General features: G+C 40.3%; 1 long non-coding RNA gene across 3 annotated transcripts; it reads left to right on the forward strand.

Moving 5' to 3' along the window:
• Positions 1-17,823: 17,823 nt before the first annotated feature.
• LOC147343067 (uncharacterized) lies at positions 17,824-83,776 on the forward strand. Of its 3 annotated transcripts, none has more exons than XR_015156962.1 (2): positions 17,824-18,065; positions 22,907-23,751. It is a non-coding gene; the product is annotated as an uncharacterized LOC147343067 (long non-coding RNA). The 3 variants fall into 3 exon arrangements; XR_015156961.1 differs by lacking the exon at positions 22,907-23,751 and adding an exon at positions 37,267-40,257 and having other exon boundaries at positions 17,832-18,065; XR_015156960.1 differs by lacking the exon at positions 22,907-23,751 and adding an exon at positions 80,447-83,776 and having other exon boundaries at positions 17,946-18,065.
• Positions 83,777-144,179: the final 60,403 nt, after the last annotated feature.

Consider the following 144,179-nt stretch of genomic DNA (forward strand, 5'->3'; position numbering starts at 1 on the left):
GAAGATATCAATGAGATCCACCTCATCTAATCTATCATTTAAGACTTGTGTTTCCTTCTTAATTTTCTGTTTTGATAATTTGTCCATTGGTGTGAGTGGGGTATTAAAGTCTCCTAATAATATTGTGTTACTGTCAATTTCTCCTTTTATGTCTGTTAGTGTCTGTCTTACGTACTGAGGTGCTCTTACGTTGGGTGCAGATATTTATAACTGTTATGACTTCCTCTTGGATTGATCCCTTGATTATTATGTAGTGCCCTTGCTTATCTCTTGTAATCTTCTTTAAGGTCTATTTTGTCTGATATAAGGATTGCTACTCCAGTTTTCCTTTGCTTCCCATTTGCATGGAATATATTTTTCCATCCTCTCACTTTCAGTCTATATGTGTCTTTAGGTCTGAACTGGGTTTCTTGTAGACAGCATATATATGGGTCTTGTTTTTATATCCAGTCAGCCAGTCTGTGTCTTTTGCTTGGAGCATTTAATCCATTTACATTTAAAGTAATTATTGATATATATGTTTCTATTGCCATTTTCTTAATTGTTTGGGTTTGATTTTGTAGATCTTTTTTCTTCACTTGTATTTCTCGACTATGTAAGTCCCTTTAACACTTGTTGTAAAGCTGGTTTGGTGGTACTGAATTCTCTTAACTTTTGCTTGTCTAAAAAGCTTTTTATTTCTCCTTCAATTTTGAATGAGATCCTTGCTGGGTATGGTAATCTTGGTTGTAGATTGTTCCCTTCCAGTACTTTTAATATATCCTGCCATTCCCTTCTGGCCTGCAGAGTTTCGGCTGACAGATCAGCTGTTAAGCATATGGGGTTTCCCTTGTATGTTACTTGTTGATTCTCCCTTGCTGCTTTTAATATTCTTTCTTTGTGTTTAGTCTTTGTTAGTTTGATTAGTATGCGTCTTAGCATGTTTCTCCATGGGTTTATCCTGTATGGGTCTTTTTGTGCCTCTTGGACTTGATTGACTATTTCCTTTTCCATGTTGGGAAAATTTTCAACTATAACTCTTCAAAAATATTCTCATAACCTTTCTTTTTCTCTTCTTCTTCTGGGACCCCTTTAATTCAAATGTTGGTGTGTTTGATATCTTCCTGGAGGTCTCTGAGACTATCCTCAGTTCTTTTCATTCTTTTGACTTTGTTCTCTTCAGAAGTTATTTCCACCATTTTTTCTTTCAGCTCACTGATTTGTTCTTCTGCTTCAGATATTCTGCTATTGATTCCTTTATAGAGTATTTTTAATTTCAGTAATTGTGTTGTTTGTCTCTGTATGTTTATTCTTTAACTCTTCTTGGTCTTTGTTAATTGATTCCTGCATTTCCTCCATTTTGTTTTCAAGGTTTTTGATCATCTTTACTATCATTATTCTGAATTATTTTTCGGGTAGTTTGCCTATTTCCTCTTCATTTATTTGGACTTCTGTGTTTCTAGTTTGTTCCTTCATTTGTGTAGTATTTCTCTGCTTTTTTATTATTTTTTTTAACTTATTGTGTTTCAGGTCTCCTTTTCCCAGGCTTCAAGGAAAGTTGAATTCTTTCCTTGAAGAAAATTGAATTCTTTCCTCCTTTTGGTTTCTGCCCTCCTAAGGTTTGTCCAGTGGTTTGTGTGAGCTTCATATAGGGTGAGATTTGTGCTGAGTTTTGTGTGTTTGTTTGTTTTTTCTCTGATGGGCAAGGCTGAGGGGGTAATCCTGTCTGCTGATGATTGGGTTTGTATTTCTGTTTTGTTTGTTGTTTAGATGAGGCGTCCTGCACAGGGTGCTACTGGTGGTTGGGTGGTGCCGGGTCTTGTATTCAAGGGGTTTCCTTTGTGTGAGTTCTCAGTATTCGATACTCCATAGGGTTAGTTCCCTGGTAGTTTAGAGTCTTTGAATCAGTGCTCCCACTCCAAAGGCTCAGGGCTTGATCTCCACAGTCCATGGGAATGACAAGAGGAACACAGCACAAAGTTTCATTGGTCACTTTGCCCATATATCTCCTCGCCCCACAGACCTCATCGTCATCCTCATCACCAAGAACAAAGCAGATTTGTTTTGCCCAATGTGCAGCGAGCCAAACTACCAAGATGCTGAGGTTTGCAGCAAAGAGATTTATTCACCAGACAGCCAAATGAGGAAACTGAACACTCAGATCCATCTTAGTTAACAATTTAAGTAAAGCCCTTGGCACAGCCAGACATACACAAAATACTCAATAAATGTTAGCTGTTATTATGATCTTAATTATTAACATAACTATTTTTGTTGACCAGAAAGAAAAAAATAATGAAGATAGAGGAAAAGTTACTGATGTTTCTTGAAGACACAGTTTAGTACAATGGGTCCTTTTACCCAAGACTGGTTAGTGTCTGTCATGTATTGCTTTGAAATGTCCAGTCCTTTTAGCTTCACAGACAATCATGGCTCTCCCCCTCATCCCTTCCTCTCCTGAGTGGGTCAAAAATGAACCTGAACTTTGTGCATAGGATTTGTTGAGGATGGGAACAAGGCTGGACAGGAGGCAGGCGATGTGAACCCAAATCCTATCTCTTCCACTTGAACAAATTCTTTAAAAGCTCCAAAGCCTTACTAAAGCAGGGACAAAAATATCCACCTATGATAGGGTTGTTGTGATTATTAGATTGAATAAAATAATAAATGTAAAACAAATATAAAATATTATTATGGAGGGAAACAGTGTGTTTCTTTCCAACCAAGGTGACCCCTAAGGACACAAATTCAAAATAATCTCTCCTTCATGACCCCTGAGGCTTGCCAAGTTCCTCTCAGGGCACAGTGATATTTAATATCTAAAGATGAGCAGGTGTGTCTACTGCACATCCTGTCCCAGGGTGGAGTGAGCATCTACAGAGCAGGAACCAGGTCAGGTCAATGTCCTGAACACCAGTTACCTGCACCACTAGCTCGCTCATCCTCTGAGACTCTTCTGTGTGGTTCATTTTTATCAATGAAGCCCTTTCAGATTTAAGGGAGATGGCAAGTATCTTGGCTTTTTCCTGGTTTTAAGAAGAAACCTCATGCTGAAGCTAAGACATTCAATGACAACAAAAAGTTGGGAGTACTTGATAGTTTTTGTTTCAAATAAATGTGAGTCTTGAAGGTCATAGGCTGCCTTTTAAATCTTTATTTATTTAGTTATTGCCTATTTGGTATTAGGATATGAAGACTCCATTCAGGAAAGCTTTTAAATGAGAACATTGTATCAAAGAGAAAAGCAGAAGTAGGAAAATTAAAAAAAATTGAAGGGCATAAAAAAGGTTTAGCAAAAATTGTTTGAGGTGAACCAAAAATTTGGTTTCCTACTTCCAAATGGGAAAGAAAAATTATCAGCTATGAGATTTATAGCCTGCATAAGATGAAAAGCCAGATATTCTGATGAAGTGTAGTTGTTCCTCGTATTGTAACTGGAGACAGACTTTGCCCATGAAGGAGGACAGTGTCAAAGCTTCCAATTAGCCTTCCTGAATCCATTCTTGTCCTATAAATCTCTCCTGCTCTCAAAAACCAAATTGGTCTTCCCAATGAACAGTTTATTATATCATTTCCCAGCTTAATATATCTCTCAGTGCCTTTTGGTCCTCAGGGAAATACGATTCTTCTTGTGTTGGTAAATGTTTAACCATCAGCTCTTGGCAGGAAGCAAAGGCCCTGAGTTGTAATCATTGTGGTGTAAATATACTTCTACCACAACTGATTTCAAGCCACCAAAGTGCTGTCACTGAAAGCAAACTGGGAAGAGACTTACACAAATACACTATTGTATAGAATTTCTACTATATAAATACCTCAAAAAAACTAATATAACAAAAAAAAAAAAAGAAAGAAAAGTAATTCACCAGTGATGAGTCTTGAGTACCATTTTTTAAAAATATGATTTATGGAGAGGGGAGTGGCTACCCACTACAGTATTCTTGCCTGGAGAATTCCATGGACAGAGGAGCCTGGTGGGCCACAGTCCATGGGGTCACAAAGAATCAGACATGACTGAGCAACTAACACACTTATTTAGTCATAAGTTTATATAATTGAATTTTTAATAACTGCATTGAAGAATAGCTTGCAAGATTCTGGAGTATTTAGCAGATGACTCTCTCAAACCCATAAGCTAGTTCTAATACACCACTGCTTCTGAGCCATCCTAAGATCCACCCTCCAGATGTTTCCTCCAGGCTCTTCCCTAGCCTCTTGTTCTCTCACACTCTCTGTTCCAGACCCATCCTGAAGCACTGGAAATAATCTCTGCTTTCTCTTGTTTCGGAGCCCCTGTTATGCTGTTCCCTTTGACTGGAAGACCCTGGCTAACCCTTACTTGTCCTGGATCTCCATTTACACATTTTCCCCTCTAAGAAGTCTTCTCTGATATTGTAAACTGATATGGGAGCTGTGCTGTACAGACTGAATTTAGCCTGAACCTGGCCTTTCTCCTTGACTCCTTGGAAGTAATCTCCAAGCCTTGGAATGTCCTGTCTGAATCTCCAAAATATACAAACAGCTCATGCAGATCTATGTAAAAAAAAAAAAAAAAAAGCCCAATTAAAAAAATGGGCAGAACAAGTAGGAAGTGGGGAGGGGAAGGAAGAAATGGGAGTCTGGAATCAGCAGAGACAAACTACTATACATAGGATGGGTAGACAACAAGATTCTACTGTATAACACAGGGAACTATATTCAATATCCTGTTACAAACTATAATGAAAAAGAATATATATATATATACATATATATGTATATATATATAACTGGGATAATTTTCCTCTACAGAAGAAATTAACACAACTTTGTAAATCAACAATACTTCAATAAAACCCAAAAGAAGAGGGGCAGAACAGACATTTCACCAAAGAAGACATACAGATGGCCAAGAGGGACATGAAAAGATGCTCAACATCACAAATTATCAGAGAAACGCAAATCAAAACTACAATGAAGTATCACCTCACACCCATCAGAATGGCCATCATCAAAAGGTCTATTAACAATAAATGCTGAAGAGGATGCAAAGAGAACCCTCCTACATTGTTGGTGGGAATGTGAATTGGTGCAGCCACAATAGAGAACAGCATGGAGATTCCTTGAAAAACTGAAAACAGAGCTACCATATGATCCAGCTAGCCTACTCTTGGACATATATCCAGAGAAAAGTAAAATTCTAAAAGATACATCCACCCCGCAATGTTCACTGCAATACTGTTCACAATATCCAAGACATGGAAGCAACCTAAATGTCCATCAACAGAGGAATGGATAAAGAAGATATGGTACATATAGCCAATGGAATATTAATCAGGCACAAAAAAGAACAAAATAATGCCATTTGCAGCAAGGAACATGGATGGACCTAGAGATTATCATATAGAGTAGAGTCAGAGAAAGACAAATATCATATGATAATACTCACGTAGAATATAATTTTAAAATGATATAAATGAACTTATTTACAGATTCACAGATTTTAAAAACAAACTATGGTTACCAAAGGCAAACATGGTGGGAGAATAAGTTAGGGGTTTGGGATTAACATACACACACTGCTGCTGCTGCTGCTAAGTCACCTCCGTCGTGTCCGACTCTGCGACCCCATAGACTGCAGCCCACCAGGCTTCCCTGTCCCTGGGATTCTCCAGGCAAGAACACTGGAGTGGGTTGCCATTTCCTTCTCCAATGCATGAAAGTGAAAAGTGAAAGGGAAGTCGCTCAGTCATGTCTGACTCTTCGCGACCCCATGGACTGCAGCCTACCAGGCTCCTCCATCCATGGGATTTTCCAGGCAAGAGTACTGGAGTGGGGTGCCATTGCCTTCTTCGCATACACACACCACCATATATAAAATATACAGTAGGTCTTGCATATTTTATACAAAGATCTACTGTATAGCACAGAGAACTCTATCCAATATTCTGTGATAACTCATATGAGAAAAGAATTTGAAAAAGAAGACACATAGACATATGTATAACTGAACCACTTTGCTTATACCTGAAACTAATACAACATTGCAAATCAACTACATTCCAATAAAAATACTCCAATATAAAATTAAAAAAAAAAAACATACTCTTGTTTATTTGGAGGACTTGGGCCACACTCAAGAGTATATGCTAACAGTACAATTTATGGTGAAAGGTTTTGGGCCACAGGGTATCAGTTTGACTTCTAGGTGGCCTGGAAAAGAAGGTAGCTACATGAGTGGATAATCATATCTGTGAAATTGAGCCCCAGTAAAAACACTGCACACCAAGGCTACTCTCAGGACTATATGCTGTAAGTATTGTGACACATGGTTGCTGTGAGAAGGTCACAGTGTCCACAACTCCACCGGAAGAGGAGAACTGGAAGCTTCACGCTGGGAACTCCCTGGGCTCTGCCTCATCTATACTTTCCTTGGCAGATTTTCTTCTGCATCCTTTGCTGCCATGAGCCATCATTAAAAGTATAACCACTTTCAATGAGTTCTGTGAGCCTTTCTAGTGAATTATTGGAACTGAGACAGGCTTGAGGACTTCAATATTGCAACTGGTGTTAGAAGTCAGGGTAGTTTCAGGGATTCTCAAACTTTCCAGTGGCCTGTTCGGGCACTCTGGTTTACTGTAGTGCATGTAAAATCCTATTTAGCGTTTGCCTATTTATCTGTCTGAGAATAGGGGCGTCCCTTATTCACGGTTAGATCTCTAGAACCCAATTCCTGGGAAAACGTAGGCATTCAAACACTGGTAGAATGAATTTAATGGACAATGTACTCATATTGATATAGGAACTGCCCACTTGTTCCCTAGGACTACTTTTATTATAACATGAATTAGCGACTTCGCTCATGGTCCAGTGGCTAAGACTCCACACTCCCAACGCAGTGGGCCCAGGTTTGATCCCTGGTGGGGGAACAACATCCCACAACTAAGAATTTCCATCTGCAACTAAAAATCCTGCATGTCACAACAAAGACCCAGTGTAGCAAAATAAATAATTAAAAATTTTTTGAAAATAACATGAATCAATTAAACTGAGGATAATAATGCCTGAGAGACATTTAAAAAAAAAAATTCACAAGCAGCCAAGAAATGTGTCTTTATGAATCTCTCTCTTTGATGATTTCACTTGTTCTCACAAAAATATTTAGACCAGAGAGGAGTGGAAGATTATTCTTCAGTTAGTTTTCCATTAGTATTGTTTCCCCTGTTAGCCTTTTGATAACAACTACACTGAAGAATATGGGAGCTTATTTCTGGGATATACCTGAAGGGCATGTAGAAGGATTGGCCCAGACACTTCTTAAGTTAGCTGAGTCCAGGTAAGGTTGAAACAGATCTGAGAGAAATACAAGCATCTGATCAAGATATCTGTAAGCAGAAGGCTATCACAAGGCTGCACAGAGATAAAATTTCTTTTGTTTGTTCCACACAAGAGTACAAATAGCTGCTAACTCTACCTGGTCTACCACAGACAATATAACAGATGAAGTTCCTTCACCCCTCTGAACCACAGTCTACTCACCTGCAGAATGGGTATAAGAACAAGCACACTGCTTCACAGTGATGGAGGGATCAAAGCAGGTGATAAGTATAAGATATCTGCAAAACCAAAGTATATAATACCTTGGACTCCAAGGAGATCAAAAACCAGTCAATACTAAAGGAAGTTAACCCTGAATATTCATTGGAAGGACTGATGCTGAAGCTGAAGCTCCAATACTTTGGCACCTAATGCAAAGAGCCAACTCATTGGAGAAGACCCTGATGCTGGGACAGATTGAGGGCTGGAGAAGAAGCGGGCAAGAGAGGATGAAATGGTTAGATAGTGTCACCAACTGAATGGATGTGAATTTGAGCAAATTCTGGGAGATAGCAGAGAACAGAGGAGCCTGGCGTGCTGCGGGGGTTGCAAAGAGTCAGATGTGACTCAGCAACTGAACAACAATGAAAGCATGTAATATTGTTCTTCTCCTTCTATTAGCCCACTAGAGAGACAACCCGCCCAGACACTTAATGATATCTGGGTCTGTTAATTAGTTGCAAAGGAAATGCAATGAATTGCCAAGGTGTACCAAGTTGCAAATCAAATCTATGGCATAAATGGTAGCAGCCACTTTTTACTGAGTACAGGGACTGGGCAAATCCCTTTATATTATATCATTTTATCCTCACAAGTCTGCAAGGTACATATATTACTATTCCCATTTTACAGATGAGGAAACTGAGACTCAGCAATATGAGGTAATTTGCCCAAGGTCACATAGTTGTGAAGCAGAAGAGTTAGACTCCAACCCAGATAAATCTCTCCAAAAAACCAAAGCTCTTACCATGATGTAGACCTACCCTGATGTGGAAAGACCAGAAGAGGGACTATGTGGGGTGTTCGGCTCATGGTGCAGTTCCGATTATGGATTTAGTCACAGCTCTTTTCACAATTCACATCTAGGTGGGCTGAGGGGGGATAGTGTCTGGATAGTTTAATGTAGAAGGTATCACCTGCCACAGTAAATATTGTGACCCTCATTTTGGAGTGGACCCCAAAGACCAGATAAGAATGCCTATGGGAAGTTTGAAATTTTAAGTCTATTTTAGAATCTATTTGAGCAGGATGCCGAGACAAAATTAATTCATGACAACTTGTTCTCAAACTGTGAATTTTGGGGAACATTTCCAGTATTCATTAGCTCTCAGATTCACACTTCCACCTGTGTGTTGAAGAGCTGTTTTATCAGTTCCTAGAGCAAGAGGATAAAATAGAGAGAGGAACTGACTTTGTCTCATTTTCTCTTTAATTTGCAATTTTTAAATGTCAGGAGAGTGAGTTCAGAATAGTGGTCGGCAGTTCTCCCATCTCCCTCCCCATCAAATCTTTCGGCTCCTTCCTGTCCATTTGTTCTGCAGTCTCTGAGTTTTTCTTAAACGGGATCCTTATTTTGACTGAATTATGTCTAGAGTAGGCTGTGTTAGAAAGAGGCTCCTCCTTGTCACCTATCATCACTTTCTTGGCCAATAAATACTAAAACTGATCTTATTTTAAGGTTACTATAACCTGACTGTCCCTGAGCTTACTGTTTATAGCAAGACTCAGTGAATTTCTGATTTTCAACAAAATTACTTAGCTAGAGAGGAAACGGCTATCATCTGGGCAATCAATTCACAGATCTCTTCTTTTCACTTTCACTTCTCAGAAAGAAAACGGGTGTCACCTGGGCAATTAACTCACAGATCTATTCTTGGGTAGCAGAGTTAGGTCGCCCAATGCAATGAATTGGGTGGTTATGCTCAAGTGAGAAGTGATCTCATCTTCCCCTCCACAATCCTTACTTCATCATCCACTAAGCTCGTTTCCTACTTATGACCTGTGACAACCTAGCCCAGCTTGCTTGGCATCTCTGTCTATAACACAATATATAGACTTTTTCTTACGTACGTGCTGCAATACCCAGTCCTCCCCACCTCCCAAATATAGAGTCTACTGATGTGTTTGAAACTTCACAACTTTGGTAATTTAAAAGTATCCAATCATCTCCCCTTCTGCTAATTCACACTCGGGGAGAAACAGAACAGATGTTCTCCACTTAATTTTCTTACACACACGATAGAAAGAGATCTGGGCATCACTGACATGAAAAAGGAATACTGATAAGAATTTTTGAGAAGAGAAGGAATTGAAAATACAGTGGTCAAAAGAGAGGATGCCATACCACTGACCCCCCGCACTTCTCATCCGCTCTCAATGTCCTACCTTTGTGTCTTTGCCTCAATTTCCTAGCTCCATTCCCCTTTCAAGTGTCTCATACTAACATTGCAGGTTCCACACACCTACCCCCCAAATTTCACCACCCTTGGCTAAATATTTTTCAAAAAAAAGAGAGTCAAGGCTGTGAGTCATCCATTCGATTTTCTGTTGTGCATGCTCAGTAGCTATCAATTAAAGTACAGTTGTGTCAGTAAAAAAAGAAACATAATGAACTACTAAAGACATTTCTAAGGCAAGAATAAGCTGGCTAGATAGACAAGCAGTTGTATTCTGTAAATTTAAAAAGAAGCCTTGTCAACTAGGGATTTTTTTAAACACTATGATCTGATGAGCAAGGGAATAGCTTCAGAGAAATGTATGAGAAAGTCATATTTATACGACTGTAAATTTTCTAAGTAGCAAGGATCTGAACTGCTTTTTAAAATAACCAGATAGAGAAACCTTGGTGCGAGCAATTTACACTTGAAGTGACTGTTCTGTATTTAGAACTCTGGGAAAAGTGAGGTGTTTAATGTATCTTCCAGACAATTACAAAGCAGTCCTTGATCAAAACCCTCTGCAAGGGATATTGACAAACCTGCCCAACTACAAGGATCTCCTGTAGAGAAAATGATCTATGAGATTACCTGCTGGCGGGTTCACAGGTCAGATTGTCAATATCTTGAGAAGAATCACAGAAATAAACATTTAATGTTTGCTGTCTTGACGGCTATATTTATAGTCCTGTTTAAACAGTTGGTCAATCAAAACCAGTTAGAGCAATTACAGCTTTCCCCGGCTAACATGCAAGAGAAGGAAACTGAACGCACTGTGATGAGAAGTCAATATAGCAAGATAATCCAAAATTGCTTTTTATTCATGTGGAGGGAATTTGGTACTATTATATCTTGTCACTTGTAATTGTCTGATGAGATGAATACAGTGAAGATGTATTAATGTAATGAAGTCAAATACTCAATTAGAATTTATTTTTTCTTCCCTTCCTACGTTGTTTGGGATCCCCATGGAATTTGGAACACAATGTTCCTTTCCCTATTGAGTTTGGCTTCTTTATATTGGGCAAATATTTATTCTTTTATCCACGTTTCAGTTGGAGCTGCAGTGAATGGGTCTATTTTTCTCATGGCTTGACTCCTGCTGTCAAACGATATAGGTGATGTTGTTAGGTGTAAAATTATTTTGAAGACGATGTAATCACTAATCCAAGACAGATTGTGTGCTGAATTCTAATAGCAAACTTCTTTGAAGGGATAAGAGAAAGTGAAAATGGCAGTGTTTGAAGGAGGCTGTGATTTCCACAGTGTTGACTTAGAGCTTGAATACAATCTGGTAAAAAATGCGTCAAATTGTGAATCTTTTGAAGGGTTAAAAAGGGTGCAATGAGCCAGCATCTGTTTGGTGGTTTTCAAAATAAAAGATCTGAATGGGCAGGAATCTAGTTTCTGATTAAGAGTTCAGGTTCTTAGGCAAAACTCTCTGTATCCTGCTTACTGACTACATTTCCTTAGGCAATTGTTTCATACCTCCAGGTCTCAGTTATCTAGCTGTGAAAATAAAGATCAAACCTGCCTGATAGAATTGTTCTGAGTTTTAAATCACATAATCCATTCAAAGCTCTTGGTACAGAGTCCTCATTATAAGGAATGTGTGTGTGTGTGTGTTTAGTTGCTGAGTTGGGTCCAACTCTTCCCAACCCCAGGGACGGTAGACCACCAGGATTCTCTGATTGTGGGATTTCCCAGGCAAGAATATTCGAGTGCATTGCCATTTCCTTCTCCAGGGGATTGACAGGCAGATTCTTAACTACTGAACCACCAGGGAAGCCTGGCTAATGCATAGCCTATGGCAATTATTTGAAAGCTGATGAGTAGTGAATTCAACAAACATTTACTCAGGGACTTCTAGGGACACAAGAAACTAGATAGATGCAAAGAAAATTAACACATCATCCCAGTCCTCAGTTTAACAGGGTTAACCTGGTACTCACCATCTTAGAAGGTAGACTGAGATGTCTGCCATCTATGACTACAGGATCTTTTTTTTTTTTTTTCCCACAAGAGTTTCAAATGACTTTTTCTCTGATTAACGTACTAGTCTTGAGAATTCTATTTAAACTGTAATTGTCTTAGGTTACGAAAGGTGGTGATAACATTTTTTGAATATTTACTTAAAATGTTTAAAAAGGCAAATTCTAAAATAGATAACCATGAGAACCTACTGCATAGCGCAGGAAACTCAATGCTCTGTGGTGACCTACATGGGAAGGCAATCCAAAAAGGAAAGAATATATGTATATGTATAACTGATTCACTTTGCTATACAGTAGATAGTAACCCAACACTGTAAAGCAACTATATTCCATTAAAATGTTTTTTTAAACATTAAGCTATAACATCTTCTTAAAGGTTACTTCTTTCATTCCGACCTGCATTCTAATCTGTTCTCTATCGAGGAGTAGAAGGATCTTTGTAAAACCTTTCACTGTCTTCCTTGAGTTTACAATAAAATCCCAACTACGTACTCTGAGCCACTACTAGGCTCTGCCTAGTCTAGTACCTAGAAAACCCACTGGTCACTCTGTCCCTCTGTCACTGCGATTCTCCCCACTCTGCCTTCCCTTCTCTACAGGGGCCTCTGCCTCTGCATCGTCGCTTGTCTGAACTGTTTCTCTTCCTTTGCTTTGTCTAGTTAATTCCAATTCTTTGTCTAGTTAATTCCAATTCTTTGTCTAGTTAATTCCAATTCTTTGTCTGGTCTCAGTTGTGACATTACTGTCTGAGGAGGACTTTCTTAACTTCCTCACTGCCCACCACCACTCCAAACCAATTTATCTTAGGATAAACTATAATTTCCCTTCATAACCATATTTATTTCTATGATTAAAAAATCTATCTCCCTACCAGACATAAACTCCTTGAAGTCAGAGACCATGACTATTTTGGTCATCATTATATACCCAGTTACTAGCACTATGCTTGGCATATAGTAGTTCTACCATAAACATTAAAGAAACATGTTAAAGGGTAATCTCCCCCCACCAAAAAAAAGAACGTCAAATTACCATTCTCATATGACATAAAAAGAAAACTGTGAAAGATTTTAAGATGTTATTAATGAGAGAATCAGGCAGTTGTTAAGCCAATTCAAAGGAGAAGTAAAAGAATAAATATATAGGACCCACTTATAGATCTAGAGTATGGTAATTAATGTGCCAACTGAAACAAAACTAGTTTTCACACAGCATAGAAGAAATTCAAGTGAATCTTCACTTGACAGATTTTTTGGCATATTTATAGACAAGATTTATTTTGCATTGCTCTTAGTTATCTACAGCTTTGAGCTAGAAAATATCTCAAAGGCAATGGAAGGCTAAAATCAGAGAACGCAGAAGACACTCTAAACAGTGCTTAGATTTCTACTGTAACACACATTTTTTCCTACAACAAATAGACATTAGGAAGGCACACAGGAGGGTACATTTCATTCTCGTGGTGGGTGAGAGATTTCAGAAGTCTTCATAGAGGAAGAAGAGTTGAACTAAGTCTTGCAATGTAGGTAAGATTCCCATAGTGGTAAACTACTTGAGATTTTTAGAAGAGCTCTAGAGAAATTTTTCTAGCAATGGGATAATGATGAATTTTTTAGGCAAAAGTATAGTCTCAGAGAAGAGACCCCAGGAGAGAAACTACTAGAAAGAAAAGAAGAAAGAAAGGAGAGATCCTGAATTCTGATTTCTACAGCAACATTTCTTCAGGACTAAATCTCTGGGCCTAATCCCAGAAATACTTTTTTAACACCTGGCATGTATTGAAGAAGAAGCTGAAGCTGAAGCTCCAGTATTTTGGTCACCTGATGCAAACAGCTAACTCTGGAAAACAGATCTGAAACTTAGATTTTGGAATACTGATTATCTGGATAATAAGGAGATAGCAAGAAAAGGGGATTCCAATTTCTCCAAAGACGACATACAGATGGGCACTAGGCACATGAAAAGATGTGCAACATTGTTAATTATTAGAGAAATGCAAGTCAAAACTACAACAAGGTATTATCTCACACCAGTCAGAATGGCCATCAATAAAAAGTCTATAAACAATGAATGCTGGAGAGGGTGTGGAGAAAAGGGAACCCTCTTATACTGTTGGTGGGAATAGAAATTGATACATCCATTATGGAGAACACTATGGAGGTGCCTTAAAATCTAAAGATAGAGCTACCATATGATCCAGCAAGGGCTTTCCTGGTGGCTCAGACAGTGAAGAATCAGCCTTAATACAGGAGACTGGGGTTTGATCCCTGGGTTGGGAAGATTCCCTGGAGAAGGGAATGGCAACCCACTCCAGCATTCTTGCCTGGAGACTTCCATGGACAGAGGAGCCTGGCAAGCCATAGCCCATTGGATCGCAAAGAGTTGGATATGACTGAGTGACTAACATACACATACACATGATCCAGCAATCCCACTCCTGGGCATATATCTAGTGAAAACCATAACCCCAAAGATACATGCACCCCAGTGTTCATTGCAGCACTGTCACAATAGCCAAGACATGAGCAACCTGAATTTCCATCAACAGAGGAATGGATAAAGAGGATGTGGTGTGTGCATGCTCAGCTGCTAAGTCGTATATGACTTTTTGTGACTGCACTGACTGTAGCCTGCCAGCCTCCTCTGTCTATGGGATTCTCCAAGCAGGAATACTGGAGTAGTTGCCATTTTCTTCTCTAGGAGATCTTCCTAACCCAGGGTTTGAATACAAGTCTCTTGCATCTCCTGCGTTGGTAAGTGGATTCTTAACCACAGCACCACCTTGGAAAGTCCAATGGTACAGATAGAAAATAGGATGTGGTACATATAGACAATGGAATACTATTCAGCCATTAAAAAGAACAAAATAATGGCATTTGCAGCAACATGAATGGACCCAGAGATTTTCATACTGACTGAAGTAAGAGAAAGACAAATTTCATATGATATTGCTTATGTGCAGAATCTACAAAAAATGCTACACGTGAACTTATTTACAAAACAGAAATAGAGTCACAGATGTAAAATGTAAATTTACAGTTTCCTGGGGAAAAGGAATACATTAGCAGATGGGGATTGGCATGTACACACTACTCTATACAAATAGATAACAAACAAGGACCCACTGTATAACACAGGGACCACTACTCAATGCTCTCTAACGGCCTATTTGAGAAAATAATATATAAGAAAAGAGTAGATATATGTAAATGCATAACTGATCAACCTCACTGTACACCAGGAAACTAACACACTGTATATCAAGTATACTGTAATTAAAAAAAATAACTTAAAAAAGGAGGTTCCAATCTCTAAGACTCTGGAGAGATATGGGTATACTTCCCAACATGATGTTAATAGAATGAGAGCAACCAGCCGAGTCTATGTCAGGGATTGTTTACCATGTGAACAGTAGGGGGAAGAAAGTCTTTATCACACAACCAGTATCTCTGATTGTCATGTAGTACAGGGGTTAGTAAACTCTGTAGAGAGCCAGATGGTAACTATTTTAAGTTATGCATGTCATTCTGTCTGCCTGTCTGCATTAGAACTACTTAACCCTGCTGGTACAGCGCCAAAAAGGCCATGAACAACTACAGAAGTGCCTATGTTCCAATAAAATTTCATTTTTAAAAACCAGCAATGGGCCAGATATGCCCCAGGGCTGTAGTTTGTTAACGTCTGTCTTAAAAGATGAGTAGCTGGGTACCAAAGAGTTCATTACAATGGTGAGCCAGTGCGGGCAGGGCAGAGGTGCAGATCATTTTACTTACCTCCATCCCAAACAGTACTTTGCACACAAATTCTAAAAAGTACATTGTAAGAGAATTTTTTTAAGCTCCTCCTCTGAACTTTCAGAGTGACCTATAACTCTTTCAGCCTTCAATCACATCCTACCTGGTACAGAGTTATCCACGCATGTGTCTTTATTCGTTCTTAGGATTTAAACTCCTGGAGGGTAGAGACCATGCCTTTTTCAGTGTTTCTATTAGTATTTGTTCCTTGATGTACGATAAGTGCTAAAAAAGGTTTCCTGCATGAGTGAATGATATCATGTTGTTTTTTTGTTTGTTTGTTCAATTTTGAAACTTTCGTGGTCTCAGTGAAATGCCAGCCTTCCTTTGAATGTTCAGCCACAGTTTTCTCCAGGAATGAAGCATTTCCTGGAGCAGGATGCTTGGCTCTGATCATGGCTGCAAGTCTGTTCCTTACCATCCTCCCTACTTTCTGGGACTACCCTTGAATGGGTGATCATTTGCCTTCTTAGGAAATGTCCTCCTAGTGGCTGGCCATGACCCATTTAACATAATTCAATGCAGCATTCATATATTTCCCCCAGGGCTGTCCTTTTCTGGTATGTGTCTGAAAGTTTTTGAGGAAAGCACAGTGTTTTGTTGTGGGTCATTTTATATATACGCACACACACACACACACACACATACACACAACAGATAATAAACTGTTAATGAAAACAAATAGCAGCTACATTCATATTTCTAGGTTTGTTTTTTTCAGTTTTCCTTAACTGTTCCTTCCTTTGTGAGAACACCAAGTCCTCATTTCCCTGCCTACTAATAGCTTTTTCATGAAGTGCCTCCACCCGCATTTTTTTCCTTTTTTCTTTTATTTCTTTTTTTTCCAGCTTTTAAGCAGTACCAGATGTTGAATGAAAGAAACTCTCTGATTGGTGTCCAGAGAAAACAAAAAGCATGTATCACATCAAGCCTGACCTGCACACGGCGAAAAATGGACCGAACACAGGCTGCCAGCATTAAACACATTGCAGATGGTACGAAAGGAAAATTCTGAACTAATAATTTTTTTATCCCTAATGCTTCCATTGTTGCTCTTCATTCCTGATGAAAGAGTTAATTTTTTGTTAAGAAAAGATGATAGAATAGGAAATAGAAAAGCCACAGAAAAGGATTTTATTTGAGACATCTTCTGGCTTATTATGTGATCCTAGGCCAATTTCCCAAAGGAAGATGCACATTTATACTGTGGGGTGTTGAAGAGTGTTTTGAAAGAGTAATGGAGTGTTTTTTTCACCAAGTAAGCTTGAGATATGTTGGGTTAAACAAGTTAAACAACAGGCTAGCAAGTATCATAAGTATCTAAAGGGCTGTGTATAGACCGAACCTTTCCCCATAACTACACAGACTACTTTTATTACAGAGTATTTTATAGAATGACTGACCTTTGGTATACACTTCAGGAAACATAGATTTGCTGGAAAATTAGGTGCCATGATCTTTGGTATCACTGATAACATGGTATTTCTAAAATACCCTCTGACTGCCTAGCATCACACAACAGGATGTGGAAGACTCCTGAGTCCTTGGTCACTCATCTCCAAAGGATCACACCTGAAAGTCTATTCAGTGGTACAGGGCCAAACAGTGGCCAAAAGAAGACAGCTACATAATGTTTTTTAAACTATGTGTGGAGGAGTCACAGAGATTCCCCAAAGATGCCACAGGGCGCTGCTTAGGGAGGGATGGTTACGGAGAAAGTCAACCAGGAAGGGTTAAGTTCTCTAGCCATGAATCAGCAAATAAGAACCACTTGGAGACACAATTCTGTTGTTGTAGGATAATAATATGTGCCAATTTTTTTTTCTTATTTCTTTATTTTAAACTATCCTTTTTCTTTTTTTGTCTGTAAGCATTTTTTATTTTGCTTTTTTGAATTTTTTCTTTGTTGGTTATTTATTTTAAATACAGCAGCTCTAAAGATTTGAAATATTACAGATAAATTTCACATCTATGTGTTTCCTCTTTCCAGTCCATTCTACCTCTTCCCTTCCAAAAGTCACTGTAGACATAATTTTAATGTGAATTCAAGCAAGGCTTCTACCCTTTTGCTCATGATCTATTTCTCCCTTTTGAAGAACGTGATTAGTTCCTGTTTTTCACTCTAGCAGATTAATCAATAAGTGCCAAAATTATAAATGTGTACATTTCTACTCAATAAGTAAAAGGAATTGTTGCTATGTTCATCCGCACACATTTCCACGGCTGTGGAGAAGGCATCTCCCTATGTTTCGAGGAGGCAGAAACAGCCACACGAGACAAGAACTGAGCAGCAGAAAGACGTGGGAAGAGTCACAAAAGAAGTGAGAGAAAGCTCTGGAATAAACAGCTGAGGGTGGGGGAGTGGACAAAACAGAGAAGAGTGAGAGTGAAGGAGAAAAATGCCAGAGAGCAACCAGTAGTCAGAGAACTCGAGGAGATTTTCATGAGTGAGTCTCTAGCATGGTGAAGGGCAGAAAAACCCTGGGAAGGAGAGAAACAGAGATACAGTAAGTGTTGCTTGGATTATGAAGTAATATTGGTCAAGTGTCTTGGGTAAAAAAAAAAATGAACCTCCTGTTTTAAAATTACTCTTTAGTACTATACTTTTTTTAAAAATGTGGTTCTGTGCAAATATTAGATTATGTGAGTTCAGAACTCAGGGTTATACAGATAAATGTACGGTTTGTATTAGGCTTTTTGAAATACTGCAAATAACTTGAGGGTCCCATTTTTACTTCCAAGCATTCTGAGATGTCCACGGTGCCAGGTTGGAAACGTACTGCTTAGATGTTGATAAAATCATGAAGGACTTTAAAATGTCTCATTTAGGAAGTCCAATGAGATTAACAGCTTTTATTTTACTGAACTTGATAAATAACCTGAATGTGTTTGCTTTCTTTTTTTTTCCACTTAAGACTCTCCTGTCACCAAGCCTTGTAACTCTTTTGCTTCTAGTTGCTATAGAAATGGTGCGATGAAACTTGACTGATTTGTGCAGAATTCGTTTTCTTTCTGACACCACTGTCTTTAAAAGCTACACTCAGATTGTTTGTGAGAACTGGGTCACGGTACTGTACGGTAATTAGAAATGCTACTATTTTAATTGAAGGCTATGAATAAGACTGCTGATTTTATCTTGGTTAGGTTTGATGGGTCCTTTGAGATTATTTTTCAACCTGCGTGTCTAATATAATCCTCAGATTTCTTTCTTCTTTTCCTTTTTCCATGTGTGTGTGTATGTGTGTGTATGATGTTCCATTTGCACTATTTTTTTTCCTGGTAATTCCTACTTTGCCTGCTTACAGTTGACCTAAACCAAAGAGTAAACCCTTGATTTCCATTCATGTGAATTTCTGGAACCATTGCTCTTGCTGCTAACAACCACTTCATTGTAGGCTGTCTTATGAGATACGAATTAATGGAGAAAGAATCCCCTGCCTTCCAGAATCATCTCCTGTCTTGGATTTATGGCTCTTAGGAGGCCCAGGGCACAATTTGAAGGCAATATTCTCTATATTCTATGACAAGAATGAACTTGCAAGAACCCAGAGTGCTCTTTTCCTGCCATAAGCAGGTGAGGGAGTCAGACTGCCTTCATCTCTCTTCTGACCTCAAACAGAATTCTGGCCATCCCCTGTAATTAGAAGTGTTCAAGAGGAGTCTTGGGTGACTCAGGGGCGGGCAGTCCCAGGTCTCATTACCAGATGAAATGATGATGCCTTTTTAGGAAACTAAGCATTCTGCCTCCAATTTTCTTTCTGCTCCTTCCAGACTTGTCTCTCTCTGCTTAAGCCACTGTATCACCTTAATATGTGAAGCTATAAGGCCAATTCTGCCCAAAGTACTATTTGCTACAGAAAAGAGTATGTCTTAGTTTCAGCTGCACATTTTTCTCTTTGGTTGCATTTTTGCATAGAGCAGACTCTGGAGACACATACTTGACTGCTTCATGTAACAGGTTATCGATTTGAGGGGGATTTCTTTTGAACTAATCCTACAACCCTTGGTTTTTTCCCAAAGCTGATAAAGTTGAGATCATAGTAATTACAGAGGGAATTCCCTGGTGGTCTAGTGGTTAAAACCCTGCACTACCAGTGCAGGGGACCCTGGTTTGTTTGATCCTCGGCTGGAGAGCTAGATCCCACATGTTGCAATAAAGATTCTGCATGTTGCAACAAAGACTGAAGATCCCGTGTGCCACAACCAAGACCTGATGTAGCCAAGCAAATAAAAAGCTTTTTAAGTTATAAAAAAATTATGGAGCCAAGGAGGGGCACAAGACATTTTATTGTGGGGAGGCATTCTCCTGGGCTCCTGCTCTTGTTCTCCTCAACCAGAAGGCTTAGAGATAGCAATTAAGAGTCATACTGTTTGCTCATTTCTGCTACCGCCCAACTTAGTACTACCCATATTACTTGGCCTGAATGGAAAAACAGTCCCTGCCTCATTTTTCTTCAGTTCTCCTGTTATTTGCTTATAAATGGCTCATTTAGCTGTTCTTCATTTGCAGGAGAGCTTTCTGGGGCCTCATCAAAGCCCTCGTCTCTTACTTTAAGTCTCCCTGCAGGTTTCTTTCTTGATTGCTTTTTAAAATCCTTTGCTTTTAGAGAGGCTCTGAACTTGCCACCTTTCTTTCCTAAAACAATCTCAAACCCATTTCCATATCCAAATTGTTGTGATTTCAAGAAATTGTATTTAGAAGCCTGAACAAGTTGGAGGAGCTTGAGAGACATAATTCGTTGTTGTATTTATGCATTTGTTTAAAATGAAACTTCACAAAGTACAAAAAAGTTCAGAGAACTTGCTGAGAACTGTCCAAACTCCTCATCCAAAGCACTGGACTGGAAAACAAACAGTGACGTGTTTACACATACATACACACATGCAAATAACAAATACACTCACATAGACACATGTACACACTTACATAAACACACAAGTCTGGTATCTAATAAAAATCCTTGGAAACACCCACCAGCAAGCCGATGCTAATTTTCAAGTTAACTTTTCCATTCATCCACTAAAGAAAATATTCACAAATATTAGACTTGGCCAACCAACCTATATTTTCCTTTTTCTCGTTTTTAAGAAATTTCAGTAACACAAAGCCGGGAGTGGTGGGAGAGGGGAGAGATTGGCTTTTCTACCTTATTCATGAAACCTAGACAACATAAATCAGTGAAAAATGGCTTCTTAAAAAACTGAACCATAATTTACTTGTGATATTTTATTGGGTTCTGCTGTGCAATATGTGTTATACATTGATAACCATAATAAATCTTCTTCTTAATACTATCTGTTCCCAAAGTTAACTACAGCATGATTGGTCATATTCCTTATGCTATGCATTGCATCCCCACGACTTATTTATTTTATACCTGCAACTTTGTACCTCCTGATCCCCTTCACTTGTTTTGCTTATCCTCCCACTCCGGTCCCCTCTAATAACCACCAAAATGTTCTCTATATTGTAAGTCTGCTTCAGTGTTTAGATTCCATGTATAAGTGAGATCATACCTCATTTGTCTTTTACTGTCTGACCACTGGAAAAACCATAGCCTTGACTAGACGGACCTTTGTTGACAAAGTAATGTCTCTGCTTTTCAATAGAGACATTACTTTGCCAACAAAGGTCTGTCTAGTCAAGGCTATGGTTTTTTCAGTGGTCATGTATGGATGTGAGAGTTGGACTGTGAAGAAAGCTGAGTGCCGAAGAATTGATGCTTTTGAACTGTGGTGTTTTCAATAAGGAGAAGGCAATGGCACCCCACTCCAGTACTCTTGCCTGGAAAATCCCATGGATGGAGGAGCCTGGTCGGCTGCAGTCCATGGGGTCGCTAGGAGTCGGACACGACTTCACTTTCACTTTCACTTCACTTTTCAATATGCTATCTAGGTTGGACATAACTTTCCTTCCAAGGAGCAAGCGTCTTTTAACTTCATGGCTGCAGTCACCATCTACAGTGATTTTGGAGCCCAAAAAAATAAAGTCTGATACTGTTTCCACTGTTTCCTCATCTATTTCCCATGAAGTGATGGGACCAAATGCCATGATCTTCGTTTTCTGAATGTTGAGCTTTAAGCCAACTTTTTCACTCTCCTCTTTCACTTTCATCAAGAGGCTTTTTAGTTCCTCTTCACTTTCTGCCATAAGGGTGGTATTATCTGCATATCTGAGGTTATTGATATTTCTCCCGGCAATCTTGATTCCAGCTTCTGCTTCTTCCAGCCCAGCGTTTCTCATGATGTACTCTGCATATAAGTTAAATCAGCAGAGTGACAATATATAGCCTTGATGTACTCCTTTTCCTATTTGGAACCAGTCTGTTGTTCCATGTCCAGTTCTAACAGTTACTTCCTGACCTGCACATATATCTTTTCAAATTAGTTTTCATTTTCTTCAGCTAAGTACCTAGGTCAGTTCATTCACTCACTCAGTTGTGTCCGACTCTTTGCAACCCCATGGACTGCAGCATGCCAGGTTTCTCTGTCCATCACCAACTCCCAGAGCTTGCTCAAACTCATGTCCATTGAGTCGGTGATACCATACATCCATCTCATCCTTTGTAGTTCCCTTCTCCTCCCGCCTTCAATCTTTCCCAGCATCAGGGTCTTTTCCAATGAGTTGGCTCTTCACATCAGGTGGCCAGAGTACTGGAGTTTCAGCTTCAGCCTCAGTCCTTCCAATGAATATTTAAGACTGATTTCCTTTAGGATGGACTGCTTGGATCTCCTTGCTGTCGAAGGGACTCTCAAGAGTCTTCTCCAACAGTTCAGAAGAATTAATTCTTTGGTATTCAGCTTTCTTTATAGTCCAACTCTCACATCCATACATGACTACTGGAAAAACCATAGCTTTGACTAGGTGAACCTTTGTCAGCGAAGTAATATCTTTGCTTTTTAATATGCTGTCTAGGTTGGTCATAACTTTTCTTCCAAGGAGCAAGCGTCTTTTAATTTCATGGCTGCAGTCACCATCTCCAGTGATTTTGGAGCCCCCCCAAAAATAGTCTGTCACTGTTTCCACTGTTTCCCCATCTATTTCCCATGAAGTGATGGGACCAGATGCCATGATCTTACTTTTCTGAATGTTGAATTTTAAGCCAACTTTTTCACTCTCCTCTTTCACTTTCATCAAGAGACTCTTTAGTTCTTCTTCATTTTCTGCCATAAGGGTGGTGTTATCTGCATATCTGAGGTTATTGATATTTCTCCCAGCAATCTTGATTCCAGCTTGTGCTTCATCCAGTCCAGAGTTTCTCATGATGTACTCTGCATATAAGTTAAATAAGCAGGGTGACAATATATAGCCTTGACATACTCCTTTCCCGATTTGTTCCATGTCCAGTTCTAACTGTACCCAGATGCTGAGAAAGATTGAAGGCAGGAGGAGAAGGGAACAACAGAGGATGAGACGGTTGGATGGTATTACCACCTCGATGGACATGAGTTTGAGCAAGCTCTGGGAGTTGGTAATGCACTGGGAATCCCGGCATGCTGCAGTCCATGGGGTCACAAAGAATCGGACACAACTGAGCTACTTAATTGAAGTACCCAGAAGTAGAATTGCCAGATTGTATGGTAGTTCTACAGCATTTTAAATTTTTTACAGAAGCCTCCCATACAGTTTTCTATAGCGGTCGCATCAATTTACATCCCACTAACAGTGTACAAGGGTTCTATTCTTCACATCCTCACCTACATATTTTCATGTGTCTGTTGGTTATCTATTTGACTACTTTAGAGAAATATCTATTCAAGTCCTCTGTCCACTTTTCAGATTCCTTTTTGGATATTGAGTTGTATGAGTTCTTTATATATTTTTGATATTAAGCCCTTATCGGACATATCATTTGCAAATATCTTCTACCATTCAATAGGTTGCTTTTTAAAGTTTTGCTGATGTAGTCCTTCACTGTGAAGAAGCTTTTTAGTTTGATGTAGTTCCATTTGTTTATTTTTTGCTCTTGCCTGAGGAGATAGGTCCAAATAAATATTGCTGAGACTAATGAAAAGAGTTTACTGCCTATGTTCTCTTCTAGGACTTTTACGGTGTCAGGCCTTCCATTTAAGTCTTTAATCCATTTTGAGTTTATTTTTGTATATAGTGTAATAAATTGTTTGTCTAATTATTTTTCCATAGCTATGCACTTTCCTCAACACCATTTATTAAAAAAAAGAGTCTTTTCTCCATTGTATGTTCTTGTCTCCTTTGTATATAGATTAAGTGATCATAAGTTCATTGGTTTATTTCTGGGCTGTATTCTGTTCCACTGATCTGTTTGTCCATTTTTGTGCCAGTATCAACCTGTTTTGATTACTGCAGCTTTATCGTATAGTTTAAAATCGGGAATTTGAGATTCTTCCAGCTATGTTCTTCTTTCTCAAAATTACTTTGACTATTCAAGATCTTATGTGGTTCCACACAAATTTTAGGATTATTTGTTCTCTTTCTACAAAAAATGCCATGAGAATTTTTATAGGCATTGCACTGAATCTATAGATTGCTTTAGGTAGTATGCAGAGTTTAACAATATTAATTTTTCCAACCTATGGAAGAATTATACTGAGAATTATAACATATAATGGAAAGCATAGTATACTTGCCATTTAACTGTGTCATCTGAAATTTCGTTCATCGATGTCTTAAAGTTTTCAGGTATAGGTCTTTTACCTGCTTAGTTAAATTTATTCCTATGAATTTTATCCTTTTTGAGGCAACTGTAAACAAGGTTGTTTTCTTCATTTCTGGTTGTTTTCTTCATTTCTCTTCCTGATAGTTTGTTATTAATGTATACAAACTGTCTAATTGGTTTTGCAAAAGAAACAAACATTGTCTGTAAAGTAGCTTACTGAAGTATTTGCCCCATATCCAAGCTCAGGTTAAATGTCATTAAGAGAGATAAGCAGAAGGGAAGGAGGACAGAATCAAGGATCATTTATTTCACAATCTTAACTCTTCTTTCTCCAAGACCGTTTCCCATAAAATGATTTTTATTCACTTACATTTTCTTCACTGTAGCTGTTAGAGCTAATAGATCTCATGTGTTTACCAATTTCATATTTTTGGCTAAAGGCATCCAGTGCAAACTTGCAAACTTATAACTGACTGAGGGAAGAAAAGGGATGTTTCAGATACTCGGCATATCAAGGGTTTCCTTTTTTATTCTAATATGAATCATGCTCCTCAAATTAGAATATTTAAGAAACACTGCTTTTTAAATTATCTTCAAATTTAATAAATATTGACTTCAAGATACCATCTCCTGCACTGGCAAGAAATTCAAGCTCAAAAGATAAAGTCTTGGTACTGCCCTGATGGTCCGGTGGCAAAGACCCGACTCTCCCAATGCAGGGAGCCCGGGTTCTATCCCAGGTCAGGGAAGTAGATCCCACATGCCACAACCAAGAGTTCGCAGGCCGCATCTAAAGATCCCACATGTCACGAACAAGACCCGGCACTGCCAAATAAATAAATACACACAGAAATTTAAAAAAGGCCTCTCCTCTTCCCCTTTTCCTTCTGACTCTGCTTCCAAAAGTTGCCCCATTACAGTGTCATGCCAGGAAAATGGAACCACAAGTGTTCTGTCCCAGCCTTCACTGGGCACCATCTGTGTCCTCCAGTGCAGCACACAGCAGCCTCTTGAAGGCCACCCGCTTACCATTTACAGGATGCTCTGGCAAGGCAAGAAGGACACCTTAAATCATGGAGCTGTCCCTCTACAGATTTTCCACTCCTTTCTGGCATTTTCACTGTTCTGGTTACTGTTACTGCATTAAAAACTACCCCAGAAGATTGACTTAAAGCAACGACACTCACTTATCTTTCTCTAGAGAGTAACTGGGCTCAGCCAGATGGTTCTTAGAGTCTTTCATGAAGTTGCATCAGATGGTGACTGGGATCTGGGTTGTGACTGTTCAAAAAACTGGGAGCCAGAACAGCTGAAGTTTCTCAGGCATCTCTACTTCTCACTGTGGTCTCTCTATACAATCTTTCCCCTCCTTACAGTAGTCAGACTTCATACACGGTTTGTGAAAGCTCCCAGAGGAGACACTCCAAGAGAAACTAGCAGAGGTGGCCTGGTTTCTTGCCTTAGAAGTCACCCAGGTTCACCTCCATCACATTCTACTCCCTGAGGCAGTCACAGATGTCAGCCCAGTTTCGAGTGAAAGTGAAGAGTGTCAAAGGATTTACACTTTTAAAAGGATTTGCTTTAAAACCAACAGACCCAGAGAACACAGTGTGGGCCCTATTTCTCTGAGGTTCCACTGTCATCTCAACACCAACTCCAGTTTAGAGAAATCTCACCTTCCTCCTTTTTCTTCTAAAGTGCTTTTCTTCTGCCATTGTCATCTGGACACCTATCATCATTTCTACAATGGTTTCAGGCCAAGGATGGCAGATAAATAAGGAGTCCAAAGATTTATAGGTATAGACACCGGTATAAAGACCAGAATAAAGAAATAATGCTTCACCTACACTATTCACATTGAGTGTGGTCAATGATTGAAGATGCTGACTCTGAGATTAGCGTAGGCATAAACCATGGCTCCACTTCCTACCACTTATAGGCTGTGAGGCATGTAACTTAAGCCCTCTGCTCCAGGTTTCTCATCTGTGAGGTATAGGTAATAACAGGAGTGCTCCATCAGGTGGGGCATTAATATTTCCAACACATAAAGTGCTTAGACCATTGCTGGCATTAATAAATCTTGACTAATATTTTAAAAAAGAAATAATGCTTCAAGGGTTTCCTTGTTTATATTAATATGTAAAATTAATATGTCCCTTTACAGTTAAAAAAAAAAAGTGGCAACTAACATTGGACTTCATTTCTGAAGACCACAGAGAGTGCTAGGGACTGGGGAAAACTGTCCAAAAAGGGCTAGTTGCCATTCTGCTTTAACCAGTTGTTGTCATGAAGGACACCAGGTTTTCTAGAAAAGTCAGAAATCTAAATTTTATGTGAAACATCCTGACCGTTAAATGTGTGTGTCTGTATGTGTCCGACTCTTTTGCAACTCCACTGACTGTAGCACACCAGGCTCCTCTGTCAGGGATTTTCCAGGCAAGAATACTGGAGTGGGTTGCCATTACCTTCTCCAGTGGCATCTTTCCAACCCAGGGATTGAACCTGCATCTCTTGCATCTCCTGCATTGGCAGGCAGATGCTTTACCACTGCACAATCTGGGAAGTACTGATTGTTAAATGCTAACTACTTATTCAAATCCCTTCAAATACACATTTGGGCCAAGAAAAATATGTTACTGATCATATTCAGGCTTCTACATGTCTGTCTTGGATTTCAATATAGGTAGGAAGAAAAGTTGATTTAAGGCTGCTTCTGACTTCTGCTCCTTCAAAATCCCTAAGTCAAGGAAATATGAAAGACTCTGTCTACGCATGAGTAATGAAGAAATGAGAATCTACAGGGAGAAAAATACAAATTGATATTTCAGTAAAGTACCTACCACATGGTGTGTATATCAGAAGTCAGCAACCTATGGTCCACTGGCTATAATGTGGCCTGCTGTCTGGCCTTTGTAAATAAAGTTTCATCAGAACACAGCCACACTTACATTGTTAATGCATTATCTGAGGCTTCTCTCATGCTACTATGTAGGAATTGAGTAGTTACAACAGACTGCCTGGCCACAAAGACTAAAATACTTATTATCTGGCCCCTTTACAGAAAACCTTTGCTGACTCCTACACTAAAGCTAAGAATTACAGTAATTTTTTTTTTAGAATTGCCATAATTTAAAACTAAAGACTCTTCAATTTATTTGCTAACTTTGTGACCACAGAGTCGACATTTGCATCTTAAGGTAAAAGCTGTGGTTTCTCTGAATTTTCTAGAAGCAGTTAAATTTTCCTGTTGAGCTTGGTCTGTAATTAGCAGGTGTAATAAACCCTAAGTGCTTTCCCTATGACATGATAGTTAAAGCCTGTAACTCAGCAGTTTTATTCTAGTCAAGAGGAAGACTAAAAAGCACTGAAGGCTATGCTTCCCATCCTATATCAAGGCACCTTTATTTAAAATTCAATGACAGTGTGTCCCTTTAGAGCATGACTCTGCCTTGTCAAGAACACAAAGCTTAGAATAAGGACATAATTCCTAAGTCTTCAGGTGCATTTGAAGAGACTCTTAAATATTTTTCTAAGAAGAAGCCAGTTTATATTTTTAAGAAAAAAATATTAAATTCCTTTCTTATACTTTTTTTTTATTTTTACAAAAACAGAAAGCCTAACAGTACTTGATATGATAGAAAAAGTTACTGACGAAAGGGTGCTGGTTTTCTCTCAAAGTGTACAATTCATAAAGAAATTAATAAACTGGTGAGGTCTACAAACACCCCAAATTTTTGTCCAAAAACATCATCATTGCTATTGTTTGTACTTGGATCTTGTTCTTCATGAACTATATAATCAAATGAAATAAAATGACTCTAACATTATCTGTTCAACTCCAAGATCACATAATACACTTCTTATTCCTCCCAATATGGTCAGCTAGAAATTGCACACATTAGATAGAAAGTAAACATAATTAAATACTGAAAGGTGGAGAGAGAAGCTGGACCAGCCAGGAACCTTGGGACCCAAGGAATGACATACTGGTGTCACTGGAGACCCAGTGGGAAAACAAGAGGTCCACATCTACCTGGCACTAACATGCAAGACCCCTCCACACTTCACCTGCTGGTCTGGTGTCAAAGGAGGCCTGTTAGAAGATTTAAGCCACATCCAGAATTCGTATCAAAATACTTAAGATGTCCTGGGTACAACTGAAACTCAATCAACATACCAAGAACCAGGAAAAGCTAAACTTATACAAGAAAAGATAACCAACAGATGCCAACACCAACACAATTATTGTGTCGATATAAAATTGGAAAGCTTATCCAACAAGAATATTAAAGTAATCATCTATAAACAATTACAGTCAGACTCAAAACTAATTTAAAAATAGATTCAGCAAAATAAAGAAAATATTGAAGAACCAAATGAACACTTTAGAACTATACAAAAGCCAAAATAGAAAACTCAGTGGATGAGCTCAATGGTCGAATAGAGAAAACAGAAGACAAAAACCAGTGACCTTGAAGACAGAACAACAGAAATGACCCAATATAGTGAATAGAAAGAACACAGACTGAATAAACAGTTCTGAAGGACCCATGGAACTATGACCAAAGATCTAATATTTGTGTCACTGGAATTCCAGGATAGGAGAAATAGGATAGAGCTATAAAATTATTCCCAAATTTGCCAAAAGACATATACACATAGGTCCAAGAAGCACAGTGATCCTCAAACAGAATAAACCCCAAGAAATCCATACCAAGATGCATTAAAATCAACCTCAGAAAAACGAAGAAAAAAGTATTGACATCAGCAACAGGGGAAAGACAATTCACCTATAAGATTAATACAATTCAAATATTGTGGACTTCCCATCAGAAACCATGGAGGCCAGAAGTAAGCAACACATTTTCCCTGTGCTGAAAGAAAAGAACTGTCAACTTTAAATTCCATATTCAGTAAAATTACCTTTCCAGAATAAAGGGGAAATAAAGACATTTTCAGGGCTTCCCTGGTGGCTCAGGCAGTAAAGTATCTATCTGCAAAGCAGGAGACGTGCGTTCACTCCCTGGGTCAGGAAGATTCCCTGGAGAAGGGAATGCCAACCCACTCCAGTATTCTTGCCTGGAGAATTCCATGGACAGAGGATGCTGGCAGGCTACAACCCATGGGGGCGCAGAGTTGGACATGACTGAAAGATTAAGCATGCATGCACACAAAGACATTTTCAGATGAAGGAGAACTAAGAGAATTTGTCACAGGTAGACTTTGTATACAGGGAGGTCTTGATACAGAAGGGAAATGATTAGAAGAGGAACTTTGGGAACTTTGGGACTTCAGGAAGGACAAAAGAACAGAAAGAACATAAATATGAGTAAATACAATACATTCTTCCCTTCTTGGGTTTTCTAAATTATATTGGACAGTTGAAATCAAAATTTTAACATGTGTGATTTGATTCTTAACATATCTACATTCATGTTATAAATATGTAAGGTAATCAATTATATTATGAACAGAGGAGTGTAAAGGACTTTGAGAGAAGATTTGTACACTTCACTTAAATGGGTCAGAATCTTTATAGCAGTGGCAGTTACACAAATTTATACATATCATAAAATGACACAGAACTATTTGATATGATACACATCAAAAACAGGCTTCCCTGGGAGCTCAGCTGATAAGGAATCCACCTGTGACGCAGGAGACCCCAGTTCAATTCCTGGGTTGGGAAGATCTCCTGGAGATGGGGTAAACTACCCACTGCAGTATTCTTGGGCTTCCCTGGTGGCTTAGACAGTAAAGAATTCGCCTGCAATGTGGGACATCTGGGTTCAATCCCTCGGTTGGAAAGACCCCCGGAAGGAGGGCATGACAACTCATTCCAATACTCTTGTCTGGAGAATCACCATGGACAGAGGAGCCTGGTGCATTACAGTCCATGGGGCCTCAAAGAGCCAGACATAACTGAGCGACTAAGCACAGCACAGTAGCACATATCAAAAACACAAGAAATAACAAGAGCTGGCAAGAATGTGCAGAAAAGGAAACACTTGTACATTGGTGGGAAAATAAATTGGTACAGCCACTATGGAAAACAATATAGAGATTCCTCAAAAATCAAAAAGAGAATAAAAATAGAAATACCATAAGATCCCGTAAACCCTCTTCTGGAAATGAAATCACTGTCTCAAAGAGGTATCTACACGGCAGCATTACTGACAATAGCCATGATACAGAAACACCTAAAGTCTGTCAATGAATGAATGAAGTTTGTCAATGAATTAATGAAGAAAAGGTAGTGTACACACACACACACATGCATTCACACAAAATATGGAATACTACTCAGTCACAATAAAGAAGGAAATCCTACTATCTGTAGCAACATGGATGAACCCTGAAGGCACTATGTTGAGCAAAATATGTCACAGAATGACAAATGCCATGTGATATCACTCACATTTAGAATCCAGAAGTCGTTGTTGAAACAGAGTGTATTGGTGGTTGCCAAGGGATCGAGGTTGGGAGAAATGGGAAGATGTTGGTCAAAGGGTGGAAATGTCCAGTTACAAGTGAGTAAGTTCTGGAGATCTAATGCATGGTGGCTCTAGTTAACAATACTGTATTGTACTTGGAAGCTGCTAAAAGAGGAGATCGTGAATGTTCTCATCTCACAAACACACAAACACAAGGTAACTAAGTGAGGTGACTGATGTGTTAATTAACCTTATTGCGATAATCATTTCACATCATATTCATATCATATATATATGTATCATATTCACATCATATACATACATCAAAACATAATCTTGAACAACCGAAATTTACACAATGTTATGTGCCCATTATTTCTGAACTAAACCGAGGGCGGGGGGGAAGAACTACACACAACCAATGTACCAATATCAACTTCGAGCTCCTTCTTTTGCTGTTGCACTATAGTGACGTAAGTTGCAATCATGGGAGGAAACTGAGTCAGGGTGCGTGGGGCCTCTCTGTATTATCTTTGTAAGTTTCTGTATTATCTTTTGCAAGAACTGTGGTCATTGCTTTCCAACTGATCTCCCGACTCCAATCCATCCTTCTTCAAACTTTCTAAAGATTACCTCTGTTTCTGTCTCTTGAATATTGCCCACATGAAGTGCCATCTCCTACATCTCCCTGGTCATTCTTGTGAGAACTCAAGTCACATATTTTGTGCAATATCAAGCACAGTTAACTGGCATTCAGTAAATTAATAAGTCGCAGTGTTGTCCTCCTATTATATTCAAAATAATAACAGGTAAAAGTCTTTTCCACCATGTCATCTGCTGGAGGGTAAAAATCTTATCTTACACATGTTTATCACTAAAGTGACAGTAGTTATGGTACACAACACAGAAGAAGCACAGGAATGTTTGTTGAATGAAGTGAAGTGAAGTGAAGTCGCTCAGTTGTGTCTGACTCTTTGCAACCCCATGGACAGTAGCCCACCAGGCCCCTCTGCCCATGGGATTTTCCAGGCAAGAATACTGGAGTGGGCTGCCATTTCCTTCTCCAGGGGATCTTCGCAACCCAAGGATCGAACCCGGATCTCCTGCATTGAAGACAGACGTTTACCGTCTGAGCCACCAGGAACACATGATCAATTATTTTATTGGATGTGCCATGGGAAGGGAGGAAAATTACAGACTCTTGTTTTGCTGAGTTTGATGGCCAGCAGCTACTTTATAACCAAACTTTAAAGATTTAAGAATTCTCTCAAAATGTACATGCTGGATACAGAATGTTAACATCAGTGTGGCCGTAAGTGGAAATAAGAATGAGGCTTGGAAAAAGTTTATTATTTTTTTTAAAAATGAGTTTTTTTACTTTTATAGTTTTTTTAAACTTTTATTTAATATTGGACTATAGCTGATTTAAAATGTTGTATTTGTTTCAAGGGATTCTTGAAACTTACAAAACTTGTAGAAGCTTACAAAGATAATACAGAGAGGTCCCACATACCCTCAACTCAGTTTCCTCCAATGATTACAAGCAAAGTGATTCTATTACACATGTATATATGTCTATTCTTTTTCAAATTCTTTTCCCATTTAGGTTATTTACAGAATATTGAGCAGAGTTCCCTGTGCTATACAGTAGGCCCTTATTGGAAATATACTAATGTGTGTATATGTCAATCTCAAACTCCCAATTTATCCCTCCCCTTTCACCTTTCCCCTTTGGTAACCACGAGTTTCTTTTCTATGCCTGAGTCTGTTTCTGTTTTGCAAATAAGTTCCTTTGTATAATTTTGTTACATTCTGTATATAAGCATGTGGTATTTAATATCATCTGTATATAATATCATGTGGTATTTGTCTTTCTCAACCTGACTTCACTTAGTAATGACTCTATATAGGTACACAGTTTTTGTCTGAGATGATTAAATTGCCCTGGAAATAGTGATCATGGTTGTACAACACGCAGATGTAAACACCACAATGGAACACACACACCATCAAACTGTATGCTGAAAATGGTTAAAATAATCAGTTTTATGTGATGTGCATTTTACCACAATAAAAAGTGACTCTAGAAAGACTCTTTTCCTAGGATTATCAGATTCAATCTTCTAGAAACTATGAAATTGATCTAGAGCCGGGACAAGGAATGCAGCAGGACTGCTTAACATGGAAATTGATTCAATTCCTCTGTACATTTTATTCCCTCAGCATTTAGCATGTTAAGTGAATTTATTTTTTAGATGGAACGCCAGAAAGTAAACATTACCATTCACTTCTCTCCCCTCCCCCAAAGATGTTTGGTGCCATCTGGTGATGAGGTAGAAAGATTGGATTTCCAGAGGGATTAGTCCAGGCTGTTTAAAGCAGGAAGTTAACATGGAGGTTTTTAACTTGCAGTGACAAATGGCTCTGGGCTAGGATCAAGTTCTACAAATAGATTAAGCCCTTTTTCTTCCTAGGAATAAAACTGACCTGTCAAGTCCTAAAAATAGATTGCTAATCACCTGGCCTATTTTCCTACTGTTCTTTGAAAAGAAGAAAAAAAAAATCTTTTTTGGCCAGACCTCGTTCTTACCCACCTAATTAACAAATTAAGCATACAATTTTAATAGGAGCTTTCTCTGATAAACTGTCTCCTTTAAATGTGTTTCTGATTTCTCATGCCAGAATGGACAATTACAGAAGGGAATAAATATCTAAGCAAATCGAGTCCCAGAAAACTTGGAGTGCAGCAGGCAACTCAATGTTCTCTCTGAAATCTTGTATGTCTCAATTTTGCCAACAAACAGAAGCTTTTCACTGGGGATCAAATGTGATATTATTTGAACTATCATAATACTGTTGAGTTTGTTAAAGAGAGTTCTTGGCAAATCTAATCAAGCACTTCATTTTTCCAACAGTGCCTGGTCTTACACATGTTCTAGTATCAGAGCAGAAAATATCAGCCTCCTTGAGGAACCTGAAGTTTGAGTAGCAGCCAGAGTTACAGATTTCTCTATGCTATTTTAGATAAGAGAAGTTTCCCTATCACTCTTACCATTTGATTTTGTTCCCTGTAAAGTCAAAGTCTTCACAATTCTCTTGGCAAAATGTCTATGAGAGCTAGAAGGACATTTGACACTTCCTTTGATCAAAGAGAGAGCAAACAACAATGGTAGACACTATTTATTTATAGACTATAAATAAAGTCATTTATTTACATCCTCTTTGTCCCAGAATGGATTTAAGGTAGCTATAATAACAGAAGTGCCATTTATTAAGTAGTCACCATTTTTCAGCAGTGAACTGGGCATTTTATGTGGATGTTAAAAGCATGGAGTCTAAAGAGTTGGACACGACTTAGTAACTAAGCAACAACAAAGGTTTAATTGAGATACTATAGATGCTTTAACACAAGGTCTAACAAGTAGAAGGTACTCAATAAAGGCAAGTTTTAATTTAGAAAGGATTCAGTAATCTGTGTGTGCTCAGTTGCTCAATCATGTCCAACTCTTTGTGATCCCATGGACTACAACCCACCATGCCCCTCTGTCCATGGGATTTCCTAGGCAAGAATACTGGAATGGGTTGCCATTTCCTTTTCCAGGGGATCCTCCTGACCTAGGGCTCAAACCTGCATCTCCTGCACTGGCAGGTGGGGTCTTTAACCACTGAGCTATCTGGGAAGCATACTCAGTGAAGGTGATCATTAATTTAATCTTCACAAAGTGGTCCTCAACAGGACACAGGCTTAGCAAGATTAACCAATCTGCTCTAAGTAGGCAGGAATGGACTTCATAGCCCGCTGCTCACAAAGCCCATGATTCTTTCTTCACTCCTACGATTCTATTTACTCAGTGTAATAGCACTGCTCATAAAAGCCCTACTATTGAAGATGAAAAACAAACCCTAACATGGACTTATTAGCCCTCCTTTAGCTTTCTATTCCAGAAATTATCTTCTCTCTGATGAAGCGAAGATTCTGATAGCTGAATCACAAAATTGCCAAGACTGGGATTGGCCTAGCTGAGAGAAGGGAAAGTGGCAGAATTCAGGAAGGGGACCTGGGCCTCAAATGTCTATACCAACTGCCTACACTCAATGAATTCTCAGATCCTGTCAGCCCAAAGGTGGACAAGAACAGGGGCACTCCACACGGCCACTGGCTTGGATGATGCTCCATCAAACTGGAGCTCTTCGATGCACACCATTGACAGCTGCGAGCTACTAGCGCCACTCAGGGCATTTCATTACATGATATTATCCAACGACGATGGCACAGGAGACAGATGACTGCTGCCACTGAAAGAACACGGCCAAACCCGGAATATTTACTCATGTTCATTTCCCCATCCTTAGCACCTTCCTTAATGGAGCTTACTTTTATGTGAATACTGTGTATATGTCATGTTTCACTTTTTAATTAGCTGGCCTGGGTAAGATTTGCTTCTTTTCCTCCTCTTCCTCTTCTTTTCCTCCTCTTCCTCTTCTTTTATCATCACCATCATTCTCATCTGGTTTTCCCATGCCTCCCTAGGCTCATCATTTCTACTTGAAAGCTACTCTGAATATTCCCTAAATCTTCCTTAAAAGTTAATTTCCCATTCCGTGTGGAAGACTTCAAATCCTTTGCAACTTTTTCTGTTTGGAACTGGCTGTCCAATCTTTTTTTTTTTTTTTTTTTAATGACACCTGTTGCCTGATAAAAATGTATCTTGCCAGCAAGTACATGATTCCCCCAACTTGTCTCATGCTACCTGATTGAAAACTCCCATTTTATTTTTATAGCTTTGGCTTCCACCTTTGTAAATTACAGACCCAGCTTCATGAGACACCAGTGCCGCCAGGAATTCATTTCATGCTGATATTTTTGGCGTGACCACATGTGGCCCTATTTGTTCACGGAAACCTGCAGGAATGGGCATGTGGGCAGTTTAAAATCTCACCAGGCTTTCATCTCTCACGCTGGGCCATCCCTTTGCTGACACGGACCATTATTTTCTCCTCACTCACTCAGCTTCTCTGATTTGCTTTCCACAACCCTACACATTTCTCATCAGCTCGTTGTGAGCTCTGACACATCCCAAGTAAGTTATTTATTTTGACAGTTGTGTGTGTAATACATCTAATGTGGGATGAAACTAAGAGTCAGATAACCGGTTATTTTAGTTCTGGGAAACGACTTCATTATCTTGTGAAATGGACTTTCAACACTCAGTCCTAGCAAGTAATGAATGATACTGTGTAACACGTTTGTGGCAATTACCTTTGGAAATGAAGGCTCCCTCTGGTGCTATTGATAGAATGTGAGGTGAGACCCTTTTTTCTTGTCCAGGGTTTCCTTGCAAGACCAGCGAGCACACAATGCGAGCACAGAACATCTGCAGATGGCATAAGGACCTGTCCACCCTGCTGCCCAGCAGCCCTACCATCCCCATCCACTTTGGACACAGCCTCGTTCTAGACTTGGGAGACCAATCCTGACAATTCCCAGTTAGAGGGAATTTCAGGATCCTTATAACAGGAGCCCCATTATTTTTCATTGGTTAGTCTTTATTTGGTTCCGTTGAGGCCATAAACCCTTATTCATATAACTGGACCATCCACACGTCCATGGTAAGGAATTCTGTCTTATTTCTGCTGCTTGTTCCTCTGAGCAGCATTTAGGTGTCTCCATGCATCCAGTTTCCAAATTCTGGCTCTTTCTTGTGGGTATATTGTTACTTCTTCAGAGGACCCTTGAGGGTCCCTGCTTATGGGAAATGCTGGTACAACCCAGCTTCCCCCTTTAGCTTAGGCTCTCTGTCCCCAGGTAAGTCCACTCTTCAGCCACCTACTCCTGTGGACACACAGGGTGATGTGAACCCCACCAAGCTGATGTGAACACCAGCCATCCTCACTGGCATCACCCTCTCTCTTCCTGATGCTGGGAAAGATTGAAGGCAAGAGGCAGAAGGGACGAGGTGGTTAGATAGCATCATCAACTCAATGGACATGAGTCTGAACAAACTCCAGAGATGGTGAAGGACAGGGAAGCCTGGCATGTTTTAGTCCATGGAGATGCGAAGACTTGGACACGACGGGGCAACTTTCACTTTCTTTCACTTTCAGGATGAAGGGTCATTATAGGCTAGTATGTTTTGCAGAGTTATATATTCCAGGGATCTAGTGAAATCTAGGGACTCTCTGGAGAAATGTATATATATCTTTTATTCTGTTTTTAATATCAGGAAGTACACAAATGATGTCAAGTTCATCCATGACTGCTTGGTTATGAACTCTGTTTTTATAAACTGCTAGGCAGACAATGGAGCTGGAGTGGTAAGGAGACATTAAACACAAAACCTGTCCCCTGCCCTAGAACAGCTCACTGTAATAAAAGTCACTGATCAAAGAGCCAATCATTTTTCTTAGGCCCACTCAAAATCTTCCAGCTTTCTTCTAATTATACTACAGTCTTCCAGATCTTTCCCTCATGCCAAGTATAAATAACAGTTTTATCTATCTTAGAAATGACTATAGTTTAGAGGGGATCCAAATTGTCAGCTTAGGCATTGAGAACAAATTATCATTTAGTCCTTTTTATGCTTAATAATTTTTGTAACTCTGTATATGTTTACTCATCTATTTATCACTGGGTTCAGACCTAACAGAAGCAGAAGATATTAAGAAGAGATGGCAAGAATACACAGAAGAACTGTACAAAAAAGATCTTCATGACCCAGATAATCACGATGGTGTGATCACTGACCTAGAGCCAGACATCCTGGAATGTGAAGTCAAGTGGGCCTTAGAAAGCATCACTATGAACAAAGCTAGTGGAGGTGATGGAATTCCAGTTGAGCTATTCCATATCCTGAAAGATGATGCTGTGAAAGTGCTGCACTCAATATGCCAGCAAATTTGGAAAACTCAGCAGTGACCACGGGACTGGAAAAGGTCAGTTTTCATTCCAATCCCAAAGAAAGGCAATGCCAAAGAATGCTCAAACTACCACACAATTGCACTCATCTCACATGCTAGTAAAGTAATGCTCAAAATTCTCCAAGCCAGGCTTCAGCAATATGTGAACCATGAACTTCCTGATGTTCAAGCTGGTTTTAGAAAAGGCAGAGGAACCAGAGATCAAATTGCCAACATCCGCTGGATCATCGAAAAAGCAAGAGAGTTCCAGAAAAACATCTATTTCTGCTTTACTGACTATGCCAAAGCCTTTGATATGTGGATCACAGTAAACTGTGGAAAATTCTTCAAGAGATGGAATACCAGACCACCTGATCTGCCTCTTGAGAAATTTGTATGCAGGTCAGGAAGCAATAGTTAGAACTGGACATGGAACAATAGACTGGTTCCAAATAGGAAAAGGAGTTTGTCAAGGCTGTATATTGTCACCCTGCTTATTTAACTTATATGCAGAGTACCTCATGAGAAACGCTGGACTGGAAGAAACACAAGCTGGAATCAAGATTGCCAGGAGAAATATCAATAACCTCAGATATGCAGATGACACCACCCTTATGGCAGAAAGTGAGGAGGAACTCAAAAGCCTCTTGATGAAAGTGAAAGTCGAGAGTGAAAAGGTTGGCTTAAAGCTCAACATTCAGAAAACGAAGATCATGGCATCTGGTCCCACCACTTCATGGGAAATAGATGGGGAAACAGTGGAAACAGTGTCAGACTTTATTTTTCTGGGCTCCAAAATCACTACAGATGGTGACTGCAGCCATGAAATTAAAAGACGCTTACTCCTTGGAAGGAAAGTTATGACCAACCTAAACAGCATATTCAAAAGCAGAGACATTACTTTGCCAACAAAGGTTCGTCTAGTCAAGGCTATGGTTTTTCCTGTGGTCATGTATGGATGTGAGAGTTGGACTGTGAAGAAGGCTGAGCGCAGAAGAATTGATGCTTTTGAACTGTGGTGTTGGAGAAGACTCTTGAGAGTCCCTTGGACTGCAAGGAGATCCAACCAGTCCATTCTGAAGCATCTGAATGATGCTAAAGCTGAAACTCCAGTACTCTGGCCACCTCATGCGAAGAGTTGACTCATTGGAAAAGACTGATGCTGGGAGGGACTGGGGGCAGGAGGATAAGGGGACGACAGAGGATGAGATGGCTGGATGGCATCACTGACTCAATGGACATGAGTCTGAGTGAACTCCGGGAGTTGGTGATGGGCAGGGAGGCCTGGCGTGCTGCAATTCATGGGGTGGCAAAGAGTCGAACACAACTGAGCAACTGATGTGATCTGATCACATACATGAATTGCTTACTCATTTCCATGAGATTGCTTTATAAACATGCTTAGGTGTTGCATTTCTATAAACTCTAGGATGGTAGGGATTGTGGAAGAAAACCCTCAAGCAGCACCTCTGATAAACTCTTTCTAAGTTGGGGTAAGTCTTCTGATTCTCAGGGCAAACTGTACCTCCAAGTAAAAGTCAGCGGTGGCCACTAGACATGCACTGCCCCTGAAACCTTGGTATCTCTGATGTTACGGTAATAGCACAAGATAAAAGTCAGAGCACCTGGGGTCCATGTCCAGCTTACTCTTTCCCAGTTGCATGAACCTGAACAAGTTTCCTGTTTCATTAGGCAGTAACAAAGATCACATCCCTAATGAGTAATCCTCAGACTCAATGAGACTAAAATTAAATGAAGAAGTCTTTTATCAGTTACAAATTACTGTACAAATGATATTATTGGAAGCAGCATGGCATAAAGGAAAGAGGGTGGGTTTGAAGTTAGATAAACCTGATTTCAAATCTTCTGCCTTTCATTCAATAACAATCTGATCCTAGGGAAGTCACCTAACACCTCTGAGCCTATTTTTTCTTCTGTAGAATGGAATTGCGTATGTTACAAGACTGTTGTGAGGATTATATATAAATGCTTAGCACAGTTTGTCTCATAGTAGGCACTCAGATTATGCTAGCTCTTAGTATAAACATCAATAACTAATAATGCAAATATTAGTTCTTTAGTAGTTGAGATGGGTTTATACTAATCTAGCTCTATTATCATGGCCCATGTCTCAAGGACACACGGCACATGGAACATGTTTACAAAGAACGATCAGTTAGGTGAGCCCTTGGTTACCCTGAAATTGGCCCCAGGAAATTTAACACTCATTCTGGTCTCAATAGTATAGGGATCAAATGATGTACTTGACTTTGGAGTGACTTCTGCTAGACCTAACATAGTCAAAACAAAAGATAAAGAAGAAGGGAAAGGTTATTGGCCTAATAAAAACTGTTTCCTTACAAAGAGGCTGACTTGAAGGCTAATTTAAAATAGTGATATTATGGTGTGTTTTTTATATAGCTTTAAACAATTCTTAGAGCTTAAGTGGTCATAAAAACTCCATTTCAAAAAATAATTGTATTTTTTTAACATCAGCTTATGGTTTTAGAGAGCTGCTTATCCTCTCCTCCAAAAGGGCTTGAAACCTAATGTCAAAACATCTGGCAATTACCCTGGACACTGATGTCAATCTCTCAGGCAATGAAACTTCTAATATTCTATTAGGAAATAAAGATCACTGTGACATCTGACCACTTGTATCTTAGAACTATTCCTGACCCTGAATTTTTGTAACAAGCATGAATCCATGATAAACACGTTGTCATGAAGCAGAGCTTTGACAAATCATTTAAACAGCTGCCCTTAGTGTTGCGAACCTTTTAGACTGCTGGAGCAAAAACATTCATTGATCACCAACTGTGTATCAAACCACTGTGATCATCCTGGGTGAAATAATGAAAAGATGTACATGGGCCATGTTCTCAGGATTGTAGGGTTTACGTTCTTCACTGAGGTAAGCTAAATGAACTTCCTGAGTCCTGACACAAGCCTGGTATTGAAGGACCACAGAGGCGCTGTGAACTTAAGTTTATTTGTAAACATTTATGTTTACTTGAAAGCTTATTAAGTGCCTTCTTCAATGGCAACCCACTCCAGTATTTTTGCCAGCTCCAGAGGAGCCTGGTGGGCAACAGTCCATGGGTTCACAACTGAGTGATTAACACACTCACTAAAAGCCTTACAACCACTTACCCTTGAAGAAAGTAATGGTTTCATCACCAAAATGTGATACTTAAGTTGATCTTAAGAGCAACATCAATCACGTAGGGAAAGAGAATAGGAAGATGCCCACTTGGATGAAGACAGAAACAGCTACACACTTTCAAATATTTTTCCTAGCCACCTCATGCTGCCTGACATTATAACCACTGAATTCAAACTCAAATTTTTCTACGAGGTGACTGACATACATGGTGAAACCCACTGATGATGCAACTTATGATCCAATCTGAGAAATCCCTTTGCTTCTTATCTGGCAAAGAGTAGAATCTCAGTGGAATTATCCAAGGGACAAACTAGAATTATTCATGTTGGTTAGGAAGGGCAGGTGTAAGTACTAAGTTTCAGAAGATTTTGAGGGCAGAAGACATTTGGGAAGAGACACCAAGAACAGGTCACACCTTCCTCACAGGGGGGCTGACTCTTCTAGAGTTATCATGCACCCAGGGGCCAAACAGAAAGCACCCTCATTGACAACTCTCCAGCAGACCCTGATACTCAGTCAGAGAGCTCTTTCTAGTTAAATCCAGAGGAAGCTTCAAAATTCCTTCTCCACCCATCTTCCCACCCAGGAGACCATTGCAATCCACCTGAACTGATAAGACAGAAGAAACTCTTAGTTGTTTCACACGATTCTCTTCATTTCTTTTTCCTTCAGGCTAGCTTTCTCAAGAAAAATAGTATCTTTCCTCTTTGAAAACATTCTGAGAAAAAAATGACATAGGAATCGGAGGATGTTTCCATTTTTAAGGTAAATGATTTGTTTTGTTAGAAATTTCTTCCTGGGATTTCTATCATTTTCCTCCCACCTTACCTCTCCTGTGTCCATTTTGGAGAAAAGCACCTCGTTTATCTTTGGGAGACAGTAATGCAGAAACTGTAACTGAGCAGACTTCCCCTTGAGGATCAAAATATTTGTGTTAAATGAAATGAGAAAACTGCTAAGTGGCGGCATGAATCCCCCAGGGAAGGATATTTTGTAATTTTGAAAAATTCCTACTGAAATTCTTCTCTTGCCAAGAAAAGAGGAATGATTTCTATTAAAATTACTTCATGTCTGAATTACTCTCTGCCCCTCGGGAACATATAACATTACAGCTTTTACACTTGGTAATTTAGAAAGACAGGGGACACCTTATTTGGAAAGCACACAGGCCTAACACGAAATATTGGGTATTAAGTATTTTTACCACAATAGTCTCCTTTTGACAATTTTGCATTTAAACTATTCAAAGTAAAGCTCATTTGCAGAGCTGGTTTCTGTGATTGTCTGTTTAAGACTTTGTAACTTCCTACCCTTATCTCACTGTTCCCTGAAGCTGTGGAGAAAATTCTTTGACTTGGTGTGCAAGAGTTGCACCTTTTACAGAAAACAGGATGGATGGTATCACATTCATAAAGCAGTTGATTGCTCTGAAGCCACTAAGTGTTAGTTGCTCAGTCATGTCTGACTCTTTGCAACCCCATGGACTGTAGCCGTGGCTTCTCTGTCCATGGAATTCTCCAAGCAAGAGTACTGGAGTGGGTAGCCATTCCCTTCTCCAGGGGATATTCCTGATCCAAGGACTGAAGCCAGGTCTCCAGCATTGCAGATAGATACTTTACTGTCTGAGCCATCATGGAAGCTCCATAAAATAAATTAACTTTTATCAAAATACATGTATATATGAATAGTTGGGCTAGAGCAAAGGCTTTGGAAAGGAACAAGAGATGGACAAAGGTGTCAACCAACTGACCAACTCTGATCAAGGATTATGGATCACACAAAGCACTGTGTTGAGAAAGCTTCTGAGGCCAAATTCAGATTAAGGGGGAAAAAAGCCTTAAAAGATGAATATTCTGCCACAATCTCAGGTGGCCAAACAGAATTCATCTTGGTATGTATTAAGTATCACCAAAGGCCTTATCAAGTTGGTAGAATTAGACTTGTTTTCTAATTTTCCATAGTAAATATATTTTGTTTTTGTAATAAGATTGAAACTATTTTAATATTTTTAATTGGAAAAATTGATTTGACAATTTTTCCATACATTATCCCAAAGCTTAGGGGAAATAATTACCTTCTTTACGGCCAGTTCAGAAAAAGTCATCTTTGGGACCAGTGGAAAGATTTTCCATTTCTATGTGTTAAAAGTCAGTAATTCTTTGACTTATTAATTAAGCATCAATTATTTGAATGATCCTGAGGCATATTTGTAGGCTTCATCCAGGCAGAGCTCCTGATGTTATTGTGGCATTAACAGACTTGGGATAAATAGAAGCAGATGGAGTATGGCTGGAACAGCGAAGCTGCAGGAGAATGAACACACTGGAACAAGACCCATATTGTCCTTACACACACACACACACACACACACAATCCTTGATCATCAGAGAGTAGGAACATGTGTCGCTTCGAGTCTAAGTGAACCAATGGATTTAAAATACAGACACACCAGTGCTGTTGTCAGCAGTACTGTTTGTCAGTATTCTTGGTTTCTGTGTTAATGAAGGGAAACAGTAGCATCCAAACCACAGATCATCGGCATTTAATTCCTCAAGTTTTAGTAACTGATTTCTAATTAGCATAGACTCAGCAATGCCTCTATGGAACTACCACCAGGATCTATCTGGTTTGACAAGTCACAGCACAAGCAGAACAGAGCCCCGAGCAAGTTCAGTGACCATTCTGGGACTCACTCACAATCAGTGTGGAAGGTGAATGCAGAAAGACCATCTCGTCTTTCTTTCTAATGTAAGCTGCTGCTTCTTATTTATCTTGAAAATAATATTTCTCTGCACGATTGAATCTGAGTGAATGGTCCAGATTTTGCTGAAGATACCAACAAAATCATTTCGCACTCTCTGAACAATCACCACTCAAGAAAGGGAATTTCACCTACACAGAAGATACATTATAAACCCTATCCTGAGACAGAACATGTGCCACGGGTCACCAATATATGTTTACCTAATATATGGATAAATGTCACCTGAATGAATAAATAACCTAGTTTATATGGTTTAAAAAAGAAAAGTAGCATGCCATTTAATATATCTGAACTTTCCCATTCTCCTTTTTCCAATATTGGATGTAAAATTAGAAGGAAAAATAAAAACACTTAATTTGGGGAGGGCTTTGTCCTGATATAATATGTAAAAATAATAGTTATCATTTAGTGCACATATATTTGGTTCCAACACATTAAACATATTGCAGACTATCTTTATAGGCTTTCCAGGTGGCTCAGTGGTAAAGAATCCACCTGCAATGCAGGAGACATGGGTTCAATCCTTAGGTCAGGAAGATCCCTTAGAGAAGGAAACAAAAACCCATTCCAGTAATCTTGCCTGGAAAATCCCATGGACAAAGGAGCCTGGTGGGCTACAGTCCATGGGGTTGCAAAAGAGTCAGACAGGACTTTGCAATTAAACAACAACAGCATCCTTATAGCAACCCCCATGAGGTAGTATCACCATTTTACAGGTGTAGAAACTGAGGTTCAAGACATTAAGTAATTCTTTAAATTCATGAAACAGTACTTACTAAAGGACACAGCAATATGTGAACCGTGAAATTCCTGATGTTCAAGCTGGATTTAGAAAAGGCAGAGGAACCAGAGATCAAATTGCCAACAACCGCTGGATCATCGAAAAAGCAAGAGAGTTCCAGAAATACATCTATTTCTGCTTTATTGACTATGCCAAAGCCTTTGACTGTGTGGATCACAATAAACTGTGGAAAATTCTGAAAGAGATGGGAATACCAGACCACCTGACCTGCCTCTTGAGAAATTTGTATGCAGGTCAGGAAGCAACAATTAGAACTGGACATGGAACAACAGACTGGTTCCAAATAGGAAAAGGAGTACATCAAGGCTGTATATTGTCACCCTGCTTATTTAACTTATATGCAGAGTGCATCATGAGAAACGCTGGACTGGAAGAAACACAAGCTGGAATCAAGATTGCCGGGAGAAATATCAATAACCTCAGATATGCAGATGACAACACCCTTATGGCAGAAAGTGAGGAGGAACTCAAAAGCCTCTTGATGAAAGTGAAAGAGGAGAGTGAAAAAGTTGGCTTAAAGCTCAACATTCAGAAAACGAAGATCATGGCATCCGGTCCCACCACTTCATGGGAAATAGATGGGGAAACAGTGGAAACAGTGTCAGACTTTATTTTTCTGGGCTCCAAAATCACTGCAGATGGTGACTGCAGCCATGAAATTAAAAAACGCTTACTCCTTGGAAGGAAAGTTATGACAAACCTAGATAGCATATTCAAAAACAGAGACATTACTTTGCCAACAAAGGTCCGTCTAGTCAAGGCTATGGTTTTTCTTGTGGTCATGTATGGATGTGAGAGGTGGACTGTGAAAAAGGCTGAGTGCCAAAGAATTGATGCTTTTGAACTGTGGTGTTGGAGAAGACTCTTGAGAGTCCCTTGGACTGCAAGGAGATCCAACCAGTCCATTCTGAAGGAGATCAGCCCTGGGATTTCTTTGGAAGGAATGATGCTAAAGCTGAAACTCCAGTACTTTGGCCACCTCATGTGAAGAGTTGACTCATTGGAAAAGACTCTGATGCTGGGAGGGATCGGGGGCAGGAGGAGAAGGGGACGACAGAGGATGAGATGGCTGGATGGCATCACTGATTCAATGGACGTGAGTCTGGGTGAACTCCGGGAGTTGGTGATGGACAGGGAGGCCTGGTGTGCTGCGATTCATGGGGTTGCAAAGAGTCGGACATGACTGAGCAACTGAACTGAACTGAACTGAACTGAAAGGGCACAGCCAAGTTCTGAACCACCAAAGCTTATGCTGTCTGCACTGTAATGTTAGCATATCAGTATTAGAAAGTTCCTTACAGTCATTTTTCTCCTACTAAATTAGCTCACATGGTGCGAAAGTGCTCAGGATAAAAATTTTAAATTAGCCCAAAGGCATGCAATTACACAGTGGCAAAGTCAGACCTAGAGTCCAGTCTCCTGGCTCCTTCTACTTCTTTGCGTAGCCTGCAGCATGAGTCCACACCAGGCAGACCCGGTGTGCTTCTGGATGAATCCTCCTCTTCCAAATGGGTTTGCAGGCATGATGAAATGGCAACCATGCAAGAAATTCCCAAGCTGAGCCCAGGAAGAGACATGGAATTGGGGGCTGTTGGAGAAGAAGGTATGAAACTCAGTGATTTCTGAGGAGAGACTGGAGGAGTGGCAGACCTCCCGGTGACATTGCTCACCTCCAGAATGATCTGTTTCTCAGCAGAAGAAACCTCAGGATTTTGTAGAAGAGATAAGAATTAGCTAAACTAAAACAGTGCGTCTCTGGTCTTGCCCATGGCCTTGCACAAGTCACTGGCTCCTTTGTGACTCTTTCAAATAGTGATCCTAATATTCATCTGATTATATCACAGAACAGCAGTAGGTAACAACCACCGAAATAACTATAAAGCAGTCTACTCACGGAGTATGCAACAGAAATTATTAAAATTAATGATCTGAGCAGCTTGCAGGTGAAATGCCTGCTCCAATTTAAACCAAGTTCTTTCAAGTTGTACTTTTTTCTAAGAATTCTGCCTCAATTCGTGGAATTGGATTATTTAAATGAAATACACTTAATAAGTTCCCCTGGGCATCACTTGATACTTCTTTACTATTCTTTTTACCTTTTTTGTATTAGATTTAACACCTGGGTAATACTAAGTGCCATGGTTACCATAAATTATAGGAGGCTAAATAAATATTTGAGAGAGCAGGAGCGATTTGATTAAATTGCTGAAAATGAAAGGTTGAGTACTATTTCCCACACTAAATAGACTTTCTAGCTTGAGCGTGCACTGCCAACAGTGGATTTAGTTTTCATAGCCCTAGACATTTTCTAAAGGGGTAAATTACCAGCATGACCACTTCCGCTTTTATTTCTTATTTAAGCCTCGACATATTTTTCATCCTTTGACTTTAAGCCAAGCTGGTAAGTTATGGCCAAGACTTGAAGCCTTGATAATAGGGGTTGTAATAGTGGAACTCTATTGCACAATCTACCTGGAATGGGCAGGACTATTTACACTGTAAATGTGGGTTTGAGGCACATGAGATTTATGATATGTCAGGAGTAGCGTCATTCTTGATAAGTGGGCATGAACGGGGGAGCTCAGCTAAGATGAATTAATAATAATTACAGCAATGCCAGGAAATTTGGAATAAGCAAAGAAGATTACTGGGCACCTCCAGTGGAAAACTATGTATGCCCTGTTTAGAGCAGTTAACTTCAATATTCCTGGTCTAGCAATGAGTCTGTTCTATGGATTCTCCATTTTGAAACAGTTATTCTTATTTAAAAATGAGTTGAACAAAATCTTAAACACACATTCTTTTCATATCTCTGTGAGACTCATGATCTTACCTTTTAAAAAATTATTCTTTCCCAGTTTTAATACTAACTTACAATGGGGACTTCCTGTGCTAAATTTTGTGTGTGTGTGTTTCTCATTTAAGCCATACAACTATGTGTATTAGCCAATTTCCCCTTCAAAAAGATGAACTGATTGAGGTATGGAGAGGACAACTTATTTGCCAACCTAAGCAATAGACTGAAATTCAGACAGGTGTCCTCTGCCACCCAGAAAATGTACAAATATCTAGTTAATTCTCCCTCACCTCTGACTAGATGAGTTCATTACTCAGAGTTCCTTGATTTATCTCTCTTTTGAAAAAGAACATGTTCTCCCAAAGTGCATCCTGGTCCATGTCCTGTCTGTAGTCTCAACAAACTATGCCTTTCTCTGATCTCTGACAGCTGGTAACAAAGATACTTTCTCAAAATGGTCTTCCATATGGTCCTAACCTATGGGTTCCTCCAAGGAGACTGGAGTGAAGTAAGAGTTCTGAGTTTCGAAGATAGAAAGAAGGAGATAGCAACTGCAAAATGCAGATTTCTGAGGTCTTTGCTAAAACACAGAAGTATGATGGGTCAGGCCACAAGAGGGCATGGGATGAAGTTTGGTGTTTAGGGACCCAGCATCGAATTCACAGCTATCCTGTCCAGGCACTATTCCTAGCGCTCCCACTGTCCCAGGCTCCCATTCACTCTGGAATTTAGCTCTCTACCTTTAGGCTCAGAGTCTTCAGTGATCTATGTACAATCTGCTTACTATTCCAAATAGAAAAGTCCTATTATGACTGATGAACCACAAGATCTAGGTAGCTCTGCTGACTTCCCTGGGCTCCAGTTTTCCCAACCAAAAAAAAAAAAAACCTAGAGTAGAGATCCCTTTCAGCTTTAAAATGGAATGGTTTCTAAAATTAATCATTTAGTAAAATATAATTTCAAATGTGAAATGAAAGTGAAGCCCTTCTTAGGATTTCTAAAACAGGCATTTATTCCTTTGTTTATCAGTTATTTATTTAAAACTCATTTTAATCTGAAAGGGAGTTGAGTTGACTTACTGAATTGTATAGTAATAACCCACAGGCTATTGTCTGCAGAAAAGGGTCATTGTAAAAAAAAGTAAGGAGACTGTAGTAGGCAGGGTTGTTGTTTGCAAGTACAAAAACCCACTCTGCCATTCCAAGGTAATTAATATTCTCATGAAATCCAGTAACAGAAATGCCCCCTTGGCCCCATGAGTGGACAGGACCCAGGGACTAGAATGACCGCAAGCACACTCACCTCTCAACTTTGCTTCCCACTGTGCATCTGCGTTATTTATTTCCCTTTTGAAGAAAGGCCCATCACAGAAAAAGATGACTACTAACAGCAATCACCTGCCAATGCAGGAGATGTAAGAGATGTGGGTTCGATCCCTGGGTTGGGAAGATCCTCTGGAGGAGGGCATGGCAACCCATTCCAGGATCCTTGCCTGGAGAATCCCATGAACAGAGGAGCCTGGCAGACTACAGTCTATGGGGTTGCAAAGAGTTGGACATGACTGAAGCGACTTAGCACATGCATGCAGCAGCAAACACATGTACATACCACCCAAAGAGGAACCAATTTTTCTAAGACCAAACCTGAAATTCCTGGAGAAAGAATTCACCACACTTGAAAAAGTGGCTTACCTCTTGATCAACCAACTGTGACCATAATGAAAGAAAGTTGTTCCAATTGAAATGGGAGCTCTTGCCTTCCTCTAATCGGAAGTAACCTCTGGACAGAATCACGCTCTGGAAAAAAGTGGCTAACAGGGACAACACACCCACTACAGACTGAGATGAGGGCAGGGAAACTACCAGAAAACAAGGGGCTGGGATAACAGCTGAAAACATGTTCACCATAAGTCCCACCAAAGGAACCATTACTATGTAGTACTGTACTCCTAAAACTTTAAATTAAGTAATACCATTAACCTCATTAAAAACTCAAGCTATTGGCATACATATATATATATATATATATATATATATATATATATATACACCACTGCATATAAAATAGACAACTAATGAGAACCTATTGTACAGCACAGGAAAGTCTACTCAATGCTCTGTGGTGACCTAAATGGGAAGGAAATCCATAAAAAAAAAAAAAAAAAACAGAGGGGATGCACGAATACATATAGTTGATTCCCTTTGCTGTACAGTAGAAACTAACACAGCATTGTGAAGCAACTATACTCCAACTAAAAAAAAAAAAATCAAGCTAGAGTTGCAGCCCCTCAGTCCACAGGGACATTTTGACACAAAAATAACTGTATTCTCCCCTCTAATTAGTATCTTTCTTTCCCTCTATTAGGGCCCTTCTATGTGGTCCCAATAAAAGCCTTTGCACATTCCCAAAGAGTTCCTCATCTGTTTTCTCAGCATTTTTCTTTTGATTCTTGGACTTCATTAACTCCATAAAAGCACACTGGAACATCAATGCATATCTCAGCTTTTGCAATTGTTCTCTCTGCACAATTAGGCATAATAATTAAAGCATTCTTTTTGTCTGAAAGGCAATTAAAGTACAACTTTGGAAACATGTGACAATAATATTGAATAATGTTACATCTGTCAGTGAGGTCACTAAATGGGCAATAGATCTTAGAAAGCAAATGGTCTTTCCTTTGTAAACAGATTGCTGCTGAGGTTACTTACACGGCTGTAATAGGTCCCATACACTACTGGCTGCCGTAGCAAGTTTTTCTAGCTTGCTGTGTTTTTATTCCTTTATCAGAAATGAACACTCTGTGGTAACTGGCGTATGTCCATTAATGTACTGATGAAAAATGAATCTAAAACCACTTGGAAATCAGCAGACAGCCAAGAAAAGAAGAATTACAGACTTTAAAAGGTAATAATATTTAAAAGAACTTAGTGACAGAATGAAAGAAGATGTCTATCAGAAATTGGAAGACAACAAAGACAGCTACTAGGAGCCACTTAATGCAGTGATCACTGACCAGCTACAGTTCTATAATAACATCAGCCTTCCTTCTCTGCCTTCATCCATCGCCTCCATTCCACACTAAAAACAGCCTTCACGAGGGCAGGACTATTGTCAGGTATGTTCATTATATTATCCCCAGTTCCTGGATTAGTGGCTGACAACACGTGACACTCAAAAAATTTTTTTTACTGTTCATCTTTTACTAAGGTATGACACCTAAGATAAACAGTAAAAAAAAAAAAAAAAAAGTTTTTTTCAGTGTCACGTGTTGTCAATGGCAACCCACTCCAGTATTCATGCTGGAAAATCCAATGGACTGAGGAGCCTGGTGGGCTACAGTCCATGCAGTCGGAAGAGTTGGACACGACTTAGTGACTTCACTTCACTTTACTTCACTTAAGGTATGACATACATACAGAGAAGTACCCGTGTCATAGGTATAAAATATAAACTGTCATAATCTGAGCACATCTATGCAGAACCCAGAGCAAGAAATAAACCATTACCAGGACCTCAGAAACCCTTTAATTCACTTTTTACTACCCATCCTAAGAGTAACCACCATCCCCATTTCAACAGCATAGTCTAGTTTTGCTTATGGTGGGATTTTTTTATAAATGGAATTCAGTTCAGTTCAGTTCAGTTGCTCAGTCGTGTCTGACTCTTTGCAACCCCATGAATCGCAGCACGCCAGGCCTCCCTGTCCATCACCAACTCCCGGAGTTCACTCAAACTCACGTCCATCGAGTCTGTGATGCCATCCAGCCAGCTCATCCTCTGTCGTCCCCTTTTCCTCCTTCCCTCAATCCCTCCCAGCATCAGAGTCTTTTCCAATGAGTCAACTCTTTGCATGAGGTGGCCAAAGTACTGGAATTTCAGCTTCAGCATCAGTCCTTCCAAAGAACACCCAGGACTGATCTCCTTTAGAATGGACTGGGTGGATCTCCTTGCAGTCCAAGGGACTCTCAAGAGTCTTCTCCAACACCACAGTTCAAAAGCATCAATTCTTTGGTGCTCAGCTTTCTTCACAGTCCAACTCTCACATGCATACATGACCACAGGAAAAACCATAGCCTTGACTAGATGGACCTTTGTTGGCAAAGTAATGTCTCTGCTTTTCAATATGCTATCTAGGTTGGTCATAATCCTCCTTCCAAGGAGTAAGCGTCTTTTAATTTCATGGCTGCAGTCACCATCTGCAGTGATTTTGGAGCCCAAAAAATTAAAGTCTGACACTGTTTCCACTGTTTCCCCATCTATTTCCCATGAAGTGATGGACCAGATGCCATGATCTTTGTTTTCTGAATGTTGAGCTTTAAGCCAACTTTTTCACTCTCCTCTTTCACTTTCATCAAGAGGCTCTTTAGTTCTTCTTCCCTCTCTGCCATAAGGGTGGTGTCATCTGCATATCTGAGGTTATTGATATTTCTCCCGGCAATCTTGATTCCAGCTTGTGTTTCTTCCAGCCCAGTGCTTCGATGTGAAATGCTTTGTGTATGATTTTTCATTCAGCATGACACTGGTGAGATGCATCACTATTGTGTAGCTGTGGTCACTCATCCTCCTCGCTGTACAATGTGCCACTGCACGCAGGTACCAGTTCATTTGCCCTTTCAGTGGCCAATGGGCATTCACGGAGGATCCAGTTTGGGGCTAATGGAAACAGTGCTCTTATGAACATCTTTTGCTTTACACATTTCTGTAGGGTACGTACCTACGAGTGGAATTCTGTTACAGAATATGCATATGTTCAGATTTAGACATAAATATCTGTTGAATATATTAACAATTTAAAATAACCAATATGTTAATCTCAATGAACATATACACACTACTATATATAATTGATAGTCAATAAGGATCTAGTGAATAACACAAGGAACCCTACTCAATATTATGAAATAACCTATATGGGAAAAGAATATAAAAAAGAATGGAGATATATATATATGTATAACTGAATCACTTTGCTGTATTCCCAAAGCTATAACAAACACTGTAAATCAACTATATTCTAATATAAAATAAAAATTAAATTAAAAAATTTTTTAATAAAATTAACTAATTAAAACTGAAGCTTTAAAGTTTTAAAAAGAATCTATATTTTCATTGAAAGTGGGGTGAAATTAATATAATTCAATACTTTGATCTTCACATGGAGAAATAAAGGGCCAAGTTTATTGAAGAGAGGCCAAAGACTATAATTCAGGCTACTATCCACTAACTGAGTGGCCTTGAACAAAAATTTTCTGGCCGCAATTACTTCACATAAATTGAGGGAACTGAATAAGGTAATCTCAAAATCACTCCCACATTCCAGCCCTAAAATTCTATGACTTACTTGGGGTATAATGTCAGTGATTGTTTAGTTGCTAAGTCATGTCCAACTCTTTTGTGACCCCATTGACTGTAGCCTTCCAGGGTCCTCTCTGTCCATGGGATTTTCCAGGCAATAATACTGGAGTGCGTTGCCATTTCCTTCTCCAATAATTGTTAAGAGTCATGACTAAAAGCCGTGCTTTCAAACTGTAGTTTTAATTTCATATCAGCCCTTATTTTAGTGAGATTATGGATGTGATTATTATCAACATTAATATTTATTGAACTCATTTTCCAATTGTTTCCCTTACACTATCTCATCAAATCCTCCCAACTCTGAAGAATTATTATACCCACCCCATTTACAGAACAGGGAAACCGAGTCACAGAATGAATAAATTCTCAGTCTAAGGTCACAAAGTTACTAACTGGTTGAGCTAGGTTATTTGGGCTACTACACACAGATAAGTTTATGTGTGACCATCTTTAACTCTAAACAGCATCCAATATTGACTCCTTGGCTATCATTTACAGCTGTTTCTAGCCACTTGTTCCAATGGAAACTTGTTTCTCCTTTGATTCCTATATCTGACTTGTGAAATACCCAGTCTGAAATCAGCCACAGTACAGCAGCATTCTCTGTGGTGTGCACCCAATCTGGTCTTCAGTTCAGTCCAGTTCGGTTGCTCAGTCATGTCCGACTCTTTGCGACCCCATGAATCGCAGCACGCCAGGCCTCCCTGTCCATCACCAACTCCCAGAGTTCACTCAAACTCACATTCATCAAGTCGGTGATGCCATCCAGCCATCTCATCCTCTGTCGTCCCCTTCTCCTCCTGCCCCCAATCCCTCCCAGCATCAGTCTTTTCCAATGAGTCAACCCTTCACATGAGGTGGCCAAAGTACTGGAATTTCAGCTTCAGCATCAGTCCTTCCAAAGAACACCCAGGGCTGATCTCCTTCAGAATGGACTGGTTGGATCTCCTTGCAGTCCAAGGGACTGTCATGAGTCTTCTCCAACACCACAGTTCAAAAGCATCAATTCTTCAGTGCTCAGCTTTCTCCACAGTCCAACTCTTACATCCATACATGACTACTGGAAAACCCATATCCTTGACTAGATGGACCTTTGTTGGCAAAGTAATGTCTCTGTTTTTTAATATGCAATCTTGTCTTAGCACTCTGAAAATCAGAGTTCTTTCTGAAATCTCACAAGATCACCTGGTGCTGAGCTCTCTCTTCAACAACACTTGGATGGGTTTCTTAACTCAGAATTTTATAAAGACAGTAAAATTAATAAATCACAAACATTTGAACCCACAAAGGAAACAATGTTAAAGGGAGAAGCAAAAGTACACATCATTATCTACCACAAACAATATTATGTTATCTGGTGTCTGTTACGAATATTGAAGTGCAGCTTGATAAGAAGCTGGTGAACACCTTTGGTCATGTGATAAGTGAAATATCTCTGGCTTGACACAATTCAGATTTTTGCTTTCTCATCCTTTACTCCTTTTTCTATGTTCCATGAAGATTCTCATAGACTTTAGATTTCCATTTTCTTACACGCTACATTCCTGGTTACTCACTAAAAAAAATTCTCAGGTCCTGTCTGAAAACTGCTCTTAATTGCTGATTTTTAGTAAGGACAACGGATCAGTTGATTTTCAAGGGGGGTTTTCTTTCAGTCAAAACACTTTGCAGCAATACGCTTAAGGGATATCTTATTATCTAGAAATTGTGCCTTTATGTCTACACATAAAATTCCTGTGGCTCACAATCCAGTTCTTCTATGATTGATATAAAATGATCTATACCTCATCTTCAGGCCAAATTCTGCCACATCTAGTCCAGCCCCAATATTGATGGTGGGAGTGATAGGTGAGGAAGGCACCTTAACACTGTATAGCTTGATGTAGAAAGCGTTTCTATTCTTCCTGCCTTTAAAAATACCTTTTAGAAATCATATCATACAAACATATATATACATTCCCTAATTACCACATAATCTCTCACCAAAGTCCATTAAACTGTTAGCCACATGAACAAGCTTGATGTTACCATTATAAATATTAAGCCTAGCACGTCTACCTGGTCATTTTGCCCTGATACCTATTAGGCTTTTAGAACCTGGGAAGTGACCTCACATTCTGTCTAAAGACATATGAGGGTAGCATCTCAGCAAAAGCTGAAATCATGGAGGGTACCTTCCCTAGATCCTTGTTCATTACCCGGGACTCTGGTCCATGTGTCACCTCTATCAGAGTTCAATAACTGCAGAAATGTCCAGACCTTTCCTGCTACCTATGGTTCAGTCATTAGTAGGCCTCAAGGCTCTTGGTCTTCAGTGATTGTGCAATTATTTAACATGCACGGACTGGTTAATGAATAAGGAGCCAAAGTGGTAATTTTGATTAGTGGCTTTCTAATTCTGCAGAACTCCAAAACAGATCCAAACAAACTGTGGTCATTACGGGCTCAGGCACTCTAAATCTACAGATCAGCCCCACTAGAGACAACCACTTCTAGAGTCCATTTCTTGGCAGCATCTTGGAGGATATACCTAGACCAACAATACCTGTGCAGAAGGGCCAAGAAAAATAAGGGTGCTCAGCAAGATTGTGACTGCGAACCAAGTTGAAATTCCACATTTTCTGAAGTGTATTGTAATAACACTCATTTTTATTAAAAGTAGTAATTCCCTCTTATTGACGGATTTCCCTGGTGGTCCAAGAGCTAAGATTCCGGGGTCACAATGCAGGGTACCTGGGTTCAATCCCTGGTCAGGGAACTAGATCCCACATGTCACAACTAAGAGTTTTTCTGCCACAACTAAAGGTCCCACATGCCGCAACTTAGACCTGCTGCAGCCAAATAAATAATAATAATAATAATAAAGTAATATTACTCCTAGTGTTGAAATGACTGGCATCGGTATCTTTATTTTTGCTTTTTATAGAGAGTAAAAGTCAATCTCCACAACTTAGAGGGGAAGGAATAGGTAAAATACTAAGATCACAATCAAATCCCTTATGAACCAGGCATATTAGTAAATTAAGAGATGAGGAGACAGCAATCAAATAGAGAGCCCCTTTCTCACAACTTTGAAACCAGTCTGTATACTGCGACTCCATCAGATCTACTAAATTAAGAAACAGGACCCGAGGCAGGTGGGAGCTGAGACATTCATCGTCAGGTACCTCTTGAAAACCACAGACTTCCACTGCTGAGGTTCCCTAGGATGCCCTAGTTTTGCCCATCTTATAACATAATCTGAGAAAGCAGTATAGTCAGATGAAGAAGGTTCAGATAAAAATAAAATATATATAATCATGATATTGAGGAATATTTTCAAGTTCTTCGCTTTATGGAAACAGTCAAACTAATAAAGGGAACACTGAACGAAGTTATATGAAATGAAATGAGACCTCACAATTACAGCTGGAGGTTGACCAAATGCACTGGAGGGTATGTGCATTACTCATTCTTTTTGTCCTGGACACGGGATTCTTTCCCCATGTCAAATATATTATAAAAAGAAAAAAAAAAAACATGAAAATAAAGTAAAAAGAAGATAAAACAGGAAAGGCCTGGAAAGAAGTATGGGAAGGGTTAACTACAGAGAATAAAATAAAGTAAAAGTGTTAGTCACTCAGTCATGTCCAACTCTTTGCAACCCCATGGACTGTAGCCCACCAGGCCCCTCTATTCATGGGATTCTCCAGACTAGAGTGGGTCTTCCTGACTCATGAATCTTCCTGACCCATGAATTGAACTTGGGTCACCTGCATTTCAGGCAGATTCGTAACCATCTGAGCCACCAGAGAATAAAATTAAGTCAGCAGACAAAAGATGTTGAAATTTGAGAGTGAACGTAAGTCTGTATTATGGAGGATCTTCTGGGTGCCACTGACCTATTGTTATGTCTTCCACTGTCTCTGGTCCAGTCTAAGTGTGTAACAAATCAGGTAGTTACAGAACTACATTTTTCCCTCTTGCCCAGACACTGCTTGAAACTAACCTAAGACTGGAAAGAGGCAAGAGTTTTCTCCAGCAGCCTTGTATAAGTTGACCTAAGGTTATAGTAAAATAGTCAGCTGTGGCTTAGTTCAATCTGCTTGTGCACATTATCATCTGAGGGGTAAGCTTGCTCAGAGCAGACAGTAAAACAAGCATCTTTTTCTGTGTACTTGTAACAAATCTCAAATTTCATTAGTTCTGTATATTTGCAATAAATCTCCTTTACCTCAACTAGATAGATTGGATTACTCTTTTTTACATACAAACAATTTCTGGCCAAAAAAAGAAAAACAAATTCTCCCACTGAGCAGAAACAGAATATGTCATTTGAAATTTAGTCTGAAAACAGAAACAATTTGTGGATTTCAAACAGACAGAATTGAACCTAGGGAACTGATTATTCAGGTGATTAAAAAAAAACTAAGGTGCTGAATAGGAGATGCTGAGGTATTCCATAGATTGCCAACAATAAGAAATCCCTGCTATCCTACGGTTGGGGGAAGCCAGGGAGGGGACTGTGCCCCCAGATAGAGAGCTGTGGTCACTAGGTATAAGATGAAACCATACTGGGACCATGAAGAGAGGTGTTTTCCAACAGGATATAGACCCAAAGAGGCACACATGCTGCCAAGATGCCACCAAAAGCAGAAAGGAAAAGAGACATATTGTGGCTTCTCTCCTTCTTCACATTTTCTTTATATGGGTGTTTCCCATTGGCCAAATCCACAGAGATGCTAGAGGACTGAGAAACAGAGTTTCTTGTAACAGAGAACAGAGCAAAAACAGACAAGAAGGTGGATTTGAACAGAAACAGGCCGAGATCCACCCTATGTAGACTCTGGGAAATACTTTGTATCACACTACTGAACACCCTACAACAATTCTGGATGGTCTAGGGGCATAAAAACATAACTTGAATTTGGGTGATAAGGAGTTATATTTTCCTTTCACCTATTGCATTTAAATTCTCCGCATTTGGCCTTGGGGATTTTTGCAAGACATAAAACATAAATTCCTTGGAACCATGAGCTCTCCTTATAGAACCCATGCCTAAACTAGTTGCAGACATCATGATAAAAGTAATAGAGGAGAAAGGAGGGGAGAGATGCGAACAACAGGCAGCAAAAAGGGGAATGATTCTAAAACTGGGTAGAGATATTGATATCTTGGGAAATCAAAGACTCATATGCTACTCCATGTTGACACCCAGGGTCCTTAGAGGAGCAGGTATGGGGTATCCCAGTGAAGCCTAAAGCCTAAGCACAGGGGATTCCTGCCTCACCAGAGTCACATGTCCTAAACTGCGTCCAGACGTGGCACAGCTTCCAGTTGTAAAGGGAACTGCAGGCAAAGGTACTGTGTGCATCAACTGGAGCCAATAAGCTTTGGCTAATTCCCCATCTCAGCCTTCTCTACTCAGGCTTAACCTCAATACCTTCATCATTCCCAGCAAAAAATGAATGGCACATGCAAAAAAGTCTGGCCAAAAGAACTGAACAAGGGAACTATAAGTCTCAAACAGAATGAAGGAAATTGATAAGAATGGTGAGGTACCTGGGAGAATGTCATTACATCTGAGACCTGAAAGGGGAAAGGGAGAAAATAGTGTTACTGTAGTCTTAAAAGAGCAGAAACCACATCAGGACTTCCACCAGGTCCTGATGCCTTATAGAAGCACACTCAACAGCCACAACTATGGTGAGAGACAGGACCAGAAGGAAGCAAAAAGAATGACTGTCCCAGCATCTTTTCATATGCCTGTTGGCCATTTGTACGTCTTCTTTGGATAAATGTCTATTTAGGTCTTCTGTCCATCTTTTGATTGGGTTGTTTGATATTGAGTTGTATGACCTGTTTGTATAATATATTTTGGAAATTAAGCCCTTGTCAGTCACGTCATCCGCAGATATCTTCTCCCAGTCCATACGCTATCTTTTTGTTTTATTGATGGTTTCTTTGCAGTACAAAAGCTTATAGGTTTGATTGGGTCCCATTTGTTTATTTTTGCTTTTATTTCTATTGCCTTGGGAGACTGAATGGTACAAGCTATGTCACAGAATGTTTTGTCCATGGAATTTTATGATGTCATGTCTTACATTTTGAGTGTATTTTTGTATGAGGATGTGTCCTTAACTTCATTGATTTACACGTGGACGTCCAGCTTTCCAAACACTCAAGAGACTGTCTTTTCTCCATTACATGTTCTTGCCTCCTTTGCTAAAGACTGACTGTAGGTGTGTGGATTTTATTTCTGGGCTCTCTGTTCTGTTCCATTGATCCATATACCTGTTTTGTTCTGGTACCATGCTGTTTTGATTACTGTAACTTTGTAGTTGGAGAAGGCAATGGCATCCCACTCCAGTACTCTTGCCTGGAAAATCCCATGGGTGGAGGAGCCTGGTAGGCTGCAGTCCATGGGGTCGCGAAGAGTCGGACACGACTGAGTGACTTCCCTTTCACTTTTCACTTTTATGCATTGGAGAAGGAAATGGCAACCCTCTCCAGTGTTCTTGCCTGGAGAATCCCAGGGACGAGGAAGCCTGGTGGGCTGCCGTCTATGGGGTCACACAGAGTCAGACACGACTGAAGCGACTTAGCAGTAGCAGCAGTCCCAACTTTATTCTTTCCTTTGAATTCCAGCTGGCATATCTCTTTAATTAAACACATCCAAAAGCCAAACATCCTGTAAGCCCAGGCAAGGCAATCTGTAGAGGTCTCAGGGCACAGATGGGCAGAAGAGGGCTAAAATTGAGAGGGGCTAAATAAATAACCCAGTAACTTCAGCAGCATCCAGTAACTTCAGATTTTGTAGGGGTATGAGGTTTCTAGAATCTGAGGGGCTGGCTCAGATGGTCAAGAAACTGCCTGTAATGCAGGAGACATGGGCTTGATCCTGGGGTCAGGAAGATCCCCTGGAGAAGGTAATGGCTACCCACTCCAGTATTCTTGCCTCCAGGCAAGTATCCCCATGGACCAAGTGATCTGACAGGCTACAATCCATGGGGTCACAAAGAATCAGACACTACTGAGTGACTAAGCATGCATGCACTTTAAAAAAATAAAAAATTTAACACAAAATTAGGTGTGGAAGTACATATTTGCTTAGATTAAAAAGAAAAATCACAACAAATATATTTTAAACAGCTGACAAATAATCAACTATCATAGAAGCCAAAAATAACTACATTCTCATTAATTAACTGCCTGAGGTATCTTTGCAATATTTACCTCTGTTACAGTTTTGGCTGTAATGTTTTCAACATCTCTTCATATAAGAACAACTTTCTAATATCAATTTCTGTAGCGAGAATAAAAAAAATAATTTAATCTTTTCTAAAGTGACAAATCAAAACATTGTTATTATTGATAACTAAGATGCATAAAATATGCAACTTTTTATTGTTTGTAACTCTGCTGTAAGTTTGCACCCTACATGTATGGGAATTTTAATAAATTATATTTTTCATGATTACAATACATTTTTAAAATGTAACTAGTTTTTATTTTGGATACACTGCATTATCAAATATTAATCCTGACTGCAGATGACTTACATTTTGACTAGGTGTTGATAAGTACTGAATTCTTCACTCACAATTAAACATGTCTCATGGTTGGAAGAATTTTCCAGAGATCAGCAAACCTAGTTTTTACTCCAGTATCCACATGTTTCTGCTTCCAAGAACCACAGAAGTAATTCATACACTGATGACTAGCAATAACTTAACTACACAAAAGTAACTGAAAAATCACATAAATATATTTCACTAAATCCAAACTAAATATCAGGCACTCAATTTTCCCCGAGTTGGATCTTATAGAAGTCTGAAGCATGATTAAAGAAAATACAGGTCAATGAGATCTACAGACATATATCTGAATAAAAAATCTAATATACTTGTAATTTATTTTATTTTTTAAAAAATTACTACCTAGCTCTGCTCACACAAAAGGTCTTGAAGTAATAATCAACTCAGTGGCAAGAAGCACCCCTAGTGCCCAGACTGTGGTTTCTAAATACCATTTCCACAAAAAAGAACCTGACAGCCTGGGAGAGATGGCTGATTCCAGATCTGGTGCAGTAAATTCCAACATAAACCTGGAATATTTTGTCATGCCAGAAAGTAAAGAAGCTGTCTGCATTCACTGGAGTCATGCCAAAAGATAATAGGAGCCAAGTTAAAGGGACTCCCACTGGCCAAATGCAAAATATTTTGTGCACAAAAAGTATAGTAACTATAATATATTAAAACTTATCAAATATATATTTTAATATATGAGGTCACAATGATATATTTTTTTCAAAAACGGACGGGTCCTATTTGAAAGTTGTTAGGGACACCAACCTTTAGTTCTGAAATTTGATAAAGAGGGGAAAATCAAGCATTAATCCTGCCACTCCTGTATTAACTATATTTCAGGGTAATCAAATAATCGACAAGGAAGGATTCTTTACAGAAGAATTCCACTCAGTAATTACAGAAAAAATGACTGGAGTAGAATATATTTTGTAGCTAATGAAATAACAGTTCTAGCCAATGGCCATCAGAGATTGTTAAAACCCTGTGGGGAATGATACATGAATCAGGCTACAATATCCGAAAGAAAGTGAAAGTGTTAGTTGCTCAGTCCTGTCACACTCTGCACCTCTATGGACTGTAGCCGGCCAAGCTCCTCTGTTCATGGGATTCTTCAGGCAAAAATACTGGAGTGGGTTGCCTTTCCCTTCTCCAAGGGTTCCTTCCAACCCAGGAATTGAACCTGGGTCTCCCATATAGAAGGCAGATTCTTTACTGTCTGAGCCACCAGGGATTGGTCAGTCACCAAGATTGGTCAGTCTTAATATTAACAAAAATAAATAAATAAAATACAATAAGGTAAAATAAAAAACACAGTGAAGAGAGAAGAGTGGGTCATATGTCTTTAATGTGATATAATGTTGAATACACAGCATAACCTACGAAATGTTCTTGACAAAAAATTGAACTTGACATGATCAATCATCTAGATTTAACTTCCAATTTACGGGAAATACACAGAGGATATATGAAAATGTCAAATGTTCCCACTGCAATATAATCACTAAACCTCAGAGTGTAGGATATTCTACGCACACAAGATCCAGTTTCTACAACAAATAAGTGTCATTTTAAAAGAAGAGAGAAAGAGAGGGAAAACTGCTACACCAAATGCAATATGCAGAATCCTGATTAAAATAAACCTATTTTTAAATGTTATGAATAATAAGAGAAAGCTGAATATTGAGAGTATATTGGATGATATTAAAGAAATATTTTCTTGACTGTAAAAAGTTTTAAAATAGAGTGTCTTCGTCTCTTAGAAATACGTATTGAAATATTTAGGAGTAAAGTGATATCGTGTCCAGCATTTACTTCAAAATAATTGAATTGGTAGGAGTAAGGCCTGGGAGAGAAATTATAAATGAAATAAAACTAACCATATGCTAATTATAGTTGAATCTGGGTGACAGGCATATTTAGATTTATTATATTATTTTCTCTAATTTCGTGTACATTCCAAACCTCTATAATAATTTTTTTTTTCAAAAAAACAGCTAAAGAAAAATAAACTTTCCAAGAGGTAAACTACAACTATAAAAAGGCATCTTTTCTCTTCTATTCTCAAAAAGAAATTTTACTTAGGCCTTCAAATCCTCAAGGAGAGAATCTGCACCAACAGCGATTTTCTTCTCTTTTTAATCCCTAAAGATTGCCTGTTTCGTCAAGTGTTCAAGGCCAACTCCTATATTCCTCTGAAAACACATGTCCACTTTACCACTGATACGTGACAAAGATGAAAACCCTGGGTTAGGGTATCCTGCCTCAGTTACGCATAGCCGGACAAAAACCTTTCTGCCCCCTAAAATTTAGTCATCACGTGGAACAGAATTTGATAGATTGACTCTTCACTATTATTTGAATGTCCTAGCTAACTTTAAAGTTAGCCTCAATAAATCATAAAAAGGTATTTATGTCGTAAGTTTGGTGCAGGTAATTTGAATGCTGCTGATGAGCTGTTGCTCTGCAGACTTTTCTCTAAAACAGCTAGAGGACTAGAAGTTCACACACGGTTCCCTTCCTTCCCCTGCCCCCACTTCCCTCTGCAGTCCTTGCTTAATGGAAACAATGCTCCAAGTTTCTACCCTTCCACGCTGATAAAGTATGGAATTAATTAGCATTACAGAACCTAGAAATCCATACAAGGGAATTTTGTTTGTTGACCATATCATGCGTTAGACAGTGCCACCTATTGGTGAAGTGTAACACCGTCAACCAGGACTACAGAATTTTGTGATACAGTCAAGCCTCCTTAACTCAGATACAATAGGGGAAAAAGCCAGACTGAACTGGGAGAAACTCATGGTAGGAAAAAATTACTTTAATATGCTTTAAAAAAATATGCTTTTATCACTTTCAAATAATGTAGGCAATCCGAGCTAGACTAGCAATGAGGGCTGCCAGATCCTTACAGAAAGTATTCCTGATGAGTGCTACAAATATTCAGCCTACACTATAGTGATATTGCCTTAAACTGCAATTAACTCTTTCTTAATCAGGGTTTTTAAAGATCTTAAAGTCACTTTATTTGAGTAGACATACATGATAAGCCTATCATGATGAATTTTTTAAAGTGAATTTTATTTTCTTACAGCGAGCCTAGGGAAATTCCCTAGGGGAAATCCTAAGTGGTTAGGACTCTGCACTTCCCACTTCCACTGCTGTGGCCCACGTTCAAGTCCTGTTCAAGGAGAACTAAGATCCCACTAGACGCACGGGGCACCCAAAAAATAAAATACTAATAAATTAAAGTGACTCTGAAAATTCACAAGTTTCAAACCTGTGAAATCTAAATAAAAAAAAAATCTAAACTCAAATTAGACAAAATATTAGGAAATTAAATTTGAACACTGTTAAGTATGGAAAGAGGGAACTTATACTTCTAAGTACTTCTTATCTCAGTCAAATGTAGACGGGAAGACTGAAACTTCCCATTAAGGGATCAGATTATAGGAACAAAAATAATAGAAATGTGAAAAGTAAAATCCCATTCAATTCTCTAAAATGTCCAACATGCCATGGATATGTCATCAACTAGACCCCTCATCAAGAGTTCTGACTTCATTCAGGAGGATGATTCATATAACTTATTCAAATAACTTATATAACAGATTTATTATATATTTCTGTTATGGTATAAATATATTTCTATGGTATAATATATATTTAAGTATTATCATATGTGCTGTGCGTGCTCAATTGCATCTGACTCTTTGTGACCCATTGGGCTGTAGCCCACCAGGCTCCTCTGTCCATGGAGATTCTCTAGGCTAGAATACTGGAGTGGATTGCCATGCCCTCCTCCAGGGTATCTTTCCAACCCAGGCATCGAACCCAGGTCTCTTGCATTGGAGGTGGATTCTTTACCGTCTGAGCCACCAGGGAAGCCCAGGAATACTGGAGTGGGTAGCTTATCCCTAATACAATATATAATATATATATATATAAAAAACAAAACAATTTTGTAAAATAATTTTAATAATGAAATTGATGGGAAAATCCGATTCAAGTGATATGTTTTATAAAGTCCACTTGAGGAAATACACCAATATATTGCTGAATGAGTAATACCTGAAACTTGAATATCTTTTGCACTCAGGCTGCTCCCTGATAAAATTTTCACCTTAAGATCACTCATTCACCTCCTTGCTTCTACTTGACTGCATTATACTGGGAGGTATGAGGCTTTCTCAGGCTTAGTTCTGAAATCATCTTACCCTGCATCTCCTGCTCAATGGTCTCTCTTCTTTAGAATCCTTCAAGACTCCCATCCCTTCAGTGATGCTGGGGGAGCCAGCTTTGACTTCAGCACAGCCTCAAAGAGCACTGACATTTTATTTTCTTTTGCTGCTCTCTCGTCTTCCTTCTCCTTCACCTTCTAATCAATGCTTGAGGGGTGCTTTGAGGAATCCCTTCTCAGGTTCTAAACTCCCTGGGTGCCAAGTTGCTGGATCACACAGCAGGGTAAAGGTAACAGGGACTGTGAACAGCCTTCCCAGCTCTGGAGGTAACAGGGACCATGACAGCCTTCCCAGCTTCCTCTGCATGGGAAGCAAGTATTCATGGCAGTAGACCTGGTAACTGCACCAATTTTGTGGCAAGAAATTCCAAGCTGCAAAAAACCAAGACCGAAAAGATTGGGTCTAAGAAATAAAAAAGGGGGGGACAAAGAAAACACAAACAAGGTCTCTGATGCATACTCTGCTAATCTTTCCAAAGGAAGGAAAACCTGTTAATGACAGACCAGGAAGGCAACCTTGCGGTTGACTTTTATTTTCTAGGGCTGCCCTGGTGGCTCAAACGGTAAAGAATTTGCCTGCAGTGCAGGAGACCGGGGTTTGATCCCTGGGTCAGGCAGATCCCCTGGAAAAGGGAATGGCAACCCAATCCACTATTCTTGCCTGGAAAATTCCATGGACAGAGAAGCCTGGCGGGCTACAGTCCATGGGGTCACAAAGAGTCAGACACAACTGATCAAAGCATGTTTAATGTGTTCCCACGTGGTGGGAAGGGGGTATGCCAAAATTAAACTCAAGAAAGGTTGGCCATCCTGTGAGAGTTAAAGAAACATGGGAAGAGTTCGGGGACAAAGGAACTACTAGAGGGATAAAGAAACAATTTTTTTAACTCACAACTGCTTTTTGATTTGTCCTTGTTTAACCCATGATTGTGGAGCAGAAGAATTCAGAATCTTTAAATAAATAAAACACAACAGTTGTGCTGAGTTTTTTGAGACACTCAGGGAGGTGACCTCGAGAGAGTTAACCAAGTAATAGAATCACTTGGAGGTAAATAGGTGACACTCACTGGAAAAGCCAAGGGAGAATTCTTAAAGGAAGCAGACTTGGGAAAAGTCAGGGCAAGGCTGAGGGTCCACAGATACAAACTAGTTGACCCTGAGAGAGTTTCATGAGCTGATCCAGAGCCTGAGGAGGAGAATCGTAGTGAATAGATTCAATGTTTTATTTAAACAGCAGGGCACCCATTCCCAAAGCTGAGAAGGCCCACGGCTACAGTCCTCTGTGTAGAAAGGCAGAAATAAATCAGTGGTTCTCAAAGTTTGGTCCCAGGACTAGCAGCACCAACATCCCTTGGGAGCTTGTTAGAAATGGAAATTCTCAGCCCCCACACCTACTCAGTGAATCAGAAATTCTGTTATTGCAACACAGCCACCTGTGTTTTAATAAGCCCTCAAGGTTATTCTGATACACACTGAGGTACGGGAGCCACTAGAAGAAACCATTAGACTAAATGATAGAAATGGTTCAAGAACTTTATTGCAGTTAAATATGGACTCGAGGAGTCTTTCCCTTCCTTATGCTCCTCCCTCATCCAAGCCCCTATCACCTCATGCCTGGGACCAAGAACAGCCAAACTCTGGTCCCAGCCTCCAGGCTCAGGCTCCTCCTTGAGTTTCTCGCAGTGTAGGTCGAGGGAGCCTTTTTAAGTCACAAATCCACTAGTGTGACTCCTCAGAATAACACCCTCCAGGAGCTTCCCACAGCATTCAGGATCAAGGCCAATTTGTGACCCAACTTCTGCTGTGGGAGCCACAGCACTCTCCCAAGCTGGAAGCTCCTTGGCCTTCCAGGCTCTAGCCAAGTTGGATTGCTTTTAGCTCCTCAGATCCAACTTCCAGGCCATTATAGATGTTGTTTCCAGTACTGGAGTGACTCTTCCTGTCTCTGCATCTCTTTGTCTCTGGGAGATGACTCCACGGAAAGAGAAGGAAACCCGAAGGGCTTAGAGTTGTGAAAGAGAGAAGTCAGGAGAAAGAGGAGGAAGCTGAGAAACGAAACCAAAGGAGTCCCAGCCCCAACTGTGAGCCCAGTGGCCTGGGGTCTCGACACCTGCCCTCCCCTTCAGTCTTCACCTTCTGCAGGTGTTCAGCCCATCCCTGACTTCACCTTTGGTACCCACCCCTCCAACCCCCCGCCTATCTGAACTGTCTGGGCTCCAAATACAACACATTCTCTGAAGATTAAACTCCTGATGGCTTTCAAGTGATCATTAGCTACCCGATGTTGCAGGGGTTCTCAAAGTGTGGTCCTCAGGCCAGCAGCATCAGCACCACCTGGAAACCATTTAGAAATGCGAAATACTGGGCTGGTGAACTTAGGGGATGGAAAATTCTAGGGCAGCGCTCATGCAATCTGCATTTTATAAAAATCCCCCAGACAACTTTTATGCACACTGAAACGTGAGGCTGACTATCTCAAGTAGTTGAGTTAGAGCCCATGCAGAGGGAACACCAGCTATCCTCCTGGGTCCATTGAGAGGCATTACAATTTAGGCCTCTGGGCGATAATACTCCTGCTTTTGCATAAACATCAAGGCTGTTTTCAAGGGATGACTAAAGATCAGCCAGGGGTCAGGCAGAGAGCAGCCCTTTGGAAGTTCTCAGGGCCCATGGATGCAACTGAAACTATTTGGTGGCATTTTGGGGGGCTCCAAAGAGCTTCAGTACCATAGTCCTTTATGTCTCAGCACAGAAAAGAATTCAGCAAGAGGCAAAGTGATAGACAAGAAGTAATTTATTAGAATAGGACACCTGTGAGCCTTACAAGTAGGTAGGCAAGAGGTGCCACCCTGAGAACTTAGTGGGTTACAGTTTTATAATCAAAGAAAAAGTGAGGAGAAGGAAAAGACTACTTTCTTCTCATTCTTGAGTAGATGTCACACTCCTCCTTCAGGTTGGGCCGAGGAGTTTTCTTGTCCCTACATGGTCAAGCCATGATTGTCATGGCACTATGGAAATATTATCTCAGGTCTTACCACAATAAGGGTCTTTACTTTGAAATGTCACCTTTCCATAAATTGTTTTTCATGTGTGCAGAGAACATGTCATAGGAATCATTAACTTACTGAGCGCCTCGGGCAGGCTGTGGGTCTCATGCCACCATTGTTTCATGATCTGGGGACATGTCTCACGCTTGTGCTGCATGGTTTTTTGCTAATCAAGCCTGCTTGGTATTGTGTTAAAGCAAATCTGTTTTCTTAAGTGATCATTAATTTACAGGGGTCTCCCTTTTTTTTTTTAAATTTACAATCCCCTAGTGGGATTAACTACCCACTCCAGTGTTCTTGCCTGGAGAATCCCAGGGACAGAGGAGCCTGGTGGGTTGCCGTCTCTGGGGTCGCACAGAGTCGGACAGGACTGAAGCGACTTAGCAGCAGCAGCAGCAGTGGGATTAACTATTTAATCACCTACTTTGTTCCTTTACTCTGTCCCTATCACAATTACAGGTAGTATTGACAATGATCATTATAGCAACACTAGCAGTAATAAGAAATAGTGAATACTATATATTAAACTCTTATAACATACTTTACTTCTATATATCCAACACATACAACCTTGGAAAATAAGAATTATTACACCCCTTTAATGGATTCAAAAACCCAGTCTCAAAGAGTTCGTGGGACTTGCCTAAAGACACCTCCTAGATATTGAAAAGCAGAGACATTACTTTGCCAACAAAGGTCCGTCTAGTCAAGGCTATGGTTTTTCCAGTGGTCATGTATGGATGTGAGAGTTGGACTGTGAAGAAGGCTGAGTGCCGAAGAATTGATGCTTTTGAACTGTGATGTTGGAGAAGACTCTTGAGAGTCCCTTGGACTGCAAGCAGATACAACCAGTCCATTCTGAAGGAGATCAGCCCTGGGATTTCTTTGGAAGGAATGATGCTGAAGCTGAAACTCCAGTACTTTGGCCACCTCATGCGAAGAGTTGACTCATTGGAAAAGACTCTGATGCTGGGAGGGATTGGGGGCAGGAGGAGAAGGGGACGACAGAGGATGAGATGGCTGGATGGCATCACCAACTCGATGGACATGAGTTTGGGTGAACTCCGGGAGTTGGTGATGGAGAGGGAGGCCTGGCGTGCTGTGATTCATGGGGTCGCAAAGAGTCGGACACGACTGAGCGACTGAACTGAACTGAACTGAGGAAGTGACAGGTCAAAGACTTAAATGTGGAAAGGTCTCGCTCTGAGTTGCTTGTTCTACTCTCTCTTACTTATTTCTACAGAGGTGCTGGGTGGTTAGTGAAAGAATCCTCCGTTCCCTGGGCCAGGTCCCTCTTCTAAATAAACACGGCAATATACTGAATTTCCTTCTGCTCCTCCTGCCTTTCTTTCAGCCTTGTTTTCTTTCGGTGTTCACTCTGAGGCTTCTTTTCTCCCCACTGACCAATGACTGTGATGCAGTTCGTGTTTTCTGTTGCCATGCAGAAGGCGGCAGAGAGTGATGCCGTGTGTGAGAGAAAGAGAAAGCCTTCCAGATGAAATGCCATGTGTAAATGGAAATTGTCATTATTATCAGATGAATAAATGGAGAAGAGGCACACTGGCTCAAACAGAACTGAAGGAAAAATTGGATGGTGAACAAAAGCATTATTAATTTAAGAAATTGCCTGAATTTGCCTCTGGCAGTTTCCTTTGTAAACACCGTTAACACCCTGGAATGCTTGAATTGTATTTAAATGCCTAGCTTAAATACAGAAAAAGAAAACAGAAACCTAGGCATTACTTTTAGGCATTCAGAAAACTGTTTGCTTTGAAAATCTTCCTGAGCAAAATAAAACTAGCATAGGAGACTTCCCAATTATGAGGGTCTGGTATTTCTGATGAAATTCTTTCATAGACTATAGAGTTGTTGACTTCTCCCCCATTCAACACCACATATAATTTATAGCTGACAGCTCTGTCACACTGCTGCTGTAAGACACGCTTGTATTTGTATTTCTCTATAATATGAACATGGTTCTTAGGGGTAAATGGCTGCAGCAAGGGATATCTTTAGGCAAAGGGTTATTTAAGTGATCAAGTCACAGATGAGTAACTCTGCAAATGAGCCTGGTAGAGTCAACTCCATAAGGAGAATAATTGCAGCTTTATGACCTCATTCAAAGGTGGAAAGTCCCTTACACAGGTACCGTGGTGGAAGGTATTCAGAGAAGGTGTGTTTTGACACCAGAATCAAATAAGTCATATTTCTCTGAAGGAAAATATACCTACGATTTTGGATGAGGTGAAAAGCCATCCCCTGCATCACCAGGTTCACAGGCTTTTTCGAATTATCTGGGGAAGTAAACATGGGCTTGTCAGTTCTCTGGAGCCTAGAAAACATTTGGAAGAAATTCTGACTCTCTGAGTTGGATGAGTAGCCGTATCCCAGGAACCCCGCCCCCTACTCCTACCCCAGGCCATTTGGAACCCAGAGATCAACTAGGCTTGGAATTATTGCTGCTGATTATCAGCTAACCAGCCCCAGGGGGAAAAACTGGTGATAACTAGCACCTCCATGCACCATGAGAGAGCCGAGGCTTGAATCCCTTGTCAAAGTATAGAATAACGACAATGACCAACGTCAATCAGGGTCTTACAGCGGAAGGGGTAAGAACTTTATAGTCTTTATGTATACTGTATGATTTCATCCTCTTAAAAACCTTATTAAGTAATTTAATTATATTATTTCCATTTCATGAATGAGGAAACTGAAGCACGGAGGTTATGTCATTTGCCCAAGGTAAGTAAGAAAGCAGCAGAAACAAGATTCAAGCTCAGACTGGCACTAGAGTCCAGGTTCCTAAACACTCATAGGAATTAGCACGAGCCATAGGAAGATGGCGGACATTCAAGTTCAGCACTATGGAAGAGAATGCCAGCTTAGTCACAAAGGGCAGGCATGGCCCTGAGCAAGTGAATTCACTGTATTCCTCACTCGTCAAATGGATAAAATTCTGAACTAGCAGATGACTGTGAAGAAGTTTCTCAGCACTGAGTGGACCCTCAACAGTGAACAGTTTCTTAAGGTACATCTTAAACTCACTGACCAGTTCTGGCTATGACCCAGCAATGGAATGGTATTTATCAACTCCAGACTACTCTAACTAAAGATCTGAGAGTCACAAGCTGAGTGGGATGACTGCAAACTGTAAAGAAAAAGAATCACAAACCCGTACACACACAAACTCACACACACAGACCAGATTCTTATAGAACTCAAAAGACAGAAAACACTTCCTTCTCTATTCAGATCATATCACATTTAACAGCTACCTGGCAGAACATCTACTTCTGCTTTATTGACTATGCCAAAGCCTTTGACTGTGTGGATCACAACAAACTGGAAAATTCTGAAAGAGATGGGAATACCAGACCTCCTGACCTGCCTCCTGAGAAATCTGTATTCAGGTCAAGAAGCAACAGTTAGAACTGGACATGGAACAACAGACTGGTTCCGAATCAGGAAAGGAGTATGTCAAGGTGGTATATTGTCACCCTGCATATTGAACTTATATGTAGAGCACATCATGCAAAATGCAGGGCTGGATGAAGCACAAGCTGGAATCAAGATAGCTGGGAGAAATATCAATAACCTCATATATGCAGATGACACCACCCTTATGGCAGAAAGCAAAGAAGAACTGAAGAGCCTCTTGAAAGTGAAAGAGGAGAGTGAAAAAATTGGCTTAAAGCTCAACATTCAGAAAACTAAGATCATGGCATCTGGTCCCATCAGTTCATGGCAAATAGATGGGGAAACAGTGGAAACAGTGAGATACTGTTTATATTTTATGTTTTGGGGCTCCAAAATCACTGCAGATGGTGATTGCAGCCATGAAATTAAATGACGCTTACTCCTTGGAAGAAAAGCTATGATAAACCTAGGTAGCATATTAAAAAGCAGAGACATTACTTTGTCAACAAAGGTCCATCTAATCAAAGCCATGGTTTTTCCAGTAGTCATGTATGGATGTGAGAGTTGGACTATAAAGAAAGCTGAGCACTTAAGAATTGATGCTTTTGAACTGTGGTGTTGGAGAAGACTCTTGAGAGTCCCTTGGACTGCAAAGAGATCAAACCAGTCAATGCTAAAGAAATCAGTCCTGAATATTCATTGGAAGGACTGATGCTGAAGCTGAAACTCCAATACTTTGGCCACCTAATGTGAAGAACTGACTCATTGGAAAAGACCATGATGCTGGGAAAGACTGAAGGCAGGAAGAGAAGGGGACAACAGAGGATGAGATGGCTGGATGGCATCACCAACTCGATGGACATAAATTTGGGCAAGCTCCAGGAGGCCATGATGGACAGGGAAGCCTGGCGTCCTGCAGTCCATGGGATACATCAGACACGATTGAGTGACTGAACTGAACTGGCAGAGTTGACTGAGGATGGAAATTTAACTCTGAATCTAATTTTTATTTGCTTAGTCTCTAAGTCGTGTCTGAATCTTTTGCAACCACATGGACTATAGCCCTCCAGGTTCCTCTGTCCTTGAGATTTCTCAGGCAAGAATACTGGAGTGGGTTGCCATTTCCTTCTCTAGAGGATCTTCCTAACTCAGGGATCAAACCTGGGTCTCCTGCATTGTAGGCAGATTCTTTACCATCTGCGCCACCAAGGAAGCCCACAAATATTTGGTAAGTGTCAAAAATGTACATTTTGATTGGCAGTACTACACATACAGTAAGTATCCTACATGGGAACAAGTTCTGTTCTGAGAGTTTGTTCTTAAGTCCAACAAAGTTAGTCTAGATACCCAACTAACATAATGGGCTAAATAGTACTGTTTATGATACTTTTCACACAAATAATACATAAAAACACAAAAAATAAAGAAAACAATTTTAACCTTACAGTACAGTACAACAGCTGGCATACAGGTGGACAAGCAAGAAGAGTTACTGACTGGAGGAGGGTGAGGAGACGGGACGATGGTAGATCTGAACAGCAATAGGAGACAGGGCAAGCGGCAATTTCACTCACACCTAATGCTGATGAAATGCACGCTCACATCTTCAAAAGTTTGAAACTTGAAGGCTCATAGATAGGGGACTTACTGTATTTTGCTTTAAATATGTCACTTTATATACACAGATATATAAAGTACAGTGGTATAGTGTGTGTGTGTGTGTTTCTCCCTATGATGATTTTGTAGCAAACTGACCTCACTGCTACAGGTCACTTTAAATCTTTCCCTTGACTGGAATGATTCAAAACCAGCAACAATTGATTCCTAAAACGTAAGTTGTATTTTTCTGGGATTATCAAGATGAGATTTGTGCTTCCCTTTTCCCAGGAATACATTAATAACAATTTTTCAAACACAGCTAATGACCCTGCTGGTCCTCCTATTGTTTTACCATGAGCCTCCCTGGGACACAACTAGAACAGGGCCGCCCACAATGCCCACATCAGGCCCACCAGTGAGGCTCTGAGGGCGAGTGGCCTTTCCGGCCCTGACTTCTCTGCATTTCTTCCTGTTACTTCCTGATATGCTTGCAGACTTCCAGTGTCCCCTACTTTCTCCTGCTTCATCTTTATTTAAACTGTTTCAGGGAATGATCCATTAACATTACCTTCCCCAGGTGGACTGATTCCAGCAGCAATTCACCATGGCTGATAAGGAGGAGGATAATCATAATGATGAGAGTAACAGATTTACGGGTATTATTTTGTGTTTGTCTATGCAAAGAAACAGAGGAAAACAACAGAATGGGAAAGACTAGAGATCTCATCAAGAAAATTAGCGATACCAAGGGAAGATTTCATGCAAAGATGGGCTCAATAAAGGACAGAAATGGTATGGACCTAACAGAAGCAGAAGATATTAAGAAAGGACGGCAAGAATACACAGAAGAACTGTACAAAAAAGATCTTCATGACCCAGATAATCACGATGGTGTGATCACTGACCTAGAACCAGACATCCTGAAATGTAAAGTCAAGTGGGCCTTAGAAAGCATCACTATGAACAAAGCTAGTGGAGGTGATGGATTTCCAGTTGAGCTATTCCAAATCCTGAAAGATGATGCTGTGAAAGTGCTGCACTCAATATGCCAGCGAATTTGGAAAACTCAGCAGTGGCCACAGGACTGGAAAAGGTCAGTTTTCATTCCAATCCCAAAGAAAGGCAATGCCAAAGAATGCTCAAACTACTGCACAATTGCACTCATCTCACACGCTAGTAAAGTAATGCTCAAAATTCTCCAAGCCAGGCTTCAGCAATATGTGAACCGTGAACTTTCTGATGTTCAAGCTGGTTTTAGAAAAGGCAGAGGAACCAGAGATCAAATTGCCAACATCCGCTGGATCATCAAAAAAGCAAGAGAGTTCCAGAAAAACATATATTTCTGCTTTATTGACTATGCCAAAGCCTTTGTCTGTGTGGATCACAATCAACTGTGGAAAATTCTGAAAGAGATGGGAATACCAGACCACCTGACCTGCCTCTTGAGAAATCTGCATGCAGGTCAGGAAGCAACAGTTAGAACTGGACATGGAACAACAGACTGGATCCAAATAGGAAAAGGAGTACGTCAAGGCTGTATATTGACACCCTGTTTATTTAACTTATATGCAGAGTACATCATGAGAAACGCTGGACTGGAAGAAACACAAACTGGAATCAAGATTGCCGGGAGAAATATCAATAACCTCAGATATGCGGATGACACCACCCTTATGACAGAAAGTGAAGAGGAACTAAAAAGCCTCTTGATGAAAGTGAAAGAGGAGAGTGAAAAAGTTGGCTTAAAGCTCAACATTCAGAAAACGAAGATCATGGCATCCGGTCCCATCACTTCATGGGAAATAGAAGGGGAAACAGTGGAAACAGTGTCAGACTTTATTTTTGGGGGCTCCAAAATCATTGCAGATGGTGACTGCAGCCATGAAATTAAAAGACGCTTACTCCTTGGAAGGAAAGTTATGACCAACCTAGATAGCATATTGAGAAGCAGAGACATTACTTTGCCAACAAAGGTTTGTCTAGTCAAGGCTATGGTTTTTCTTGTGGTCATGTATGGATGTGAGAGTTGGACTGTGAAGAAGGCTGAGCGCCAAAGAATTGATGCTTTTGAACTGTGGTGTTGGAGAAGACTCTTGAGAGTCCCTTGGACTGCAAGGAGATCCAACCAGTCCATTCCGAAGGAGATCAACCCTGGGATTTCTTTGGAAGGAATGATGCTAAAGCTGAAACTCCAGTACTTTGGCCATCTCATGGGAAGAGTTGACTCATTGGAAAAGACTCTGATGCTGGGAGGGATTGGGGGCAGGAGGAGAAGGGGCCAACAGAGGATGAGATGGCTGGATGGCATCACTGACTCGATGGATGTGAGTCTGAGTGAACTCCGGGAGTTGGTGATGGACAGGGAGGCCTGGCGTGCTGTGATTCATGGGGTCGCAAAGAGTCAGACACGACTGAGCGACTGATCTGATCTGATCTGATGCCCAGTTTTTCCTTGTACCTTTTTTTTTTTTTTAATTTTTTGACCACACCATGTGCCATGTGGGATGTTAGTTCCCTGACCAGGGAGAGAACTTGTGCCCTCTGCCTTGGAAGGACCAAGTCTTAACCTCTTCCACCAGCAAAGTCCCTCCCTCTACCTGAATCTATCCAGACTGTTCTCTCTACCTACTGAAGATTTATACTGAAAGACTGAATACTACATACAACTTCCTATTCTTGGGTCTTTCAAAAGCAGGAACTCTTTCGGGTGGATTTGCAAGATAAAATGCCAGGTGCTTGGTTAAATTAAAAAATTGCAGATGAGTAACAGTTTTTTAGTGTAATTGTGTCCTGAGCATTGCAGGGAATATACTTAGATTAAAAATTTATGCATTGCGTATCTGAAATTCACAGTTATCTGCATAACTTGTATTGTTTTTGTCTTGGCTAAATCTGGTTACCCTACCACAGGGTGAAGGCAGAGAGACTTTGCAAACATGTCCAAGGCAGATTCTGAGGGGCCCTCATGGAACTGGGCCTGAACTCATGTCTCATGCAATCAAGTGGGTGCAGGAGCTCAGTGGAGAAGGGCTAAGTTGTACCACAAGAGGCTGTACCTTTGGCCTCAGGGCACATTCCAGAGACCCCAGCCCAAGCAGGGGACAGTCCCTTAACATCAAGAGATGCCCACAGGCCCTTAACATCAAGTAGCCGAAGTGCTCAGACAATTCGTTTCTTCTCTGTTAGGCCCTAAGAACTGAGATGGGAGTGGTCTAATAATAACTGAGAGCAGATTTTCTGCCAGACAGCATGAAGGAGACTTTAGGGTATAGTTAACCAAATCTAAAGGAAATGATGTGACATTTTTAATGTCCAGTTTTGTGAAAAGACTTCATAAATGCAAAATAGTCATCATTATTGCTAAGCGTTAAGGACTCTGTGACATACACCACGTTAAGTGCTTATGACAGAATCATTATGGAACAAAAGAAGGGGTCCTTTGTTAATGGAGTTCAGGCCTTGGGGAGCATGTGAGTGAGATCGCAGGAGAGGGGAACAGCGGACATGAAGTAGTGACCCTGCACCCACTGATTGGCCTGGCTCCAGTCCCTAAAACGAATTCCAGCCTGAAGGAAAAATTAGCTCAGGAAGTTGCTTCACTGAATAGACAAGGTATTTGTTTCTGGAACCAGCCATATGTCAACCTCTCTTGCCCTTTCTGTCAAAAGGCAAAACAGGGTTAGTTCTGAAGTGAACATTTAACTTCCTCACTTCAGACATAAGTTTGAGACTCAAGACTCAGTTCGTGAGGCCTTTCATGTTACCAGGTTAAGTTCTAGAATTCCTTAAGAAACAACCTGGATTATCTTTGGGCCAAAGTTTCAGTAAAACATTGTATTGTACTATACAATTAATATCCACTTGAAAGAGTGACAACTTTCTTTTCAATTGACACATTATCGTGTCCCTAGGCTGAGCAATCTGTTCATCTAGGACTTGGTGTTCTTCTTCCAGGCATATGAAGCAAATAGCCATTGGCCTCATTTGGAAACAGTTTATGCACTCTCCAGCCCAGCCATCCAACACACACAGCTTAGTATGAAGATCTGAAATGGCTTTGCTTTTACCACATGCTGAAAAATAAATCACAGTTATCCAATACCTGGCATCTGGTTTTCCACTCCAGAGTCATCTTCAACGGATCACAAAAAATCATCATTGTCATCACCATCTGGGCTTCCCTGGTAGCTCAGCTGGTAAAGAATCCACTTGCAATGCAGGAGACCCTGGTTCAATTCCTGGGTCAGGAAGATCCCCTGAAGAAGGGATAAGCTATCCACTCCAGTATTTCTGGGCTTCCCTGGTGGCTCAGAGGGTAAAGAATCTGCCTGCAATGCAGGAGACCTGGGTTCGATCCCTGGGTTGGGAACATCCCCTGGAGGAGGGCATGGCAACACACTCCAGTATTCTTGCCTGGAGAATCCCATGGACAGAGGAGGCTGGTGGGCTACAGTCCATAGGGTCGCAAAGAGTTGAACATGACTGAGCGACTAAGCACAGCACAGCACATCACCACCTTGCTCAAAAATGACTAGCGTTATAAATGTCCAGTCCCATGACTTCATGGAAAATAGATGGGGAAACAATGGAAACAGTGACAGACTTTATTTTCTTGGGTTCCAAAATCATTGCAGATGGTGACTGCAACCATGAAATTAAAAGACACTTGCTCCTTGGAAGAAAAGCTAAGACTAACCTAGACAGCATATTAAAAAGCAGACACATTACTTTGCCAACAAAGGTCCTTCTAGTCAAAACTATGACTTTTTTTCCAGTAATCATGTATAGATGTGAGAGTTGGACCATAAAGAAAGCTGAGTGCTGAAGAATTGATGCTTTTGAACTGCAGTGTTCGAGAAGATTCTTCAGAGTCCCTTGGACTGCAAGGAGATCCAACCAGTCGATCCTAAAGGAAATCAGTCCTGAATATTCATTGGAAGGACTGATGTTGAAGATGAAGCTCCAACACTTTGCCCACCCAATCCGAAGAGCTGACTCATTGGAAAAGACTCTGATGTGGGAGAGATTGAAGGCAGGGGGAGAAGAGGACGATAGAGGATGAGATGGTTGGATGGCATCACTCACTTGATGGACATGAATCCGAGCAAGCTCTAGGATTTGGTGATGGACAGGGAAGCCTGGTGTGCTACAGGCCGTGGGACAGCAAAGTATCAGACACGACTGAGCAACTGAACTGATAATAAGAAGACTCCTAAAGGAGGCAGGACACAAAAAGAAGTTCCCTGAACAGAGCCTCAGCAATTCTGTTTTGAAGATGTGTTAACCATTTAACCTGGGAGATAAACTCAGTATCAAAATTAACTGGAAGTGAGTTCTTTTAAGGAAAGTTTTGTTTTATAGGAATCATTGCCAAGTCCATACTCTCTGATGCAGAAATCTGATACTGCAAATAGTTCAACAAGAGATTGGTCTTGAATACTTCAATGTTGAAGACAAGGAGTTACTGACATCAATTTAAGAATTTTACACAGAGGGAGCTCCTGACACTGAACAATGAAGGCAGAGATGCTGGTTTCTTTGTGAAGAAATTAGGAGATGTATCTATGTCTATAAAACCCCTAATCCCATGCAGATTCTGCAACTTTTACCATTTAAACATTTCTACCACTCAATAAATTGCAGTAAGTTAAAGGCAAATTTTCCTTTGGTAGAAATAACTCAGACCCAGACCTTTCTCCACCTGGATGTCTCACAGATTCTTTGAGATAAAAAAAAAAAAACTTTATTTCTCTATGGCTTCAAAAAAATGCATTCATTATGAGGCTAGGTTTCTCTCTGTTGGAAACTGGAGTTACAAACATGGAGGCAAGAAAGACTAGAATGCATCACAATCAGTATGAACTCAGCGTTTTTTAAATACAGAGAGACAAATAAGAGAAAAAAATATATCTGATTTCTGTTCACCAAAGGAATCAAAAACAATAACACCCCCATATTAATGAATATACCCAGACTTTGGTGATCCAGTGCTGTTTGGATAAAAGGCAGATTCCAGGGCTGCGGCTGAGAAAGTACAAAATAATCTCAGAGGGGTGTACTGCTCCAAAAAGTTTAAGAGTTCAGAGAAATGACAGAAACTATCCAAAGGACACAGGAACCATTTTGAAGGGACTCCCACAGGTAAAATGAGGGACAATTTAAGCATCAAAATAAATAGAGTAGTGGATAATAGCTTATTTAAATCTATGAGCCCATACAAGTATAAATTTAAATGAAAATACAGATGGGGAGCCAGAAAAGATCTCCCTTACAGTAATATAGATACAGCAGTATAAATACTGCAGCCATGGAAGAGAAAATCATCCATGGATGCTCAAACCATCAGATGAAAGTTCAATAAGGAAGATAAAATTCACACAGACTCACAGTATCTCCCCACAAAATTCTTGTTAATTACAAAGGGGAAAATTCATAATTTTACACTGACAAAGTCTGGAGGATACCAGATTATGTTATCAATGCTACAATCACCAACATGGAGACAAATCTACATCTTGTGTCTCCTCCTAACAGGCACTAAGGAGGCTACCACCTAACTTCAGTCTTGCCAAAAATAATGTATAACCTGAACCCAATTGTCACAAAACAATAGATAAATCCAAATTGAGGGGCACTCCACAAAACAAATGGCTTGTACCCTTCAAAATGCCAGGAACAAGAACAAAGAAGAGAGTTAAAAAAAAAACTGTTTAAAATGAGAGGATAATTACAGAGACACCTAAGTGCAATGTATAAATCAGGACTCAATCCTGCACTGGGAGTAAAATATAACATATGAAGAATGATTGAGACAACTCACAGAAGCTGATTATAGACTGTCGATTAGATGACCACAATATATCAATAGTACATAAGTTTGATGTTTGATTATTTCACTGTGGTTATGTAAGAACCCATCCTTTTTCAAGGGAAATATACACTGGTGCTTAGGAGTAAAGAACCAAAATGTCCCCAACTTACTTTCTTTTAAAAAAATTTTTTTTTAATTTATTTATTTTAATTAGAGGCTAATTACTTTACAATATTGTATTGGTTTTGCCATACATCAACATGAATCCGCCACGGGTATACACGTGTTCCCAATCCTGAACCCCCTCCCACCTCCCTCCCATATCATCCCTCTGGGTCATCCCAGTGCACCAGCCCCAAGCATCCTGTATCCTGCATCGAACCTGGACTGGCTATTCATTTCTTATATGATATTATACATGTTTCAATGCCATTCTCCCAAATCATACCCCCCCTCCCTCTCCCACAGAGTCCAAAAGACTGTTCTATACATGTGTGTCTCTTTTGCTGTCTCTCATACAGGGTTATTGTTACCATCTTTCTAAATTCCATATATATGTGTTAGTATACTGTATTGGTGTTTTTCTTTCTGGCTTACTTCACTCTGTATAATCGGCTCCAGTTTCATCCACTTCATTAGAACTGATTCAAATGTATTATTTTTAATGGCTGAGTAATACTCCATTGTGTATATGTACCATAGCTTTCTTATCCATTCATCTGCTGATGGACATCTAGGTTGCTTCCATGTCCTGGCTATTATAAACAGTGCTGCGATGAACATTGGGGTACACGTGTCTCTTTCAATTCTGGTTTCCTCTGTGTGTATGCCCAGCAGTGGGATTGCTGGGTCGTATGGCAGAAAGACAGAAGTATAGATCAGTGGAACAAAATAGAAAGCCCAGAGATAAACTCACGCATCTATGGACATCTTATCTTTGACAAAGGAGGCAAAAATATACAATGGAGAAAAGACAATCTCTTTAACAAGTGGTGCTGGGAAAACTGGTCAACCACTTGTAAAAGAATGAAACTGGAACACTTTCTAAATAAACTCAAAATGGATTAAAGATCTAAACATAAGACCAGAAACTATAAAACTCTTAGAGGAGAACATAGGCAAAACCCAACTTACTTTCAATTCATTCAGAAAAAATCGATTAGTGCGTGCATGTGTGTGTGTGAGAGAGAGGGACAGAGAGAACAAGAGTAGCTGGGGCAAGATGTAAATATTGGTGGACTTGGATAAGCATAAGGTGATTTCTATTATTATTCTTGCAACTTTGCTCAGTTTAAAGGTATAGTAAAATAATAATTTACAAAAACCTATCCATTTGTGTGTGTGTGTGCTTTTATAAGGACTTTCGAACTGTGGTGCTGGAGAAGACTCCTAAGAGTATCTTGGACAGCAAGGAGCTCAAACCAGTCAATCTCAAGGGAAATCAACCCTGAATTCTCATTGGAAGGACTGACGCTGAAGTTGAAACTCCAGTACTTAGGTCATATGACGTAAACAGCTGACTCATTGGAAAAGTCCCTGGATGCTGGGAAAGATTGAGGGCAGAAGAAGAGGGCTTCAGAGGATGAGATGGCTGGATGGCATCACCAACGCAATGGACGTGAACTTGGGCAAACTCCAGGAGATGGTGAAGGACAGAGAGGTCTGGCTTACTGCAGTCCATGGAGTCACAAAGAGTCAGACACAGTGCATGACTGAACAACAATAGCATCCATTTTTTTAAGACCCACCTGAATCCTAAAATCTTCCATGAAAACTTCTCTTCCCACTACAGAATGATATCAAAGATCATAGAGTTTTATGACTTCCTCATAGAGAAATCCTATAGGATTTCTCATCTATAGGATGAGAGTGTGCTTTATTGAGTTGTTGTTGTTTTTGTTTCACGACACTGCAGGAGTTACTTTTTGAGAATAACAGGATTTTTTTGCTTGTTTTGTTTGGGGGTTTGTGCTGTTTTTATTTTATTTCACTTATTATTTTGGCCACACCATGAAGCAAGTGGGATCTTAGTTCTCTGACCAGGAATCAAACCTGTATCCCCTGCACTGGAAGTCTCAACTGACTGATCACCAGGGAAGTTCCTGTTTTATTCAATTCTGCACAGCACTAGCAAACTTCTCTTGTTCAACTATATTCGTTATTTTCTATCTCCTTCACCACACTCCAAGTTCCTTGAGGGCTGAGATTCGAGGTGAGGTATAGGGGACTCATTAAATATTTACTGAATAGTTGAGGTATAAGTGGCTTAATTTTTGGAAGTCAACAGCTCTTGCTAGTTTCTATAACTATCTTCAGATAATCTGCTGTACACCCACTTGGGGTGCATATAAGCTACACAGACCCACCTGGACTGTAATGAATCTTTGGGGGACAGTTTCTGAATATCAAATTTATAAAAAGTGTCTTCAAGCAATTTTAACATGCATTAACTTTTAGAATCAGAGATCAAGCAGAGTGAAGCCATTTCTCATTATTCACATCCCATCGTTTCTCCCTTTTCCATATTTCCCCTAGTATAAAAATCTTCAAACTGACACTTGCTGAGATTCTGGAGCTTCTATTCAATTTACACTCTCCCTATTAAAGTGTGGCCTTTGCTGATTTGGCTCCAAGATAGCTTCCAAATAGTACCTTTAAAGAACTCTGAAAGCCTCAGTGCCTGTCTAAAATGTGAGGCTCATCAGTGCCAAAGCCAAATTATATAATATATGTGGGAGGAAATGCAAAGGAAATACATTTGACCATAACCAAAGTCTTACTGAAAAAATAACAAAAAGACAGCATGTAGGATTAAAATACAAAAAAAGAAAAATTTGCTTTCCAGCTTTATTTCTACCAGAAAAGAAACAATGACTTTGGGTTAAGCCAACTGTTACATATAATTACATATCCCTTGAAGTATTACTGGTGCCATCAAGTTTTTAAAAGGGTGGGGCTTCGAGGACACTTGAAGTTGCATCAAATTTCACTGCAGATTCTAATAAGGTGATATTTTTGGCCTATGAATAGAAGGTAGTAGGTTAATACAGCCTGTATATAAGCTATTAATAACCTCTTTGCAATCAATGTGATCTAGATGAATGGTAAAAATAAGGCATTCACTTCTCTTCCTATCTCTTAAATGTCATGCCTTTATCACCATATTTAAGGTTTATGAAATGAAAAGACACATGAAAAAAATCAATGGACAGCCTCTTGAATGTGTGACATAAATTATCCTTGAGCTAAATAATTTACTAGTTTATAAAGCCAAGGGAGATAAAGATTCCAATGTAAGTGAAATAAACTGTATGCGTATTTAAATAATTCATATTTTAATTAAAATTGCCTATGGAACACTGGGATATTCCAAAACCATTTTGACCAATACCTACTTTCATCAGCTTAAAAAAAAGCAAGAAAGAAAAAGAGTTATCAGACATAACTTTGCAGGGCTTTTGAAGGTCCCCAAACCGTGGAAACGTAGGTCATGTGCTTTCACCCTGGGCCCGGTGCTATAATTAGCTTGGTGTCAAGAGGAGGAAATACACACTGAACAGCAGGTACACAGTGGGTTTTGCTGCATGAAGCATAATGAGGATTTCAGAGGCAACACACTAATACTTGTTTTATTACCGTAGTCAATTGTCCGTGCATCTTAGGATTCATGTTGTGTGCATTGGCTAAGTCATGTTTCTTTCATTAGCTGAAGCAATTAATGTACATTCAGCCTTTTAAGTACTATCTCTTTCTGCTTTCTCCTTGTGTAATTCAGTTTGCAATGATTAAAATAATTTTTCAATGGCAATGTCACAGCTTAATGAAAAAATATACAGCACTAATGTAAGAAGCATTTGTAAACATTTTTAGGAGGATATTGTTTGTTGTAACACAGCACTGTAGCAGATGGCTATAAAAAGCAGCTCAAACTCAAAACTAGCAGACAGGCCAACCTCAGGGGATTGGGGTAAATGGGTGGAAGGAGGAGAAACTTGGGTCTTTTGAAAGAGAATTTAATACTTCGTCAGAAATAGCTTTCACTCTCTCCTTTGTTTCATATGGTTCAGGACCAAAGATGGGGTACTATTTACAATGAATGACTCAGTCTTGTTCAACATTCTAAATGCAGTAGGAGATAGAGGGACCCCTGGGCTGGACAACTGGTGTATGTCAAGTGGAGTAAAACTGAAGCTTTGTTCTCACCCAGACACTCCAAGGACAAAGCTAGTGGCAGAAGCTGAGCTCTGCTAAAGTAGAGATAAGTGGACCACTCCTGAGGTCCAGGAAAATGTCCCTGTCTACACATGATCAGGAAGACTTCTAGGGACTCAAAAAGGGAGGGGCCCCACCCCATAAGAAGTGTGGACACACAGCCAGAGGCTTCTTCCCTGGGCGCTATCTTAGCAAAAAGATGTGTACACGGGGAGGGGAGGGTCCTAGATCAGGTCAGATGTGGGAAAAGAAATAAGATCATTGGCCAAAGGCGAATGAAGACCTGGAACTGTCCTAAATAAATGATTGAAGTCACCTTTTGACTGCACTCCTCCTCATTAGAGAGGACACCCACAACTTTTCTCTACAGGTATGTAGCTCTGCCTTGCTTCTGGCTTAAATAAACTGTTTCCCTGTGTTCTCTCCCACATGTTGTGCTATGTCTCTAATAATAAACTTTGTACCTAATTTCACACTTTTTTGGCTCTCTGAAACATTCTTGCTTTCAAACAGGGAGGGGAAGTGCCGGTGGCAAGAACCAGGGCAACTTTGCTTCTAGCCTCCAGCATCTGGTGAACTGGCAGCTAGGAGTCCTGATTTTCATCCAAGCTACCCAGGTTCAATTCCTGGGCAGGAAACTAAGATCTCTCTCCAGGGCGGCTCATAACTACTGGGCAAGTACCTTGTGCCAGGGACCAGGCTCAGTCTTTTACATACAACTCCTCCTTCAATAGAAACTGTGAGGAACTGACACACAGAGGGATGAAATGACTTTCCTAAGAGTCTCACTGCTAGTTAGCCATAGAGCTGGGATCCATCCCACACCCCATTCCCTTTTACTACCTGATGGGGAAGGCAATGGCACCCCACTCCAGTACTCTTGCCTGGAAAATCCCATGGATGGAGGAGCCTGGTAGGCTGCAGTCCATGGAGTCGCAAAGAGTTGGACACAACTGAGCAACTTCACTTTGACTTTTCACTTTCATGCATTGGAGAAGGAAATGGCAACCCACTCCAATATTCTTGCCTAGAGAATCCCAGGGATGGGGAGCCTGGTGGGCTGCCATCTATGGGGTCACACAGAGTCGGACACGACCGAAGCAACTTAGCAGCAACAGCAGCAGAGTGGTTAAGGAGCCAGGCTGGGTGGGTTTATGCCTCTGCTTCCCTGCATATTAGCTATGGGACTTTGAGCAAGTTACTTAACCTGAGTTTCAGTGTGTTGTTTATAAAAATTGACATAGTAATAGAAACCTAGCTAGTAGCATTGAAGTGAAGATTAAATCAGTTAATATGTGCCAGGTGCTCAGAAGCATGCCTGGCATGTGGCAAGCACTCACCAAGTATCTGTGGCGTAACTGTTCCTAGGCTCTACTGCCCAGCCTGTGTTGTCTGTTCCTCTGTTTCAGGACTAATTGATTCTTTGTTTTAAGCAAGACATTATCCTCTTATGATGCCTTAAATGAACATGTGTGTAAATGGTCTTAGAGATGATTATTTCACACTTGTTACATGTGGTCATCAGAATACAGATTTAATCAACTTTCTGAACATCCTTCCTAATTTAACAAGTGATTATCCTTTTTAGTGCACATGGGCAATCATTTCAATAGATATATTTTTAAATTATTTTTCACTTCCGTGGGCATGATGTGCTAATTCAATCTTTAGCAGTTAGACACATGTGATTAGATGCAGTAGCTCAGATATTGAGAACACTCTGTGGTATTTCCTTTAGATCTCCAGTCAGCACTGAACAGAAAAAAAGCCAGTCCTGGTCTATGATGACTGCCTACATTCCTTACTCTGGCTAGCTGCTTCCTGAAAGCAAACTCTTACACTGCTCCCTCTGCGTATACAACACTTACACTGATTCTGCATTTGAATCTTCCTACTCTTCCTTGGAGAACCTTACTTCAGTGTTACCTCTTCCAGGAAGACTTCCAGATTTGCTTTTCCTTTCCAGATAAAATCCTCTCTGCCTCATATGAACAACTGGGGTAGAAAATGCCCATTTTCCTCCAATCACTACCCTCTCTTTCTACAGGCACATGGCTTTCCAAAATAAGGACTACATCAACCTCCCCTTGCAGCTAGGTGTGGCAAATCCTGTGACTGTAATTCGGTGAACAGGCAGCAGGCAGAAGTCTTTTGTGCTATGTCTACTCTGTAAAGAACATGCATACCATTCTTTCTTCCTTCCCTTTCTCTACTTGCTAGAATGGCTGTGATGGCTGGTGTTTGAGCAGCCTTGAAGCCATAAAGTGGAACTCAAGTGTTAATGATGGCAGAACAACTAGGTAGAAAGAATCTGAGTCACCACACAGCCTGGACTGCCTGCCTTCAAAAACTGTTCACATGAGAAAGAAATAAACTTCAATTTTCTGTTGTTTGCATGTGAACCGAGTCTTGACTCATTCACCTCCTTCAGTGTTTGTATCATTTGTACCTATCTCTCTTACAAAGCATTCACAATATCACAATATATCTAGCTGCAAGTGCAGCTGCTCACCTACTAGATGTGAGTTCCCAGGAGTAAGAACTGTTCATTAAGCATGCATTATGGTGCCAGGCTTTTAGGAGGTTGCATAAATGTTTATGCTATAAAGATGCCATTCAGATAGCCTAAACTGAGGTGTGTTGTCCAAAACTACAAGTCACAGTGACACTAAATTAAGAGCAATTTTTTATACAGCATAAAGATCTTTTTCATGCACAAAAGAAGCACAAAATGGTTTGTCTGCGGTAGCTGTGCTTATTCCACTGCTTTTGCTTAGAGTGACTGCTGTAGTTAAGAGAAAGAATTCTCTTGCTTCAGGATTACTGTTTGTTTGGTAGATCTGGCAATAAGACATCACATTTGGCTGAAGAACACTGTGGTTTGAGGAGATTATCCTCTTGAATAGAAGGACTTGGAGCGACTGGCAGCTGTGAGAGAGGAGAGGCCCATAGTTCTGTCACATGATTCTGACACCTGACCCAAAGTTCTGGAATATGATTATGAGACTTGACCTATGTCCAGATTTAACCATTTATTGTGTATTTCTACACTTAGTCTAAGTTCCTATCCAGACTTATAGTCCAGAAGTTCTTTGAAACAGAAAGTATACATGATTTGAAATAAATGATCTGTATTACTATGAACCATAGTGTTTTAAAAGTAGCAAGAATGGGAAATTTTAAGCTTGAAAGCAGTGTTTTAGCACAAAGCAATGCTTTGGGGAATAACCACTCTTTTTTTTTTTTAAGACAAAAACAATCAACTAAAAGAAACACAGGCTATCTTGGTCATGAGGGCCTCATCGATTCCTCCATTCTCTGCTCTGATCCTGAGACTCTGCTAATGTCACAGATCTGAAACAACTACATGAACCCTGTAAAAAACATATTTTGATGGGAATTTAAAACTTAACTCTAAAATGAAGCACTTAACTCAGTTAAATTTTCTAACACCATTGACATCATGAAGCTCTTCAGAAGGTTTCGAGTGGGATAGAAAAAAGGTCTGTCTCTATTTAAGAGCCTAATTTGCCTACTTTAGAAGAAAAAAAAATAATCTTTCTAGTAGCAAAGCTTTTTAAGATATAAGTGCTACAGTGATTGACTGTAAATTTTTAAATGCCAATGAGAGATGAACTGTGTACTTTTTTCTCAAATTCACACTTGGCCGATGGTGAGAATCCTTTCATATTACTTCCTCTGAACTGGGGCCACTTTAACCAAAGGGCAGAGGAAAGTAGAATTATTTAATATACAAGAGCAGCTGCAGAAAATGCCCTCACTGTTTTTCCGAGGCACAAGACAAACTGGAAAACATATGTCACTCTCAAGACAGAGTGGCCTAACACCCTGCTCACTGTCGGCTGAATATCCCGGGCGTGTTGTTAAAAGTTAGTTCACTGGTACCAAGAGCAGTACAGTTAGAACGAATTCATTCCAGATAGTTCGCATATGGAAGCAGGTATTTTGTCTATGGAAAGCAATGTAAAACACACTGAAATGAGTTAATCACAGGGCATCATTAACAATTGAGTATGGCTAGATTATTATTGGCTTCCCAGCTGGCTCAGTGGTAAAGAATCCACCTGCAATGCAGGAGACCCGAGTTCAATCCCTGGGTTGGGAAGATCCCCGGAGAAGGAAATGGCAACCTACTCCAGTATTCTTGCCTAGGAAATCTCATGGACAGGGGAGCCTGGGCGGGGAGGCGGGGAGGGGGGGGGGTGGGTGGGCTATAGTTCACGGAGTAGCAGAGACTACTTAGCAACTAAACCACCACCACCACAGATTATTATAAGAATGAGTGAGGTTCCTCACTCATCAGAATCACTCATCACCCAAGTTATTTTCACATTATAAAGTGTTTGCCATGAATAAAAGAGAGAAGGACACCAGAAGGGAAAGAGACACGTGTACCCCAATGTTCATCACAGCACTGTTTATAATAGCCAGGACATGGAAGCAACCTAGATGCCCATCAGCAGATGAATGGATAAGAAAGCTGTGGTACATATACACAATGGAGTATTACTCAGCCATTAAAAAGAATACATTTGAATCAGTTCTAATGAGGTGGATGAAACTGGAGCCTATTATACAGAGTGAAGTAAGCCAGAAAGAAAAACACCAATACAGTATACTAACGCATATATATGGAGTTTAGAAAGATGGTAACAATAACCCTGTGTACGAGACAGCAAAAGAGACACCGATGTATAGATCAATCTTATGGACTCTGTGGGAGAGGGAGAGGGTGGGGAGATTTGGGAGAATAGCATTGAAACATGTATAATATCATGTATGAAACGAGTCGCCAGTCCAGGTTCGATGCACGGTACTGGATGCTTGGGGCTGGTGCACTGGGACGACCCAGAGGGAGGGTAGGGGAGAGAGGAGGGAGGAGGGTTCAGGATGGGGACGCAGGTATACCTGTGGCGGATTCACTTCGATATTTGGCAAAACTAATACAATATTGTAAAGTTTAAAAATAAATTAAAATTTAAAAAAAAAGAGAGAGAGAGAAGGACAAAAGGGGGAGAGGAAGAAAGAGAAATAGGGAGGAAAGGAAGGAGTGAGGGAGAAAAGACATCTTCAGAAAGATGTCATAACCCCCTTGACTCTAAGGACCTCAGACCAGAAAGTCTTGTTTAGAAAAATCTGAATCCCTAATGAGTTAGCTGACCTTTGGATCCTCTGGGAAGCTGCAGCAAGCTGTTGTCATTGATTTTTGTCTCAGCAAAAGTCTAGGGACTTGGGGACCACAAATTTCATCTGTGACTTTCTCCTACCCTGGATTCTTAATAATGTATAAGTCCTTTCCTTCTCTTTCTTTGTCTAGATTTCTTGTCCTTGTTTCCAAACGGAAGAGAGAGAGAGAAGAAAGGAAGAAAGAATAGGTAGAGGAAGGGCAATGTTATTAACCGAGAGGCATAATTCTCATTTATACATCAAGCATTCCATTTTTTCATCTATCTAAGAGGCTTTGGGCACTGAAAGTACCAGAATGGGGGACGAGCAATGTGCTGTACTACCAGTAGAAGCAGTAAGTACTCAGAGAGTACTTTGATGAGAGACACACACCAAAAAAATGGCAGAATTATGGGTAGAATCAAATTCCTGCTGTACAAAGCCTGGACACCATCAAAATGCTAGACCAGCTTCAGCAACTTCAAACCCAGTAGCCTTTGGACAACAACCCAACCAAATGCTGGCACTCCCACCAGAAACCACAGCCAGAAACACAGTTGCAGAATTTGTAACCGATATGAAGCTTAAGCCCAATTCACTGAAACTCAATAATGTTTTCTATTGAAGGAGAGCCAGATCCAGGACTCCCATTCAGATATTTTTGACTTACAATAAAAGCTGAAAGAGTTTATAAAGGATTCACCTGAAATGCTAAGGGAAATTTGAAATGGGTAGAAAGTAATCCTTCATAAAATCAAAGTCCAAATGGCCAGAAATTGTGGGTTTTTTAATGAGAGAAAGCCAAAGCTGTTTTGATGACTGTTAAAAACAAGACCACAAGTGGAGTCCCAAGATGGCAGAAGAATTGGATGGGGAGACCACTTTCTCCCCCACAAATTCATCAAAAAAAATCTGAATGTGACAAACTTCCACAAAACAATTTCTGAACACTGGTGGAGGACACCAGGCACCTAGAAAGGCAGCCCAATCTCTTCAAAAAGAGGGATTTGATTACTGGATTGATTGCTCTCTCTCCCCTTTTGACTCTCCCTTTACTCCTCTGGGTCACCTCTATCTCCTTCCTCCCCCTTATCTTCTCTATTTAACTCTGTGAATCTCTCTGGGTGTTCCTGGTTGTGGAGAGTTGTTTCACCATTAACCTAGGGGTTTTATCTTCTGTGCTGTATAGAGGGAGAAGTCTTGAGGCTACTGTAAGAGGAAGACCAAAACCCAGAGAAGGGAGGCTCAACTCCAGAACTTTAGAACATCAGAGAACTCCTGACTTGAGGGAACATTAATAGACAACAGCCCATCCAAAAGTCTTCATGAAAGTGAAAGTCACTCATTCATGTCCAACTCTTTGTGACCCCATAGACTATACAGTCCAAGGGACACTCCAGGCCAGACTACTGGAGTGGGTAGCCTTCCCTTCTCCAGGGGATCTTCCTGACCCAGGGACTAAACCCAGGTCTCCCACATTGAAGGCAGATTCTTTACCAGCTGAGCCACAAGGGAAGCCCAAGAATACTGGAGTGGGTAGACTGTCCCTTCTCCAGCAGATCTTCCTGACCCAGGAATTGAACTGGGGTCTCCTGCATTGCAGGCAGATTCTTTACCAACTGAGCTATCAGGGAAGCCTATACCTACACTGAAACAAGCTCTACCCAAGAGCCAATAAGTTCCAGTGCAAGACACACTACGTTAATTCTCCAGCAAATAGGAACACAACCTTGAACATTAAAAGATGGGCTGCCCAAAGCCATACCAAACCCACAGATGCCCCAAAACTCACTACTGGACACTGTACTGCACTCCAGAGAGAAGAGCTCCAGCTCCACCCCCCAGAGCACAAATACAAGTTCCCCCAACCAGGAACCCTTGACAAGCCACTGGCCTAACGCCATCCACAGGAAGCAGACTCCACAATTAAGAGGAATCACAACCTTCCAGCCTGCAGAAAGGGCACCCCAAACACAGCAATCTAAACAAAATGAAAAGGCAGATAAATATTCAGCAGGTGAAGGCACATGATAAAAACCCACCAAACCAAACAAAAGAGGAGATAAGGAGTCTACCTGAAAAAGAATTCAGAATAATGATAGTAAAGATGATCCAAAATCTTGAAAACAAAATGGAGCTACAGATAAATAGACTAGAGACAAGGACTGAGAAGATGAAAGAAATGTTTAACAAGGACCTAGAAGAAATAAAGAAGAGTCAAGCAATACTCAACAATGCAAAAACTGAGATTAAAAACACTCTGGGGGGAACCAAAAGTAGAATAACTGAGGCAGAAGAGAGTATAAGTGAGGTGGAAGATAGAATAGTGGAAATAAATGAAGCAGAGAAAGAAAAAGAATTAAAAGAAATGAGGACAACCTCAGAGAGCTCTGGGACAATGCTAAATGTCCCAACATTCAAATTATGGGTGTCCCAGAAGAAGAAGACAAAAAGAAAGGCATGAGAAAATACTTGAGGAGATAACAGTTGAAAACATCTCTAAAATGCAGAAGAAAATAGCCACCCAAATTCAAGAAAACCAGAGTCCCAGACAGGATAAACCCAAGGCAAAATACCCCAAGACACATATTAATCAAACTAACGAAAGTTAAACACAAAGAACAAATATTAAAAGCAGCAAGGGAAAAGCAACAAATAACACACAAGGAGATCCCCATAAGGATAACAGCTGATTTTTCAATAGAAACTCTTAAGGCCAGAAGAGAATGGCAGGACATACTTAAAGTGATGAACGAGAAAAACCTACAACCAAGATTACTCCACCCAGCAAGTATCCCATTCAGATATGAAGAAGAAATCAAAAGCTTTACAAATAAGCAAAAGCTGAGAATTCAGCACCACCAAATCAGCTTTCAACAAATGCTAAAGGATCTTCTCTAGACAGGAAACAACACAGAAAAGGTTTATAAACTTGAACCCAAAACAACAAAGTAAATGGCAAACAGGATCATACTTATCAATAATTACCTTAAATGCAAATGGGTTAAATGTGCCAACCAAAAGACAAAGACTGGCTGAATGGATACAAAAACAAGACCCCTATATATACTGTCTACAAGAGACCCACCTCAAACCTAGGGACACAGACTGAAAGTGAAGGGCTGGAAAAAGATATTTAATGCACATGCAGACCAAAAGAAAGCAGAAGTGGCAATACTCATATCAGATAAAATAGACTTTGAAATAAAGACAAAAGACAAAAAGGATACTATATAATGATGAAAGGATCAATCCAAAAAGAAGATATAACAATTATAAATGTATATGCACCCAACATAGGAGCACCTCAATATGTAAGGCAAATACTAAAAGTATGGAAGGGGAAATTAACAGTAACACAATAATAGTGGGGGACTTTAATACCCCACTCACAACTATGGATAGATCAACCAAACAGAAAATCAGGAAGGAAACACAAGCTTTAAATGATACAATGGACCAGTTAGACATAACTGATATTCACAGGGAATTTCACCCAAAAACAATGGATTTCACCTTTTTCTCAAGTGCACACGGAACATTCTCCAAGATAGATCACATCCTGGGCTACAAATCTAGCCTTGGTAAATTTTAAAAAATTGAAATCATTTTAAGCATCTTTTCTGATCACAATACACTAAGATTAGATGTCAACTACAGGAAAAAAAAAACTATAAAAATCACAAACATATGGCGGCTAAACAATACGCTTCTGAAAAACCAACAGATCACAGAAGAAATCAAAAAGGATATCAAAATATTCATTGAAACAAATGAAAATGAAAACACAACAACCCCAAACCTATGGGATTCAATAAAAGCAATGCTAAGAGGGAGGTTCATAGCAATATAAGCCTACCTCAAGAAACAAGAGAAACATCAAATAAGCAACCCAACTTTACACCTGAAGCAACTGGAAAAAGAACAGAAGAACCCCAAAGTTAGTAGAAGGAAAGAAATCATAAAAATCAGAGCAGAAATAAATGAAAAAGAAATGAAGGAGACTATAGCAAAGACAAAACTAAAAGCTGGTTCTTTGAGAAGATAAATAAAATAGACAAACCGTTAGCCAGACTCATTAAAAAAAAAAAGAGAGGAGAGTCAAATCAATAAAATTAGAAATGAAAATGAGAAATCACAACAACATAGAAATATAAAAGATTATAAGAGACTACTACGAGCAATTATATGCCAATAAAATGGACAACTTGGAAGAAATGGACAAAGTCTTAGAAAAGTATAACCTTCTAAAACTGAACCAGAAAGAAATAGATAATCTTAACAGACACATCACAAGCACAGAAATAGAAACTATAATCGAAAATCTTCCAAAAAACAAAAGCTCACGGCCAGATGGCTTCACAGGTGAATTCTACCAAAAACTTAGAGAAGAGCTAACATCTATGCCACTCAAACTCTTCCAGAAAACTGTAGAGGAAGATAAACTCCCAAATTCATTCTATGAGGCCACCATGACCTGAATCCTAAAACCAGACAAAGATGCCACAAACAAAAGAAAACTACAGACCAATATCACTGATGAACATAGATGCAAAAATCAACAAAAAAATCTAGTAAAGAGAAGCCAACAGCTAAAAAGATCATATATCATGACCAAGTGGGCTTTTATTCCAGGGATGCAAGGATTCTTCAATATTCACAAATCAATCAATGTGGTACACCATATTTACAAATTGAAAGATGAAAACCATATGATTATCTCAATAGATGCATAGAAAGCCTTTGACAAATTCAACACCCATTTATGAGAAAAACTCTCCAGAAAGCAGGCATAGAAGGAACATACTTCAACATAATAAAAGCCATATACAACAAACCCACAGCAAACATTTTCCTCAATGGCAAAAAATTGAAAGCATTTCCTCTAAACTCAGGAACAAGACAAGGGTGCACACTTTCATTACTACTATTCAACATAGTTTTGGAAGTCCTAGCCACAACAATCAGAGAAGAAAAAGATTGGAAAAGAAGAAGTAAAATTCTCACTGTTTGCATATGACATGATCCTCTACATAGAAAACCCTAAAGATACCACTAGAAAATTACAGGATAAAAGTTAATACAGGATATAAAGTTAATACACAGAAATCCCTTGTATTCCTATACACTAACAATGAAAAAACAGAAAGAGAAATTAAGGTAACAATCCCATTCACCATTGCAATGAAAAGAACAAAATACTTAGGAATAAATTTACCTAAGAAACAAAAGGCCTATATATAGAAAACTATAAAACATTGATGAAAGAAATCAAAGATGACACAAATAAATGGAGAAATATACCATGTTCATGGATCGGAAGAATCAATATAGTGAAATGAGTATACCCGCCAAAGCAATCTATAGATTCAATGCAATCCCTACCAACCGACCAATTTTTCACAGAACTAGAACAAATAATTTCACAATTTGTATGGAAACACAAAGAACCTCCAATAGCCAAAGCCATCTTGAGAAAGAAGAATGGGACTGGAAGAATCAACCTCCTGACTTCAGCCTATACTAGAAAGCTACAGTCATGAAGACAGTATGGTACTGGCACAAAGACAGAAATATAGATCAATGGAACAAAATAGAAAGCCCAGAGATAAATCCACACGCTTATGGATACCTTATCTTTGACAAAGGAGGCAAGAATATACAGTGGAAAAAAGACCATCTCTTTAACAAGTGGTGCTAGGAAAACTGGTCAACCACTTGTAAAAGAATGAAATGAACACTTCCTAACACCATACACAAAAATAAACTCAAAATGGATTAAAGATCTAAAGGTAAGACCAGAAACTATAAAACTCCTTGAGGAAAGCATAGGCAGAACACAGAACAGATCTTGCTCTGACATAAATCACAGCAAGATCCTCTATGACCCACCTCCCAGAGTAATGGAAATAAAAACAAAAATAAGCAAGTGGGTTCTAATTAAAAGCTTTTGCACAATGAAGGAAACAATAAACAAGGTGAAAAGGCAGCTTTCACAATGGGAGAAAATAATAGCAAATGAAACAACTGACAAAGAATTAATCTCCAAAATATATAAGCAGCCCATGCAGCTCAATATCTGAAAAACCATCAACCCAATCAATAATAGGCCAAAGAACTAAACAGACATTTCTCCAAAGAAGACATACAGATGGTTAATAAACACATGAAGAGATGCTTAACATCACTCATTATTAGAGAAATGCAAATCAAAACCACAATGAGGAATCATTTCACACTAAGAATGGCTGCCATCAAAAGGTCTACAAACAATAAATGCTGGAGAAGGTGTGGAGAAAAGGGAGAACTCTTACACTGTTAGTGGGAATGCAAACTGGTGTAGCCACTATGGAGAACAATGAGGAGATTCCTTAAAAAACTGGAATTAGAACTACCATACAACCCAGCAATCCCACTGCTGGGCATACACACTGAGGAAACCAGAACTGAGAGTCACATGTACTCCCAGTGTTCACTGCAGCACGGTTTACAATAGCTAGGATATGGAAGCAACCCAGAAGTCCATTGGCAAATGAGTGGATAAGGAAGTTGTGGTTCATACACACAGTGAAATATCACTCACCTATAAAAAAGAACACATTTGAGTCAGTTCTAATGAGGTAGATGAAACTGGAGCCTATTATACAGGATGCAGTAAGTCAGAAAGAGAAACACCAATAGAGTATATTAACACGTATATACGGAATTTAGAAAGACAGTAGTGACTACCCTATAAGCAATGCAGCAAAAGAGACACAGATGTAAAGAACAGACTTTTGGACTATGTGGGAAAAGGCGAAGGTGGGATGATTTGAGAGAAGAGCATTGAAACATGTATATTACCATATGTAAAACCAATAACCAGTCCAAGTTCAATGCATGAAGCAGGGCACTCAAAGCCAGTGCTCTGGGACAACCCAGAGGGATGGGGTGGGGAGGGAGGTGAGAGGGGGGTTCAAGATGGGAGGACACATGTGCACCTGTGGCTGATTCATATCGATATATGGCCAAAACCACCAAAATATTGTAAAGTAATTATCCTCCAACTAAAATAAATTAATTTAAAAAACAAAACAAAACCACAAGCCCAAAATGGAGTCAATTATGCTAAGCCCATGTCACCAAACTGAGTCTTTTTAGAGTTCAGCTCTCCCACAAACAGAATCTTTAACCAGTCAATCAGGAATCAACTGATTAGCATTAGTTAGTTAAGTAATCTGCCTAACAGACCCCTGCCATGACCTAAAGGGAAGTAATTTTGTGTTGATCAACCAGCATTTCTTTTGCCTTGTGTGAATTCTTTGTTCCTGCTCCTTTCTCCTATAAAAGTCTCCCTTGCACAGCTCCTCAGAGCTACTTTCTATCTACTAGACTGAGTGCTGCCTGATTCAAATCAATTTTTGCTCAAATAAACTTGACATTTTTAGGGACCTCCCCGGTGGTCCAGTGGCTAAGACTTCACACTCACAATGCATGGGGCCCAAGTTCTATCCCTGGTTGGGGAACTAGATCCTCCATGCCTAAACTAAGAGTTCACGTGCTGCAAGTGAAGTTCCCACATGCTGCAACTAAGGCCTGGTGCAGCCAAATACATAAATAATATTGTTTTAAAAACTCAAAAATTTTAATATGCCTCAGTTTATCTTTTAACACAACGAGTTATTCTTTAACTTATGACTCAATCTTGCCAAAAAAGCCCACACATACTGCCCTGTTTTAACACAGAATGTTTAGTCATAAAGTTATTGTTTTTCAGGTTTTATCTCTGTCAGTTGGCAATTAGATATGAATTGTGTTCATAGATATAAATTAAAGTGTGAAACTTGACTCTGAAGGATTTTCTTTCTGTTTGTTTTCAAAAATGTTAATAGTAACAATTATAGCTAGTATTAATAGGAACACAGTTTCAATACTAATACACTGGCTGCTGCTGAAGTACTGAGTTGCCTGTTTCTGAGAGACCTGCTGAGGGATGAGCTTCATATTCTAAGTAGGTCTTTCACACTTTGAGAAGGGGCCTTCCTCTCCTTTCTCCTTCCTCACAGCTACCTTTCCTTACTTAAAAAAAAAAATCCTTTTGGCAATTTATTCTTTTGGGTTAACAAGATCCTCCTAATGGTAAAAAGACAATGCTGAAGACAAATGTGCTTTAATTTAAAATTTTGCCTACTGCTCATTTACCCTGCAATAATTAGAAAGTTTGGATGTGATAGGCAGAGTTCTAAGCTGGCCTCCAAGATTCCAGATCTCTGTTGTACAAGCCCTGAAGAACTCCTTCCTTCCCCTTAAATATGGGCAGGACAAAACCTGCAAAAATGATGGGATATTATACCCAGGACTAAGTAACTAATCAACTGACTTTGAACTAAGCAAAAGGGTGATTATTCTGGTGGGCCTGTCCTAATCAGGAAATCTTTTCAAAGAATGTCAGAGGGACATTCTTCTGCTGGCCTAAAAGAAAGAAAATTGCCATTTTATGAGAGGAGGGTAGCCAGTCTAGGGCTGAGAGCTGTCCCCAGCCAATGCTAGCAAGAAAACAGACACTTCAATCATACAACTGCACCAAGATAACTCTTACAATAAAGCTTGCAAGGAACACTGCACGTCATAACCAACACGTTGATTTCGGTCTAAACAGAGGACCCATCTAAATCTCATATACAGACTCTTAAGGCATGGAAACCATGAGATGATAAATTCACGTTGTTGTAAGCCGCTGCATTTTTGGTAATTTGCTATGCTGCTGCTGCTGCTGCTAAGTCACTTCAGTCGTGTCTGACTCTGTGCTACCCCATAGATGGCAGCCGGCCAAGCTCCCCCATCCCTGGGATTCTCCAGGCAAGAACACTGGAGTGGGTTGCCATTTCCTTCTCCAATGCATGAGAGTGAAAAGTGAAAGTGAAGTCGCTCAGTTGTGTCTGACTCTTAGCGACCCCATGGACTGCAGCCTACCAGGCTCCTCCATCCATGGGATTTTCCAGGCAAGAGTACTGGAGTGGGGTGCCATTGCCTTCAGCAATAGAAAATTAATACACTGATGAACATGTGTAAAAGTATCATTAGTCACCCAAATCTTTTAACTGGCACCATAAATGGCACGAATTTATACTCCTAGAAGCAAAAACATAGGTTAGACATTGCATTCACTTTCTTCTTTCCTTTCTTCAGTTATAATGTACTAGGGAAGAACACACCTGACTCCATATTAGATCTGCTCCTTCTACTGTAACCTTTGCATTCTGTTGCCTGTGCTTAGGCATGCTGGCTCTGCACCTTGGTAGAAGCATGTTGCCTATGGCCTGAAATATACGTGAGAGCCCATTCTTAGGGCTCTGACCTTTAAGAGACCATTCATACATAGATTAAAAAGTTGCAGAACAGAGAATAACATTTGTTTTACTGGAGATTTACAGGAACATCATGACCTGACCTATGCGCACAGGTACAAATAACAAAGGATTCTGACACCAACAAATTTGCAACAACTAACCACATTCCTCCCCCATTCCCTGGCTTTTCAGTTCAGTTCAGTTGCTCAGTCATGTCGGACTCTTTGCAACCCCATGGATCGCATCACGCCAGGCCTCCCTGTCCATCACCAACTCCCACAGTTTACCCAAACTCATGTCCATCGAGTTGGTGATGCCATCCAACCATCTCATCCTCTGTCAGCCCCTTCTCCTGCCCTCAAGCTTTCCCAGCGTCAGGCTCTTTTCAAATGAGTCAGTTCTTTGCATCAGGTGGCCAAAGTATTGGAGTTAATGGCCTTTAAAAGTGCTTTGTTGAAGCCCTTCAAGGAGTTCAGGGTGTGGGGGACCTGAGCCATCATCTCCTTGTGTGGCCTTGCAATAAATATTTCTCTGCTTAAAACTCTCATGACTCAGTTTGTTTGACCTCACTGTGCTTTGGGCACACGAACTTGTGTTTGGTAACAGTAATACTAGGCATAAGTACCCAGAGAAATAGTTTCATTTTTTCCTCTATCATCCTGTTTTGGGGACCATGTTATGAACTTCAGAGAGGAAATCACAGAATTATCCCCTTATAATAAGGTATTCAATGTCACTGTTCTACTAATATATGCAGCTAATCATTTTGATTAGTTTAAGAAGTTTCTCCTACACACACACGCGCACACACACACACACACACACACACGTATTTGGCATCTCCTCAAATACAAATGGAGAAGGCAATGGCAGCCCACTCCAGTACTCTTGCCTGGAGAATCCCATGGACGGAGGAGCCTAGTGGGCTCCAGTCCATGGGGTCTCTAAGAGTAAGACATGACTGAGTGACTTCACTTTCACTTTTCACTTTCATGCATTGGAGAAGGAAATGGCAACCCACTCCAGTGTTCTTGCCTGGAGAATCCCAGGAATGGGGGAGCCTGGTGGGCTGCCGTCTATGGGGTCGCACAGAGTTGGAAATGACTGAAGCGACTTAGCAGCAGCAGTAGCAGCAAACACAAACAGAATTTGATCAATTATTAAAGTATGTTTATGGGGACTTCCTTGGTGGTCCAGTGGTTAAGAATCACCTTCCAATGCAGGGGACAAGGCTTTGATCCCTGGTCAGAAAATTAAGATCCCACGTGCCACAGGGCAATGAGAGAAGCCAGGGTGCTGCAGCTACTGAGCTCGAAAACTCTAGAGTCCATGCTCCACAACTAGAGAGAAAAGCCCACCTGCTGCAACTAGAGAGTCCTGTGCACTGCAGTGAAGACCCAGCGCAAAGAAGACCCAGCGCAAAGCACATAGGATCCAGTTATGCATACGGATTATATTAACATTCCTGTCACTGATGCATTTGCTTTTCTTTTCCTGTTTTCTAAAAGCAAAAGCAGTAGTAGTAATAGCATCCTTTATGAGAGATTGTGCTTAGCTGATTTCTCTCTACTGAGACACTTAAAGGAAAAAGACAAAAGCTGCATGGGGTTGATACAGACTGTAAGGGAAGAATAATGGCTTGGAGGCTAGGAGATCTGTGTTCTGTGACCTATTTTGACATTAATAGCTTGACCATAAATGTACAATTTTTTTTAGTTTCTTCATAGATTAAAAAAGAAGGGATTCGATGGGCTCATCATTGTTTATGGTGTTTAAGAACTTAGTGTAGTGTAGTGTCAGTTGCTCAGTCATGTCTGACTCTTTGCAACCCCATGGGCTGTAGCCCACCAGGCTCCTCTGACCATGGAGTTCTCCAGGCAGGAATACTGGAGCTGGTAGCCATTCCCTTTCTCCAGGGGATCTCCCCAACCCAGGGATTGAATGCAGGTCTCCTTCATTGCAGGCAGATCCTTTATCATCTGAACTACCAGGGAAGTCCTTAAAAACTTCAGTTCAGTTCAGTTCAGTTGCTCAGTTGTGTCCGACTCTTTGCCACCCCATGAACTGCAGCACGCCAGGCCTCCCTGTCCATCACCAACTCCCGGAGTTTACTCAAATTCATGTCCATTGAGTCGGTGATGCCATCCAGCTATCTCATCCTCTGTCATCCCCTTCTCCTCCCGCCCTCAATCTTTCCCAGCATCAGGGTGTGTTCCAATGAGTCAACTCTTTGCATCAGGTGGCCCAAGTATTGGAATTTCAGCTTCAACATCAGTCCTTCCAATGAACACCTAGGACTGATTTCCTTTAGGATGGACTGGTTGGATCTCCTTGCAGTCCAAGGGACTCTCAAGAGTCTTCTCCAACACCACAGTTCAAAAGCATCAATTCTTCGGTGCTCAGCTTTCTTCACAGTCCAACTCTCACATCCATACATGACCACAGGAAAAACCATAGCCTTGACTAGATGGACCTTTGTTGGCAAAGTAATGTCTCTGCTTTTTAATATGCTGTCTAGGTTGATCATAACTTTCCTTCCAAGTACCAAGCATCTTTTAATTTCATGGCTGCAGACACCATCTGCAGTGATTTTGGAGACCCAAATAATAAAGTCTACATTGTTTCCACTGTTTCCCCATCTATTTCCCATGAAGTGATGGGGCCGGATGCCATGATCTTCGTTCTCTGAATGGTGAGCTTTAAGCCAACTTTTTCACTCTCCACTTTCACTTTCATCAAGAGGCTTTTTAGTTCCTCTTCACTTTCTGCCATAAGGGTGGTGTCATCTGCATATCTGAGGTTATTGATATTTCTCCCAGCAATCTTGATTCCAGCTTGTGCTTCTTCCAGCCCAGCATCTCTCATGATGTACTCTGCATAGAAGTTAAATAAGGAGGGTGACAATATACAGCCTTAACGAACTCCTTTTCCTATTTGGAACCAGTCTGTTGTTCCATGTTCAGTTCTAACTGTTGCTTCCTGACCTGCATATAGGTTTCTCAAAAGGCAGGTCAGGTGGTCTGGGATTCCCATCTCTTTCAGAATTGTCCACAGTTTACTGTGATCCACACAGTCAAAGGCTTTGGCATAGTCAATAAAGAAGAAATAGATGTTTTTCTGGAACTCTCTTGCTTTTTCAATGATCCAGCAGATGTTGGCAATTTGATCTCTGGTTCCTCTACCTTTTCTAAAACCAGCTTGAACATCTGGAAGTTCACAATTCACGTATTGCTGAAGCTGGGAATCCCAAACAAACACGTGGTAAAAGCAAAGGTAGCAAATGCAGCAGGAGAAGTGGGAAACCAAGCAGGCAGGCTCCTGGGTCCACAGCCACTGCCACTCAGATCGGCTATTCTTTATCTCATACACTTGGGCCCTATGGAAGATACCATATCAACAAAAAGCTGCCAAAGTTTTTCACATAAATGTTGAAAAACACTGGACTGCACAGTCTATAAGGTCTTCCCCAGCAAAGATCATATGAGTCTCTCAGAAGTAATAAACCTAGAGAATGAGTACATAGTCATCTTTTCTCCTGATGATCACTCTGGGTCTTAGATTCTGCTGATGAAGCAACAAAATGTTTCTAAGGAAGACTGCTGCTAAGTCACTTCAGTCGTGTCCGACTCTGTGCGACCCCATAGACGGCAGCCCACCAGGCTCCCCCGTCCCTGGGATTCTCCAGGCAAAAACACTGGAGTGGGTTGCCATTTCCTTCTCCAATGCATGAAAGTGAAAAGTGAAAGGGAAGTCGCTCTGTCGTGTCCCACTCTGAGTGACCCCATGGACTGCAGCCTACCAGGCTCCTCTGTCCATGGGATTTGCCAGGCAAGAGTACTGGAGTGGGGTGCCATCGTCTTCTCTGAAGGAATATTGGATATCCCTTAATCCACCTGGCACTTCCTGTAGATCTCTCCTTCATTGTTCACTGTGGTGATAGTTGTTAGACAGTCCACACTCAAAGCAATCCAGATGTTCCAGTAGGGTACTTACTTCATTTAAGTTAGCTGTATCAATAAAGCCAATGCATTCAGTGTGATAAAAATGTATAGCACTGCAAAGCTCCTTAAATAGATAAATTTAAAAACCAATAAAAAAAATTTTCTTTTCTGTTCTTTGGTCTTATTCTTGGCGCTGGTCCCTGAATTAATGTTTGGTGCTGGGGTAAGACCAGCAGAGCAATTCATTTGTATTCTAGGAAGCTGCAAAGACTATTAAAGAGAGTAGGGGCTTCACAGTGTGGGGTGAATAGGACTGAAAGAAATGCCTAGAAATAGAGTTTCTAAAAATCAGTGGTGCCGGGACTTCCCTGGTAGCCCAGTAGCCAATATTCCACGCTCCGAAAGCAGGGAGCCCAGGTTCAATTCCTGGTCAGAGAACTAGATTCCACTTACTGCAACTAAAGACCTTGCATGCTGCAATGAAGACTGAAGATCCTGCATGCTGCAACTAAAACCCAGCACAGCCAAATAAGTAAACTTTTTTTTTTTAAGAATTAGTGATGCCAACCATTAGGGAGCAAAGATACACAATATTGTGGTTTTCTTGTCAGCCCTCAACTCTATTCCCATCCTACTATAATATTGAGAAAACCAAGGCAAATACATCCTATTCCTTCTGCTGAATGGAAGCATAGCCTGAGGCTGACAAATGTCACTGATCAATCAAACTAAGATCATGACATCTGGTCGCATCACTTCATGGCAAATAGATGGGGAAACAGTGGAAACAGTTTGGTGGGGGGTGGGGGGCTCTAAAATCACTGCAGATGGTGACTGTAGCCATGAAATCAAAAGACACTTGCTCCTTGGAAGAAAAGTTATGACCAACCTAGACAGTTCAGTTCAGTCGCTCAGTCATGTCCGACTCTTTGCAACCCCATGAATCGCAGCATGCCAGGCCTCCCTGTCCTGTCCAACCTAGACAGCATATTAAAAAGCAGAGACATTACTTTGCCAACAAAGGTCCATACAGTCAAAGCTATGGTTTTTCCAGTAGTCATGTATAAGTGTGAGAGTTGGACTATAAAGAAAGCTGAGCGCCAAAGAATTTATGCTTCTGAACTGTGGTGTTGGAGAAGAATCTTGAGAGTCCCTTGGACTGCAAGGAGATCCAACCAGTCCATCCTAAAGGAAATCAGTCCTGAATATTTATTGGAAGGACTGATGCTGAAGCTGGAACTCCAATACTTTGGCCACCTGATGTGAAGAACTGACTCATCTGAAAAGACGCTGATGCTGGGAAAGATTGAAGGCCAGAGGAGAAGGGGACAACAGAAAATGAGATGGTTGGATGGCATCACCAACTCAATAGACATGAGTCTGAGTAAACTTTGGGAATTGGTGATGGACAGGAAGGCCTGGCATGCTGTAGTCCATGGGGACACAACTGAGTGACTGAACTCAACTGATTCCTTTTGATGAATGGAAGCACTGCCTGATGCTGACAAACATCACTGATCAATTTTAACGGGAACTACATTATTATGACAATACTGGTTACTTTGGCCAATACTTGCTGAATTACTCTGGGCCAGAAACTGTGCCCAGCACTTCACTACTATCACTTCATTTAACCTATATACGACTGTCTATAAGCTCAACATTCAGAAAACGAAGATCATGGCATCTGGTCCCATCACTTCATGGGAAATAGATGGGGAAACAGTGGAAACAGTGTCAGACTTTATTTTGGGGGGCTCCAAAATCACTGCAGATGGTGATTGCAGCCATGAAATTAAAAGACGCTTACTCCTTGGAAGAAACATTATGACCAACCTAGATAGCATATTGAAAAGCAGAGACCTTACTTTGCCAACAAAGGTCCATCTAGTCAAGGCTATGGTTTTTCCAGTGGTCATGTATGGATGTGAGAACTGGACTGTGAAGAAGGCTGAGCACTGAAGAATTAATGCTTTTGAACTGTGGTGTTGGAGAAGACTCTTGAGAGTCCCTTGGACTGCAAGGAGATCCAACCAGTCCATTCTAAAGGAGATCAGCCCTGGGTGTTCTTTGGAAGGAATGATGCTAAAGCTGAAACTCCAGTACTTTGGCCACCTCATGTGAAGAGTTAACTCATTGGAAAAGACTCTGATGCTGGGAGGGATTGGGGGCAGGAGGAAAAGGGGATGACAGAGGATGAGATGGCTGGATGGCATTACTGACTCTATGGATGTGAGTCTGAGTGAACTCCGGGAGTTGGTGATGGACAGGGAGGCCTGGCGTGCTGCAATTCATGGGGTCGCAAAGAGTCGGACACGACTGAGCGACTGAACTGAACTGAACTGAACTGATAGGCAGTTTACTTGTCATTTCCTCCAGTTTACTAATGAGAAAACTGAGGCTCAAGGGAAGTTACTGAACTTGCTCAAGTCGCATAGCTAAGGAGTGACAAGCCCACATCTGTCTAACTCCGAGCACTTAACCAAAAGTTGCACTCTTCTCAAACCATTTGAATTTGATCTGCTTGGGGCAAAAGCCAAGACAGTTATTTCTGGGCACGCTCATGCCCAGGATAGTACACTGCACAGCAAATGGGATTCAAAAATTCTTGCTTTGAAATGACCATCCCTATTTTTACGAGTAACATATTGCAACTAAATCCTTTGGAAGTGGAAATATTAACACACTATTCAGTGGAACAGATCTTCACTTGTTACCATGATAGCAGAACAAAATATACACAGAAAAGCTTAATTTTAATTCATATAATCTTTAAATGGATTTGTGAACACAGGGCCACCATCCTCTCTATACAGAAACCCCTAATTCTCCAGAATGCAACAATATTGAAAGAAGATCATCAAAGCAATGGATCCAAAAATAGATATAGTCTAATCCACATTAATTTTAATCTATATAATCTCCCGTCTAAATGGATTTGTTACCATAAGACCATGGTCTGCTCTATATGGAATTTTCTAAGTTTCTAGAATACAATATTTTAAAAGGAAAATTAAAGGCATGATCTAAAATAATGACTGATACAGTCTGGGTTAGTTTGGGATTCATCCTAAAATAACATTTAGCTCATTAGCAGTAGCAGTCTGATCTATTCTCCCTACTTGGTAAGGGTTACATATGGTATTGGCTGTATTTTCCAAGCCCTGAATCAGGATACATGACACAGGATTGCTAGGGAGTATCCAGAACATATGGTCAACATCATATTAGGGAACAGCCACTGAAGATACTTTGGAGTTGCTGCTCCTACAGCACATATGTGTTTCAGAGAATAACTTCTTACTTTCCCAAAGATACAGCCCAAGTCTACCAGAAGCCTTTGAGAGTTGAAGTTAATTATATATCCAGGTAGGTGGGCCAGTGAGAAAGCTCAGAAAACAGCTTGATAAGAGGAGAAATCAACCCTTCACCGATTTTCAGTTTAAAGAAGCCACATCAAACCTTAATGAGAAACCACATGTAGTGGTAAATTCTGGCATTTAATTTTATGATTATTTACAGCCATTCTGGTGCATAGCATATGGCATGGAGTTGATTTTTTAAGAGTATCAGAAAAATAAGCTAGAATGGACTAAATACATAGCAATCAAGTTTTATTCCTCTTGGTATAGAGATGAGAGACATATTTCATTAAACAAAAAAGATAAAATGGTATGAGCTGTGGCTAATAAGTCATACTTTTGGAACTGCTTGGCATCATGTCCTAGGTGAAAACTAGTAACAAATATTAAGAGAGTTAATACAGCTGCAAAGTAATTTATTCTTAGGCAAATGTCCTACAGTCTGCCAAAAAGCTTCGTTCTTTTAATTCTACAGTCATTTATCATTCTAATAAAATGTTATAAAATACACTGTGAAACCTTTCACCTATTTGGTTTTTAAATTATTTTCTAAGGTCTCATAGGAGACTTTGGCAACAGAAACAATGTTTTCTTTTTTTCTCTCTCCAAGAATGATGCCTTTGCTCATCCAATATCCCTAAATATAAACCTAAGAGATTTGGATAAATTTACTTCTCAAATCAACTATTAATGTATGCTTCATTAAATGGGAAGATGAACAATTAAATGACACACGATATAGTTTAAAAAAAAAAAAGAGCAGAAGAGTTTCAGGTATAAGATGGCCAATCAGAGATTCACCTCCCTTTCCACCCAAAAGCCTACCCAGAAAGAGTCTATCAGTACAAAGGAATACAACCATATGAACAGAGAGAAGGGAGAAGAGGGCAATGCCTTACACTTCTGCAACTAGAAAGCTCTAGAAGCATAAGGATGGATAAAACAGTAGAATAGTCCATGGTCCAGAAACTACCATAAGGAGATACAGTGCAAATCACTGCAAATATAGTACAGAATGAGAGAGGCTCTGGGACAGAGTAAGAAAGACAGTCTTGACTATGAGCAAGGCTGAAAACAGAGGAGCTGGACGAAGGAATGTAGAACTGATGAGCTCCCATCAGTCCCTCTCTATCTCAATCCCCATGTATGAAGAACTGGCAGGTTGCAGGTAGTCTATCCTCTATTGTCTGGCCAAAAATTAATACACAAAAATTAAGGTGGAAGGGGAGATGAGGGCAATGCAGCAGCAGGCAACTCCTCAGCATCAGGACCATCACCATCATGCCAGGGACAGCGGAGTTGACCACTCTGGACAATCCGAAGGTGCAGGAGGTGAAAATGAATTCTTCTGTGCCAAGAGCTGTGGCCCATCACCGAAGAGTTTAGTGCAGTAAGACCAAGAAGGAGTTGATGCTCTGCAGCTGGGAGAAGGACCCAAGGCAGTGTTTAGAGGAAGGCAAGCTTCTCAACCAACGTGCCCAACCAAGTCCCTTTTTTTTCCCCCCAGGCAAGACTTTACTGGGGCTCCTGCTGCAGCCCAGACGGGATGAGAACAAACAACACGTTCCCTTGCTCGCTCACTCCCTGAGGTGGGGGCAAACTTGTTCTTTACACAGGGTGAGGGTAGGGGTGTGTCCAGGGGTCAGGCCAGAGAAGTGGTTTAGGTGGTTTGCCCACCTTTTATGTGGTGTTGAGGGCGGCGGGCTTGCACAATACCCTGCTTTTGCTCCCAACACCTTGTATCTGCTCCATGCTCTTCAGAAGTGGCAGTGGGGTTCTTTTGGTCTCTCTGTGTCTTTTGGCCCTGGACTTCTTTAGGGAGATAAAGTGGAGTCTTTCACAGAGTACTGGACCTGCAGTGATTATTCTGACCTGCAGCAATCTCTTCACCGTCATAAAGAGCAAGCAAAGTTTCATGAGTGAGTACTGGACAAACAGGGCTGGGTGAGCGCTGACCTTAGGGAGCTGTCAAAGGTCACCAAAGTGAAAACAGATAGGACTTTACCAGAGAATCCCTATCACTCAAGACCAAGGCCAGAGCCCAACCCTGAGATAGAAGGCAATTTTTGATGTTGTTGTTCACTCACTAAGTCATGTCCCACTCTTTGTGACCCCATGGACTGCAGCATGGCAGGCTTCCCTGTCCTTCACTATCTCCTGGAGTTTGCTCAGATTCATGTCCATTGAGTCAGTGATTCCATCCAACCATCTCATTCTCTGCTGCCCCTTTCTCCTTCTGCCCTTAATCTTTCCCAGCGACAGGGTCTTTTCCAATGAGTTGGCTCTTCATATCAGGTGGCCAAAGTACTGGAGTTTCAGCATCAGTCCTTCCAATGAATACTCAGGGTTGATTTCCTTTAGGATTTACTGGTTGGATCCCCTTGCTGTCCAAGGGACTATCAAGAATCTTATCCAATACCATAATTTGAAAGCATCAATTCTTTAATGCTCAGTCTTCTTTATGGTCCAACTCTCACATCCATACATGACTACTGGAAAAATTATAGCTTTGACTAGATGGACCTCTGTAGGCAAAGTGATATCTTTGCTTTTTAATACCATCTAGGTTGGTCATAGCTTTCCTTCCAAGAAGGAAGCCTCTTTTAATTTCACGGCTACTGTCACCATCCACAGTGATTTTGGAGCCCAATAAAATGACATCTGTCACCGCTCCCACTTTAGAAGGCAATCTGAAGCCTGCCAAACATGGCAGCCATCTCTTTTCTCTGGACCATGTGAAGATGAGTTCATGGTCCAAACCCAATCACACTCCATGCAACAGGCAGTGAAAACTCTCCTGCAGTTTGCATCAGCCTGAAAGAGAGCTCTTTCCAGGGGATCACAAACATTAACAACAATGTTAATTTATGTGACCTGGCTGTTATTTTATACCATTTCTTGCCCATTAAATATTTTAAAGGCAAAAAAATTAAGGGGATAACTCTTCCAAAACAAACTTACTGGGACCAGCCATAGCCTTCTAGATGCTGGCATCTGAGAATTCATGGAAAGACTCACCCTTATTATCTAAGGCAGAGGAAAAACAGAGAGAGAGAGAGAGAAAACTTGATTTTTAAATTTTGCATCTATTATCATTTGAAAACCATGTTCAAATGTTTGAAAATATTGAGAGCCTATCATGCCTACACCCAATGTGGCAACAAAGCAGACCCTAGCCAGGTTTGGCTGGGTGACCATTTTTCTAAGTGGGTGTGTTTATTTGAAATGCTCAATACCTCTTCTCTTGGCCACTTTTAGAGAATTAAAAATAGGTCTTGCAAGGAAACCATCAAAAACTAATGTCCATAACATGGGGCAGCTGGATATACACACAAGTGCTATTATCTTTTGATGTCCACCAGCTAGACACAGTTAATGGCAGGCAGCTGAGCATCAAAGGAAAAATGTCCCCCATGTGCCCTTTGCTTAGATACTAGCCCATAAGTGCTTTGGAAATTCAAGTAGATTTTCAGTGGGTTATTTTTATTGTGGGTTCACAAAGATCTTCAAGGAAAAGCACCTCATTTGCAGACATTCACTCTCCAGGTTTTCCCACCTTTATTCCCATCACTCCCTCTACAATGAGCTTTAAGTAAAATCAATGTTGAAATAAAGGATGTCAGTACTTGGTGGCTAAAGGAAATTAACTCTCAAACAGTTGAGAGCCTAAAACTTAACTCCTAAGACAATCTAGTTTATCTAGTTTATCTGCTCCAGAATTTTCTAACCTACAATTCTCATCCTAGCTCCACATTGGAGTCATCAGATGAGAAACATCAGAATCTCTAGGGAAAAGCCAGGACCCTTGTCTTAAATGCACTCCAGTTATTTCTAACTTACACCAGGGTCCAGAACCCCTGAAGTTCCCTCTAGTTATAAGATGATTGCAGATTATTTGAATGAGAAACTGCAAAAATTGATGTAGGGCATGAGTACATACAGGCATTTCAGGAGCATATAACACTCCAAGATAGTTACTTAAGAAAACTTAAAAGATAATGATCTCAGTTGTAAGAGACTGAAAATTTAGAATCAACCAATTTCAGTTTCAGGTGGGCAAAGGAAAAGGAAATGGATGCTGGATCACCACTGAACCCCAATTTTCATCTGGCAAATGACCCATGCCCCCAATATCAACAAATGCAGGTCGAATTGACTTGACTCTTCTCCTCAGCCTAGGATGGAGTGCCACCTGACACTGGTCCAGTCATTTGGGACATTTCCTTTCCCTGGCCATAGTAATTGCTCGAGGATCAAATCAGAGCACATAAGACATGGTTCTGCTACAACTCTTAAACCAGGGAGACTTGAATCAAAAAGACATGGGTCAGAATTGGTACAGCCAGTATTTTCAACATAAGAGAAAACCTGAGACTAACCCAGAGAAGAGTAGCTGGGAGACTTCAAAAGATAATCCAGGACCTGAATCCATAATTTGGGTTCCTGTATCGAGCTAAGCCTTAAGCTAACATTACAACTTAATTTTAAGTTATAAGAGCCAACAGATTCCCTTTTTTATAGGTTAGCGTGGATCTTGGTAACTCAAAGAATTCTAAGTGAAATATCTTCCAGCTAAAACAATAGTTTCTTCCTTTCTCTCTTACACTGCCCCCAATCCCAGCATAAACACAGGACATCATTTACAGAGAGTCCAGACTCACATTTAGGCTTCTCTTGTGGCTCAGCTGGTATAGAATCCGCTTGAAATGAGGGCGACCTGGGTTTGATCCCTGGGTTGGGAAGATCCCCCAGAGAAGGGAAAGGCTACCCACTCCAGTATTCTGATCTGGAGAATTCCATGGACTGTATAGTCCATGGGGTTCCAAAGAGTTGGACACAACTGAGCAACTTCCACTTCACTTCACTGTAGCAGTGAACTCATTCGCTCTCCATTTTCAAAAGTCCTTTCCTTTCATCTAGCCCCATGATAGTCTGAGAAGGATTACCCTATATTAATGCACAAAGAAAAAGCTTGAGCAGAAGAGACTTGGGCTGGGAATACCCTATCAGTTGTTCCTATCAAAGATATCAAGACATAGATTCACAAGGAAAATAAATACAAAGACATTTATCACAGTAAACTACTGGATATATCACAGCAAAATGACTAAAACCTAAAGACAAGGAGAAAATCTTCAGAGAATCCAGAGATGGTAATGTATATTACCGTCCAAAAAAACCCTAATAAGATCTATAGCTGATTTCTCAACAATAATAAGGGTCAGAAGAAAATGAAATATCCTCAAAATGATAAAATGAACTACAACTATAAATGCACTGCTGCTGCTGCTGCTAAGTCGCTTCAGTTGTGTCCGACTCTGTGCAACCTCATAGACGGCAGCCCACCAGGCTCCCCCGTCCCTCGGATTCTCCAGGCAAGAACACTGGAGTGGGTTGCCATTTCCTTCTCCAATGCATGAAAGGGAAAAGTGAAAGTGAAGTCACTCAGTCGTGTCCGACTCCTAGAGACCCTATGGACTGTAGCCCACCAGGCTCCTCTGTCCATGGGATTTTCCATGCAAGAGTACTGGAGTGGGGTGCCATTGCCTTCTCCAATAAATGCACTAAATACACTAGGGAAAAAAAACATGTATATACAGACATAAATCTGGCAGTTCAAAAATCTTTCTTAACATCACATCAAAGAGGGAAATCATGAAATCCAAGAGGAATATATCTGACCATATAAAAACTAAAAATTTATAAGCTTTAGGTAAAATTCATGATATAAAATGTGAAAGATATTTTAAAACTGAGGAAAAAGTATAATATTTTCAATATGTAAGATAGTAAACTATTATCCTTAACAGTCTTTACAAATCAATAAGAAAAATACTGTAAGCAACCTAAAATTGGCAAAGAATATATAACATAATAAAACAAACAAAAATATTTAATAAATTTGAAAATTTTTAACTTCATTAATAGTAAAAATACAAATTAAACAAAAATGTTACAGAAAGTTTCAGCTATGAAATGATCAGTATTTTAAAAATGAATTTAATATTGAGGCTTCCGTGGTAGCTCAGCTGGTAAAGAATTCGCCTGAAATGTGGGAGACCTGGGTTCAATCCTTGGGTTGGGAAGATTCCCTGGAGAAGGAAACGGCTACCCACTCCAGTATTCTGGCCTGGAGAATTCCATGGACTGTTTAGTCCATGTGGTCACAAAGAGTTGGACACAACTGAGCATTGAGTTTTTTAGAAAAGCTGCTGATAATTAGGCTCTGTGCACTTCTGGAGGGCAATTTAGGAGTGTAAACATTCATGCACTCTTCCTAGAAGGCAGCTGAGCAGCACATAGGCAGCAGTCTAGTGGTTAAAACTCCTTGCTTCCATTGCAGGGGAAGAGGGTTTGATCCCTAGTTGGGGAACTAAGATCTCACATGCCGTGTGGTGGGGACAAAAAATAGGTTAAGACATGTCCCTTGGCCCATTAGTTACATGTTTAGGAAAAATCCTTAATTATAATTAAAAAATGAATAAATATTTAGCTATAAAAACTACATAGCTATATAGTACAAATGAGTAAAATTTTAAAACAGTGTAAATCTTCAACAATAGGATAATTATCAAAATAGTAAAATACATTGTAATTATATTTGTAATAAGAAATACAAACAAGTAAGCACAGTATTACTTCATTTTTCTAGTTTTTATAGGACATATACCACCTTTTGTATAATAGCACAAATTATAAATATATGGTATTGGACTCAATTTATATGCCTCTCTAGATTTGTTCAACCCCACTGGCCTCCCGGGTTAAAGGAAGAGTTCCAGCTGGACAGTGATATAACCATCTAGCATGAGTTCCATGCCGAAGACTCTGAGCAAACAAGGAATGGCACATGTTGAGGACAGGAAATCCCTTCGAGGACTCTCAAATCACATCCCACAGGTCCTAATTACATATCTAGGAAGCCCCAGAGTGTGCAGCTTGGGTGTTCAGAGAAAGAAGAAGCAAGTTCAATGTATTTGGCCACCTGATGTGAAGAACTGACTCATTTGAAAAGACCCTGATGCTGGGAAAGATTGAAGGCGGGAGAAGGGGATGAAGATGAGATAGTTGGATGGCATCACCGACTCGACGGACATGAGTTTAAGTAAGCTCCAGGAGTTGGTGATGGACAGGGAAGCATGGCGTGCTGCAGTCCATAGGCTTGCAAAGAGTCAGACACGACTGAGAGACTGAACTGAATTGATTCTTGTCTTGTTGCTGTTGTTCAGTCACTAAGTCGTGTCTGACTCTTTGTGACCCTATGAACTGCAGCATACCAGGCTTCCCTGTTCTTCACTATCTCCCTGAGTTTATTCAAACTCATGTCCATTGAGTCAGTGAGGACAGCCAACCATCTCATCTTCTTCTGCCCCTTCTCCCACTGCTCTCAATCCTTCCCAGAATCAACGTCTTTTCTAGTGAGTCAGATCTTTGCATCAGGTAGCCAACATATTGGAGCTTCAGCTTCAGCATCAATCCTTCCAATGAATAGTCAGGGTTGTCTTACATCTATTTCCTTTCTATTGGTAGCTTTGGTGGAAAAAAAAAACAACATTTATACTTGGAATGATTAAGAGATCATCCTGGAATGTAGCATCATTCCCAATTCATGGAAAGAATCCTTGAGAAACGTTTCAAAGCATCATCTGTGTTTATGCCCTAAACAGACTGAATCTAAGCATACCCACAGTCATCACCTGAGATGCTCTTTTCAGTGTTCCTTGAAAGCAAATTCTTATGAGTCTTAGCTTCTAAAACACAATCCCTCTTTATCTCACCCCAAATCTAGGTGGTCTTACATTTTTGATAAGAATAATAATGAATGATGAGAGTAAGACAACAAAGGATGAGATTAAAGATTCATTAATCAAATGTTTCAGAATATAGGCAAATTTACTCAAATTCTGACCATGCAAATGTTGACTTTAGAATCCTTTAGGAAAAATGCAGTTAAATCTGTATCAACATTTTAAGGAAGACAATCAAAGTCAAACATTATTATCTTTTATGATAAGTTTCTGTTGCCATGACACAGGTTCCCTTTTTGTGATTTCAACAGTGAAGATTAAAAAAAAAAAAAAAAAACTTAATTTAAAAGAAACCTCATATAGATTTTTACAAAATGTGGCTGAAATTGGTAATATGAGATTACTAAACTGAGAAGCATTTTTTAGAATTTTAAAGTTGTTAAGACTCCAAAAATATATAAGCCACAGTCTGCATACTAAGACTCAAGACTTTTCATCACAGGAGAAATCACATATGTTAAGGAAAGGTAAATAAAAATCTGCCTTGCACAATTCAAATGACATTACAACCTTAAAAAAAATTTTCAACCCGTTAGTCTTATGTCCACATTTCATTGTAAGTTCCCAGAAACCAGAGTACATGTCTGTTCACTACTATATTTCCTAAGAGTCTAGAAAGAGCATCTTTACAGTAATTATTTTAATTGATAACTTTGGCATTGAAAATTTTCTTGGCTGTTAAATGTGTATATGATTCCTTTCTAATAAATTCTTGCTTCAGGCACAGACTGTTAGTGACTTCACCCCACCAACACATAACTCAATAACATAGTAACCCACTACCCTGAAATGTTAGGACCTGGAATAAAACAGCTTGTAGGTAGTGCCTGACTTGATGGCTGACAGTTTAGATGGGAACCAGGGAGTTGTTTGAAGCCATGAAAAGAAAAATCAATGCCCAGTAGGAACAGGAAGCAGCACACAGGAAAAGGCAGAAGCTGAGCAGCAAAAAGAACCTCACTGAGGCTCAGCGGCATCCTCGAAGTACTGCAGCTGTGTCTATCAATAAAGCCCCCCTTTGGCTCAAGGGACCTCACGTTAAATGTCCATCACTTGTAACTGAAACACTTCTGACCAAGTCATCATTTTCCCCTCTAAATCCTATTCTTAATTATTGCCAACTCAAGGTCTATCTCCCTTGAGACAGTTAACTCACATTTCATTACAAAACAAACAAAAGAATATAGGTCAGATGTCATAATGATGAACCTCAAGTTTATGTTCAGAGTGTTTCATTAAACTCTTATTTTATAGCATTGGGTAGCACTCAAAACAAAAGGCCTTCAGTTGAGACCTAAAGATGCTCTTACCCGGCATATAGTACTACTGCAGTAATCATTTTAAACATGCCCTAAACTGAGTTAATTGCTTTTCTTATAAATTCACTAATTTTCAATAGGTATGTTTTTACTTTCTTTCCAGTAATAATCCCTAATGTTTTTCTACATCTGCTGTCAGTTTTGAGACACTCAATAACCATGTGGAAGGTAGCGTGGCTATTTGCATTTTTGTACTATTCCTGGTAGACTAATTGCTGCAATTCAGAAAGTTCAGCAACTCAAAACCATTTATTTTAGGCTGACGTTGAGTCAAATGCAAACTAAACAGCTCTCAGAGACACCCTTGTGATGTCACCATCATCAACACCAACACAGGAAGAGGAAAGAGCCTGGGAAGGTAAATACATCAGATACGCCACCTCTTCAGAAGTTGCTGCTGCTGCTGCTAAGTCGCTTCAGTCGTGTCTGATTCTGTGTGATCCCATACACGGCAGCCTGCTAGGCTCCCCCGGTCCCTAGGATTCTCCAGGCAAGAACACTGGAGTGGGTTGTCATTTCCTTTTCCAATGCATGAAAGTGAAAAGTCAAAGTGAAGTCGCTCAGTTGTGTCCAACAGCGACCCCATGGACTGCAGCCCACCAGGCTCCTCCGTCCATGGGATTTTCCAGGCAAGAGTACTGGAGTGGGGTGCCATTGCCTTCTCCGTCTTCAGAAGTGATGCACTACAATTCTACTCATATTCTATTGGCCAGAATTAGTCACGTGGTCTTGGCTAAGCTGCAAGAGAAAGCCATCTCCCTTGAGCAGCTGCTTTCTGGAAGCAAATCCACACTATGGAAGAGATCACAGATTTATTGTATTGGTCCCTGTCGGTTTTATGGATGAAGACATTGAAATTCACATACAGCAGAAATTAAAGCAGAACAGTTACTCCAACCCAGGTGTTCTCTTAGGTGGCGCTTTCCTTCAGTACTAATGCCAAAGTCAGTCACAATGATATGCATTTAGGATTGACATTGAGGGGACTTCCCTGGGGGTTCAGTGGTTAAGACTCTGCCCTTTCATTGCAAGAGATGCAGGTTTGATCCCTGGTCAGGGAACTAAGATCCCACGTGCCATGTGGTCAAAAAATAATAATAAAAAAAATTTTTTTTAATAAAGATGACTTTGAATTATACACACCTTTCCTTTTTCTCGTTTTCCCCATTCTTTTAGTTCTCCTTTAAAGATCAATTTTTAGTGATTTTTTTTTCTGACTCTTTCCTTTCCTACTCTGCTTTGTCCTACCACATTAACCACACTGCCTCTATTTTTGTTTTTATTAGTATTTATCTATATTGGGGTATATTTTACAAAGGTCCATACCTGCTAGCCGAATACAAGCACCTTAAAAACAATCTTACTCCTCTATGTGTCTGTTTCTCAAAAAGGGATTAATTAGTGACTGCTTGGTACGTGAGAAAAGACTTTCTCCACATCCAAGTTCATTCAGCACCGTGACCTCTCTCGTACAGGTGAAACCTTTTTCCTCAATTAATATGGAAAATAAAAAACAGAAGCCAGAGCACACATGACGGATATAAAAATGTAACCCTGTATTCTTCTACATTTAACACATTTTATGAACATTCTTGTCCAGCAGTATTAGCAGTCTCCCCCCACCCTGCCACCCCCGCCTCCTTTAAATGTTTGTTTAATCCCACCATTCAGCAGCCTCAAGAGTCAAGGCACCTGCATTTGCTATGAGTTGATGCTTGAATGAACCTTAAATCTTCATGTTCTTTCTGACACCGTGCTGAGACAAACTCTTCGATTCAGGAAAACTGCATACTCTATGGAATAGAGCTGAAGCAATTAATCAAGTATTTAATTATATTGTAACAGAACACAGTTATGAAGCTTTTAACTAACAATGGGAAAGAGTCCCCAGTGACTTTAGGCCACAGAAGACACTAACACACAAAAGGCTTTTTAAACCTCAGTTCTTGGGGTCTCAGTGGAAACATGTGGAAGCACAGAATAGATTGGCATTGAAAGGCTAAAAATATGGCAGTCAACCCTTTAAAAGCAGGGTTTTTAAACTTGGAGACTGCCTGTTCCAGAAGTTCCTAATCACTGGTCCAGACTGATGCAAATGTTCACCACCTTGAACACTCTAAAACAGAGCACCTAGGCACCTTTCCCCCTTTGTCTCTTTCCTCTAAGAGTCCACGGTCAAAAATTTAGATATTATAATCTTGACATTTTAAAGCATGATGTCTTAAAGGGCATGCAATGCTGAAAGAAACCATCCTATTCTTGGATGGTTTGTGAACTCAGAATCCATATGATGATGTAATCATTTTATTTCCTGTTCTTACTATGTCCATCTCACATGGATATCCAGAAGTCTCCTCTCTTGGTCGCCTTCCTTTTCAACCCCCCCAACTTCAAATCCAACGTCCTGGTTCATTCTGTTGCTATCCTGTCCAAACCCAGACAGGTAGGTTCCTGACCTACCTTTCCCAGTAAGGTGAGGCTGGACATGTACATTCTTCAGACTGGAGTTCCTATGAAACAAACTAATTCCTCTCCAACACTGAGAGCAGATCATGGCATAACTCTGATAGGTTTTTAAAACAGCCTATTTTCACACCAGGATGAGAATGGGGAGACGACAAGGTGATGAAGGGACAGGGAGTCCCATCTTGCCACAAAACTTTGCCTCCCTAATATCATTGGGATGAGAAACAATCTGTCTATACAACATAGCACTCTATTTACATACAGCTCACACTCACTCTTCTGGACCAAGAAGAATTATTTCAGCTTCCCAGCAAGTGTGTGAAGAGTTGTCTACTAACAACAGAGTTAAGATTTCAGATTAAGGCTTAATTCTGAAGAGGTCTGAAAACTACACTGTGTGGTAGGGTAGATTATTGTTCAATTTCTCCCTCGTTCCCTATTTTAAAAAAAAAAAGAAGAAGAAGCCTACCTATCTACACCGTTTGCCATGTGATTCTGCAGTGTCAAGAAATAGAATATGCAAAATACCCAGCTCTACCTTCTGCTTGGTCAGGTGACTTGCTTTGACCACTGGAATGTGGGTGGAAGAGACAGCGTACCAGTTCCCAACAGTTTAAGAGGCATCGCTTGTTACCTTCAGCCTGTACACCCACCTTCCTTTACCTTGTGTCTGGAAATGAGAAGACACATGGGATGGAGTCAAAATAAGAGAAGTAACACCAAGTTGAGCCCAGCAGAACCACAGACTATTTTCAGCCCTCATAATAACATGAGCAGTAAGTGAATATCTCATGCAATTTGGGGTTTGTTTGTTGCTGCAGCCAAAGTTAACTAATATGAATGATACTCAAAATTTTTCACAATCTATCTCAAACATAAGCTTTCCATCTTCCCCTGCCACCCTACTTCACTCCACAAAATATGTTTCGGACAAATGGTTAGCCCTTAAACGTACCCTCTTATCTTTCCATGTCCATGGCTTTGCTCATGAAAATCCCCTGGCCTAGAATATACAAGTTCCAGTGGAAACAGAACAGGCTTTAAAGTCACCTAAACCAGGCTTTGAAACCAAGACCATCACTTAAATTTAGCTATGTGCTCTCTGAGTTTCAGTATCTCTATCTGTGGGAATGGGGCTGAGCGGGGAGCAGGAGATGATGGAAAAAATGCAGAAGCATCAACTTTAACAGAAGACCAACTCATATTTTCTGCTAATCATTATTCTGACCCCATGACCTAGCCTTAGTTTTATCACCTGTAAAATGGGGATCATGGGTTCTTAGGCTGATTAAGTGACATAGAGTTGGGAAATCAACTCTATTTTTTGTGGGCTGAAAACTTAATAAATAGGGCTTCCCTGGTGGCTCAGTGGTAAAGAAATCCCCTGCCAATGCAGGAGACACGGGTTCAATCCCTGGTCTAGGAGGAACCCACATCCCTGTGTGCCGCAACTACTGAGCCTGTACCTTAGAGCCTGGGAGCTGCAACTGCTGAAGCTCACATGCTGAGAGCCTGTGCTCTGCAATGAGAGAAGACCCCACAGTGAGGAGTCCACATACCCCAAATAGAGGATAGCCCTGGCTCACTGCAACTAGAGGAAAAATCCACAGAGAAATAAAGACCCAACACAGCCAAAAATAAATAAATAAAGTATACAATCCAATGGGGGCATCCCAAGAGGTACAGTGGTAAAGAATCTGCCTGCCAATGCAGGAGACACAAGAGACGTGGGTTTGATCCCTGGGCCAGGAAGATTCCCTGCAGGAGGAAAGGGCAAACCACTCCAGTGTTCTTGACTGAAAAATCTCACGGACAGAGGAGCCTGGTGGGCTACCAGGCCATGAGATCACACAGAGTGGGACACAACTGAGCGGCTAAGCACAGGTACAAGCATGCAATCAAACTGAATAAGAGATCTCAAAGCAATTTTAAAATAATTGTCAAATTAATAAGCATGCATCTTCTTTCTACATGTGCCATGTAGAACATTAGGTTCACTGAAGATATTAAAATATATTTCTTGAGAAAAGTGTTCCACAGTTAAATAAGTTCAGAAAATCTTGCATAAAATACCTCCCTTTGGATATTCATTGTGCACATTAAAAATTAAAGGCTCTGAGAAATCATGTGATAAATAATCTTGTTTGACTTAATTTAGCATCTCCTAAAAGGACTATTCTGGAGAAGGCAATGGCACCCCACTCCAGTACTCTTGCCTGGAAAATCCCATGGACGGAGCCTGGTGGGCTGCAGTCCATGGGGTCGCGAAGAGTCGGACACGACTGAGCGACTTCACTTTGACTTTTCACTTTCGTGCATTGGAGAAGGAAATGGCAACCCACTCCAGTGTTCTTGCCTGGAGAATCCCAGGGATGAAGGAGCCTGGTGGGCTGCCGTCTATGGGGTCACACAGAGTCGGACACAACTGAAGCGACTTAGCAGCAGCAGCAGCAAAAGGACTATCCACTGTTCCTCCTATTGGGATACATATTAACATTCAAAGTCTTTCAGAACATGGTTTGTGTCTTAGTCTGCTAGGGCTGTCACAACAAAGGACCATAGACTGGGCAGCCTAACCAGCAAGAATTTATTTTCTCACAGTTCTGGAAGCCAGAAGTCTCAGACCAGGGTGCCAGCACAGTCAGTTTCCTGTCAGGGCCTTCTTCCTGGCGTGGACATGGCTGCGGCCCTCTCACTGTGTCCTCACGTGGCAGAGAGAGAGAGCGAGCATGACAGGGGCAGTGGGGAGATCTCTTCTTTTTCTTCTAAGGCCACCAATCTTATCAGATCAGGGCACCACCCCTAGGATCTCATTTAACCTTAATCACCCCCTAAAAGCCCTATCTCAAAATGCAGCCATACTGGAAACAAAGGCTTCAACATATGAATGGGGGTGGGGGCACTCCATTCAGTTCGTAATAGTTTGGGAAATGCTCGTAAAGTGTGAAGTATAACAGGGAAAAAAAGAAAACAAATAGAAGTGTAGCAGAATGAATTCAATCCGTTTTGATGAAAACACACAATACTTTATAGAGGAGGAGGACTTATATTAGTCTGGGACCCAGGGTAGATTGAGCAAGTTATTAAGGGATCTGTAATTTTAAGCTGCTGCACTTGCCAAATTTCAAGAGAATGGGCAATTTGCTGGTCCAGGCAGAGCCATATGAGAATCATGTGGCTGAAACTTCCAAATCTTAAAATCTGATACATTCAAACACCTCTCTGTCCAAGGACCTCTTCTCACAAACTTCCTCCATTACCCTGCTATGAATATGCAGGAAAAAAGATGTACCCTATGATAATTATTTGTGAGAATACAAATTATAGGAAGAGAATTCAATGAAATTTATGGCCACCTTTTGGGCTCAAGCCAACTCCCTGCCAAAACATCTCCTGTTTAGAGGGGATAAGTATAGGAAAAAGAGTCACACTGATGAGCTTAAATAATACAGATAATTTGGCTCTATGGATCAAGGTTCAAGTGCTAAGGCACCTGGAATCATTGGTTAGCCTTCAATAGGTGGCTAACTTGGCTAATGTTACATCTAATGCTTGCTTTACCCACACACTGCAGCATAAGGATAAATCAGGCATTGGAATCAATCATATTACAAGACTGCTGCATATCATTTGATGCCAGATCCATGGTTTTGTCAAGCCTTTAGCTTTTTCATTTCTTTAAGATTCAGGATACAACCTTATACAAATTATCTTAATGTCGTATGAAATATGCCTCTAAGTTGTGTCCAACTCTTTGTGACCCCATGGACTGTAGCCCACCAGGGTCCAGGCAAGAATATGGGAGGACTGCCATTTCCTCCCTCTAGGAGATCTTCCTGCCCCGGGGGCTGAACCCCGTGCATCCTGTGTCTCCTGCATTGGCAGGTGAATTCTTTACCACTGAGCTACGAGGGAGGCCCTCATACGAAACACACGGGTTTGAAAATTCAAATGCTCACAGGAACCAGCATGGCAGAGGCAAATGGGTAAAACTGGATAAGTTCAATGGATAGGAGTGGTGAGCAGTGTGACAGACTGGGGAACACGTGCTTCTAAAGGGCCCCCCTCTATCTCCAAAATTCTAGCCCATATTATCTTGTAGACATGTGAGCTTAGTATTGACACACCTCCTGATTTTTCAAGAAAAGTTGGCACTCTGGATTTTGATGTGAAATTCAACCTTTAAATGTTAGCAACAAACCAAACATCTTTCAACCCTCTCTATAGATATGAATAACACTCCCCCATCTCCCACCCACACACAGACACACATGCAAATACACTTAAGGGATAACTCCAGCCCATAGGTCACCAGAGTTGAACCTGTGACATATGCTATAAATATTTACTGAATAAAGACATCAAAGCTATGCCAAAATATACTACTCCGATGGAGGGAAGAACACCAGAGAAGGTCTGGTCTTTTCAGACAAGCAGCTGGCATCGTCAGAACGGTACAACAGTAAGTTTATCTTTGCTCTGAAGAGAGAACTGACCACTAAGATTTATGGAAATGCCTGAGAGAACTGGCCATCCAATATTATTCCTTCTCTGTTAAACAAACACTTCATGGAGAGCCCTAGTCCAGATGTCATGATAGATGCAACAGGCGTGGATTTCACTGCCTGACTCAATGTCAAATTGGAAACATCACTACTCTTTCCATACTCTTGATGAATATGACTTCAATATGATGACATTAAGTCATGCATAAAAAGTTATGCACATATTGTGTCATTAAGATTTAATTGCAAGATGCATTACATATAAATCCAAAACTCTTCACAGCTCACCATGGTTTTTGTTTCTTGTGTTTGTTCTTTCTCCAGGATGATTTAATCTTGAGAGAGAATGCCTTAGCAGGAAGAAAGGAAAGTGCTACCCAATTTTAGTGAAAGTAAAAGTCGCTCAGTTGTGTTCAACTCTTTGCGACACAGTTCACAGAATTCTGCAGGCCAGAATCCTGGAAAAAGCCTTTCCCTTCTCCAGGGGATCTTCCCAATCCAGGGATCGCACTCAGGTCTCCCACATTGCAGGCAGATTTTTCACCAGCTGAGCCTCAAGGGAAGCCCAAATAAGAGATCCAAATAAGTTGTGTCCAACTCTTTGCAACCCCATGGGCTGAATATCAGATTTTAGAGGACCCATTTAATTCTGGCACTTCCTTGGATAAACTGTTTCCTGCACTCCTTGCTCCATTGCTATCCTTCCAGTCTCTTCCACCTGAGGAGAAAGCAAGATTCAAGGCACCCAGTTTAAATCTGTTATTAGAAACTAATGAGTTGAACTGTGGTTTATTTTACAGACCTGACCAGGTTCAGTGGGATGTTGCACCATTTAAAAACTAAATAGCCCCTTTTTATTTCAAAGACAGCAGATAGGGAAAACAAATTGACAATGTATCTTGAAAGAGCTCATCCCACATGCAGACAAATTTTTACAGAGAAAGGGCACAGAAATACAACCTGCTGAATACTGAATTGAACTTATTTTAAGCCCTTGGATTCAGAGCACTGCACATACATAAACACAGAGCTGCTGCATCTTCTGGTTTTTCCAAAGAACAGGCTATAGCAAAAAGGATATAGAAAGTTTATAGGGTCAATCACAATGAGAAACAAGGAAGTCAAACAGGGCTCATTCAGATTTCAGGCCATCACTGCTTCTGTACCAAAACTTAATACGAAAAGCTCACTGTGATTTATTCCATGAAAGAGCATCCCTGAGCAGAAACTAACACCAAACTATACACCAATAAAACAGATAAATATAAATAAAGTGATAAAAATAAAGTTAAAAAAAGAAAAAAGAAAGAAGGTCTCTGCCGTGTTCGGTTTGCTAGGCCTCCACCCCACCCCCACGTTCAACCCAGCTATAGATTTTTTACTTTTAATTTCACCCAACTCTACTCTTAGCTTTATAATGACTTTAACTGTTCAATATTTAAAGAACCAATTAATTAAATAACATTTATTATGCTGTAAGGACAGTGGTTCTCATATTTTCATATGCATAAGAATTACCAGGGGAGCTTGTTAAAAACTCCAGGCGCCCACCAACCCAGAGATCCCGGTTCAGTCAGTCTGAGCTGGGGAGCAGGAATTTTATTCTTAACAGTCCTGCTTCATCTGATTGTGGTGACTGGCCAACTGCATTTGGGGACACACTACTCGAGGGACTAGGGGATTAGACAACTGCACGCTCTGGAGGGGGTAAAGAGAACCAGCAAAGTACGAGTCCCTGGTCCATTACTCACTAGCTGTGTGACCTAGGGGAAGTCAGTACATGCTCTGTGCCTCAGTTTGCCTTATCAGCAAAATGAGAAAAACACCACCACCTAAGTCATAGGGTTGCAGGCGACGTGAGCGGTCAAGTTCATATCTCATTCTACTCTCTCTAGGAGGACTCCTGCTGATTCCAGAGGCCTCCTGCTCCATTGATCACCAGTTCCAGAGCTTCCCTGGTGGCTCAGCTGGTAAAGAATCTGTCTACAATGCAGGACACCAGGTTTGATCCCTGGGTCTGGAAGATCCCCTCGAAAAGAGACTGGCTACCCACTCCAGTATTCTTGCCCGGAGAATTCCATGGACAGAGGAGCCTGGTTGGGGTACAGTCCATGGGTTGCAAAGAGTCAGACATGACTGAATGCACCTTTCAGAACAACTGGGGAAGAGGGTCAGGCCCTGTGAAAAAGAATCATGGAAAATTTGGGGAAAGCAAATATACAGCCCAATCCATGGGTGTACTAGGGAAGAAAAGCATAGTGGTCTGAGGGAAAATAGGTGTGATATGTGAGCTGTTCCCCCCCACCTCAATCACGTCTGGGGGGAACAGCCAGCACTACGTGAAGTTAAACAAGGATGGGCACTATCCTTGAGGCAACCAGAAAATAAATAAATAAACCTTTTGGGACAAGTGACACTTTTCCACCTAAGTGGACTGTTTTCAGTGTGTACACGCGGGTTTTACTATCTTATTTTTAGGGGGAAAAAAAACAGGTAGCTGCTGGCCACTGAGCTTTGCCTGACCAGGATGAACATCTTAAATCAAGAGCTCACTACAACACAGCTGAGCTTAGCGATTTTAATGAGAAATCTGGTCCTGCTGGACTAGTGTTCCTGGGCCACATCTTGTCAGCAGTTCCTCAGGAAATTATTCAACCATCCCCAACAGCAAAGAAACAGATGGTGTACTGGAGGGAAAAAAAAAAAAAAAAAACAAATACTCTGAAGTGTATGTGCTGGTGAAAAGCAAATTTAAGGACACAAAAGCCAAAGATGACACAAATACGGAAAGTACTTTTTCCCCAGAAAAATGGACTTTCAGAGATTTTCATTTTTCTCTCCCCTTTTAAAACTAAGAACTCTGCCCATCATTGGCTTGCATACTCAATGGGGAGATCTGTTTGACTTTTCAGAACTGGTTAAAAGAGACAGCTTGTTTTAATAACACAGAATCATACTGATCAATCGCCCTTATGGAAGATCAAGTTTTAAAATTTTTATTAATGCCCCGCTTTCTTTCTTCTAATATCCTTTAACCAAAACTCCAGGATCTGACTCTATTATGCCAACTGCCCATGAAAAAAATGCTGAAATACTATTAAAAATTATGATGACACCTGAGAAAATAGCAGGGTAACCCTCATGAATATTAAACCTTTTCATAATGATTAGTGTTATTACCATGAATACTAAATGTTATGAATTCATTGCAAATTCATAATGCTTAGTGTGAAAACTTGGCCTGTAACCAGAAAGTCTGAATTATACTTGGCAAATGCTTGAATCGATTTCAGTTATAAAAGCAGGAAAAGGAAAATGGATAAAATTCTTGACCTTTAGACTTAGAAGCCAAAGAGTGTGAGGAATCTCACAAAAGGAAGGCCAGTTGCAATTTTCAAAGATTTCATGGAAATGTCTGAATCTTTTCCAGAGTTCTCATTTCTGCTTAATTATATCCCAGTGAAGAATCAGAGAAATGTCAGGAATAAGAGAGCAGCATCTTCAGTTAGTCACCAGTCTGTAGCTATTCTTACATGGCTCTAACTTCCAGAGCTTAGTACACAGCATGTCACATACTACATGTACTCAATGGTGAGTACTACAGCATAGGAGTGATTCTAACCCCAGAAGAAATCTGCACAAAATAATCATTATGCAATAGAGTCTGCACCTATTACAAATTAGGCCAGCTTTTAGTCCTCACATCTCCCACTGAGATGAGTCCCAGCAGGTTTTGCTTCAGTAACTGAAAGCCACATCTATATGAAAACAAATACACGGAGTGCTTGTTATGATTAACTGATCACAAACCTTAGGCCATGTGTTTTTATAGTCGCATGACATTCAGGCAAATAAAATGGGATGATTGATTCTCAAGACATTCCAAGAGCGGAGTAACAGACGGGGGTTCGGGCAAAGAGATCTTAATGAAAATCTGATGGGAAAGCGGATCTCTCTCGGGGGGTGGGGGGTGGTGGTTGTTCCAGCTGAAAAACTGTTGAGCAATTTATAATAAACTGAAAGCCTGCGTTTCACAAGCACTCCCTTAACAGGATCACTTACAGCTCTATTTACCGAGCAGGTCTTCCTACGCATGTTGGTGATCAAAAATCGTAGGAATCAGACTTTAGATTGAAAGTTTGCTGATCAAAGTGAAGAAGCTCCTATCAAAATTCTTTCCTTGCAAAATACGCTTCTAAATCCACAGATATTTAGCATCCTTCAGAGAATACAAGCATATCCATCATAGATTATTTTTTAAGTACTGTAATTTTATCCCAACTAATGTAAGCCCCATTTGAAATTTCCTTTAAAATATTCTTAAGAACTGGAGAAAGCTCTGACTGATGGATGGATTTAAGCGTCTCATAATTTCCTAAAACATTCTCTAACTGTCCTCAGTAATAATCCATTGAGGTGACAGAGAATAGGGGACAGATGCTAATTTTGCCTCTGGGAATTTCTATGAAGTTATAGGATGGCACTGAAACTGCAAAACAGCAGGATTTAACTAAACAGAACATCAATCAGTAGAGATCAGTATGGTGTGCCTGGAATCCATTCTGAATGTCCTCAGGGCAAATTCCAAGATAGTTTCTCCCCCTCTAAATTCTAAGTCTCATAAGTAATGTCTTACATTCTCGCGGTAATTTCTTCAGTTATACAATCATGGCAAACCGAGAGGCTCTGGAGAGTTATTCAGCTAATAATCCACCACGAGGAATTATTGGCCCCTTCAGAATAATTACTCTGCATTCTTCCCGAATTCACTCAGATACCTTTAGCGTCCTCTGAATCTCCTTGGCGTCAACAATACTTTCTTAACGGTTTCACAAGCATTTCAGGGTCTGAGGGTCCCAGATTAGAAATACAGATAAAAATTCTTCATAAGTTCCCAGAGAATTATGAATAACATTTCTAAGTGCAAAAAATAGCCCTACATACTCATCAAGGCTAGTAAACGATGTGAGATTTTAAAGCGGCACCACAGGGAAGAAAATCTGCAATATTCCAATTTAAATGAAGTCAGATGAGAGAGTGTGGTAGAGTGAAAAAGGATACGATTTTGGTTCCTGGATCCGTAATATGAAGTGAAAAATGACTTTGCTTTTCTGGGTTTCTAGGTTGTTATCTGTAAAATGGGAATAATAACTACATATCTTTATGCATACGTATGTATAGCTGATTCACTTTGCTGTACAGTAAAAACTAATACAACATTGTAAAGCAACTATACTCCAATTTAAAAAATTTTTTTAATTAGAAAAATAAAATCTGTATTAGAAATTTCAAAGTTTTAAATAATAACTACGTATCTTGCAGGGTTAGTGTAAGGCTTAAATGAAAGTTTTATAAAGCCTCTAGCACAGTTACCAACATCAAAGTCTGGTTTTATAAATATTTATTTTCTCTAATGTTAGAACATCTCCTCGTAAGTGCAATTTCTCTGTATATCTGCACTAGCCAAGGACTGGGCCAGCCATTTTCGGTTAAGTCTATGGTTGACAAAGCCCACTCTTAAAATGACAGCTTTTATTCTTCATCAGAGTTTGTAGATTGCAGGCAACAGATGCCTACTCAAAATAACTCAAACAAAGGAAGACAATTGGAAGGATTTGGGACAGATCTTTTCGTGACCCGGGAGCTCAGCTGTCCATGACCAAGGCAGCTACTCTGCTTCTCAGTCTCTCCCTCTGAAGCCAACAGCCCTCTCCTCCTTGCTTCTCTCTACCTGATCTCCTCCCCCACCTACTTCCCTTTGAGGGCCAGCATTCTCCACCTATAAGACATGCAGCTGAAAAGGTATCCACCCCAGCCCCACGCTGCATTCACACATGCACCACCCTCTGAGTGCACACTCTGAGACTATGACACAAGACTAGTTAGAGAATATGATGTGTGTCTGGCAGGTTGGGTTTATCTCTGGTACGACAGGTTGGGGCAGGAGTGAGAACTGGGAGAGGCATCCGTACCATGTGGTCCCTGGCCCATCCTTTCAGCAAACAGCGTGATATGGAGGGGAGGGGAGTTCCAAAAGAAGAAAGAGTGAATGAGGCAGGCACTCCAGAGCTGATCTACCCAACTTCACAATGAGATATTATCTTTGGCTTCCTGCTTCTTATCCATCAAGAGCACAGCACTGCTGGCCGATGAGCATGCATAGCTGTCCTGCCCCTCAACAACTAGGATCACGAGCAACCTAGAAATTGTGACCATGAATGACCACGGGAATTCACTGTCTCCAGATTTAGAAAATGGTGCCAAGCTTATTGCCTTTCCTACTTCTTCTCCCACCCACTGTAAGCACCTCTCGTCACTCCCACACATACAGCACATCATCATCCCGCTACACAGGTCTACCCAAAACTCAGTCTGAACCAGGTTCACTCTTACCTCTTACGTGTCCTTCCGAAATATACTCTCTTTCTCCCTTCTTTTTTCCCACATACTTTCCTTTCCAATATCCTATATTCCAGAGCTAAGTTTGACTATATAAATAATAAAATCAGATGACAGTGCCAGGTTATATTGATAGATATCTAAAAGGTATCAATATGCTTGACATTCAGAAGTAAGAAATGTCACCTTACTTTGTTGTAAATCAATGCGACTTAGGCACAAAGCCCCTCATGAATCAGCACTGATAAACTGAATCTCAGACACATTTAGGGAGACCCTCCCTGTCTTGGGGAGTTATTCAATAGTTCCAGAGAGTGCTCCTCCATTCATGGGATTCTCCAGACAAGAGTGCTGGAGTGGGTTGCCATTTCCTTCTCCAGGGAATCTTCCTGACCCAGAGATCAAACCCAGGTCTCCCGCATTGTAGGCAGATGCTTTACCGTCTGAGCCACCAAGGAAGTCCATCCAATCCTTAACACTGGGTAAAGACGTCTCTGTTTTCGGTCTATCATGACTGACTTTGAGATACTCATTATTCAAGATATACATACACACACACACATACATATCCAGGCCATCTGAAGCGAATCGTTTCCCCAGCTCTTGCCAAGCTCAGGCACAGAATCTTTTCTCATGGTTGGGACCTAGTGCATAGATCTTTCAGGCATTCATGCTGTCATCTCCATCTGAGATACAGCCACCCTGGGATGGGAGTCAGAATATCCATATCTTTTCCTTTTGGGTCAATTCATATCTCTTTCCTCCAGTCCCTGCAGACTTTCTCCCTTTCAGAGGACCCATTTCTCCATGGAGTCTAGATTTTCAAAAATAATGACCTGGTAATTTCCCCCTGAGGGCAAGACCTGTCCAACTTCTGGGGCTCTAAGCTTGCTTGCTCTCTAGAAAGTGAAAAAGAGAAAAACACCTCTCACCTATTTTCCAACTCTCCCCGTAACTGTGAGAACAAGACAAATATTAATATCACTTGCTTTAGCAACTGCCTATAAGTGCAAGTGTTTAAATGACTGTGCTCTTGGGCTCTTCTCAAACTGCTGATTGCAGGGTCATTCTCCCAGAAGCTTTTCTGGCAAGTAAGAAAAAGTTCAGAAAGTGGCATCTCTGGGGTTGGCAGAAAAGAAGTGAAGGCAAAGAGATGGTCTACAACATGAAATATGGATGTCCTATCCAGGCCAGGCCAAGAACGTGGAGTAGGAAAGTATTTCCTGAGCTGACCTGAGTTAGGATAGCACAGCTTCATAGTGGAGTAGAGAGGTAAGGGTGGAAAGGGGAAACCAGGGAAAGGAACGCTCCTCAGACTCCATGACAAATGCAATGTGTTTGGTAATAATAGTAATTCTAGAACTGCTAATAAAATATAGAGTCTCTTGGACAGCAAGGAGATCAAACCAGTCAATCTTAAGGGCAGTCAACCCTGAATACTCATTAGTAGGGCTGAAGCTGAAGCTGAAGCTCCAATACTTTGGCCACCTCTTGCAAAGAGCCAACTCATAGGAAAAGATCCTGATACTGGGAAAGATTGAGAGCAGAAGGGGGTGACAGAGGATGAGATGGTTGGATGGCATCACCAACTCAATGGACAAGAGTTTGAGCAAACTCAGGGAGATGGTGAGGGACAGGCAGGCCTGGCGTGCTGCAGTCCATGTGGTCGCCAAGGGTCAGACATGACTTACTGACTGAACAACAGCTGTGCTTTTTACGTGCTGCGTGATATTTAATTCACTTCACATTCTTCATTGCATTTAATCTCACAGTATCTATGAGGGAGTCCTATTGTTATGTCCATTTTATAGATCCAGAAACTGAGGCACCAGAACCCAACTAAGATGGCATCGCTAAGAAAAGGCTGCGCCGTTCTCAGACAATGCCAGAATCTCTTTCAAGTATTTTACATACAGTAACTCACTCAATACAATCACCCCAGTATGTGAGTGCTCTTATAAAATTAATTAGAAGTTTACAAGTATTCAGGGCCTGGTGTGCTGCAATTCATGGGGTCACAAAGAGTCGGACATGACTGAGCAACTGAACTGAACTGATACAAAAAAAAAAAAAAAAAGCAATACTCAGATTAAATTGGTCAAATATATAAGGACAAGCTAACAGTCAGCAATTAGTGTAAGAGCCCTGAAGCGTGAAACAGATATTCCAGGTCAGACCATCACTGGCACTATGAGCTAGGCCAGGCACCTCTGCAGAGAAGATGAACTGGCTTAACTATGCTTAGTAAGGATTATCACTAACAATCTTGTAAGGAAAACCTGAGACTCAAGTCAGGCCCCCTGAAGAGCATTTTACTCAGTCGTCTATTTTAAACAAGATAAATTCAGTTTCTATATAACACATACACATACATACATAAGGTAAATAGTACATCATTATATAACTCAATCTGAGTTCTGAACATGTTTAAACAACACACATACACAGCACAGTATCCAAAGTTGGTAGGAAATAAGCAAACTAGCGTTTGTTGAGAGCTTAATTCTATGTCAAGAACAACTTTAGGCCCTTCACTCTGATTTAAATTGTTCCTTACACAAATACATACCTATTTAATATAACTATAAACATTTTCTTTCAAGTCAAGAGCTAGGTTTCAGGGGCCAAAACTGAATGAAAAGGGAAGAATTGCTGAAATTAAGGTACTTTAAGAAGAAATAATTCTATATTAAGGTGTCACTTAAAAGCAAGGGAGTAAAGAGCCAATATTTCCTAATGGGAGGCTGGACTCAGCATCACAGCACAAGGAACATGTCAAGATGTTATATACTGGCCAAAGAGACTCGGGACCATGTGGGCAATATGATGACAGACCATAAGCACCATTAACAATGTTACCAGGAGACTCGAACGCTGCTGAGACAGAACTGGGGTACTCTGCCTGGATTGGTGTGCACAGACCTTCACGTTGTCAAGGATGTGCAGGAAGAAAGAAAACCAGAGATCAGAGAAATGCAGTGATGCTTACAGAAATCGAAATGGAAGAACATCTCTGCAGCAGAGTAATGATGGGCCCTGACAGCTCAAACTTTGGGTTTTCAGACTCAGATTTCAAAAGGATACAGCCACCCTTTCAGCTGAGCTGATGGTGAATAATTATATCCTGTCTTTGCTTCTGCTCAAATGAGTTGACTTTTAAAATACTATGCTGACATGTAGGTTTTATAGCAATCATAATTCAATATTTCAATAAAGAGTTTCCTCTGAACATCACCGGGGTTTCAGTGGCTTGTCTTTCTTAGGGGCCTCGACTCTATGGAAAGAAGAGCTAATATTTAAGTGCACTGTCTGACCCACCAGGTAGGCATATAAAGAATACCTTTGGAGGGTCAATCATGAAAATAAAAATTTTCCTTAACTTTCTTTTGTTAAATAAACTGAGGGGCCTCTCGGGGAGGCATATGGCTTCAGACAGCCTCTTGTCTGGGGAATTCAAGCAGGGTAGTGGAAAGAGCTAGGTTCTGTAGTCCCTGCTCTGGGTTTGAACCCCAACTCCATCCTGAATAAGCACTGATGTGAATTTTAACTTCAACACTGAACTAGCATCGATGTCCCTGGGAAAGTGCCTGACTTCTCTGGGCTTCTCTTCCCTACTCTACAAAACAAGTCCAGTTTTATCTACTTTGCAGGGGGTGGGAGAGATTCTAAATCTAAATATATCCGGGTGTGATTTTCACCGCTTCCAGAAGGTTCACCTGGAGACCACATGGCCAAATCTGCTATAAACACACATCTCCTGAAAACCGTGCCTATTTACTGTGTCAGGAAAGATGAAAAGGAAGGGCTGCTTTAAGAATAATTTTTTTCTTGGCACTTATTTATACTCAATTTTTAAATTATGTATTTTTAGAAATGTATTCAAGTATAGTTGATTTACAATGCTGTGTTAGTTTCGGGTGCACAGCAAAGTGACTCAGTCATACAAATATATATATTCTCTTCATATTCTCTTCTATTATGGTTTAGCGCAGGATATTAAATACAGTTCTCTCTTAAAATTAAACCTTATAATTCTATAACTGCAATGCTAAAATGTTATCCCCTATTTTGAAAATGATACAGTGCATAAAAGTCTGTGTAAAAATTCTGTGCACATCTGAGGGCTCCTAGGAACAGACATTTGACTATCAGCTTGTACCTTACACACCTTCATTTCATGCCGACAACTAGGTATTGCTCTCTCAAGAGTCTGGTCATTGGATTTAAGTGGTATATCAGAACGAACAAGATTGTAAATTGGATTTACAGTGAATTCTATGAATAAATACATAGCATTAATTTTGTATTAATAATTATCAAGATATGTCAGAAAGGCATATGTTATACTGGGCAGTTTGTAATTTATGTCAAGTGTCTAGTAGAGTGCCAGCATCAAGTAGACAATCCAAAAGGATGGTTTAGTAAATACCCTGTAGAAAGCAAGAATACAGTTAAGATGAACTTGAGAAGTGCCAGCCTGTTCTGGAACACACCTTGCCAGAACCAAGCCAAAACTGTCTGCCTTTTGTTAACTGTAGCAGGCTACAGTCTAGAAGAAACCATTTTATTTCAATACAGGGATATTTCACTTTTAAATGGTCATTAGAAAATCCACTTATGTCAGTTGTGTACGTTTTTTAGTCCTTCCTTCTCTTTTTTTAGGCAACCCTGATGTTTCTTAACATTTCAGTCTTTATCAGTATAGATTAGCATATTCTCTAGGCTTCACGAACCTATCAAAAACACCTGAATCTTAAAATTCTGTTCTTAAAAACATCACTCCACCTATGGCTGCCTATTTTTCCTGTACAGCACACATCACAATTGTCGGCTACTGCTTTTCTCAATGCATCAACTGAACAGAATTCATGACTGTGAATTTCTGAATCACAATCCTCGACCTTTCACATTCAACAAATCTCTTGTCTCTTTCAGTCAAAAATTATATTGTCCTCTTCTAGGGCAATACTTGGAAGCCTGATGCGACATGAAAGCTATGTATCCTATTAACTCTTGTTTTGTATTCAACTTGTTTAGGATATGGTAGCCTTTGGTCCTTCTGAACTTAAAGAACAGAAAACGACTCAGTTAAAAGTACAGCAGCGGCTTACATCTCAACGTGGCATCTGCATTCATCTCCTCTCCCTTTTGAGTCATCATCACACTGATACTAAAAGAGTAGATACAAACCCACAACAACAAAGAGAACGAGAATTGAGCCACCAGAGAGCAAGAGATCTCATAAAATTTCTGTAAGACAAAAACAGATGGATGAGTCTGAAGACTGATGGAGAAGAGCAGAGGAAAGCACAACCAAGCATACTAATGAAGCGAACTGCAATCAATAAGAGACAGATTTGCTCTGGAGGACTCAGAGACACCAGGTATGATAAAGGACAGATTTCAAGGGCATGCTTGAAAAGAGAATTGAAACTTTAGAAAGAAAAACAAATATTGTATATTAATGCATATGTATGGAATCTAGAAAAATGGTACAAATCAACCTGTTTGCAAAGCAGAAACAGCGATGCAGACGTAGAGAACAAACATATGGACACCGAGGGGAGAAGGGGAAGGGTGGGATGAATTGGGAGATTAGGATTGGCATATGCACACTACTATGAATAAAACAGATAACCAATGAGAACCTATTGCACAGCACAGGGAACTCTACTCAATACTCTCTGGTGACCTAAATGGGAAAGAAATCCAAAAAAGAGGGACTATACACATACGTATCAGAGAAGGCGATGGCACCCCACTCCAGTACTCTTGCCTGGAAAATCCCATGGACAGAGGAGCCTGGTAGGTTGCAGTCCATGGGGTCACTAAGAGTCGGGCATGACTGAGCAACTTCACTTTCACTTTTCACTTTCATGTACTGGAGAAGGAAATGGCAACCCACTCCAGTATTCTTGCCTGGAGGATCCCAGGGATGGAGGAGCCTAGTGGGCTGCTGTCTATGGGATCGCACAGAGTTGGACACGACTGAAGCGACTTAGCAGCAGCAGCATACACATACACATAATTGATACACTTTGCTGTACACAGAAAAAGTGAAAGTCACGTCCAACTCTTTGTGACCCCACGGACTATAATACAGTCCATGAAATTCTTCAGGCCAGAATATTGGAGTGGGTAGCTATTCCCTTCTCCTGGGGATTTTCCCAACCCCAGAATCGAACCAGGGTCTCCTGCATTGCAGGTGGATTCTTTACCAGCTGAGCTACCTAGGAAGCAGAAACTAAGACAATATTATAAAGCAACTATACTCCAATAAAATTTATTTTAAAAACACTCTGCCTCTCATCTACCCCCATGCAGAACACTACAGTGAGATGTTTACCCTAATAACAAAAAAGAGGATATCCTCTGGACATTTTGAATAAAATATCTGTGAAGAAGATAGCAGTGGATACAAAACTAGCACCCCTAAGCAAATCCCTCTTCGTCCTGGCATTTAGAAGTCCCAAGGCATCATCTTTAGTTTTCTACTCTCTCCTTATAACTGATTCCTTCCCCTTCACCAAGTTCCACCACAGAGCTCACAGTTAGGTTTTTAATGCCATGATGTCTCAATGCCTCAATGATGGCATTTGAGAAAAGCTGAAACATGCAAAATCAAGACAGCATACAAGAATGACTGAAGATGAAACAGGATTATTTCAGGAATGGAAGGGAGGAGAAAAAGAGAACAAGAGTACTTCTGCTTGGTATTCACAGACAGGATTGAGATTATATTGCAATCATAAACCAAGAAGAGGATGATATGGAAAGAGTACAAAGACCAAAGAACTCTTTGAAATCTAAAAACTGTCCATTTTTTTAAAATGCAGACACACTATAATATTAAATGAAGCTAAACTCCCAGACAGCAGGACAAGAATATTTAGATAGAAAATACTGTTACACTGTATCTAAATAACGTAAATTTTCATTTTCACTTTTTAGAATCAATTTGCCAACTGTGGCATTCTTAGCTATAATTCCAAACAGAACATATGCATTCTCAGACTTCCCTGGTGGTCCAGTGGTTGAGAAACTACATAGGTTTGATCCCTAAGATCCCACATGCTGTGGTGCAACTAAGCCCATGCACCACAACTTCAGAAGGCACCACAGTAAGAAGCTCACACACCACAACGAAGAACAGCCCCTGCTTGCTGTGACTAGTGAAAGACTGCATGCAGCAACAAAGACCCAGCACAGACAAAAATAAATAAATAAAATTTTAAGTTAAATAAGGTGATTTGAAAAAAAAAAAAATCTGTGAGTAGGAGCATTCTAAGCTGTGTTCAAAAAAATAAAAAGAACATATGCATTCTCAGCCTTGCTTTTCTTTTAAAAAGCTAAGCTGTAACTAACCAAGAACAAAACGGGGTGAGGGGAGGGTTGAGGTGGAGCAAAGAAAGCATGGGAACGCTGATGTCAGAAGTCAGTCGATGCCATCACTCGGGATGCAACAAGAAATGGTGGCTTATTATTGTTTGGAGTTACAAAGATGGCCTGTGGAGGAAATGAGGGTGATTTTGGAAAGAGATAAAGAGGGAGACAGACAGGCCAGCATGAGGAGGCTAATTCCTTGCATATTATAATAGACAGAATACATTGCGAAAATTTATTTTCTCAATTTATGGACAGGTAAATTGAGAAAAACAAGGAAACAGCATACTGAAGACATGAAGAATAACACATGAAAAGACAAAGCAAAGACAGTGATAAGTAGTTACCTCTCAGGTGGGAAAGGAGTAAGGAAATTATCAGATGCCTTTTGCTCTTCCTTCTGTTTCTACAGTGTTTGACTTTTCAAACCATGAGCATTAAATACGGACATTCATTCTAATGCAATATTAAAAAAAGCAAAAAAGAGCTTCCATCTACCTCAATCTCAATCCATATACATTTCACTGGTAGATGCTCAACATTCTTGGCATTTCAGCTTTTTCCAGCCATTTCAAGTCTCCTTAAAGGCCATACTTAGTGTTTGACAGAGCAATATATATCCAGACTAAAAACAAAGTGACAAATAAATGAGCACAAAAAACCTCATCTGACCTGCAGAATCATATAGGCTTAGGAAGCATTTTAGTATTCAGCCTTTGAAAATATGCTGTTTTTTAACAAATGAAATAAACTCTTGATTATTATTCAGGTAAAACCCTTCACTAGAACTGCTGCTGCTCCTACTGCTACTGTTCTTGTGGTTTTGCTGCATTTTACCCCAGGGGAGAAAGGAAACAAGTACATATCTCACTTCATTTCCGATATAGTGGAAAGATGAAGTTACCAAGCATCCCCAGGATAGACTCATTTCAGTCCCCCGAGATTTATAAGGTTCAGATAGGTAATCCTGTAGAACTACAAGGCCTCTTTTTTTTTCTTTTTCTTTGTACCTTTTAATATTTCCCTGATCTTGCATAATGTCGACATATTACTTCCAGTATACAAAAAGGAAATAAAAGCTCTTGGGGAGAACAAAATCTAAGAATGAGAACATGAAAGACCTCTATTATCAAAAGAAAGATATATTTCAATTCTGTATAATTCACTTAGGAGACAAGGAAGGAGGTGCAAACATCAGATTTTTATTCATATGGTAGGTCAACTTTCCAAAAGAGGTTCTGGGCAAGAAGCACGTCTCAACCATTTCCTTTCTTAAGCTTGGTGGTAGTAGCGGCAGTTGCTCGGTTGTGTCCAACTCTTTGCAATCCCACAGGCTATAACCTGCCAGGCTCCTCTGTCCATGGAATTCTCTAGGCAAGAATACCAGAGTGGGTAGTCATTCCCTTCTCCGAGGGATCTTTCCATTCCAGGGATCAAAACTGGGTCTCTGGCATTGCAGGCAGATTCTTTATCATTTGAGCCACTAGGGAAGCCCTTATTAAGCTTAGAAATTATGAAAAATCTCTCATTATAATTTCCCTCATTTCACTCAGTTCAATGCCACCAAATTCAGTTTTTGCTCATGTGTAACTCGTTTATTTGTTTACATATTACAGAGATAGTACTGGCTTCATATAGAAATATTAGAAAATACTGAAGAGCAGAAGCAAAAAGGATTAATCATCTTGGAGACAACCATCATCAACATTTTGGTGAATGTCTTCAAATCTCTTTTAATATGCCTATATTATATGCAAAGTTAAGCTTACACAGTCTGTACAATTTTACAACCTGTTCAGAAAACTTCTGTGAATATCCTTACTTCAATATAAATATATTGATTCAAAAGATCTTTTCCAATCTTTCATTGTGTTTCTGACTGTGATCAATAATCCATTGATGAGTATCTTGGTACATACATCTTAGTATACAGCTCTGAGAATTTCTTCAGGGAAAATCCTTAAATAAGAAACTACTAAATTGTAGGCCATGTATATATTTAGGCTTCTCTTAAAATATACTGCTTACAATTTTTAGTTCATTAAAAATCATTTTAAACCACAAATAGTAGAGAAATGGACCTGCTGAATCCCATCATTTCAGGATTTGCCCTTATTAAATACAGAGGTTTGAGATCCCTCCATAGGAAAAGAGACTGGCAATAAATATACAAAGATGTCTTATGTGAATGTCTTATATGACTCTGGGTAATGACAGTATGGGTGATTTCATTATGTTTACCCTTTGCAGAATTTCTCAAACTTTCTTCAACGATTACATATTACTTAAATTTGCCAGCATTTAAAACGTAAAATGTCAGGATTAATAAGTGTAGTATATACAGTGTCAGTCAGTCCGCTTCCACACCTGACCTCTCCTTTTGTCTTCATCTAAGCTGCTCGTGGACTCAATTCTGCCTCTACATACCCCAATCCTTGCCCAAGCATTGCTGATAGCCCAGCAGTGGGTTCCTCCCCCAAAGAAAGCCAAGGCATGCACTTGGCTCAAGCAATGAGATTTTCTAGACTGACAAGCAAGACTGTTCCTAGTTATTGGTAGGTTCTGGAGCTAAAAAGCCATGGAGCTTAAGGGCCAGAGTCAGCTTCTTAGCCAACCAGAGCCACCTACAGGCCTCAGAAGTTGAACAACAAAACCTGGAAACAGACAGAGCAAACAATTCACAGGGAGAAGTGGAGAGATGTACCTGGAAAGGCAGAGAAACAAGACTGTGTGTCCTCAGAAAGACACAGAGTTACTACAGTTCCTGATTTCTGGATCTTGGTCTTGTCCTTATGAGCCCTGGGACAATTTCTTTCCTGTCATATATGAGGTTGATGAGATGGCCAGTTGCATCCTCAGCCACACACCCATGCCCCCCACCAAAGATATCTATATATTCACACACACACACACACATATACATATATTATGTGGATGTGTGTCTATATATACATATATAATGTGTATATATGTTAAAACATATTATACATACATGAGTTTTTATTCTTTGGGACCACAGTCTGCTTACTTCAACAAAAAGTGAATTTTGCTGTCAGAACACTGAAAACCAAAATTTGAAGATGCAAAAGAGCAGCCCCTGGGCCTCATTCCAACCTCAATCATGTTCTACTTGGCTCCACAACGTTTTCATAAATCTGGATAAGCATCTATACGTGGGGAAGTTTTACACAACATCTGAATCTTTATCTTTTTGAAAAACACATCATGGATTGAGTATCACTGTGCCCCAGGCCTAAACTGGCTGGAAATGAGCAGCTGGTGACACCCTGAGACACAGTACATCACCCATAATTCACATTCTTCACCACTCAGGAGGTCCCTGCTTGGATACCCACCCTGGACAGCTATTCCTTTTTCATTTTAGGCCCCCAAGGAGTTAAAGTTCCTGACCCCGTGTTCTAAAAGACCAACTTTGAATTTCCTCTCTCGCCTTTGCCTGCTTCTGAAGGTCTGATTCCTGGGTTCTTTAAAAGAGATTATAGACCACGCACATCCTATCTCCTGCATTCTCGCCCAAGCATTGCTTTTTAAATAAAGTTAATGGCTTGTCATTAAAGGGTGATGCTGGTGCCTGAGGAACAAGGCATTTTATCTGCCTCAGCAGTATATCTGTGGCAAAGAATAAAAGCTAGGAAAATCAAACACTTCCTCATTTCTCTGGAAACCCTTCCTGTTTCTAATTCAGAAACATCCATTTTGGAAAATCCATTTTTTTTTCCCCTCTGCGGAGCAAATATCTGACACCACATCATTATCCCGAAGCCCAAACACAAGCCTGAAGGATCTGACGAAGGAGCTGAAGTGAACACTAAAATTCTTAAGCTTCAATTATGAAATTGCCTGGTTTACAGAACTGATTAGATGTTGTTCATTTGTTTGGGTGGGGGGGGGGGCGGTGTTCTGAAACACTGAAAGAAGCACACAAGTCATCGTGGTATTTCCCACTGGAGATGGGAGCAAAGCGCACCAGTTTTGAGTGCCTGCTGACACTGGCCCCTTTCTCGCCTTTAAATGAGACTTGGAATAAATCACGGGCAACAGGGATAACTGGATGGGTCTGCAAAGGAGATCTCAATGTCCCAAGTCTTAAAAATCTGAGGTTCTTGGGATCTGCTAAACCACGGAGGGAATGTTTCTGATATCAGTGAATGTTTTTTTAAGATGACATATGAAGAAGCACACTGTTTTCTTTTACTCTTAATTTTCAGAAAGTTTTTGACTTGAGCCATTAATATCTATCAGATGGGTCCTAATCTCTGGTGAACTCACACATGTGGGAAGATAAAGTCTTCTCTGTTCACGATGGAATAAATGTTTCCAATTTACCACTTGAAGGCAAGATATCAGACCTGGAACTGAACCGATTTCAAGGGAATGAAGAATATCCCACCTTTGTCTGCACAACTGGGCCTCTGGCCTTTGGTGGTCCAGTGGTTAAAATTCCACACTTCCACTGCGGGGGGCATGTGTTCAATCCTTGGTCAGGGAACTAAGATCCCACATGTCATGCAGCATGGCCCAAAAAAAAAAACCAGATTAGGCCTGAATAAGGCAGAAGGAAAAAGCATCAACCATGCCACTGCCTTCCCTTAGTCAAAACAATGTATTTCTCTGCAAGAAAACTCTAAGTTGGAATTTCAAACACCAAGCCTAATTAGAGGTCCAGCCAAGGGTTAAATGCCATCAGTGTTATCCATCCCTTACCCAAGATATTTTCATTGCTTAACAGTAACAGTAAAATAGAATATATACATTTATCCAATTCATCATTCTTCAAGTCTCAGCTGGAACCTGGGAAAGACTGGTGAGCTTAATCCAGCAATGAACCGTCACCCTCCAACAAGAATACTGAATGTTAACATACCTGACTTGAGACCCTAATTAAATGTACATTGAAAAGCCACTGTATGAGAATCTGGAGAGAATTCAACCCTTTCATGCTACTGTAATGTCAGACAGTCTACAGCTGCCTTAACATTCTATACTGAATAGGGAATGTCTGTTTGCATTCATCACTACAGAAATTTGCAGAGAGCTTTAAATTATAATTATACTGGAGTAACCATAAGCTTGTTGCTAGGCATTTATTTTAAGCAAACAGGAAAAAAGGGGGACTCCAGCAGACAGGGAAGAAATAGTTGGGAGTCCCTTGGAATAAGACCCTGTGTCTCCACCAGGTTATGGTCCCAAGAAACCTTCTGGCCTCAGTTCACGTCTCTGCTGTGGCCCAAATCCCAGAACCCCAGGTTCAACCTATGAAGAAAGATGTTTTCATCCTCAGGAAGGAACGTTTGTGACAAAATATTCAGCATATTTTTAGCAGTACTGACTCTTGTGATGAGAAGGTGATTAAACCACTTACCAATATGTGTTTTGCTAGAAAACAATCTTAACTGACAGTTAAAAAAAAACAAATTTTTTTTTAATGTAAGTACTGTCATCTCTTCCTTGGACTTCTCAGGTGGCTCAGTGGTAAAGAATCTGCCTGCCACTTCAGGAGACACAGGTTCAAACTCTGGATCAAGAAGATCCCCTGGAGAAATGGCAACCTACTCCAATATTCTTGCCTGGGAAATCCCATGGACAGAGGACCCTGGTGGGCTACAGTCCATGCAGTAGCAAGAGTCGGACACAACGTAGCAACTAGACAACAATATCATCTTTTCCTTAGATATACTCCTTCATATGTGAAATATCAGATCTTAGAGACTAAATCAAAAAATATCATAACGTCTCATTTAATGAAGTCAGAGAACAGCAGTTACAAGTGAATGAACTTCCCAGATAACTGGAAATTACCCCATGAAGCATCAACTTCCTAAAAACACATCAGGTAGATACAGAAATTGTATGCCATACAAACATATAAATTACAAAAATTCTGGCGTGCTGCGATTCATGGGGTCGCAAAGAGTCGGACACGACTGAGCGACTGATCTGATCTGATCTGATACGTGTGTAAATTTTAACTATATGACTCTTTTTTTGCCTTTAAAAACAGAAAGTATTAAACATGAGTGCTTCTTCATATCACATTTCCCTAATCAGATCAGATCAGATCAGATCAGCCACTCAGTCGTGTCCGACTCTTTGCGACCCCATGAATCACAGCACGCCAGGCCTCCCTGTCCATCACCAACTCCCGGAGTTCACTCAGACTCATGTCCATCGAGTCAGTGATGTCATCCAGCCATCTCATCCTATGTCGTCCCCTTTTCTTCTTGCCCCCAATCCCTCCCAGCATCAGAGTCTTTTCCAATGAGTCAACTCTTCACATTAGGTGGCCAAAGTACTGGAGTTTCAGCTTTAGCATCATTCCTTCCAAAGAAATCCCAGGGCTGATCTCTTTTAGGATGGACTGGTTGGATCTCCTTGCAGTCCAAGGGACTCTCAAGAGTCTTCTCCAACACCACAGTTCAAAAGCATCAATTCTTTGGCACTCAGCCTTCTTCACAGTCCAACTCTCACATCCATACATGACCACAGGAAAAACCATAGCCTTGACTAGACAAACCTTTGTTGGCAAAGTAATGTCTCTGCTTTTGAATATGCTATCTAGGTTGGTCATAACTTTCCTTCCAAGGAGTAAGCGTCTTTTAATTTCATGGCTGCAGTCACCATTTGCAGTGATTTTGGAGCCCAGAAAAATAAAGTCTGACACTGTTTCCCCATCTATTTCCCATGAAGTGATGGGACCAGATGCCATGATCTTCGTTTTCTGAATGTTGAGCTTTAAGCCAACTTTTTCACTCTCCACTTTCACTTTCATCAAGAGGCTTTGTAGTTCCTCTTCACTTTCTGTCATAAGGGTGGTGTCATCTGCATATCTGAGGTTATTGATATTTCTCCCGGCAATCTTGATTCCAGCTTGTGTTTCTTCCAGTCCAGCGTTTCTCATGATGTACTCTGCATAGAAGTTAAATAGACAGTGTGACAATATACAGCCTTGACATACTCCTTTTCCTATTTGGAACCAGTCTGTTGTTCCATGTCCAGATCTAACTGTTGCTTCCTGATCTGCTTACAAATTTCTCAAGAGGCAGATCAGGTGGTCTGGTATTCCCATCTCTTTCAGAATTTTCCACAGAAGCCTGTGTATATGTGGTAACCTGGGTATCCTAACATTCCTATATATTTTGATTTGGCTTTTTATAGTTTCTTTTAGCCTCATTCACATTTTCAACTGTTCAGGATCATTTCAGGCTTACGGTTCTCATAATTTTTTTCAGCTACCCCAAACCCTCTTGCTCTGATTCCTAATATCTTCCTTGCTATGAACAAATAGACTTAAGTTTTTAGTGAGGGGAAAAGACAGAGAAAGCCAAATGATTGTAAACCAGCCTTTAAAGCCTCTCCCTATGGGAAGGAAATCCAAAAGAGGTATATGTATGTGTATATGTATGTGTATATGTATGCGTGTATGTATGTGTGTATGTATGTGTGTATGTATGTGTGTATGTATGTGTGTGTGTATGTGTGTGTGTATGTGTGTGTGTATCATTTCAGTTCAGTTCAGTCACCCAGTCGTGTCTGACTCTTTGCGACCCCATGAATCACAGCACACCAGGCCTCCCTGTCTATCACTAACTCTCGGAGTTCACCCAAACTCATGTCCATTGAGTCAGTGATGCCATCCAGCCATCTCATCCTCTGTTGTCCCCTTCTCCTCCTGCCCCTAATCCCTCCCAGCATCAGGGTCTTTTCCAATGAGTCAACTCTTCCCACGAGGTGGCCAAAGTATTAGAGTTTCAGCTTCAGCATCAGTCCTTCCAATGAATACCCAGTGTGTGTATATACATGTCCAAAAAAGACAGGATGTGTGTGTGTGTGTAGCTGAGTCACTTTGCTGTACAGCAGATACTAACACCACATTGTAAAACAGTTCAGTTGCTCGGTCATGTTCAACTCTTTGCGACCCCATGGACTGCAGCACACCAGGCTTCCCAGTCCATCACCATCTCCCAGAGCTTGTTCAAACTCATGTCCATCAGTTCAGTGATGCCATCCAACCATCTCGTCCTCTGTCATCCCTTTATCTTCCTGCCTTCAATCTTTCCCAGCATCAGGGCCTTTTCCAATGAGTCAGTTCTTCACATAAGGTGGCCAAAGAATTTGAATTTCAGCTTCAAGTCCTTCCCAAAAGCAATGTGCAGGAGTTTTAGTTACTGGAAACTAGAGTCACTTCTCAGCTTCTCAGATTTCTCTTTACCTGGTTCTTAGCTGAGCTCCCAATAGTTGATGTGGCTGGTTAAGTGACATTCTGAGAAATGAGGTATTAATGGACAATGATACTATAGAAATTCTTTTAAATTGAAGATGTAAGGAAGCAACTCAACTTTGAAGACTGACCTACTTTCCTTTCCAAATTTTACAACCTTGGTGTGCAATGTAAATAAAATATTATTGAGCAGAAAGCAGAAATTTAATACACAAAGAGCAAAGTACTCATTAGGGATCACAAATGTTTGGAGAAAGAAATAAAAGGCAACATATTAATGAACAATCTGCTAATGAATCTTCCAAGAATTATACCAGTCATATACCTCAAAGCCTTAAATGGGGCTTGTATGTTTGTTCCAGAGTACCTGGAGGCCCCAGCTGCAGACTCCACTTCTGAAGGTCAAGGGAGGAACAGTACCTCTGTTTGTTTGTCAGGGTTGGGTATTTTGGGTTTTTTTTTTTTTTTTGGTTGTTGTTTTATCTCTTTCTAGCTGCAGCTGGCATCATGTGGGATCTTAGTTCTCCTCACCAGGGATCAAACCTGTGCCCCCCTACACTGGCAGCATGAAGTTGTAACCACTGGACCGCCAGGGAAGTCCCCCTCTCTTTGTTTTTAAACATTTTTCATTAATTCTTTTATAACCAGGGTTAAAAATCACAAGAATAACCCCTCCACATTATGACCCTCCTCTGGGTACTCCTTTCCCATCCTTATATTAGTATTTCTCTCCTCTCTTTTATCTCCAACTCTGTAGTTCATTCCTCCCCTTGTTTCTTTTTCCTCTGCCCCTAAAGCTTATCAGTATACTCTGGTGTGCTCTTTAAGAACTCTGAGATCTTCTACTTTACTAAGGCACTCATTTATGACCTAAGCTTCCTTTGCTCAAAAAAAAAAAAAAAAAAAAAAACCAGCATTCTGTGCCTGCCCACACACATTGC

The sequence above is a fragment of the Bos grunniens genome, chromosome 28, assembly GCF_055505025.1.
Source record: "Bos grunniens cultivar Pamir isolate PY7600 chromosome 28, Bosgru_T2T1.0, whole genome shotgun sequence".
NCBI classification, from domain to species: domain Eukaryota; kingdom Metazoa; phylum Chordata; class Mammalia; order Artiodactyla; family Bovidae; genus Bos; species Bos grunniens.